This window comes from Beta vulgaris, chromosome 1, assembly GCF_026745355.1.
Source record: "Beta vulgaris subsp. vulgaris cultivar EL10 chromosome 1, EL10.2, whole genome shotgun sequence".
Classification (NCBI taxonomy): Eukaryota; Viridiplantae; Streptophyta; class Magnoliopsida; order Caryophyllales; family Amaranthaceae; genus Beta; species Beta vulgaris.
Window position 1 is genome coordinate 747,479 of NC_079202.1, and position 119,137 is coordinate 866,615.

Sequence of the window (119,137 nt, forward strand, 5' to 3'; positions counted from 1 at the left end):
ACAACTCAACCATCCTAACTAATTATGACAGCTCAGCACTGATGTCTAACTAACTATCCCTTCCTCTATTAGTTAGTTTCTTGTTAGTTAGCTTTCTAAGCAAGCTTAGTTTTCCATTGTATATATAGATCAATCATTGTATATTCTAGATATATTTTCAATTTCTAATTTTTACATACTTCTCTCTCTAAGAAGAGCATGAAGTTTTCTCTCTCAAATACAATAAAAAGTTCATCTATATATTTCAATGTTGAATGTTTCCTACTGGTTTTTTTACATTTTCAGTAGATTTAACTCTTCTTTTTGAGTTTTTCATCAGCCACGTTAGTGGAGATCGAGATCATGGGAAGCGGTTACTAGCCGTTAGTAAGCGTCTAGAAGTTACAAAATTTGTGGCTAATGGCTATTACAAGAGTATGGTTACTGCTGGCAGTTATCCCTTAACATAAGGGGCAATTATGGGAAGTTAACAAGAGTAATGGGTGGTTTTATTAACCACCCATGCTGCCCCATGTTCTCCTAAAAATAAGGAGCAGTTACTAGGAGTGTGAAAGAGGCACACTCTTACAAATAAGGAGCGGTTACAAAGATAGTGGGTGGTTACTAAGTAGTGGTAGTTATTCGCTTTTGTGGCTGGGTTGTAGCCATTATCTTGTAATATAAATAGAGCATTGCCTTAGTCATTTTGAACATTCGAATTTGGACACTTTAGCCTTGTGTGTACTTTATCCTCAAAGTAATAAAATATCCTTGTGTTTGTATCTGTGCGTTCTTAATCTTGCTTGCGTTATTCAAGATAAGTCGTATAAGTGTGTTTGTGGCCTGGCCTAGACTATGCCTAGGGGCATCACGGGAACCTCCTAAGTGTCATAAGGGGAATTGAAATTTTTTTCATGTGACATTGAGGATACCCCCGGGTGCCTCAGACCTTCTTTCCGTGCCTACTTATGCCTTCCCTTGGCACGCTTGACACAATCCTCGCTAGGTCTAAGAGGGTCTACGGATGGCACCGCATGTTCCTTCTAATGTATGAGTGTGCCTTAAAAGGGACTCCCACGACCTTGAAGTGCACCCCATGGCAGTGCTCGGCCCCCGCATGTGCCCGAATTCGTGGACTATAATGTTCATCAGTTGGGTCAACATAACCATATTGACCATTAGGTTGCACGTAAAACTTTAACAAAAACTGTATATAAATACTCAATTATCATTGTTACGTTCTTTGCAGTTATTCATTATTGCAATGCCACTAAACCAATGACACATTATAGAGTGAGTGCTATTATATTATTGTTTTTTCATTTAGTGAGGTTGTGGGACATAGTTATAGAATGAGAAATAAAAATAATAAATGGATTGATGTCTAAGATAAAAGTGTTTAACTTAATATGGAGCTCGTGTATATAAATAATATAGCAATTAATATAAGACTTTGTTTTAATATGCAACTATCTTCGTGTTTCAATAAATATAACATTTAAAATTTTGTACTATTCAAATTTTAAATACAAACTTTAATCGCATTTCAATGCTAATATGTACAAACAAATGCTATTATATGATATGCCATCTGATTAGTTTCAATATGTATTTTCAAAATATCAACTGTTTATAAGTTTACTAATAAAAATATTAACAATCAAAGTATTCAATTGGCATATGTGATAATCAACATATTGCATGTTTTAAGAAATTAAAATTAATATTGGATACAAAATAAGGTCAAAATAAAACATGCATGCAAACAACATAGATTATCAAACTAATGTTGGAAAGCTCTTGATAACTAATTGTCAAAGTCTTTTAAAAGATTCCAACAATACCATTTTCGTAATTTTACGATATCAAGGTACCAACTTATAGTCATATTAATATCAAATTTCTCGCTCACTTTGATATAAGTAAGAATTAATTTGACAATTGATACCAACTTGATTCTGATTTGACATTAGCTTAGCTTTAATTTGATAACATCTTATTCTTGGAGTTTTCAAAAGACCCCAAAAATTAGACCCCAATTAAAACTCACTATTATAATAGGATAAGGGAGTAAAGTTTTCTTCATAACATCAACATTGTATTATTATTTAAATAAAGATTAGCTATCCATTGAATTTCAACATGTTCAATCTATTGGATCCAAACACCTTAAGTTGAATCCAATTCAAAAATTCATGTTTCTTTACAAAAAAAAAAAAAAGATTGATTCCATTCTAATATGAGTTTATACGAATTACTTTTTTTTTTTTTGGATGTAAAGACAAATTACCTATTTAGTTTGGAAGGGATTACAATTTGATATAATCCAACTAACACTAACTTGATATCCCTCATTAGACCTGGCAAATCAGACCAATTGGATCAGATTCGGACCGGATCAATTCAGATCGGACCGTTTTCGAATCAAGTTATATTCTCACCGGATTCGGATCGAAGCGAAATTTGGATTGTGTTTCGGATCAACATCGAATTGGGATGGTTTTCGAATCGGGCGGTTGTAGATCGGATGGTTGATTGTCTCACCTTTATTATGTATGGAGTTGTTACTCCTTTCATCTCATGGTTTCTTTGACTATGAGCTTTTGTTATGGATATATGAAACTGTCACTCTTCGTGCTTTCTAAAGGTATACATAACTAATTTGCATAGTCAGAATTTGTGCCAAAGACTACTTGTGATAATCGTTTTTTTTTAACAGGTCAATTTCGGGTAATTCGAATCAAAGCTTAATGGAAGCCAATAATTTATTATTGCTTTAAGATCGGGTTACCTTTGGATCGAATTGATTTCGGATCGAGCAAGATCATATCGGATGATTCGGGTATCGAATGAGTTTCGAATCAAGATTATTTCGGACCGGGTCATTTCGAGTTCGAACCAAGGTTCGAACCGTCTAGTTCGAACCCATATTGGACCATGGATCGGATATTTCGAACCGAAATTTCGAATCAGGACCAACTTTGCTAGGTTTATCCCTCATCGACTAAAATCACAACAATTGCACAACTTTCCCTAGAAATTAACATCAATAGAAGTATATTATCTTTTTCCACAACTAAATAAATACATTAGCATTCCTTTCATTTCCACTTCAAGGGTAAAAAGGGAAAAAACGATAGGAGAAAAATCTCAAAATGAAAAAAATTAAAAGAATAAACAAAAACAAAAGAGGGTGGGCTTCCCAATTCTTTAAAAGAGTATTTGGTAAATTGGTAGGTGACATTACACCCACCAAAACCACCACCACCACTCCACTATTTAATTTTAATTTTCTTGAAGAAGCTGCCTTGGACTTTCTTTTTAGTTGACCAATTGACAAAATGTTAAGTAAAGTAAGTCCCTTCACTTGTGATGACATCTTCATCATAGAAGTAGTAATAGTATTTTTTTTTATCATCGTCTCCTCTTCTTTGAACGGTTGCGATCAATCCACGAAAGTGGGTCCCAACCCATATCAAACACAATATTCGTCGTGTGTGATTTAATAGGATCCATTCTTGTTTGACTAAGATGATTCTAGTACAAGCGCTGCAGCAACTGTAGCGTCGGTAACAGACTGCGGGTGGCTATGATCTCCTTCGTAGGTCACGATCAACATCGATGAATCATCTAACGCGCGCTCCACATGTTTACGCGCTGGACATCCCCGCACGCTACTACATTTGTAGTACCCTCTGTTCACACAAAACAAATAAATAATTAGACACATGTATGTGGGTTAATCATTTACTAAGTAAAAAGTCCTCGTCACTAAAAAAAAAAAAAGAAATTATTGATTTATTTTAGAGCTGATCATTCTGGTCCGACTCAACACATTTTTTGGAAGGATTTTGGTTAGAAATTTTTGGCCCATGGTCGGGCGCGGCCCCGTTCCAATTTTTTTTTGATTTGGGCGGGTTTTGGGTAAGTCAAAAATGACTTTTTAGACTATTTTCTTATCCGATCCGATTTTCGCCCCACTTATTTTACCCTGAAATAACGGGCTTTTGGCACAAAACTTTGGCCTAACCCGACTCGACCAATCCCGACTCGGCCAATGATCAACTCTCGTTTATTTTATTTTTTATAAATGTTGAATTGAAAAAAAGGTTGAGAATTCATCATTGACAATAAAAAATGACTAAAGTACCCTTAACAAATTAATTGACCAAAAAAAAAAATACCTTGGGTGGGGAGATCCTTTGATTGGCTTCTGACCGTATTTTCTCCATGAATAATCATCTGGTGGAATATCAGCCATCTTCAAACTTATTGCTGCTACTCTTACCACCCTCTTTACTTTTGACTTCCTGTAAAAAAGTCAACTCTATCATCTTCTTGTATTAAGCTTACTTAAATTTTACTTTTTTGTTGGGGTTTAATTATCTTTTAAGCTAAGATTTTGACCTTCTTTTTTAGAGTACATCTGAAGATAAATCATTAATGCTTTTTATAACTCAAACGAAAACGACTCCATAATAATTCAATTTTTGTTTTTATAAATTATTAAGCTGAGAAGTAATATTTTATAAGCAAGATCTAACCCAAAAAAGTCCAACTAAAACTATTCAAGTCTTTTATTTTCCAATAATTGCACAATCTATACAATATTTACTATTCACAGTTTGATTGTCTTTAGTAATTTATATTTTAAGAAAAATATTGTATAAATCTATATCAAATTGTTATAATTTTTATTTATTGATGATTAAATATATTAAGGAAGATGATATAAATAGCTCTAAGGTGCTTAAAATAGAAATAAAATATCGAATCAAGCATTTATTTGATGTGAAAATGTGTCTTAAATTTTTAAACGATTTCCATTTAAACATTACCCATATATTAATAGTTGAAATTATGTATCGACAAGCGTAAAAACAATACCTTCGTTTGGGGCAATGGCAACGGCCAGAAGATCCAGCACACTTAGAATCATCCATGGAATTACACTTCCTCTTTAAAGAAGAAGAAGAAAGTGGAGGTTTCCCATTTCCAACAGATGAAACCTGTGACAAATTAGTAATTTGAAACCCAGAAGACATTGAAGGTTGAACACTATCAGTATCACCAGTTAACGATGAGATATAAGAATTAGTTGCCGACATAGCAGGTGATGATGAGAAATTAATAGTTGTTGATGAATCTTTCCTCTCTATTTGCTTCGGTACCCCAACAGCTGAACTATGGAAGTTACTGTGCGGCAACGGTGGTAGTCGTTGGATCTGTGTTGTTGAACTGTATACCCTTGTGAAAGCTGAACCATGTGATGGCTTGCTTTCTAACATCAACTGCTGCGGTTGTTGCTGTTGTTGTTGTTGTTGTTGCGGTTGTTGTTGTTGTTGTTGTTGTTGTTGTTGTTGTTGTTGTTGTTGTTGTTGTTGTTGTTGTTGCGGGTGTTGTTGTTGTTGTTGTTGATTATTGAGTGGGCCACGGCGGAAGCGGGCGTGGCCGGTGCGATTGCGGTCGAGGAGAGAGATGACTTTTTTGAACTTATTAACTGCAAGGTCAGCAACAACCTTGTAATCAGAATCATTATTCTGTTGTTGTGTTTGTTGTTGATGGTGTTGTTGATGAAGATGTTCATTTTGTGAGAGTAATTTGATGAGTTTTTCGACACTTTGAAGACCAGCAGATGTAGCTTCACGGACAGCATTCTCTTCCATCCGTGCAGCAAAACTATCAGTACTACTCTTGTATGCCCCCATCATCAATTCAACCGCCATTGATTTGTTTTTGTTTCTAACAAAATCAAAACAAGTTTTAGAGAGAGAAAATGATGAACAGAGAGAGAAAAAACTCAAAGTTGAAAAACAATGAAAGAAATGAAACGATAATATAATACTCCTTCCGTCATATACTATAATATAATGGTCGTTACTTTTTTTACACGGTCTCCAAGACATATTTTTGATCTGTATTAATAAAAAATATAAAATATTTATATTATGAAACTATACATTGAGACGAACCTAATAAAATCCCATATAAATATAATTTTTTATATATACAAATGTCAATATTCAATCAAAGATTTTAAAGTTTAACCCACCAAAAATGAAATAGGCACTGTATTATGAGACTGAAAGAGTTGAACGAAATAAATAAAATAAAAATAGAGGAGAGAGAAAAGGTCAAACTAATGAAATGATGGAGGGTTTCGTATGGCATCGTGTCGTTTCAATCCATATAGAGTCAAACACTTTTACCAATAGATATGAAACACGTGTCAGGAGGGTTTGTTCAGATTCTTAAGAGTCTTACCTATAAAGAAATGTCATGTACATTTGACCACGCACTTCTTTTCTAACTTTATTTTTATTTTTCATTTTTTATCTTTTATGTTTGTTGGGAGCCACGCTAATGGGAATAGAGAAAGAAGAAAATCAGCTAAAACCGAGGGAAGACTACAGACCGTGTTGGGAGGAAAAAGGAAGGAAAATATAAAATAATGATTTGGGTAAGAGAGAGAAAAAGAGAGCCGTTGGATTAAAGTGATGGGTGAAATCGTAGGGTTAGTTGATAGTTGGAGACAGAGAGGTAAGGGTTGACCTTTTTTACATGTTTTAATGTGAGAAAAGTCCAAAGTATGATGACGATTTGTGGGGACCTTCTTTTATCTCTCTTTACTGGAAACCGGAACCTCCCGTTATACTACCTCCGTTTCAAAATAAGTGCAACATTTCCCTAAAATGGAAATGTCATAATAAGTGCTACCAAGCTTGTTTTGGAAATTTTTTTTCATTTTAATTACGAAAGTGCCATTACTTAATATCTTTAACAACTCAATTAACTCCCCATCTACCAACCTAAACCACATTAATTACCCAAATCCTTCCCTCCTTTTTTTTTCTAATCTCCTCACCTCATCTGATCATATCCTCTCTCCATCTCATCTCATCTGAAACTTTCCCCAAACCACAAGAACCCTAATTCATCAACACATAGCATCTCAAACCCTAAACCACGAAGAACCCTAATTTCTAGAAAAATTTACATTCGATTCTTGAGATCTTTTTTTTTTACCTCGCGAATCTACACTTCTTCTTCTTCTCTCTTCTCTAAACCACGAAGAACAGTAGTTTCTTGCAAAAACAGTGTTCGAAATTTTTAGATCTGACTTCGCGAATCTAGTTTTCTCCTTCTTCTTTCTTCTCTCTTCTTTTTCTCATCTTGTTATGGAGTATTCGAATTTTGCAGATGCGATTTTCGCATCCGATGGTGGTGGTGGTGGTTGCTGAAGTTGAAATGGCGATTTTGGGGTGGTTTCGAAGGGGATGTTGGTGGTTTGGGGGTGGTTTCGAAGGGGATGGTGGTGATTTCGGGGGGGTTTCGAAGGGGAGGTGCTGGTTTCGGGAGTGGGAGGGAAAATGCGGTTTTTCCGGTGGGCAGAGGCGGCAGAGAGGGAAAGAAATTATCTGCTGGTGGCGGCGGTGGTGGCGGTCGCGATGGTCGGTGGTGGCGTTGTTGTGGTATATGGCAAGTGAAAGGGTTGGGCTTTAAAATTATTGGTAATTAGGGTAGATATTTTATTTAATTAAATTGCCTAAACTTCTTTTTAAGTGTGGTCCCCAACTTTCTCTCTCTAGGAGCATTGGTCTGTGTGCCACTTCTCTATGTTGCACTTATTTAGAAACGGAGGAAGTATATTATTTCTTCGGTTTTACTATGGATCTGTTCTTTTCGGCATAAAATAGCTGAATTGAAATGAATTGAAATTATTAGAGCTGAACTGAACTGAACTAAACTGAACTGAACTGAATTGAATTGAATTGAATTGAATTAAATTAAATTGAAATAAATTAAATGTAATAAATATATAAATAATATTTTAAACAAGAATAATATGAATATTAGATAATAATTATAATGATAAGTAATAATAATGAATAATAATAATAATAGTATTTTGGATATTTTAAAATGATAGTTATAAATAAATAATATTAATAATCATAAATTAATAATAATAATAATAATTAATTATCATAATGATAATTAATAATAATTATTTTATATTATTTGTATTAATATATTAATACTTGATGATGATATATAATAACAATAATATCTAAGAAGTAAATTAATATTACTATTTTTATAATTTGATTTAATAATATAAAAATATTTAGTAATAAAAATAATGATTGGGTTGGTCCGCAAAAATTACATCATAAACCGTCTTGACGCGATTTGATTGGTTTATGGGCTAAAAAAAGTGGGTTTATTTGTGCTTTGACCTAAATCATGTTCCTCCTAATAATAATAGTAATAATAATGAGTAAAGCTATAATAAAAAATATATATATAGAAACAACAACAATAATAATACTTAATAGTAATGATATATATTTGAATAATAATAATAATAATAATAATAATAATAATAAGAGTAATTAGTAAAATAAATTATACCAACATAATAATAATATTTAACAAAATGTTTATAAAAGAATGGAGCTGAACTGAACTGAACTGAAATTATTGGAGCTGAACTGAACTGAACTTAACTGAACTGATTGGAGCTGAACTGAACTAAAAATAAGCTGGGGAGAACAGGCCCTACCTCCGTTTCAATTTAATCTACACACTTACACTTTTTACGCATGCCAATGCAAAACTTTGAGGACATATATCTTTAGTTTTGTATTTATAAAAAGTACATATTAATAAAATACATACTAATACGAATCTAACAGGATCCCACATGACTATGTTTTTATTCACGTATAAATCACAAACGAGGGTCAGAGTGCAATTTGTGAATAGTGTAAAATGTCAAAGTGTGTATATTAATATGAAACGAATGGAGTATAATATAGTTTTAACATTTAATATTTTCAATTTCGTTTTAGTAAAAAATATAAAAAAAAGGATATTATAAAACTTCACATTGAGATGAATCTAACAAGATCCCACATAAATATGTTTTTTTATATACAAATGAAAATATTCAATCAAAGATTTTAAAGTTTGACCCATCAGGAATGAAGTAGGCATTATATTACGGGACGGAGGGAATATTCCTCTGTCACATTTTTTATTTCCTGTATTTCATTTTGAGGATCCTAAAATATTGTTCCCATTTTTTTGATTCTATTTTTGAATATCACTTTTATCCTCTCTCTCTTAACTTTTCACATGAGTTTTTGACACATTCATTTGATGTTCCTTAACTATCACTCATTCGATATAACAAAAATCATTTTTTACTCTATTTTTCTCTTTTTGCATGTCCATCCATTTAATATTCTCATCTTTTTCATTGTTTCATGATAATAATTCCAAAAAGAACAACAACTCCACATGCGAGTACATAATAATCATTGTTTTCATAATTTTCGTGCCCAAAATGAAAGGGGAACTATAAGATGGAGTGAATGGAGTATATATCAATACCAATATTATAATGCACTTTCACCGTCAAGTGTTATTATAAGAAAAAAATGTACGTAGTCATGCATGATCTTCATTGATTCGTCATGATATACACTTTGTAAATATATATATTTTATATTTTTTAAGTTTATACGACTAAATATATTATAAATCAAGTTGTGCCTAGAGATGGAAGTGGGTAATGGACCCTACCCGGATCTGTGGATCCAGATCCATTTTTGACGGATCTGGATCCTCAAATTTTGGACCCTATGGATCCGGGTAGGATCTGAATCCTCCTTGAAAAAACGGATCTGGACCGGGTCCTAAATAATTACCCAGATCTAGATCCGTTTACCCGTTTTTATAATATTATTATAATTTAATATTATATTTTGATAATATTAGTTATTACATGTAAAACGGATTTTTCCTTGAATTTCGGATATGTTCTAATTAATGTGTGATTTTTGTGCGAATTCACTAGATAGTTAAGTTCGAAAATTAGGTTGATAACTAATCTACAGTTTGATAATTGAATAGTTCTAAGTAGTTGCAATGGTTATTTCAAAAATTAAAGGTATTTTTTGGTTGATATTAGATGACTTTATTGTCTAAAATCTTTGATTATTGTGAAAATTAAGGTAGTTTGAAGACAATAAGCAAGGATATGTTTTGGATCCGTTTAGGACCCGGATCCGTGGATCCCTACGGATCTGGATCCTCATTTTTATTACCCAGTAGATCCGGGTAGGATATGGATCCTTATCTAAAAAAATGGATCTGGATCCTAGAGGACCCTGTCTAGATCCTACCCATTGCCATCTCTAATTGTGCCTCGATAAATGTGAAAAGACTAATGTTACAATTTTTTAAAAAGGGGCAAGTTATATAATAGGTGTTATTTTCTTTTTCCTCTATTTTTGAATTTTTTTTTTTTTTTTTTTTTTGGTTTACGAGGGAAGCTAATTTTAATTTTAACTCCACCTCAACTCAACCCCGGATTCCTTGCTTTGGTTGAAATGCAACGACTTTCTATACTTTCGTCAACTTCAAGGAGTAGTTTGTAATTTCGTTCCAGACAAATTGAAAAATGAGACAGTGGATTCCACGTTAAGACTTTTGGTGTATATTATTTGCATAAGTTTCTTTTATCATGTTTTTTGACAATAAAATAAGAAATATTTGTTAATTAAAGTCATAAAAGATCTATATCAATCCTTCTGTTTTTCTTTTAAAAAAATTGATGACCATTGCTATTTGTACTCAAAAGTGTTGAATGAGATAAAGTAAAAAAAAAAAAAAAAAGAAGTGGAGGAGAGACATTGGATTTTATGGATAAAGTAAAGAAAAGTAAATAGTACCATCTTTTTTATTGGAATGAGAAGGGTGGGAAAATGAGATATATTAAAGTAGATTTGAATAAAATAATGGTAAAAGTTAGGCAAATCGCGGAGAATTCATTCTAACAACGGTTACTAAAACAGAAAAATGAAAAAAAGACTGGGTTGATTATTTAACAGCAGAAAGGCTTGTTTCATGTCAGGGTTATCCCCGTATTGTATTAGCGAGAGGCGGAACCCTTCTAATTCACTTTTTACTTGGAATTTGGTATTCTCACTCGAGCAAAAAGAATGGAATTAGCCGAAGATCACTTCACTACCTTTTGAGGTAAGAAGAGTTCCTATTTTAATTGACCTTTTTTCTTGCGAGATCAACACTCTTTTCAGGTCCTTCTGCACTCACTTGGTGCTTATTCTTCTTTTGCAAGTGCTGGATTGCGAGATATTGTGCTAGAGGTAGATAGTGTCAAGTACCCGGGTTGATAGACGAAGGTTCGAAGTAATAGTATAGTAGACTAAGGAGCGAAGCTTCAAGTTGATAGACGCGGGTCTTTCGAACCAAGTTGTAAGACGCCGGGGGCGAAGAGCGACGTTGAAAGACGATTTTTCGAAGAGAGCCTTTCCCTTTCCTACAACGGTTGTTCTTCTTAGCACCAGGTCTCCCTCTGTCAAAGGTCTGTGCCTAACACTCCTGTTGTAAATCCTTAACCAATTGACAGAATCAGTGGAAGTATGCTTACAATCAGTCATGAAGAACTATAGAATCCAAATTGACAATCGAAAGGGTGGTTAATTATTGTGTTATAGCAGCTTCACAATTGGTCTTGGAGCCACGTCAAGTATAGGAGCATGTGAAGAGGTCTCAAGCTTATAGGAGGTCATCACTCCTCCGTCTTGAGTCCTTTCTGCCCCATGCATCTAACCAGCTCGCATGGTTCACCAGTTCCACCGACTAGACCATTAAAGTGATTCATTGATACATAGGTGCGCTTGAAGGGGGGGGGGGGGTGTGCTGCCCCTAAAAACATAAGTGTGTTTTGGAATGAAAGGGGTGGGAAAATGAGATATATTAAGGTAGATTTGAGTAAAATAATGGTAAAACATGAGTGTGTTTTGGGTTTAACATAAAACTGGTTACATGATAAGTCATATTTATATATAGTTTTTAGGTGCATTTAGGTTGCATTTTAGAGCATTTAGTTTCATATTTAGGTTCATTGTTGCATTATATTCTTAAGTTATGCTTTTATACTCCTATTCGATATGTTTTCTTGATTTTAATGAACTTCAGGCATTAGGGACGTATTTGGAGTATGATTAGATAAACTTGAGGATTAGGAGCACTTGGAAAGAAGCTACAATGCATAAGGATTGTATGAATATGTCATAGTACGAGTTTGAGCGAAAACAAAACGGAAAATCACTAGAAGAAATGTGAAAAAAGAGTCACGTCTACTATCCTGATTATAACTTTTGATGTGCTTATTAGTATCAAACAATTCATAATGAAAATGTGAAACTCTCTCTAGCGTGCTTCTCTCTCTAGATTTTCCTCTGCCATGGCGAGGAACTCTAAAGCTCAGAAGGCTGCAACTACTAGTAATCCAAAGCCAAAAGGTCCAGTTTCGGATTCAAATGCTAAAAAGACTCGTTCGATGGATGAAATTCTTGGCATTACTGCAATGGATTTTCAGTTGGAGGAAAAAACAGAGGAGGATGAAATTAGTGAGATGAAATTAAACAATCTATGCAATCGCATCGAATGTTTTCGGAATGGTTATCAGCAATAAACACATCAGTTGATAAAGTGAAGAGGAAAAAGAATGATGACAGGAGACGATGTATTGAACCGATTCTGATTCTACAAATGACTGATCATGAGGTAGAATCTAGTCCTTCTGTTAATGGTGACAATGCTGATATTGATAACTCTGTGAAAAACCTAGCTAAAATTGAATTAGAAGATGTTCAATCTGAGGTTGATTTTTAGATGTCATCCGTTATCTGCTTTATTGTTGGTGCTAGTCCACCTCCATATGTCATGGAAGGTTTTATTAGAAGAATTTGGAGGAATTATGGTGTGGATAAGGTTGCGATGTTAAAGAAGGGGGTGTTTATAGTGCAATTTATGACTATGGAGAAAAGGACTATGTTCTGAATGGAGTCGTTCATTTTTTCGACAATAAACCGATGATTGTGAAAGCTTGGGAGCAAGACATGGATGTGATAAAAGATCAATTTGAGGTCATACCAACGTGGATTCAGATGAGACTAGACTTCAAATATTGGAGTGAGAGATGCCTTGCAAAGCTAGTGAGTCCAATAGGAAAATTTGTGAAAGTTGATGCTGCAACTGCAAAAAGGGAGAAACTCCAGTATGCGAGGGTAATGATTGAGGTGAAGATTGATCAGGAGTTTCCAGATCAATTGAGTTTTGTGAATGAGAAAGGGATTGAGGTTGTGATTGAGGTGAATTATGAATGGAAGCCAGAGAAATGCTTGAAGTGTAAACAGTTAGGTCATAAGACTGAGTTATGTAATATAGGTGCCCAGAAACAAGTCTGGAAGGAAAAGGAGATTCAAGTGAAGGTGTCTAATCAAAATCTTATTAAGAATGGAGATGCAGGACCTTTCCAAAAGGTTATTCAGGCTACCAGGAGAGAAAGACAAATTGCTAAACCTGTTAAGGTCAACAATTCATTCACTATATTGACTAAGGTAGGGGAAGACCAGGTGATGATTGGAACTGTATCATGTGATGCAGAGAATGTAGAGAGTGCTAGGAGGGGGGACCCTCCTGCTGTGAATGGATAACATTATGATCTGGAATGTCCGGGGGATCAACAGTTTACTGAAGCAGAAAGAAGTAAAGAACATGTTGAATAAGAGATCCCTTGGAATGGTTAGTCTCATTGAGACTAAAGTGAAGGCTAAGAATATGGGAAGGATATATCAAAACTTGTTCGCTGGTTGGTGTTTTTGTTCAAACTCATCATATCATAATGGTGGTAGAGTCATATTGGCTTGGAATTTCCAGGTAGATATCAGATGGATAAGTGCTCAGGCAATTCACTATTTCATCAAACCTACTGGAACAAGAGAAGGTTTCTCTAGCACTTTTGTTTATGCATTCAATAATGCAGGTGATAGAGAGCTATTGTGGAAGGAATTGATGATGTTAGCTAATTCCATGGATGCTCCATGGATAGTTGGTGGAGATTTCAATTGTGTGCTGAACAAGGATGAAAGGTTGGGTTCTCTTATTAGGGACAGTGAAATGGAGGCATTTAGAAGGTGTGCGAATCACTGTGGGCTAGTAGATTTAAAATCAACTGGAAGCTTTTACACATGGAATAACAAGCAAATATGGTAGTGACAGAGTCTTTCCAAAGCTGGATAAAGTTATGGGGAATGAGAAATGGAGGGATAGTTTCAAACTGCAGAGGCCATGTTCATAAATGAAGGATTGTTTGATCACACTCCTGTAATGATTAGAGATCATGAGGGAGTTAATGATATAAAAACTCCTTTCAAATACTTTCACATGTGGAGTATGGGAGAAGATTTCTTGAGTAAGGTCCAGAATAGTTGGAGTGGTCCTATTAGAGGGTGTACAATGTTTAAATTTATTCAGAAGCTGAAGCAGGTGAAAAGAATGCTTAAGGAGATGAATAAGAATGGATTCTCTCAGATTCATATTGAAGACACAAAAGCTAGTCTTGCCGCAAGAAGCTCAGAAGAATTTGCACTTGAATCCTGCTAGCATTCAAGCTAAAGATAAAGAACAACAAGTTGTAAAAGAGTACCAAGTGGTGCATGCTAAGTATGTCTTTTTCCTTCAGCAAAAGAGCAAATTAGCATGCGTTAAATCAGGTGATGAGAACTCTAAGTTGTTTCACACTGCCATAAAAGCTAGAAGGCTTCAAAACACTGTCTATGGAGTAGCTGATATGGAGGGTAGATGGGTTGAAGGAAATGAGGAGGTGAATAAAGCTTTTCTACACTATTATATTCATCTGCTAGGCACACCTAGAAGTAACAGGAGTAAAGTGCAACAAGAGGTGGTATTAACTGGTCCACTACTGAACGAGGAGCAGAGACAAGCTTTATTGGTTCCTTTTACAGCTGCTGAAGTGAAGAATGCAATGTTTTCCATTCCTGGTGATTTTCACCAGGCCCTGATGGATTTGGTTCTGCCTTCTACAAAGATACATGGAGTGTTGTGGGGGAGGAATGCACTGCAGCAGTCCTTGACCTCTTTCAATCAAGGAAGCTGCTGAAAGAAATAAACCACACTATACTTGCCCTGATTCCAAAGGTAAAGTGCCGAGGTAGTGTTACTGAATTCAGGCCAATAGCCTGTTGCAATGTTATACACAAGTGCATTACCAAGCTATTATGCTCTAGATTGAATCAGATTCTTCCTGAAGTTATTGCTGCAAACCAAGGGACATTCATAAAACGGAGATTTATTGCTCACAATATCTTAATTTGTCAAGATATTGTAAGGAACTATGGGAAGAAAGAGGCGGCCCCAGGCTGCATCATCAAAATGGATCTGAAAAAAGCATATGATTCAATTGATTGGTGCTTTATTGAAGAGCTACTGTATGCTTTGAACTTTCCTTCAAGTTTTGTGGAGATGGTTATGGAATGTGTGAGAACACCAAGCTTCTCTTTGATGATTAATGGGTCTCTGGTGGGTTTCTTCAAAGGGAAGAGGGGTCTTAGGCAAGGAGACCCTCTTTCTCCCTTGCTATTTGTGATTTGTATGGAGGTACATATGTCAGGCTTTAGTCTGGGCAGGTTCCCATTCAGGTACTTAGGTGTACCAATTTGTCATAAAAGGATCAGTATTAAAGATTGTGAAGGCCTTATGGAAAAAAATGACAGCTAGAATAAGATGCTGGAGCAGTAGGCATCTTTCCTATCAGGGCAGATTATGTCTAGTGAATTCTGTTCTCATGAGCTTACATGTTTATTGGGCTCAGATTATGATCATTCCTAGGAAAATTTTACAAGACATCAACAGGATGTGCAGATCATTTCTGTGGACTGGTGCATACTACAGCCAAAAGCCTGGGAATGTGAAATGGGAATCAGTTTGTTGCACTAAAAGAGAGGGTGTTCTGGGTATAAAAAACACCATGGTGTGGAATCAAGCTGCCCTTGGTAGGTATGTATGGGCTATTGCCACTAAGAAGGACAACTTATGGATTAGATGGGTCCATGAAATTTATGTGAAAGAGGAGGATTGGTGGGATTATACCCCTCCACAACATAGTAGTTGGTGGAAAATGATTTGCCAGGCAAAAGAACAGTTGAAGATGAAATATTCACTACCACAGATTATGACTATGACAGTTTACTCCATCAAGGAAGTCTACAAGAAGCTGACTGGAGAGCATCAAGCAGTGCCTTGGCATGGTTTTGTTTGGGGTAGGCCGAACACTCAAAAGCACAGATTTCTATGCTGGTTGATAATGGTGGGTAGGCTACAAACTGCTGACATATTAACTACAGTGGGAGTGCTAGAAGATCCTACATGTCTGTTGTGTGGCTCTGAGAGTGAAACACATCAACATCTGTTTTTCAACTGTCACTTTAGTGAAGCTGTGATCAGGAGAGTTATGACTTGGATGCAGATGAGTTCACAGGATCTCTCAATTCAGGGCGTGATAGCAAGGGTGAATAATAGTGGTGAGTCCAGATTCAGGCACCAAGTGAAGCAAGCTGTCATATGTGCTGCTGCATATCATGTTTGGTGGGCAAGAAATGATGTGTTGTGGAACAACAATCTGGATATTGTGGAAAAACAAGTGTATAGGATAAAACACACATGTATAGATAGAATATATAGTGTTTTGCCAAAGAAAACTTCCATGAGAGATAGAATGTGGTTAAGAGAACTCTCAATTACAATATAATGTTCTCTTGGTGTATGGTGGTTTGATTGTTGAAATAATGTAATCTCTAATTACTTATCAAAAAAAAAAAGTATCAAACAATTCCATTGAATTTTAAAACTAGACTTGAAGATCTTTCTAACGATAGGTGGCACACCCCGAGGAGACTTCTAGCCAAGAAGTTATGCCTTTTTGAAGTTGGATTGTTTCTGCTGGAATCTGTTATCATACGCACGGATCACTAATTTCGCCCATTTAATGATATTTCGACTTTTCGTATATTTGTAACTTACTTTACTAGTCCTATGAGGTTACCTAGTATTAATTATATTAGATTTTAACTCTCTCTCTCTACTCCTTTTATACATTAGTTTTTATTTTCTAGGTTTAGGTTTAGTTTTCTCTTCTTTTTCTCTCGAGTTTTTTTAGTTGCAAATCCTAGTTTTTCATGTTCTTCATTAATTCATGATTTCTATTCATTTCTTTCATTGATTTCTTTAGTTATGTTTTCCTTGGTAGATGTAGTTTTTATTCTTTGTTTCATGATTGAGTAGTCTTATTTTCAAGGTTTTGGGAATCCATATTTATATGATATGATTTTTTATCGATATTTATTGATGGTTTAATTAGTTACTTATATTTCTAATTGATTAGTGTTTTTATTGTTAATCTTGCAATCTGATCAATTGTCTGATTAAATATTGCTAATATCAAGTCATAGATTGAGAGATAGTACTCTTTAGAAGCTTACCTACAATTAGCAAGTCTGATTATGTTGAGCGGATGTACTAGCATATGTTAATTTGAGAGCATTTGAACCCCGACCGTAGGATTAACATGTGCTCTAGATATCTGATTAATTGAACCATTGATGATATTTTGATAGATTATAGTTATAAATATGGTGAACCATTATCCTAGACCCTTTTTAGTTTGATTTTCGTAGTTTGATTAGTTTAGAACTTTAATTCAAATATTTGTGATCTTGTTTACTTTCTCTACACTAGGGGAAAAAAGGAATGGTTGCGCAGGAAGGACTGCGCTTTTTCCAAAAGCGCAGCCCTACTAAGTGAAGTGCTAGCGCAGCCCTACATAACAGAAGGGCTGCGCTTTTGAAGAAAAGCGCAGCCCTTCACTTAGTAGGGCTGCGTTTTTTAAACAAGCGCAACCCTTCTTAAAAAAATTTGAAATACTAAATTCGCGAGCTTCAAATATTAAGCGGGCTTCAAATATTATCTATAATAAATCCTCCTTCTCTCTCCTCTCTCACGTCCCTCCTCCCTTCCTTTTCCTTCTTCTCTCTCCTCTCTCACGTTCCTCCTCCCTTCCTTTTTCCTCCTTCTCTTCTCTCTCAAAAACTGCAAGAAACGCGACAAAAAGCCTGAAATGATTTGCACTAATCGTGCCAACGGAATCCGATTGCCTATTGTGATACCTTTTCGGAAGCGGAACGGGCCAACGAGTCAAACACACCACTATGCTGTGACGTATAGGCTTTTTAAGCCATCCGAGTTCGTTTAAGGCTCGAAATAGGTATTTTAAGTATTTTCGAATTTTATTATTTCCTTAATTACGTATTAGGGTTTTGTTTTACGTATTTAAACATTATTAGGTCAATGTTTGGAGGCTGTTTTTGACTTTTCAGATCTATAATTTAATTTCTTAATCTTTGTTTTGATTAATGTTCTTGTAGTTTCAGATCTATAATTTTTTCTCTTCTGTATTCTAGTTTTTGTTCCTTTTTTTTTCATTTTCATTCTTTTTTTTTCGTTCTTCTGTATTCTAGTTTTTGTTCCTGTTTGTGCAATTATGTGATAACATTTTTTGATTTCCTGTTTTAGTTTTGGATTTGGGTGGTTTACTTTAAAGTTTAATGCAAATGTTAAAATTCAGAAAATGTGAGATTAGTATATGAGTAAAAAAAATGTCAAAAAAATTTTTATTTTTATTTTTTTTTGATAGGAAGGGCTGCGTTTTTTACCTAAAAAGCGCAGCCCTTCAAGCTTAGAAGGGCTGCGCTTTTGCCTAAAAAGTAAGCGCAGCCCTACTTAAAAAGTGAAGGGCTGCTATTGGGCTGCTGTCAAAAAGTGCAGCCCTAAGGGCCTTTTTTAGCGCAGCCCTTCCTTATTTTTCCACTAGTGCTATACCTTAGACACTAGATTAAAACGACCATCTCTTTGTGGATTCGACTCTACTTACCCTACTACATTGTTAGAAGGTTTTGCAGGAATTATTTTTGACAGGTGTACGACAACTTATCATTACATCATAAGTTATTGTGTAACAACGTTTTACATGTGTGAACTGATTCATGTCATTATTAGTAATTACTCATTTTATGGTCATTCTTGACGTAATTCATATCATTTTGGAGTCATCTTATGTCATTTTCTATAAATTTGTTTCACATCATTTATTTTTTATTTTTTTTATTTACTGGCCCAAACAGGCTCAGCCCTCATGAGATAGGGGTAATAAAGGGATCCCAACCCATAAGAAAACTTCCAAAGACTGGAAACTGGAGATTTATACCCAGAAGCATATATTCACACAAACACCCCAAATATGGGGTTGATCAAAGTCGAACTCCTGACCATGAGATTGGGAGGTGGGAGCTCTAACCATTGGGCTCCCACATGATTCTCTATTTCACATCATTTATAATCATTTTAATTTAGACTCTAATTTCAAAGATGATGATGATGATTAAATAAGTAAAACTACAAGTTAATAATTTCAGGTTGAGTTTCCAATATCTTTGTTGGATGGTTTAACACGAAATGTTGGGCACCAATATGGTATTGTTGGTGGTATGTTTGGGAGCCATAATGTAGTGCTAGCGTCGTGTCTTTGTCGGTGATGTGTCTATTATATATAGATTAGTTTCTCTAATTCCCTTAGTTTTGATAGTCGATTTGAGCTCTTTTGAGCTCGTTTCTTGTGTGATTTGATACATCACTAGCGCTTTATAGCCATGCACATTCCTTGGGTCTAATAAGTGCTCTAGAAAGACATCCAGTCTTTCATATAAGGCGGCTTAACCTCCACACTTACGTAGGTAGTCCATCAAGTGTTTCTCAATAACACCACCCCGGAGGGATATGGAATTATTAAGAGCAAAAGCTCAACCTCTCAATGTATATCCATCAAGTGCTTCTCAGCAGCACCACCAATAGGCTATGGATAAAAAGCACTACCATGCGTCATAGGAATGAGAGATGTAGTGCAAGTTAAGATTTTATGGCTTCGTTTGACCTCAAACGGGTATCCACCTTAAAATCTCAACTAATGGGATTTAGCCGCCCCACCCCCCTCGACGACTCTAGGACAACTCTCCTAGATAACCCCTTAGTAAAGGGGTCTGCAAGATTTCTTTCGGACCTCACATAGTCCACATAAATTACCCCATTTTTAGGAGTTGTTTGACGACTCCATGTCTGATCCGTATGTGTCTCTTCTTACCATTGTAGACACTGTTCTTAGCAACACCAATGGCTGCTTGAGAATCACAATAAAGAGAGACAGGTGCACCCTGTCCTCCCCTAAGGGAACATCAGACAACAGATTTCTCAACCATTCAGCTTCTTGCCCTACCAACTCGAGGGCAATGAACTCAGACTCCATGATGGAACGTGCTATACAAGTCTGCTTCGAAGACTTCCATGATATAACACCACCACCAAGGGTAAACACATAGCCACTAGTTGAACTGATCTCATCATTACCAGATACCCAATTTGCATCACAAAATCCTGCAAGAACAGCAGGAAATTTAGAGTAATGCAGACAAAAATCAACAGTTCCTTTTAGGTATCTGAGAAAACGATGAAGAGCACTCCAGTATTCATTACTAGGGTTATGGGTATATCTACTAAGTTTACTCACTGCATAAGCTATGTCAGGTCAATACAGTTCATGAGGTACATCAAACTGCCTATGATTTTCGCATATTCACTTTGAGAGACACTTTCACCTAAGGTCTTGGTCAAATGAATACTAGAATCCTAGCGAGAACTCACTGGAACAACATTAAAGGAATTAAACTTTTTAAGCACCTTTTCCACATAATGAGAATGACTAAGGGAAATGCGATCGGAGACTCTCTTAAGTCTTACTCCTAGAATCACATCAGCTTCTCCCAAATCTTTCATCTCAAACTTTAAGACAAAAAGTTTAGAATCATTAACCACCTTTAAGTTGTTACCAAAATCAGCATGTCATTCACATAAAGACATATAATAAGACAATATGATCCTATCAATTTTGAATACACACAGGAATCAGAGTTGTTTACAATGAAACCATTTGAAAGCAATTACTTTATTCGCAATGGTTGAAAGTTCAACCAAATCCTTGGCTCATCTGTCCAAACTTGAGTCCCTTGACGGAAATAATTATAAACGCTAGGCTCAGAAACTGCTCATATTTTTGGAACAGTTGGACATTGACTATGTTCTCTTCAAAAATTGTCCTGCTGATATTACTGCTACAGGTGACTCATCATCTTCTCCTTCTACTACTGTTATTAAGCGGAATGAGGATGCAATTTTAAAATATGAAAAAGATAATAAAATTGTTCGTTTTCATCTCCTCAATCTGATGACAAATAATCTGTTTGATTTATTCATGGTGCATAAGTCATCGAAACTGATTTTGGAGGCCCTTCAGAAAAAATATGGGGCTGATAATGTTGGGAAACAGAAATATGTTGTTGGAAAGTGGCTGGCTTTCCATATGGTTGATGACAAACCTGTCATGGACGAAGTTCATGTTTACGAAAATCTGTGTGCTGATGTTATAAATGAAGACATGAAAATTTGTGAAGTTTTCCAGGCTAATGTATTGCTGGAAAAATTTCCTCCTTCCAGGAGGGAGTTCCGTAACAATCTTAAGCATAGGAAAGAGTTCTTGTTTCTTCAGGAACTAATCAGTCATATGAGGATTGAAGAGGCAAACCGGATCAAGGATAATCAAGACTCGGTTCTTGTCAATGTTACCAAAGCTAATCTGGTGGAATCTGCTGCTGCTACAGGTTCTGATAAGTTCAAAGGTAAGGGTAAGAAGGTCATCAATAAAGGTAAGAAGCAAGGGAAATTCAACAAATCGAATGGTAAGATTCAGAAAAAGGACTTTCCTTTGCTATGTATGCGGCAAGCCTGATCATAAGGCTTATCAATGTCCTCAACGCCAAGGATCTGTCCAAAAGGAAACAACTCAGGCTAACCTTGTTGTATCTGGTGATGTTATTGCTGCTGTGGTTTTTGAAGCAAACATGATAAAAAAACAGTTCTGACTGGATTCTGGATACTAGGGCTTCAAGGCATTTTTGTTCGAACAAGGAGCTGCTCCATGATTTCCAGGATGCAATAGAAGGTGAGTGCGTCTACATGGGCAATGCAGCAACTGCTGGAGTGCTTGGACAAGGAAAAGTCACTCTAAAACTTACCTCTGGAAAAACCCTCTCCCTTTCAAATGTCTTGTATGTTCCTACTATGCGTCGTAACCTAGTGTCTGGTGCCTTGTTAAACAAAGCTGGTTTGAAAATTGTTTTTGAGGCTAACAAGGTTGTATGACTCGTGGTGGGGAATTTGTGGGGAAAGGGTATTTGAGTGGGGGTTTGTTTATTTTGAATGTTGCTTCTTCTGTTATTCCTGCTATTAATAAAACTGTTTGTGGTTTTGCTTATATTGTCGAGTCTTTAAGTTGATGGCATGGTAGATTAGGACATGTGAATGTTGCTTATATTAAGAGACTAAGGACCTTAGATTTAATTCCAAATCTATCCTCAACAGAGTTTTCTAAGTGTCCAGTTTGTGTTGGAGCAAAATTTACTAAGAAACCCTGCAAAACCGTGACTCAAAGGACCATCCAACTTGTAGAATTGGTTCATACGGACTTAGCTGTTTTTCAGAACACTAGAAGTAGAGGAGGAAAATTTTGGTACATTTCCTTTGTTGATGATTACTCGAGGTTCACTAAGTTATAACTTCTTAAGGTCAAAAGTGAGGCAGAAGAAGCTTTTATAAAGTATAAGGCCGAGGTAGAAAACCAACTTGATAGGAAAATCAAGAGGGTTAGGCCTGATAGGGGTAGAGAGTATGAGAACTTCTCTTTGAATGACCATTGTGAGAAATTGGATATCATTCATGAACTTAGTGCTCCCTATGTACCTCAACAAAATGGTATAGCTGAACGGAAAAATAGGTCCTTGAAAAATATGATGAATGTTATGCTTGAAAGTTCTGGGTTACCTGATGAAATGTGGGGGGGGGGCAGTTCTTTCAGCTTGTCATGTTCTTAACCGAGTACCTCACAAAAAGTTAGACAAGACCCCTTATGAGTTATGGAAGGGTTACCCTCCGAACTTGAGTTTTCTGAGAGTGTAAGGGTGTCTAGCCAAAGTTGGGCTACCTGACTATAAGAAGTCAAACATTGGACCCAAGTCTTTTGATGTTGTGTTTATTGGCTGTGCTCATGCTGCTTATAGATTCATGTCTTTGAGTGATAGGTCTATTTGTGAATACAAAGATGCTGAGTTTTTTGAACATGTTTTTCCTTTGAAAAAGGGTGATATTGCATCTGTGCCTTCTTGTTCTTCTCCTGCTGTTGATTTATCTACTTGTTCTACGCATGATGTTGTTCTACCTACTAGTGATATTCCTGCTGATTTGACTTTGAGTAGTAGTTCAGTTGACATGCATGCTAGTAGTTCCTCTGTTGTAGATGAGCCTAGGAGAAGTAAAAGACCTAGAGTAGCAAAATACTTTGGCTCTGACTTTGTTACTGCTTTTCTGTCTGAAATTTCTTGTGTTGACTTGTTGAATGATGAACTAGTTTATGCTTTCATGATAGAAGAGGATCTAAAGACCTTTGAGGAGGTAATGAGATATGTGGATGGTAGTTTTTGGAAAGAGGCCATTAAGAGCGAGTTAGATTCCATAGTGTCTAACTCTACTTGGGAGTTAACTGACTTACCTAAAGGATCATAAACAATAGATAGTAAATGAATCTTTAAAAAGAATATGAGACCCTGCTAGCTCTTGCTACTATTCATGACTTAGTTATACATCAGATGGATGTTAAGACTGCTTTCCTGAATGGTGACTTAGAGGAGGAGATTTACATGTCTCAACCTGAGGGTTTCGTGGTGTTAGGTCAAGAAGATAAAGTGTGCAAGTTGAGGAAGTCCTTATATGGTCTCAAACAAGCACCAAAACGATGGTATGAAGGGGGGGGGGGGAATATATAAACAAGAAAGCATTCCTTCCCACAAGCAATGTGGGACAATAGAATAAAAGAAGCTAGGGCTTTTCAAGCCTTAACTCCAACAATATCCATTATCTAAACTTATATTATTCCCTACTATTCAATGTTTTCTTCTTTTGCATTTCTTCTGGTCCATACAGTATTTTCTAGCCTAAGATCTTTTAAAATAATACTCCACCCCTTCGTCTAGACCATTTGTATGTGCTCTTGATTGACAAGTTTTGTTAGCACTAAATGCAATTTCTAGGATCTAGGGTTTGTTAGTTAAGTTCAAGTTCAACAATAAATGCAAAGTTGTATACTATAAATGAGAAAAGTAAGCAATAAAAAGAGAGAAAGATTTAACGTGGTTCGGTCAATCTTGACCTACATCCACAAGCAATAACCTTGGAGTTTTCTTTAGCCTCTTTAATTGAGGAATTACAATGGAGAAGAAGAAGAAAGAGAGGAGAGAGAGAAAGAGTTATATTTTGTGGCTAATTTGAATATTAGGTTTCTAAATGAGGATACATTGTACATGACCTCCTAAAGTTTACAAAATCACCGAAAACCCAAAACAAAGAAATCCGGAAAAACCGGATTAAAATCGCAACATCCCGAAGAAGGGCAAGCTATCTGCCCGGCCCAGACAACCCGCCCGATGCAGATTTTGGCATGATGAATCTGCCTTCAAGGCAGAAAGTGTGGGAGTGGTCTGGCCCGCCCGGGCTCCTCCAATCCCGTGCGGGCTGCTCTTCTTGGACCAAGCTCATGGTCACTCGTCCGGGCTGCTGTGCGTACTACTTCAAAGCTCTTTCTCCTTTCTCCTTGGCCACGAAAAATGTTATGGTTGTGAGTGCGTAGCGGAAGCAGATTAAAGATGTAGAGATTGAGAAAAATAAATAGAGTTGCAAATATGTGGCAAGAAAAGTAGTAAAAGATGACCACACAATTTAACGTGGGAAAAATCCTCAAATAGAGGCAAAAAGCCCACGGACGACGAGTATCCAAAATCCACAATATGAAAATAGGAGAGTACAAGAACCTCAGTTAAGAGGGTGAGTATTACAATAAAACTCTCACTATAGTAGGAACTCACTAAAGAGTATTACAAAGAGGGATAATGAATTAATAAAATAGGTGGGGATAAATCGCATCTTACCACCTAGACTTTTCACGTTTTTAGAAACTCCCACCTTAATGAATTTTAAAAAAAAAATTTCCACCTACCATTTTCAATTTTATTAAAAACTCCCACCACTTAACGATTTTTGTTAAATTCCATTAATAAAACCGTTAAGTGGTCCCTCATATACATTTTTTAACAAAATCGAACTTGAAATAGTTGCAAGTCTCTACAAATAGTTATAATTCGTTCCAAACTTGCTCCAAAATTGTTGAGGTTTGCCCTTAAATTGATGAAATTGACTTCGATTTCAATGTAAATTAATAATAAAATGCATATGTGAGGTCTAATTAATGGTTTTGTTAACGAAATTTAACAAAAATCGTTAAGTGGTAGGAGTTTTTAATAAAATTGGAAATGGTAGGTGGAAATTTAAAAAAAAAATTCATTAAGGTGGGAGTTTCTAAAAACGTGAAAAGTTTAGGTGGTTTTGAGCAAAAAATCCAATAGGTGGATTTTTTAATATACAAGGAAGGAATTTAGGAAGGCTAATGTAGTATGTGGCTTATTGGTTTTTTTTTTTTTTTTGTGTCTCCAAAATTTGCCCAAACTCCTTTTATAGTATGGGAATGGCAGTAAACAATGTCGGCAACTAAGTCTTGAGTTCCGTAGAACTTTCCAACATTAGCTGCAACCATTTGGAGATTAGTCTAGAACTCATGATATTGGCCAATTGTAGGTGTTCTAGATAAATCATGAATAATCATGATTATTGCAATTATATGAGCTCAATTCTTGAGTTAGGCGGCAAACTATAATTTGTGACTTATTTGTCAATCTTCGGCCAATAATAGAATTTGAGCCATAAACCCAACAAAAAATCAAGGCACGCAGTACAAGTTTTTATAGTGGAAGCTCTAGTGGATATTTAAGTACATCTCACAATGAGCCTGGTCTCTTGTCGCAGACCTGATATTACCACATAACCAAGGCTGGAATATTAGAAAACTCTATACCCTCTTTATTCCTTCGGATGCTCATCTTATTCAAAGAATAGAATTGCCTGCTCGGTTCGATGTTCAAGATAGGGTCTACTGGCCTTTGGCTCGCTCGGGGGAATACACTACAAAATCTGGTTATGGCCTCCTTTTACAACAACAACAACAACAACAAACTCACAGCATGACACTCCCAGAAAACTCGAGTTTTTTTCGTCACCTCTGGGGGCTGAACATCATGCCAAAATGGAAGATCTTCATTTGGAAACTATGGCACAATTGTTTGGCCACTTCTTCCAATCTTCAGCGACGGGGTATCATCAATACCACACATTGCTCAATGTGTTTAGATGATAATGAAGATGACCAGCACATTTTCAGGTTCTGCCCAATGACTATGGAGGCCTGGGAGGGCTCCCCTCTTTCTATTTCTTCGTCGGGTAATCCTGCAATGTCGCTGGCTTCGTGGATAGTTTTCTGGCTTGAAAAATATCTCAAAGATGATGGCTACAGGGGGATTCGGGTTCCAATTTTCATTGGCACTCTATGGGCCATATGGAAGACTAGGAATGACCAAGTCTTTCGCCAAGGTAGAACTACGCTGGATGCTTATATTAGCAATATCACGGAGAGCAGGCAGATTCATGAGCGGTTCATAGCAGATGAGGTCCTAACGGGCGATCCCCCTCCAGCTCCGAACTTTATTCACCCCCCAGGTTTCATTTTCACAGATCTAGGGCAAGGTCAAATGGGGGTACCGGATCTTATAATCCGAATAGATGGGTCCTGGGACCACTCTAATGGTCATGGAGGCTTCTCTTGGGTTGCCAATCGCAATAGGCACCACATACGAAGCCACGGATCTTTTATGCAAGCTTCATCTGCCCTGCACACAGAAGGCGTGGCGTGTCTATCCTTACTAAGGTGGATCACAACAACAAGCTTCTCCCGTATATTGCTCCTCACAGATTCCGAACTGCTTGTCAGGAGCTTGGTACCCATCACACCAGCAGACATATCCATTAGCCACACCCTATCAGGCATTATCGAGGCCTCGACTGGGCTTCAGAGCTGCCGTATTATGAAAGTCAGTAGGGCCCAGGTGCAGCAAGCCCACGAGATAGCACACCACTGTCGTATACATAGGGTAAATGTAGGGTAGTCTTTTCTTCTCCGATTGTGTAAGTTTCATTAATGTCAAAAAAAAAAAAAAAAAAAAAGAACAATGAGCCTGGTCTGTTTTAATGTTAGAACATTTGATTCGACTTTTTAGTTCTCTGAATCGATTACAAGTCGAATTTTCGCATAAGGTATCCTTTGCATGGAGTTGTCTGCACATAACTTCATGCATCCTTTGATGTGAGTCACACCTTTACTTGTTGCTTTGTGAGAATTCCCCTATGCATAATGTATGGTATAATAATGCCATTGAAGTGATTTACTTGATCAGAGAAAGCGTATGCTTTCGACATCAATAAACATAATACAATTCAACGAGTTAAGTACATAGGAGGGTACTCAACTTTGATGAAAGTTCCAGTTAAGGTACTGAACTTTCAAAAGTTCCAGTTAAGGTACTGGAATTGGACGGCCATTAGTCTAAGGGACTAAACTTTGCTTGTTGCCGTTAACAGACCCTAAATTAAAAGTAAAATGTGACATGGCAATAAATACATGGTGACGTGGCACTAAAATACAAAATGGCAGTTAATTCAGTACCCTTTAATTCAAAAAAGCCAGCGAAATTCTTCAACGGTAACAAATGAACATATGTATTTAAAACTGAACCATATTAACAGATATATTAACATTCAAAAAATCATCTCTCTCAAGAAATCAGGAGCAGCAAAAAAAAGAACTTCCACAACACGAAAAATTTCTGATATTGGTGTTCATCCATCAGCAGCAAAAAAAAAATCAACTTCATCACCTTCCATTAATCAGGTACAAAGCAACTGCATTAATGAAAATTAAACCTAATGTTAATTTTTTGCCCTTTTTTACCAATATGAATTTTATTCATAGTATTTTGTTCACCTAGGCAGCATAATGTCAAGAAATAGCTATGGTGGTTCCATGCCCCAATTCCCAAAAGATGTCATTGTGGGTTTGTTGTAACCAAAATCAGAGCCTGGACAAGGGACAACCCTGGTAGAAGGTTTGTAGCATGCCCTGACTACGATGCTGAGACTGATACAAGGGGGTGCAAGTTATTCAAATGGTGTGATGTTGAAGAGCCTATAGAGTGGCAAAAAAATGTGATTTTGGGGTTAATGGAGGAGAAGCAGGAGCTTAGAAGGGAAGTGATTGCTGAGGCACAATTTGAAGACAGCAAATGAGAAGGCAAGGAAGAGTGAATCAAAATATATCATGCTGAAAATGAAGAAGGGTGGATTTATGTGTGTTAGGGCTTGGATTTGTGTACTCCTTGTTGTTCTTGTTTGTTTATGGTACAATATATAACTATGTAAGGGGTTTATTTAGGACTCTAATTACTATATCAAGCATGTAGTAGCATATTATTAATTAAATATAAGTTACCTTTCAACTATTTTCTCCTTTGCATCCTTCTAGCCATTGCTAGGTCCTGAATATATATAAACAAACTAATTCAGAATACATGTGCAGATTATAAGTTAAGAAAATGTTAGCTAATTCAATCAAATCACATACCTGTAAGGCTTGGCTAGTTATTGTTTGTGAAGCTTGTGAACCCCTGGTTGTGACTGGCTAAATGAGTATTCTTGGCTGAATGAATATATGGTCTGCTCACCCTCATAATCTGAATAACATGCTACTCTTCTTTGTGGATTGTGTGATTGAGGTTGATAGGTGGCTGTGTGTGGCTGCTGTGCTGTGGTGGCTGCTGTGATGTGTGTGCTGCTGTGGTGGCTGCTGGGTTGGAGAGTAGCAACTCTTTGGTAGCCACTTGGGTAGGTGTATACACCTACACCTCTATGGTGCATGGGTACAGTAGGTACATTCTGTGCACGGCTACTAGTTGACTCACTTGCACCCATGCGCACAGACTCTGTAGGTACATTCTTGCAACCTCTCTTGTTATGCCCTTGAACACCACATAGGCTGCATGTCATTACTGAGCCTGTTTTTTTCAATTTCCTGAACTTGTAACTTCTCCAGCTGCCTTCCTTCTCTTCACTTGGCGCCTATTGTGCACTTTCTTGAGTTTTGGTGCATTTACCAAAGTTTCTGAACTAGGCCACTCTTCTGCTCCATTTATAGGCTCCAACAAGTAGTCATATGCCTTCAAATACACTGATTTGGTGAAGAATGGGTTAACATAATGTTCTGGTTGATCAACTTTGTTCCAAATTGCAACCACTGCATGTTTGCATGGAATCCCACTTATTTGCCATGCATTACAGCTGCAGTTCTAGCTTCCAAATTCACAACATATTTTGTTTGTGTTGCCCCTTCCCTCACCCCATAAGAGAACCCCCCATCCCAGAATGCATTCCATCCCCTAGCACCAATCTTGTGCTTCTCAACTTGCTGTTGTATTCTTGGCACAACAGCATCTCTTTCTTCCCTATTTATCCCTCTTCTTGTGTAGCCTCTCCATTATCCCTCCCTGATGTCTTCCAACATAGTAATTATAGGTTTATGCCTTGAGTTCAATATGTAGGCATTGAAAACCTCACTCATGTTGTTATCCACACTATCACAACAAGATAGAGGAGTGTAGAAGGCTCTACACCATTTCTTGTAGTTCCTATTTAGAGATCATCAGCAGCTGCATTAGATATTATCCTCATCTCTCTAAGTTAAGGAAAAATTCATTTTCTGTGGTGCTCTTAGCCATGATCCAGAACTGCTTCCTATACTCTAAGCCACCACCAAACACCCCTCTGAAGTTACAATAAACATGCCTTGCACATACCCTACTCTCAGCTTGGGGAAACACATCTGACACAGCCTTCAATAAACCTTTCTGCTGATCAGACATGAAAGTGTAACCAGCACCTTCATTTGATAATAAATCCTCCCCTAAAAATGTCAAAAACCATGTCCAACTAGAAGTTGATTCAACCTCTACTACTCCCATGCAATTGGGAACATTTGGTTGTTCCCATCCCTCCCAACAGCAACTAAAAGTTGTCCACCATAGGGTCCTTTTAAGAAACATCCATCAAGAGATATAAAAGGCCTACATCCAGCTATGAACCCCTTTTTCAGTGCCTCAAAACAAATGTACATTCTTCAAAAATATTCCATCCATCTTAATTATCACTGTATTACCTGGGTTACTTTTTTTTATCTCTGCAGCATACCTTGGCAGCAAGGTATATTGCTCCATATACTCCCCTACAATCAAACTTTGCCCCCTCCTCCGAGCTCTGTAAGCTACACCTCTGCTGACCCTAATCCCCCACTCTAGCCACACTGTCTCTATTATATCTTGTAGCCTCAGATAAGGATTTATTTTGAACTTGCTCTTGTAATTTTGAGCAATCCAAGTAGCTGTCATGTTTCTGTTTTTAGGGGCTCTTCCACAAGTGTGCTTGGGCACCAATGTTTTCACCATAAAGTTTCTCTTATACTTCTCCATTGAAGCCCAAATTCTCCAAGGACATCCTTTTTCCTTGTTCATGCATCTAGCACCTACCCTGTTGGGGTCATTCCTAGTGAATGGTAGTTCTCTCCCAATCTCAATTGAGTAGTCAATTAATGCTTTTCTGAAAGTCTTTGCATTCTCAAACTGTTGTCCTACAAAAAACTTACACTCAACTCCAACATCCCCTCCATCTACCCTTTGCTGCAACTGGCTGTTATTTTTTTTGAAGGTGCAGCTTCTAAGTACCCATACTCCTCATCTTCATCTTCACTATGATGTCAAGATCAGTATCACCTTCAAAGTCACCATCAAACAGATTTTCTCCTAACCCTTAGTTGCAGATAGTCTTTTTAACATCTCTATTTCTTCATCATAAGACTGTTGTTTTTTCTTTTCATCACTGACTTTGGTCCTGGCACTAACTAATTCATCATCATCCTCATCTGTGCCTTATGTATCATAGTCTATATCTACATGGGGTTCGGGTCTAGTATGGTCAGTATTTTGAGGAGGGACCAATGTCTCATCTCCATCACACAACAATTGCACAAAGGACCCTTCACCACCTAAGGACCCTTCACCACAATGACTTGACCCAACTCCACTCCATCCATTACCCACCCCAAATGGCCTAACTATTGCATGTTCTGTGTACACATGTACAAGCTTGTATTGTAAAAGTAGTGCTAAAAATGGATCAAATAATTGCTTAGCATAGCCCAAGAATCTAATACCAGTACTAAAGTCTTTCCTAGGATCAACAAAATGCAGCTTAATGATGTTATTATAACCCAAGTTGTCTATGATTTGTTTTACATATGAAGCATCAACATTATCAGGTAAGTTTTCAAACACACTTACTTGACCACCTTCGTATCTAATGTCACCATGTACAAACCACTCTCCACCATGGTGCACACTTATGCAAGGTTTTATTTCCATAAAATCTGTCATACAAAAATTTATATACTAAAGTAAGTGCAAGGAATGGAAGAACACCAATGATATTGTAGGATGCATAAAAACCATTCATATATATATATATAGTAACAAGTACAAAAATTGGCAAGCTCCAACCAATTACAGAACATATTAAAGTTTTTTTGGAGCTTGCATTCATAAACAACAAAACAAATCTGTCATAGCAGTGACAACCACCCTAAATAAAGCCAGTGGCTGTCACATTCTACCCTCCTACTGCTATGACAGAGGCAAAACAAACCTAACCAACCCAAAAAAAAAAAAACACCAACATCCTTCATCTTCAATCCTCTTTGAACAACCATGGAAACCCATCAAAGTACTGAGTCATGTCCTTGTTGATCCAAGCATGGAGGTCCCTCCCATTGTTGTAGATAATATCATCTATTATCCACTTCTCAATGTGCCTACGATCATTAAGCCAGAAATAAGGACTACTCCCATAAGTTCTGAGTCTCCACCAAAGCCTCCATTTCTTACAAGTCAGCTCAAGCTTGTACTGATCCTCCCACCTTACCCTAGAGAAAATGTGGGTCACTAGGATATCTTGATGCGAACACAAAGGGTGTGCATGGGTAAAAGCTTCCATACCTAGTCATTAACAGAAACATAAAAAATTAATTAAATTTCACTTAACCCTAATCTGTAAAAATTATACTTTAAGTTTAACAACTAAACTTCATAAACAATTAACACTCACACAATCTGCAAAACCCAAATCCCAATTACAAAAAAAAATTATTTTACTAACCATCAAACCCTAAGCGTCATCAACATGCAACAAACAAATCCAACAAAAAACAACTTAAACTAGTTCCAAAAATCGCCTTTTTAAACAAGAAAACAACCAAAAATACCTTTTTGCTCCAGTTACACACAACAACCAAAAAGGTAACCAAAAAGTACTAAAAAGGAAAACAAAAGAAATAAATGAAGTTCTGTAAAAAAAAATAAGGAGTAAATGAAGTTCTGTACAAAAAAAAGGAGTAAATGAAGAAGAATATACCTTCTTCTGAAGTCTCTATAATTCTTGGGAATTTTGGAGGTTTTGGGGTTGGCCACATACTATGATTATAAATGGCGTAAATGAAGAGGACAAAGAGTTGCAGTGATTTAAATAAGGAGAGTGAAAGAAGGAAAGTAAATATGAACAGTGAGAGAAGGAAAGTAAATAAAGACAAAGAATACAGAGAGTTGAGATAAATACCCGCGAAATAAACCGCCTCTTTAAAAGTAATCATTAGGTGGCGTTTCGTGTTGCACACGCGCCTAGGAAAATGTACCAAACGGTGCATTTGACAGAAATTCACCCAAAAGTAACGGACATCCAGTTTCAGTACCTTAACTGGAACTTTTTCAAAGTTCAGTACCTTAACTGGAACTTTTAGCAAAGTTGAGTACCCTCCTATGTACAGATGTACTTAACTCACAATACAACCAACAAAGTAGTTACAGAAGTAATTAATATATTCTCTTTATGCAACTTCAAATTTTCAGGTGATTTACAGGAATGAAAAGCATTTAACCATCTATAGGACACTATAACAAGTAGTCTGATTTGATCTCTGCCCTTTGTGCTACAATACTATCCAATATATTTACATTACCAAGCTATTGACATCATTAATTTTTGACATAATACATATGATACCAATGTTACAGCAGTGGGATACTTGCAAGTTTTATGTTTTATAGGAACTTAGCAGCTGTTCATCAACAAAGCAGAGCATCGCGCCTTTAGCAAATTTCACATGATCAATCATATTTCATTGCCCAGTCATTAGAACATGAGCTTAAGAACTGCTCTTCCCAATGCCACTGAACGCCCAGTGAGGTTTTGCTGGTGTGCGCTTGAATGCCGGCACTGCTAGTGGGCTGTTCTTGCTCTGGAATATTACAACACAAAATATAAGCAACCTTGCACAAATTCAACCTTAGATATAATAAATTGAATATATGCATATTGAACCAAGCCTATTTGATCAAAATGTAGCGAAAAATCAAATTTGGCAATAACTATATGACTGCCCGAAATCTCTAGGACCTGAGGTAACCTGTTTCTATTATGTTTTCGTTAACACATCAGCAGTTTCCGTGCTATGTAAGTGATAGATGGATATATCTGAAGCTTCATAAACAATTCATAGCAATGAGTTCTTACCATCTGACAAGTACCCTCATAGACATTGCAAATTGGGTAATCATGGGGACAACAACTGTAATGGTCTTCACAGCAACTCGCGGCTTCAAGAGGACAGCAACCCCATGAGAAGCAGTAATTAGCATATTCATAGATGCAGCAGCAAGTGTCGCCTTCAGGACATGAGTAGTAGCTATCGCACACACTCGGAGGCTGGACTGGAGAAGGAGGGGAAGGACCCGGGTTTGGTGGGTTCATACCATCCTTGATTGGATAAGAGGCTTCCATTGCGATCCCACACAACCCTGTATACTTGGTGTTCCGCTCCATTCTAATGTATCCCTTCTCTCCCCAGCTTTCACCCCATGAATTCTTGACGATCCAATATTCCATCCCATCTTCCTCCCCATACCCTACAGCTGTAACACCATGGTCCAATGCTGTTCCACAACTTCCAGTGAATACACCCTATAGAAAGAAACACGAAATTTATAGTAAAATCTTATTCGTAGGACACATTTTGTTGAAGCTATGATGTATAGCACACAACACATGTGAGTGTCCCGCATTGATAAAAGAAGAAGATGAATTCACTCTATATTGCAATGGAGTTACTCCCCTTATCGCCATATGATTTTAAGGTGGAACCTCATTTATCTTATGAAGTGGATTCCCTCTCCTCATGATGGGGGCGGTCCAGTCCCATATTTAGCACATTTAATTTGGTTCATTTATTAAGAACATTTACCTTATCAATGTAATCTCTTAAGAAATTCTTCTAAAGTACTCCTATGTCCTATCTTTCAGGGTAATGCATGGAAATTCAGATATCAACTTAGTAAATTTACCAAGATAACAATCTTACCGAGTCGTACAATTGGAAGTCTCTACCACCGCCTTCAATGGCAACACTTACTGGTTGATTTGCCACAGCCTTTTGTAATGACTTTTCATCATTCAACGGGACATCCTCGTAGTCATCAATAGTGACCACCTTTGCATTTTTCTGCAAGAGATGCAAGTTACAACAATTGCATTAGTGGTTTATCCCTAAAGACTCCATAGTCCATGCATTTATATCGTTTTATTTTCCAAAGTCAGGGTTTATCAACTTTGATCATAAATTTTCACCAACACTTTATATAACAAAACACACAATTGTATGCGTCAGTGGCGTATCCAGGAATTACGGGATGGGGGTACGGATGAGAAAAAATCTAATAAAACAAAATACAATACTTGAGTTAAGTTACGAGTAAAAATTCAAATCAAAATACAATGCCAATATCAATTAATGATTCAAATTACAACTAATTTAAAACGACAACTATTCAAGTAATGAAGTAATCTCTAATTTCAATTCGAATAATTTCAATTCAACTATTCAAGTAATTAGTAATCTCTAATTTCAATTCAACATTATAATCTCTAAGTTCAATTCAAGTAATCAAAATACTATGCGTGGTATCAATTTTTTTAGAATTTTATCTGTTTTTAGGATTGGTTCAATTAGCCACGTTCCAGCTAAAAGCTATATAGTCGAAGTTTGCGTTGTTCGATAGAGTGGTAGTAAGGGTGACTCATCTGTTAGCTTTTCCACTATCACCCAAAAAACAAACTCTGCCTTACGTAAAGTTGTCAGACCGAAAAAAAAAAGGAACGAATTCTCAAAGACAATAGATAGTAAAGTTAGTCGTTCCGCTTAGATTGAGGGTCACAGAGGGGATTTGATCCCCAGTCTCATCTCTCTTCAAACCTAACGTGATAGTTTCCCCAGATTGGAGGATTGGGAACAGAAGGTGGTTATAAGAGTTCGTCGTGGACATCTAAAACATGTAATGGTGGCCTAAAATCATTAACATTATAAAACACCCGTCAATGTCACATTAGGAGATATCTTCTAGTAATTGAATAAAAAATGGAACGAGTATTTATTTTGAGACAGATAGAGTATATATCTTAAAAGTAAAGCAAATTTACCTTATATGTATCACATCTTCCATCTCTAGCCTTGTAGGGGTAATCTTCCTCAGTATCAATACCACCATTTTTTATGATGAATTCATAGGCATAGTCCATAAGACCGCCATTGCATCCTTCATTGTAGGAAGTATCACAATCTACAAGTTCCTGCTCGGATAATGAGATCAAATCTCCTGTCACTATCTGGTTTACCCCTTCAACAGCAGCTATGGTTGAAAATGCCCAACAGCTACCTGTTGTATTCATATATACTAGTAGTTAGCATCTACAATACGCAATTCATATCATGGCCACAAAAAGACAGCTGATCATGCACTTGCTTATTGGTTTTCCATGGCTTTTGAGCTTACTAAAGAACTACAGAATTAATGATAAATCAAATACCTTTAGACTCCAAAATTATCGCAACACTTGTCTAAATTGGAAGTGGGGGTACTACGTTAACGTTACTAGTGGATTTATGTGTATTATATTAGTGTGTGTCCCTATACGATTTATGTGCACACTAATTTTATTGTGAACTAGGTCCACACAAGTCGAATTGTTACATAAAATGATGGAATTTTTTCATTTATATATTGTAAATTTTTGAACACCCCACACTTCAATAAAGTGGCTTAGTAAAAATTCGGCAGAAAGTTAAATTGATAAGGATTTTTTTTTCCAAATTACTTTAACTTTTAAGTTTTTATGAGAAACTAACTTATAAAAAATTTGTTGTCCCAAATAAAGTACCTTACTTTTACCATTTTGTTATTGATAATTACCTAATAGCGGTGTTTGGTGTTAACTTTTTAATCTAGTTCAAAAATATGGGAGAAAACAAAATTACCCATGTGGAAATTGCTTGAGATTCGAGGAGAATGGGAGGGTGATTGTTTCAATTTTAGTTTAAGTAGTAGAAGTGGAATTTATTAGTGGATTGATATACAAAGTGTCGACATAGATATGAGAGAGAGAAAGCGCGCAGGAAAATGAGGAAATAAGGGTGGGGAAAATGAAAAATTGAAGAGGTCAAGTGATATTACTGACATTAAAAAAAAGTTGAAAAAAAAGTTAACATCGGAAACCGGCATAAAATAGTTGTCAACACCAAAATGATAAAAGTAACATAATTCGAAACAATAAATTTTTTTGGGATATTCCATTTGGTCATTAAGGCTTTTATTTGGTACCACTGTTATTTTAAAATTCCACATGATGCCACTCTAATTTAATATTAATCTTTATCATACCATTTTTTTAAGTAAAATGTTAGTTAATGGTTGAACAAGAATAAGATTTTGTTTGGGTTTGCATGTTTTTATTTGCAGTTGCAAAAATTTAATAAATTAAGATTTAGGGTGTCGTTTTAACCCATAAAGCTCTATTTTTCAGTCAAAATTTTCATAAAAATTATCATAATATTCTATGTCTTTTTATTGTCAAATATGACTTCAACTTTGATCTTAACGACTAAAACGATTACTAAAACCTTAACGCAAATTAAAACAGTAAATCGAAGTAAAACTCTAGCCTATTCTAACTTAAATTAACACTTTTCTTAATTGAATGCTACAATAGAGAATAAAATCAAATTATAGTGGTACCATGTAAAATATCTGAAAAATAGTAGTATCAAATGAAAAAGCCAAAAATATAATAGTACCAAATGGAATATCTCAATTTTTTATAGAGTAATTCCTCGAAAAAACTTGAAAATTAAATAGAGTTTGAAAAAAAAAATCCAATTGATAACGACGAGTGTTTGAGACAAAGTTGACAAATTTTCTCTTATGGAGAGCCGTCTTCCACTTCTTTTTAGTAGCCAACTGCCAAAGGCAACGGGATTTGTCTCCAACACATGTGGGTGCATATCTCTATCTTCTACAGTATGTCAGTATTGCATTATTAAGAACTAAGATGGCATTGTTTTTCCCCACCAAATATTTTACGAAAAAATTATTATTACTATCTATTTAATTATTAAAAGTTGGTATTATAGAAACATAAATTAAGACAAATCGTCCAAGCACAATTTATATGATAAGTTTTGTTTTTATATATTAGTAAAAAAAAAAAAAAACGGTATAATATATGAAACATGATGAAATAATGTAAAAGTGAAACAAAGTAAAAATAACTGAGAGAGTTGTGTTATTGTATATTTGGTTTAATTTATAAGCAATGTGTTTGAAAGCAAATAGAAATTGTCTTTTAATTTTGATGGAACTGTCTTGTAATTTAGTTATTTTTTTAAAGAATTAGTAAACATAAGTTTAATTTTTGTTAGGGTGTATTTGTAACATAGTATAGACATCAAATCCTCTCTTTTACATTATAATTCCTCTGTTTTTTTATAGATAATATGTCATATCGACTTTTTATATATATGGATATCACCTCTGACCATCTTTAATTATACAAATAAATGTCTATCATAATTTTTATTGTTTATGGGTTAATCTTAATGTACATTTTCAAAATATTATCCTTTTAATAATTTTTAATAATATATAATTTAAAATATTAATGATTAAAGATGTAGATTAGTAATTGTGTGTAATCAAAATAATGCATCTAGTTAAAAATAGAAAAAAAATATAATAAAGATCAAACACTTAAATCAATTACTTTGTTTGGGTCACCTTGACATGTCCATTTAATATTATGTCACTAATTGGATGCCATCAATTATTATCTATCCAAATATCCAATAAATAAGAGGACAACTGGTGGAGCCGAAACCACAAAAGTTGGACAATCCTGCCTAAAAGATGGGCCACACGAAAGTGAACTTCATAAGATTCCTACTGAACAAAGTAGCCTCTTGATTCCATCCACATTAGAAGAAGTTGTTTCATACACTCAAATTACTCTATTTTACAAATGCCTCCCTCCCCTATTAATTGGCACACTTTTTATATTTGTTAGTCCCATATTAATTGAAAATATTTCCTAAAATAATACCGATCTCCTTTTCAAAATACAAGACATATATGATATTTGAGGTCGAATTTTGACCATTAATTATCCTCAATTTATTTTGATATAAACAATAAGAAATTGTTATTATAGCAATTTTCAAGACAAATCCAATAGTATACTTTTCATAATTTTTATTTATCATAATGTACGAAATGTAGTAAAAGCAAATTTTCATAAAACATAAATACCTACTTTGAAATAGAGAAGTAGATCCCACCAATTTTATATTAATTTTCTCACTTCATGAAGGACCTAAACAATAATAAAGGAACACACTTCCTCATTTTAGAAAAGCTTAAGGCCTCATAGTCCATTAATTAGAATAAAGAGTATCCAACTACCAGTAGTAAAACAATTAGTCAAATAACACTTTTAAAACTATGTGTTGGTCAAAATATATCAGTTTTATGTTGGTTTTCAAAATAAACATAATGAATTGAAGCACGATTAATTTTGAGTTCTTTATACCCCTATTATCATCTGAATTTAAAATCTTAAATTCCTAAAATAAATCTCATTGATCTCCATATTGTCTTTGATTTAGTGTTTTTTATTTGATATAATATCCCTTAAAGTCTTTATAGGCTTTACTTTTTAAGTTCAACTACCTTATATAGTAGGTTATTCAAATAACGAGTCATAACTTTGTGTTTTGATTTTTAAGATAATATATATTAATATGTATTATCATCTCAAACGAAGAATACTTGTTTTTTTAAGGAAATGACGAAGAATACTTCAATAACATGATTTCCATATTATTTTACATTAATAAATTTCTTCTAAAACATTTAATAACAGAAAAAATAACCTAAAATGTATAATAGATTCAATATTTTGCATATAATTCATCTCCTATAGGTATAAAACTAATAAGAAAAGAAATTGACTCAAATAGTGAACTTTTCCATCTACATTGGTAAAATTTAAGTTCAATTCCTAGCACAAATATTTGCTTGGGATTTAAAAGGGAAAGAGGGTTGGGATGCATGTCTTGTAATGGGCTTCTAAATGGGGACTTTGTGCGAAAGCCACCCACATAATTTCTTCTTACCTAAAAAAAGTGTATAAACCTACTTTATATTATTAAACAAAATTAAAAATGATTGTTATGTCACTTAATTTAGTCCCACCCTTTTTTCTTTATCAACTTACTCAACTAATATTAATTCCAAAGCACAATAGGGGCAAACAAAAGAAAACAAATAGAACAAATAGTTGGTGGATGAGTTATAGTAGAAAAGATAAATAATTCTTCCATAACAAATTAGACTTTCATAAACTCACTTTTTAGGCAATTTTTTTTTTAAAGAAGAGAGATAAAAAGAAAATAAAAAAGAGGACCCATATGATAGAAGACTGTAACATCTATTTTATTACGTCCATATCTAGAAAACGTAACAGCTATTTTGTTACGGAGGAAGTAGTTGCTTACCACAGCTTCCTTGATCTTTAACAGGAACGACAGCCCCTTTCTCCCGCCAATCAATACTCGGCGGCAAGCTATCACCCTCCTTGAATCCATAACGATCGCTCTTCGACCGAGCTAACCGACGGTTGCGATCCCTCCTCCGAGTGCCCAAGTACTTAGACCGAAACTCCTCGTTGGTTAAATCAGCAAACTGGTTCAAACCCAGCTTAAACGTCTGATTTTGATCAGAGTTATGTTGGTCAATGAACCAAAGATTATCTTTAAATACTTCCAACCGTCGCTCCTTTTCACCAAGGGCGTTATAGTTCTTACCGTGTTTCATCAGCCATGACTCGTACAGAGCTATCACCTCTGCATCGGTTCGACTGTTTGGCTCATTAGAAGAAGATTTGTATGAAATTTTGGACATAGCTAAAGCTGATGAGATTACTAAAAGTATAGATAATAGGCAGAAGATTATTGTAGGAGAGGATGCCATTTTTGTTCTTTTAGAAGATTGTTGATATGAGAGTAGAGTAACTGTGCTAGAGATGTGGGCTGTGTTTTGAAAAATAGAAATGGACTTATATAAGCACCAAGTGAAGAAGACTAAAGAATACTATTGGTTGGAGACTTGGAGCTATGCGCCTATGCTATGGTTTTAGAAATATCTTTATGATTAGGCTTTGTTTGGTTGACAAACAAATTATGGGAAGTGCAAATTCCTAAGAAGTAGAATTATATAAAGTTGTTTGGTTGGCAAAATCATGAAAATTTGCATTTCCTAGGAAGTTCTACTTTCTCCAAAATGGAGGAAGTTACTTACCTAGGTCCCCCTAGGTAAGTAGAGCTTCGTATAGGAAACTTTACTTCCCATTATCAACCAAACACAATTTTACACTTCCTAGAAATTTCAAATACATGGAAAAAATAACTTCCTAGGAAATATGACTTCCTATATACAACCAAACAAAGCCTAACCTTCATCGGTAGTTTGGGAAAAAAAAACACATCAAATAGTTTCGCTATGACTAAACACTATTTTCTTACCTTTTTGTTTTAGGGAGTCTTTTACAAGGATGGGAGAAAATTGGGAGATTTTTCTTATCATGGATGAGATTCGATCTTACCACCTCTAGAGACTAGGATGAAAGGTGATGACAATATCACTAGGTTACTGCTCAACACTTTTTTCTTACTATCATCTCATATTCTATAGTACATTCTTTCCCCTTTTCATTCATCTTCATTTCACTACTTTCACCTTTCCCTCCTTTCTCTTACAGCCTCACTTTCTGTCTAATTACTTCTTCCCTGATTGAAACAACCACCATACACCAAGGTTGGCAACCATAATTTTGGCCACCTAACTACTTCCTAAAATTTTGGCCCTCTCTCATACGTTTTTTGGACTATTGTATTTTTTTTCTCTCACGTTTCACCCCTTGCCAAAAAGACCAATCCCTCGCTGGAACGACGTCATGATTTTTTTTACCTGATTAATGGCCAAGCGTTTAAAACAGACGCTTCCACCTATGGTACAACGCTTGTTTTAAACGCTTGGCCTTAAATGAAGGTGTCTAATACAGGCGCTTAACTGTATGTGGAGATGTGTGTTTCAAACGCTTGTTCAGAGATCGGGTTACAAAAACATTCCCACGTTCTTGCAAGGAGAGAGAAGAAGTAGGGGTTAGTGGTGGTCCATCGAGGAGATTGAATTGAAGTGGGAGAGTGCTGGTGGTTCCAGACGGGGTTGCCCATAGGTGGTGGTCAGGTAAGGATATCCACAGTCAGGTTAGGGAAGAAAAGGGAATGTGGAGGTAAGGATGAGAGATGGGAAGGAGGGTATCAAATGGGGTATAAAAGCACATTTAGGACGATAGTAAGTAATTATAGAGTGATGATCCTTAATAGTTTTGGTAGTAGGTTATCACGTGGATGATCTTCTAATGTCTTATTTCTTACCTTATTAACAAAAAAAAAAATTGGTAGTAAATAGGATCGTAGGACACTGAAGTGATCAACTGGATAAAATTTGATTGTTGCAAACCAAAATCAAAGTGTATCCTCAAACCCAAAATCTTGGAGAAATATGTAATAATTTTAGGGGGCGTTTGGTTCACCAAGGGGAAAGGGAAAGGGAAAGGGTTTGAGAAAGGAAAACAAGGAGAATGGAAAGCTACACCCTTAGATTTACTAAATTGTTTGGTATAAAATATCTAAGGAAAATCTAATATTCACCACCCTCTACAACTGCCACCACACTTTATCTTTCAACTAAAACCACCACGCCACCACCCCCATCTCCTCTTCTGCCGCCACCGCCCCCTTCCTCCGCCACCACCATATCCTTCCCCTCTTCCTTCTCCGCGGCTGCCCCTCTTGTCGTCAAGTGATCTTTCTTTTTCCCTCTCCTCTCTCTCTTGTGGTCTAGTGGTGTGGTGGTGTGGTGGTGTGGTGGTGTTTGTAGGGCTAGATTGACTATTCTGGTGGGAGATTAGGTGGATTTTTCTCTCTCTTCCTCGAATCTACTTGATGGGGTGGGATTTTTGGTGGTTTATGTGGGTTTCGTGGGGGTGGCCGAGGTGATTTTGGTGGGTCATGGTATATTTTCGGGGGGTGGTTGGGTAGTTTTCAGGGTCATTGGATGGTTTTCCTAGGTGGGGACGGATTTTCGGGGGTAGTGTAGGAATTCCGGCGAGTGGGTGACAGTATTTGCGATTAAATGGGCTTGTTGGCGGTTTAGGTGGTGAGGTGTTGGGTTGCCGACGGTTAGTTGTGGTTTCCTTGTGGATGGAGGTGGTGGTTGTGGGAGTGTGATGGGTGGTCGGGTTAGGGTTGTCGGTGGCCGGTGGGTGGTCAAGGAAGCGGTTCTGGTGGCGGTTGGGTGGTGGTTGGTTGAGCAAGTGGAGGAGTCTGGTGGTGGTAATGATTGGGTTAGGTTGTGATGGTTTGGTGGTGGTGGTTGGATGGTCAAGGAGGTAGTCAATGATGAGTCAAAGAAAAGGAATGTGAAACCTTGGGGGTGTGGGTAATCAAATTAGAGGGATTTGGGGGTATGAAGGGGAGGGGAGGGGGGGGGGGGGATAAACTCCCAAAACAAACAACATAAAAGGACTCAAGAGGTTTTATTCCCTTTCCAGTTTCCTCCAAAACCCAACGTCCCCTTACTTCATATGGAGTATTATTCTTCACCTTTGTAAATGAAGCATTAGAAATTTCTCTCAAGAGAAGGATTTCTTATCGTTTTCTTATTGCTACCTTGAAAATAGCATAAAAATACAATAGAGTATTATATAAATAGTACTTATTATGTTTCTAATTCATGGCTTAATTTCCTATATGAACAACTAAATTTCGTCATGTATTTTCCTACTCTCACCCTACTTGAACTAATCATTTTTATTATAAAAATTAGATGATAATACCTTTGTATATTTTTAGTTGCAACATTTGTTTTTTCATATTTGCAGGGATGCTTCTTTGAACATTAATATTTCTTATTAATTGTAAGTAAAAATTATAAAAATTTGATATTTGGAATCCTCACATTGAGACGAATCTAATAAGACCCCACTTGACTATGTTTTTTCTGACATCGAGACGTTGTTTTGTTCGATAATATCTCTCATATAATAGTGCGAGATAGTTTAACAAAGTTGGTCACAAAAACAAATGATGCAACTAAAAAAATACAGAGGTAGTATAAATTTATCTTCTTGATTTCCATATTGATTTTATATCTTTGAAAAACTGAAAAATAAAACAAAATAAAGACACCCTAATAAAAACAATGATATTGAATTACGATTGGATGACGAAAAAAAAAAGAACAATACTCCGTTGTGTTGTTAATTTGTTCTTAGAAATTCATCCACTTTCTTAATTGCCAACAACCTTTCATTATAGGTTATGAACTTATGATAATAAGGATGAGGAGCTAGCTCATGTGGTAGAGCACTCCCCTCTGATCTCTGAGGTCAGGGATTCGATTTTTATAGCATGTTCTGCATGCATTACCCGTCAATGTACTGGTAATTACTACAAAGCTAATAATTTTTGTAGGAGTTAACTCTTGGGTTGACTTAATTTCCCAATAATAATAAAAAAAATGAACTTATGATAATGAAACACCAGACACCACATATATACAGAAGTAGTTTAAATAAGTGGTCTTTATCACATTATTCGAGTGCCTTGCTTAAATTGCCTACTTAGTTCATTAGTTGCAACTTGATGACAGAACATATGAAGATTCAACAAGATTCTGTCCAATGTTACAATAGGCTATCACTCCAGTTGCGTACCTTATTGGAAAAAATGAATGTTGTTATGTTGACAAACGAAACGCAGATATTGACAGCCGCTTATTCAATTAGCCAATGTTAAAATTTTCCGACTTAGGCTATGTTTAGTTCACCTGAAATTTTCTGATCTGAACTGATCTGATCTGATCTGAACTTATTTTTTCTGATCTGATCTGATCTGATCTGAACTGATCTGATTACAAGATCTTATCTTTTAGATTTTTCTCAATATATAAGAAAAAATATAGTCATGTGGGTTCTTGTTTGATTCGTCTCAATGAGTACTTTATTAATATTCAATTATTAGAATTTTTACTATTATGTTATAAAAGATATAATGATTTTTAAATATAAGCAAAATCTGAACTGATCTGATCTGAACTTATTTTTTCTGATCTGATCTGATTTGATCTGATTAGATCTGAAATAAGCAAAAATAAGGTGAATTGAACATAGCCTTAGGCCTTGCTGTTTCCGTACTTATAAAATTTAACATCATATTTCAATGATTAATAAGAATTAATATTTAAGGGCCAGTTCGTTATCGTTTTTTGTTTTCAATTTTTTTGAAAACTACAAACTAAAAACAGAAAATCAGAAAAAAGTGGTTTTCACTTTTTAGTTATCAATTTTCAAAATCATCATATTCCCAATAAATTTGACTAATTTTTTATTCATTATAGAAAATATATCATATGACTTTGAAATTCAAAAAACAAAAAACCACATTAATACCAAACGGATCCTAAATTGTAATACCTATGGAATTTCAAGTAATTTGTACGATAAAGAATCCGAAAATATTTTAGTAAGGACCTCAACTGTAAAATTATAATGACACATATACTTACCTATATTGGGTTTTGGGTCAATTTTTCCATCCAACAAGGTGTTAGTTTATACTCCCTCCGTCCCATAATATAGTGCCTACTTCATTTTTGATGGGTCAAATTTTAGAATTTTTGACCGAATATTCTCATTTGTATGTATAAAAAAACATATTTATGTGGGATCTTGTTAGATTCGTCTTAATGTGTAGTTTTATAATATCAACTTTTTATAATTTTTTATTAATACGAAATTCAAGATATTAAAGGTCAAAGTTACGTCTTGAAGACCGTGTAATAAAGAAACAAACACTATATTATGGGATGGAGGGAGTAGAAATTAGGAAAGTGGTTAGTTAACCGTATAAGTTGGGGTCTGTTCTCTTCGGCATAAAACAGCTGAACTGAACTGAACTGAACCGAACTGAACCGAATTGAATTGAACTGAACTGAATTGAATTGAACTGAACTGAACTGAAATGAATAGTGATATGTGAGAGTAAAAGCATTGTCAAGAGCTGAACTGAACTGAACTGATCTGAACTGAACTGATCTGAACTGAACTGAACTGAAAATAAGTTGGGGAGAACAGGCCCTTAGTATCTTAGGATGTGATTATTGAAGATTTATTCAACAAATGACGTGATCGAATAATGACAGTTTCCGTAGTTAAGGATGCAAATTATAAAAAGGATTTGATTTTTAACTCAACTAAGACCCTTTGTCAACTATATACAACCCCTCGCTCCAACTTAAAATATGAACTCCTATTCAATTGAGATGTGCTATAAAGATCAAGGCCTGTTTTCTTCGGCATAAAACAGTTGAATTGAACTGAAGTGAAATGAATATTGATATGTGAGAGTAAAAGTATTGTCCAGAGCTGAGCTGAACAGAATTAAACTGAACTGAAAATAAGCTTAGGAGAACAAGTCCCAAGTAGGGATGGAAATGGATCGGATTCAGGGCGGGTTAAACATCACCCGCAGGCCCCATCCACCACCCGCAATTGTTTACTCTACCCGCATCCATCCATCCGTCATCCATCGGGTGAAACGGGTGGGTCGGGTGCTAAACGAGTGATGATATTTAGTATATTTTTAAAAGAAATTAGTGACATAATATAAAATAATTATATCAAACACATATAATATAAGTAATTTACACGTAAAATTTAATAATTGGCTAATGAGTTGGATGTTAAACGGGTGATGGATTGGATGACGGATGAAAAAATTCTCACCCACCACCCACTTTCCATCCATTTAAATTCGAGTTTTCATCCATTTAAAATACCGGGTTAAGCGGATGATAGATCATCCATCACCGATTTCCATCCTTAGTCCCAATATGATATATATATATATACTTCAACGCCACAGCTTAATATGGAGGAAAATGGGGAAGTTTAGGTTACAAATCATGAAAAAATGAAAACTAATCTAGCTATGACATAAAAGCATGAATAATTGATATCCCTTACTCCCAAATGCCAACCTCCATGAACCCATCTTCAGCAGCACAACCTCTAAACATACCGTTGGTATTAAACCCATACGCCACTTCCCCCTTGTTAGAGACAGCAATTAGCCCAGCTTTGCCACCATCGTCAAGCCTCTCCTTAATCACAAAATTCACTGCCTCCTGAAGTCCCAATCCTTTATACTCCATCACGGCCGCCACATCTCGTGCTAGCGTCCCGCGTAGGATTGCTTCTCCTTCTCCAGTACATGAAACTGCACATAGTTTACATGCATATGTCCCAGACCCAATGATGGGTGAGTCCCCTATCCTTCCACTCATTTTGTTCATAAGACCGCCTGTCGATGTCGCTGCTGCACACCGCCCCTCCTTGTCCACCACCACACATCCTACTGTCTCCGGTGCGTAGACGTTTATTGGTAGGCCGTTCATCATCAGTGGATTGTCTGCCTCTGCCGCGCAACATTCCAATCCCGTTGTTGGAATTCTATAGTCAAACTGTTCAATTTTAACATCACATAGTGTATTATTAGTACTCTTTATATAGGGCTCTGATTGGTGATACTTGTTGAGTTGATTTAAACTGAAACTGATAATATAAAGCTAAAACTAATAAGGTAGCTGATTAGTTTAACTGTTTGTCTTTTTGGGAAGCTTAATCAGCAACACTAAGACTCAATATAATAATATATCAAAAGATGACGAATTGAAAGCAAGTTTTGCAAAACATTACAATGATTAAGCTAACGCAGCCACACAGTGGAGTCTACAATCGCTTTTTTCAATGTATTATAATGGGCTGATTAGAGTTAAATGCATTGTAAGATGAGATCTAATCTTTCCACGTACATACCAAGATGGCATTAGCTTCCTTTGCTAGCTTAAGCATTCCCACGTTGTCTTGAGTGATAAAGTATTCATTCTCCATCAGCTCCACGCCCTAAATAAAAAGATTAACATCTTCAAATGAGTAGGAGACAAGTATGATTATGATTTCTTAAGCTTCAATAACCTCACTCGAATAAACGAAATAAGGAATTTTTTTTATGGAGAATTCCTTTGCAAAAAAGGAAAAATTGAGAATCACTCGAATAAACAAAATAAGGAATATGTTTTATATTTGTAAATATACAAATACCTTTAGGTATCCACTATTAATTTTAATAAAGAAATACGAGCGACTGTTATATAATTTGAACCTCAAAATATTAATGGTAGCTTAGTGGAGTACCATCCTGAATTTCAGGGCATTTTCCAGAGTCCAGGTCCTCATCCCAACAATATATTGCACATTTAATTTTGGGTTGTTAAGTTTTGTACCCAACCTCTAAGTTGGTGTGTCAGTAGCCTAATAGGGATCGATTTTCGGACTAATTATCTTTACAATAGATGAGGAGGAAAAAATACCTGTTGTCTGGCGAATTCTTCGGCTCCGGAGAAGGCGAGATAAGAATGAGGAGACTTCTCCATAACGAGTCGAGCCAGTGAAACTGGGTTTTTAACCGTAGTTAAACCTGAAACGGCACCGTATCTTCGTTTTGGTCCATCCATGATACTTGCCTCCATCTCCACTGTTCCTTTCTCTGAAAGAGCTGATCCACGACCAGAGTTAAACAGAGGATCCGTCTCCAGTTCCCTTACCTTTGAGATTAATAATACTAATTATTGTTTGCATAATATTGAGTTTAATTATTACCAACATTTATTATTCTAAAATTTATCAAAATCATGCCAATCTACACTTTATTATTGTAAAAATTATTAAAAGAGACGGTCTAATTTTAATATAAAAGTAGAACTAGTCATTAAATGGATTAAACTAGTCACTGAAATAAATTAACCTAGGTACTATTGGGCTAATTCTCTTTTTAATATTGTTAGCATCGTCTAATTATAATTTAAAAGTAAGCGGTCTCTTACAAGATAAACTCTTATTATTGACGAGAACAACACTCCAGTTTTCTTTATTCAGTCTAGACCTGGCTATTGGGCGGGGCGGGTCGGGGTCAGTGCGGGTCGGAAGCGGGTCGGGTCATAAGAGGGTTGCCTCATAAAGGGTCGGTAGCGGGTCGGGCCTAATGGGTAGAGGGCTTGTAGCGGGCCGATAACGGGCAAGTCGGTAAACGAGAAAGAAAAACAAGGAACAAAAAGAGCCAAAAGTAAGTATAAATGAATGCGAATTCGAATATGTAATTGTTTTTACAAAACTTATTTTATTTTTTAAAATTATTGGGTTTCTTTGTTGACCCTATAATAGCCCTATCCAATAATGACCCTGTCCAATAAAAGCCCTGTAAAATTGACCCTAATCCTTTAACAATTGGGCTACCCTGTCCAATAACCACCTCTAATTCAGTCTATCATTCTTCTACTTTCAATAGGTTTGAACTGCTAATCTTAAATGGTTAACCTACTCTAGACTTTGTTTGGTAGGAAGGATTTGGATGGAAAAGAAAGAAAAGGTAAAAATAAACTTTCTCCTGTTTGGTAAAAGAAAATAAGAGGGGTATGATTGGAAAGGAGAGGAAGTGGAAGGAAAACAATACTCTTAAATCCTTGTTTTCCTTTCCTCCCAAAACCGGAGGAATTTGACAGGAAAGAAAGCTAACAAGCTTTTTACCTATGTTTTCTTTATTTCCTTCCTTTTCTTTCATTTACTAATGACAACCAAACATGTGATTCCGCTTACATCCACCAATTATACCAAACATTGAAAACTACAACTAATTTCTTTTCTCTTCTTATCCTTTCTCTTCCTTTCTTTTCCCTTCCTTTACTAAAAAATACCAAACAAACTGCTAATGTATACATCCGGTAAGTTTTACTCCAAAACAAAAACAATACTTGTGTTAAGACTTTAAGGTAATTAAACATTTAGGAATGAAAATAATTCTAACTCTTCCGATACTTATCTTTAAGGCCATAAAACTTTCCTAATATAGTATTGGATCAGATTCGGGCTCATTAAGAATGGCCCAAACGGCTAACACCGATAAGTGCCCAATAAGGATCGGTATATTAGGGATATCGATATCACGTAGACTCTCACCCTGGTTATTCGGAGATACTTAGATGGCTTGACTATGACGGCCGTTGACGGTCTACCGGCATGAAACTTGGACAGCCCATAGAAAATGAAAATGGGATGAATTATGAATTATTCAATAAGCTAAGTTTAGAACCCAATACATAAAATGTAACTACTCACTCTCTTCTTCTCTTATTTTTCTCCTATTTATTTTAATAATAGCATGCAAGAAGAAACTTTGATCAAACTTTTGTTTTATTTTATATTAGCATAAATTATGCATATAAAAAGATATTATTATGGTTTATGAGACACATTGATATAGAAATCACTCAATAAAACTGCCGATTTGAAAAGAAAAGAAAGTAGAAGGAACGTTCTTACTTTTCGATGTTTGTTTTATTAAAAAAAATTTAAGTGAAATGAAATGGAAGAAATTAGAAGCAAAGACTCCTCAATATAAAATTTAAATTTTCTTTCTTTCCAAAAGTGGAGAAATTGAGAAAAAAAGAGAAAATTTATACCTAACATGAAAAGTTAAGATTTTTTTTTTCGTTCTCTTTTCTTTCTTTCCTTTACTAAAAATGAACCAAACATAGGATAAAAGATATTAAAGGTGAAAATAGTATAAAGTTGGACCATAAAAGTTGAAAGAAAGAACGAAAAAGAACCAGCATGGTGACAAGATCAATATAGAAAATAGATGATCTGAAAAAAAAAAGGAAGGTATGAAGGACATACAACAAGTTCAACGACATCAATGGCAGAATGATTAGATCGAAGAGCGGAAATGGCAAGGTTAAGACAGCGCGTAAGGAGTTGTTTAGCTTCCTCTTGCCTTTGCAATGGAAGATTGGGGTCCACACCAGCACCGCCGTGCAATGCTATAGCCCACCTTCCCATATGCTACGAAACAAGATATCAAATGTAGTAGTAAATTGTATTGATGAAGTTATGTTAAAATTTAAGCAAGAAATGAATGAGGGTTTGAGTGTCGTTTTTTCCTTCTATATAATAGGAGAAAGATACGGGAGGTTTTAACTTTTATGGCGTCCAACTAACTAATTCAATATGATTAAACCCAATACTTCCTCCTCTGTTGCATGATATAGTATTTGCGTTCCTTTCTGTGTACCCCAAAATATTGGGGTTTTTTTATTAATTTGATTGGACTAAATTGTCTTTAATTTCTACACAAACTTTTAAAAAACTAGTTATTAGGCTCGGGCTATGCCCCGAGTAAGAAAAAAATTCATTTATTAATATAATACTTTATAATAATAACACTAAATACAACTTAGTTTTTTTTTTTTTTTTGACGGTACAACTTAGTTTAGTGGTTAAGACTTTAGTATATGTACTTGAGGTCCTAAGGAGAGCGCCACGTGGCACATTTTCTCGTTTATGCACGTCTTTTAATATATTTGTATAGATATGTGCTCTTGTTTATTGTTTTACACGAAACATTCATTGTTTTTTTATTTTTGTAAAAGAAAAAGTAAATATAGAGCTAGTTTAAAAAAAAAAGTATCAAATAAACACTTTCTTGAATATTTTTTTGAGAAATTCTACTACTCCTATTTTCCTTAATTCGCGTGAAAAATGAAAAATAAACACTATATTATAAAACGGAGAGAGTACTAATTAGTAGCCGAATATGGAATTGTTTGGTAAGTACACGTTTAGGAGAAATTTGAAGGATTCCTTTATTGATTAGCTTGTGTGTCTATGATGTGTCAACTTATTGCTGTCTTATTTGACCATATGGAATCTGGGCTGTCTTTGCAACACAAGTTCCAAGTTCCAATCTTCTCGCGATTCAATTTTAATAGTGTTTGAGTATTACCAAAAAATAGCTTTTTTTATGTGAAAAAGATTGGAAACACGTATTTCCGAGGGTGATGGCAGCGAATTCAACGGGTAGTTTCTTTAAGATATTGAAACACACACACGAGGTGTTCATTTGTGTAAACAAGTGGGATTTAGGTTGATTCTCATCGGGTCGGATCTTGTTGGCTTATGACAGGAAGATATATCCTTTTGACCTGACTCAAGTTGAGTCAGGTCCACGTTAAAGTGTAGTCTTTTTTTTTTTTTGACATCGAAGAAATTGTGCATTAATGAAAAACGAAAGTACATCCTAACGTTAAAGTGTAGTCAAGTTCTGATCGTGTTTGGTTTTTCAGGTCGAATCTTGATAGTTTGAATTAGACTCAAATTGAGTTTTAAAAAGGTTTGTATTGCTCAAAATTGGGTTGTAGATTTTAAACTGAATATTTATATCAAATTGATTTCGATTTTGGTTAGATAATAGCTAGGTCGGATTAATTTGAAATCTTGTCAATTTAAGTTCATATCATTTCAATTTCGATTAACTTCTGAATCGAGGATTATCAAGTTTGATATCAAATAAGGACCATCTTGAAATTGAGCCATTATCGGGAATATTGAATCATTATAGAATCTATTTTAGACCATTCTTTATATTGAGTTATTATTTATTTTGTGTCATTACCGTCTTTATCAACTCCTTAGGTAATTCCTTAGATCAAATTTAATGTGTTACTAATACCAAATTTTAATACTAAACAAGATTTATGAAGACTTCAAAATCAAAAGTATTAAGCTGTAAATGTTTGCAAAGGATCATACTGGTGTAATGCATGTTTCACTTGAGAGAAATCAATGATGATAATACAATAATAACATTAAAAATAGATGTCGCAGAGCTTTTTAAACGTGTCTAAGCATCTTCTAGAACTGCTGGTGGCGGCTATGAATCTATGATGCGTGCCCGATTGTAGTGGTGACAGAAATAATTGGCGTTTGTGTTGAAGCCTGATTAAGGTATTGATTGTTAACTTAAAAGGGCCCATTTGCTGCATTTCCCTTTCCACTCATCTTTTTAATCATTTTCTTAATATAATGTTCTTAAATTTATGACGTCTTACTTTATACTTGTCATAATCTTACCACTAAACTATAAGTTATACTTGTGACAAAATGTTCCCAAAATTATTATCTCGAATAAAATAAACTTATAGTTAAATGATCTTATGTCGTAATTAATGTTATTGTGGAGAAGAGATTAGAAAAACATTTTAACTATTGTATCCAGGGTTTATTTTAATTAACATTTAGGTGTATTGTAATAGTATTGCTCTATATGTATCGATCAGACAGTCATATTAAAAGAGAGTAGCTAAAACTTTGTTCTCTTCACCAGAAATAATGATTTAGTCTTGCTGGGGTTTAAACATCGGCCCAAGCCCATCGCAGTTTGGTTAAATGACCACAATAAGGCAACTAGGGCCAAGGAAAGGAAAGGGGAAATATGGTATTTAAGGGACCAACCCAAGGCCTTTTATACCTATTCCAATTCATTTTCTTTATTGTATCTAACATATCTATTTTTAGGGTGCTAACTCAACAGTAGAGTATATTACTATTAGTACAATGAGTGATAGAAAGATCAAATGGTATAATTTGTTTGTTGGTAGCTTGAAAGATTATACATATGAAGTGGACCTAATCTATTAAATCGTGACTATACCCGTTATTCTTATATTCAATTTGAGCAAGAAGTTATTCTAATTGCATATTATAAGAAATTCGAACAACTGCCTCAAATAAGTATCTAGAAGCACTGTTTGTGGATCTCTCTACTCTCTTGCTTTCTGGTGCTCAGCCGACTAATTTAAGCATCGGTGAAGGTTCGCCAGGAGACCCGTGGACCTAATCTATTAAATCGTGACTATACCCGTTATTCTTATATTCAATTTGAGCAAGAAGTTATTCTAATTGCATATTATAAGAAATTCGAACAACTGCCTCAAATAAGTATCTAGAAGCACTGTTTGTGGATCTCTCTACTCTCTTGCTTTCTGGTGCTCAGCCGACTAATTTAAGCATCAGCGAAGGTTCGCCAGGAGAACCCCCCCCCCCCCCGATTAGTCTTCTTGCTTTGCAAGTGACGACCTATTTGGAGATACGATCCAATATTGAATTCACACCAATTAGCAAAGCCAACTCGCTAATCCCACTCAAATTACTATTTTTAGCAAATAAAAAGATTGTTTTATAAAAATTATTGCTCTTAATCTGAAACTTTGAATATTTTGATATTAAAAAAATGTGAATTCTAACACCATGAATAAAATAGTCCCTTTGCTGTTATTGGCTAAAGCCTATTCCATAGTAAAAAAAATTCCAAACCTTGATGGATGTGCAACATGGACAGTTATGTGAAAAAAGTAATTTACAACTTGCTCTGTTACTAGCAACTACAACTCTTTTATTTAAGACCACTGATTTGTAAAAAAATGGCACCTAACTAGAAGACAATAGGCGAGATTCAAAACTATTTAAAGGACATCGATCATACAACTTAGAGCCCATCCTACAATGTCAAACACCAATATTATGAGTCACAACTCACAATATCCAACTTAAACTTAGAAATTTCAAATATGGTCGACAACATGTATCTCCCTTCAATGGAGACAAGAATCCTTTCATTCTTTCCCAACATATCTCCCTAATTATCGAGTGTATGCAATAAGTATATGAAGCTCCTTCATGTGAAATAATAGTCACATTCAGTGACGGATCTAGGACTAAAAAACTAGGAGGCTAGGGACAAAATTGAACCCGTAAACCTCTAGCTAAAAAGTCAAATGGTTAACCATTAATCTACAACTTCTGATATCGATATTGTACATAGATAATGTAAAGGGGGGGGGGGGGATACCAGCCTGAACTCGGATTCACCCTTGTATCATTCTTAAAACTACTATTGCCGGATAAAAGGATCTAAGCTAATCTTTCATAAGAGCACCCGGGAGCTTAAATGGTCATATTGGCATGAAAATTTGATAAAAGGAAAAGAGGGAAGGCTCTTTGCAAAATGCAAGAAGGTAAGACATTATAGGAAAGCAAACGTTACACAGACTACCACTTTGTTTGGATAGGAGGAAACGAAGAGAAAGGGAAGGGAAAGCGAAGGGAATAAATTCTCTTATTTGGATAAGGGATTGGGGGAAGGAAGGGAGGAAGAGGGAATGATCTATTTTCTCTCCCTCTTTAATAAACATCATCCCTCCCAAATTGGAGAGATATGGAGGGAAATGGAGTTCCATCTTCTCCCTCCCTTTCTTTATCCTCGCCTTCCTCCTCTATCCCTCCCCTTCCTTTCCCTCCTATATTGCTATCCAAACAAACTGTAAGTTTCTGATGCAGAATTGGATTCGAAGAGATGTACGTTTTGCACAAATGCTATCACACTACAGCAGAGCAGCATCCTTAAAGGGGGGAATTTAGCTCATTCAACAAAGTCCAGAGGTCGAATTCTAACAAGACTTTTTAGGGGGGAACAACATTTTCCAACAACATTCCTCAACTTCAACAGTAGAGTGAAGAACCGTGACTTGAAGCTTAAAGCACCAAGAAATGAGATTGGATCCCTGAAAGACATAAGATTTATTCTTCCAATCCAATCTCCCTTGTCTTAACATGTTTCAGCTGAACTAAACTTATTAGAGCTCATCCAAACTTAGTATTAAATAGATCCTAACCCCCCCCCCCCTCCTTTCCTTTTTGGATGATTTTAGTGTTTGCGTCTAACTATTTGGTACATAATAAACCAAACTTTCCAGAGAATAGGTAAACAATTGAAGGATAATGTCTACCGGATCAGAAGGGAAATATCAGCCTCGAGCAATGATATAAAGCTAGTCACTTTACAGTTTACATAGTCAGATTTTGCAAAAGTTGAGATATGTAAAGTGCAAGAGAAATCTTATATGCAATCCAATCATTGGGGGTAATCAGGGTGAGATGATCATCTTTCCATTGTTTAGATTTCAATAGTACATGCAAGTATGCAACTACCTTTGAGCCATCACCAGAATTGGTTCATATACTGGTGCATTGATGCCTTTACCTGAATGATTAGATATCACTATCCAATCCTCGAGAAAAACCTATGAGCATTTAATGAAGAATATTACTATGAAATGTAATCTAGTGAAATCATCTGCATCTCGAGGGCATGGGAGACGGGACAAATTATATGTAAGAGTAAAGAAGTTTTGATGATCCTAATTCCTGACGAAGTTAAAGGTGAAATTGGAACATGAATGCAACAAGAAAATCATTGGGTTTGAGTATCTCCTTTTATCTACATGCTCATAATACCACTTGGATAAGAGCATGACTGGAAAGAACATCATATACTAAAATCACAAGCTGCATATTCATGATCCTAGATATGCAAAGCTTCGGACATATACATGACAATCAAACACAGACATAACTAATATATCTTGTGAGTTTACTTATATGAACTATATATTCTATGTCCACAATACATATAAGAAAATTGAGGAAGAATATATTGCTTAAACATTCTTCAAAGCTATGTTCAAAATCCCTCTACTTCCGGATAAAATGCCACCTATCTCTGCTTCCAATCGTCAAAACACATTGCCATAGAGGAATGATCATGATTGGAAAGAGAGGGAAATGCAGAGATGGGAGGCAATCTAACATTAGCCCATCAAAGAGCATATAGATTTATTGCAAATGCTAGACGAGCGTCAATAAGAAAGTAATAGAGAACTAGTGAGGAACGTTTAAAAAGTCGACAGATGGAAGATTGAACCTTTCTGGATGCTCACCACCAGCCATCCTCATCTTCTTAGACGAGGGGTCTGGTAAGCAAGGCTCAGAAGCAACTGCCCAGGAATCATTAGAGCTATCAGAGCCGAATGACACATCGATAACTCCATTCGGGCTACCAGGAACTGGAACCGATTTCCTTTTATTTGATAGCAATGCAATTTCCCCTGCTGTTGATTCAAGGATTAACTCACAACATTCATCAACCTTTTCCTGCCAAATTCAAAATCCGATGGCACACAATCAGGAACAAACTTTACACTCCTAGATAAAGATCAAGCGACGATTCGCATATGATCAGACTTTAGAATACAGCATACAGCCCACCTCAATTGAGAATAGTAATCGAAATCAAATACAGACTTCAATGTCAACTGTAAACCCAATTTTTAAAAACTATAGCCAATTCCATCTAATATAGCTTCCACTTTACTAAATATCAAGTATGGACAGTCTCAATTGCATCCCATAACAAACATTTAATCCAACAAATACAAAATTGCATAAAAATACTCACCTTATCAATTCCAAGAATATCCAATACTTGATTATGGTATTCATCCCCAATACAAGGCTCAAAACCATTAAAAACATGCAAAATTGTGGCAGTAGCCATTACAGAAGGAGGATAACGCAAAAACCTTGAATCTGGATAAGATAAAAACAAAAATCAGAAGATTTCACAAAACCCAAAATCAAAGCAGAAAAAACCCAACAAAGTTTACTAATTTCTTTCTTACCCCAAATAGTACATAAAAGGATCTTTTCACATCTCCGGAGAAATTCCCAACAAAGATAACCCTTTAAAGAAATCCTCCTTATAATATAATCCAGAAAAGAAAATGAAGTAACTGGATTCATCTTCCATTGAAGAGTAGAAAGCACCAAAATCTCCATTCTTTGAATCGTTTTAGCCTCAAAAACATACTTGCTATCTTCAACCTAAACATATAATCCAACCATTTATAACCCAAAAAAGGAAAGGATTAAAGCATAAAACAACCAAAAAAAGGAAAGAATTAAAACATAAAAAAGCAACATACTTGGAAATCTAGGAGAAGTGGAACATGGGTCTCTTCAAGTTTAGCAGCAATAGATAAACAAGCCACAGAAACAAGTTGGGTCATCCATTGTTTTTCTCTTTGTAATTGGAAGCTAAACATAAACCTATCAAAGTAATTAACAGCTAAAATTGCTGTATTTAAAGAGAAAGAGTAATGAGAATGAACTTTGAGCATCCAATCAATAGCTTCTGAACGAGATTTAGCTAAAGATGGGTTTGATTGGAGGGTTTTGAAGATGTGATTTTTATGAAAGTCTTCTTCTTTTGATAAAAGAGTTGGTAGTTCATCATTTTCCCAGTACAAATCTTGCTCAGAAAATAACAATTTGGGAACTTGGGTATGTTTATTAACAAAATTAATCATGTCATTTTTATAAGTAGTAATGTTATCATAATTACTTTCTTCAAAGGAAGAGTAATTATCATCATCATCATCATCAACATCATCATCATCTTCCAAGTGTTTTTCCTGGCAGTAAAGAACATCATCAATGGAGAATGACTGAGCACCCATCTTTTGTTCTTATTCTTGAAAAGAAGAAAGATGTTATTTTTTTTTTTTGGTTTTTATGTTATGTGTTTATGGTTCATAGTTGGTCAAGGAAAGATAATGGAGGAAAAGAAGAAAAGAGACACATTGGCCTATAGAGAAGATGAAAGGGTTAGTGTCATAGTGTGTGTGTATGTATGTGTTTAATTTGAGGTTTTAGTTTATGGGTGTGACAGTGTTCAGGCCATTGCATTGGCAAATTGCAAAAGTGAGAGTATGTTTTGGTGTAAAAATGACATTGGATTTGGAAGGAAGGCCTAGTAGTAGTGTTGATGTTGTGTTACTTGTGTAGTGTAGTAGTGTATCGTGTATCAGACCTGAAACGTGGGTCATCCACCACTAATGACTGACACGTGACATCTGTAGTTGCTTTGGAGTATTCAGTTTGGGTCCATTTGGTTGTGTATTTAGATAGATGTAATAGACACTGATTTTAACTTTCTACTAGTAATTTGGATCAGTTGAATTCTCCATCATGCAAAATACTTGCTTCAACCAAGTGATCTTGGCATAGTAGTTGCTTACTTTATCCCTTAACTAATTGGTCGAGAGTTCGATTCTCAACCTTTAAAAATGGAAAGAGATTATTGGCCAGCACTTTACCCTTAAGTGGAGCACCCGAAACGAAGGGATTAATCACTATTATCAGCAGTAGGTACCTTGGTTATTCACCAAAAAAAAAAAACTTTCTCCATCCTCGATAAATTGGAGTATCAAGTTAGGTTTGATCATGCATACAAATATTGGAGTTGTTAAGGTTCTTGGTAAATAATGATATCTTCGTTTTTTAAATATGTGCTATATATCTCTATGAAAAGTGTTTCTCAGAATTTGTAACATTTTTTATTTTCGTTAAGTTTCACTACAAGGAGATGTTACTTTATAATTAATAACGTGAGTCATGTTTCATTATATTTCTCCTCCTTGGTTCATGTGTTATTTTCATTTGTTGTAAGTAATAAGAAATAAAGAATTGAAAAATAAGAACTAGAAAAAGAATTGCTTTAGATATAAGACATTATTGTGATCATTTTCATATTGTCTTTTTTATGTCACACTTATTTGTTGATAGAATATAAGTATTTCAAATGTTTTTGTCCTTCCTTTCAAAAAAAAAAAAAATGTTTATATTCCTTATATTCCTTTTATTGTGATGATTGACTTTCATCTTTCTCAAAAAGATACACTTGTAGTGATAATGAAACTAAAATTAATTGCTTAAGTGATTCCAATGAGATGATAATTCAAAAGCAGTGTAGATATTCCTCAACGAAACGAGGTATGAATAGAAAACACCAACATATTATGCATGTTACCTACAATTCCAAGGTAACTTACCTCTTTATTTTTGGGGAGTGTTTGCTAGTTTGTTGTTCATGTAATTATTCGCATACCCTCTATCATATTGTGCACAAAAACTCTAAAAAAAATTTACATGTTTTTGACTCTCTACGTTGAAAAGGTCATTACCTAATACTTCCTCCATTTCTCAATAAGTACATTTTGATTCTATTTGAATTAATACAACAAAAACACATACATTTCTCATATTTCTCTATTAACACCCATTGATCATTAATTTCGTTTAAAATTTACAAGAGCCAAAAAAGATGGAAACAAATATTTAGAATTCAACATAAAACACAAAATTTAAATATGGAACCCCACCCGTGAACCCCCTGGCCCAGAAGGCTAGAACCAGTCTCACTCCGGATCAGTTCATGTCTGGTTCACCATTCCGAAGCCCACGCCTGACCCGCCTGGTGGCCCTTGTGTTCACGAAACTCATGGCCAGCTCTACTTACAAGGCACCACTTTTGCTGGAAGCTCGTTGGCAAAATCACATAAACACTTGACAAAATGGACAAAAACTTAAGAATACCTAAAACCATATTCCTCCTAATATGTACATTAATTGCATCAGAGAAAAATCATTGTGTTCGATACATTCACATATCCACATCCTTCCTAAAAGTGGGTCCAATAAACTTGAAATCTACAAGCAGTCTGACGACTTCCAGTGTCAACTTTGCAGAACCCATGACCCATCACAGGATTGATGGAAGTCAACAAAACGCTCTTTGGATGACTTTCTCACTCAACAATTACATAAACAGCTACTGACAGTCGAGAAATATTATCTACCATAACAGTGGCTACAAGCAGGCTGTATTACCAGCAATAAAAGGGAAACTTAACGACCGACCAAACGGAAAATTGGTTGAAACCTCCCTTGTTACAGCATTAGTCATCAGGTTCAGACAGCAAAAACTGTTTGTGCCAAGACGCCTTGAACCATTAACCACTGCTACGTTTAAAATGTTCCCGTATAAATCTTTCAGCATAAGAGGGGTATTTTTTCCGAATATACTCCCGTAGACATTTCTGGTAAGAGAAGTCAATCCATCCACCATCTGTTCTTACAACAAACAGACACCTTGATTGTCTAAATTGGGGATGTCGGTCAACCTTTCATCAACAAAAGTGTAAATCAGGTGAAAATAACAAGCATCTACTAAATCATTTGAGTACGAAAACTTATCAACAATATGCTGAGGTAATTGACTCTTACCATAATTGAATCCAGTCCACATCCAATTTTATCTTCACAATGAGGATGGTAAGCAAGCAGTCTCTGCATAACAGCTTTCTCATCATCAGGCATAAGGCGTTGCCCATCCATGTACCTGCCAAATCCAATACAAGATGTGAGCCAAGGTACAATACCCAGATCCATGAAGATCAAATGGCTTCATGCAAGTTCTCAGGACTCTATGCACTAATGTCATTTTCATGCTACACTGCAACATCCCCCTAGGCCAAGAAAAGCTTGTAGTAATAACCAAAGTCATTAGCCTGACAAGCTACACTACTTTAGAAGTGTTGAGCTCTTTGGAACTTCTTGATATGTTCATACTATCTTTCAAGGATACTAATTAGATATGCATATTTAAGGTATACTGCATGACAATTAGTATATTTTTGCATAGTTGTTGTCGAGCTATACAAGATTCCATGTCCAAATTATATAGTTGCTGTTCTTCATCAATTGTAGGAAGTGTCTGTACCCGTATGACTGTTGACTAGCAGTCTAGCACCGGTACCAGAATTATCTCAAAAGTAGCATCTATATACTTATTTGAAGCTAAAAACTGAAAGTCAAACAGGATAGAAGCTGAATCTTTGTTGTCCTTGTGTAAGAATGAAAGTACCTAGCCATTTGAGAGGTATCCAACTACTTTAATAAAGAGGTCATGCAGCACAGGTTTCAGCCTCAGGGAAACAGCATGGTGAGGACATCACAAAATATTAAAACCGGATGATGAAAAAGGAACACGTGAACTTAAAGGCAAACAGAACAGGTTCCTATCAGACCAGTAATACGGTGCCCTAACTAAGATGCCGGGACTAATGGTTCCATCAATCATGTTCCAGATGCAAACTAGAAAAATTCCAAGATAAAAGAGATTTATCAGGTGGGTGTATAAACATTGAAAGATAAGATATATGAGACAGGGCCGATACGATTACTAAAAAGCCCTAACAATCCAAGAATGATGTGAGAGAATCATAATCTATGTTTCAAACAACGATAAGGAAGCTGCAAGAAAAGCAGGTGGTAGATAAGCAAGATATGATAATATTAAAATCAATGCTGCTCAAGGATTTAAGTGATCCACTTTAGTTAGGAAGTCTCTTTTACTTCGAGAATATGACTTCCAGTAGGAGATAAGCCAGGAATCATTCGACATGGAAAAGGACTTTGAGCTTGAAACCTCTTCTCTTTAACAATGTGGCCTTATGTAGGACTTTGTATCACTATAGGATTCTTGCATCTCACTTAGTTAAAAAAAAGCCTGTTATTCTAGTTTCACCTTGATGATGTAGTAATGTTTCTCCCTATTTTCTATACTAATTATTTTTTGTAGTTCTATTTGAACTCTTACATCTAAATTTGATCAACTTGATTAAGCAGAACTTCAATTAACCCATGGATTTTCTCTAAAGCCATTTGGGTCAATTTTGCTACATGATTCAGATCAAATCAAACAGACTAAATCAATATTTGCTCGAAATGAGCGAATTCCGGCACCTTAGCGGGAATTTCACCCACATGGCCACATCCGATCCCCAATCCCCAATTCCGGCACCTTAGCGGGAATTTTGTAGTAAAGATCTATCACAAGACATTCTCCAATATATTGAATTTCAGTACTAAAATGGGATCCCATACTACCATACGAGTGTAAACACTAACATCCTATTTCTAAGATATGATCCGTAACTAATATACAAGAGATTAGAGAATCAATAGGTAAGCTATATTGTGCATACATGCATGCGCGCAAGCACCTGCACAAAGATCGACATTCCATAAATTTCAATTCTTGCTTCTTCTAGTATCTCTTATGATTTTGACTTCAATATCTACTAGCTGGAGCCAAAAATTGGAGAGACTATTGGTCAAGACTTGATAGTTCAAACTTCAAGTGATGCAAAGTTGCATCACCACCATTAAGGTATGTCGAAGCTATTGCATGTTGCATCTCATGATCTCATTCAGCTACAATTTTTTGTTTCTCAAACTCCAGCATCTCATGAACATACAGATAGACTCTAGTCAGAAGAAACAACTTCATTAAGAAGCATTGTCATAAACTCAAGTAAAATTTATCAAACACAATAAAGCTCAACTACTATAATTTAATGGTTCCTCCAACAACAGAATGCCCAGCATTCAAGTCGTCTTCGATAGAAGCTCAATTGTTATACTGGGAATAATCAATTGCCTTCTTTCATCAACCTATCCTCCTGTCCACTTATTCCTCTTAAATATCCTCAGATAAACAGCTATATCAAGCTAATGAGCAAGCTCTAAGTAATATGACAGAGGAAAATTTCTTTGCAAAGACCTTGAGTTCTCCTTTCCAGGGTCCTTCTAATCATATCTATTTTCTCCAAACTTTTCACATAAGCTCATAAATTGATATTCTATTCAATAGATGTAGAGGCTCTCCATTACATCTAGAATCTGCAAGTTCTTTCCATGAATGACAGGTAGCAACTGAGGTTTCATAATGAGACGTGAGAGTTCTAGCATACTCAAGTCACAATTCATATCTAGCTACCTTTCAAAGACAAGGCAGTAGTATCCTAATCTAATGCCCAAAGTAATCTAATGATACCTATTGTTACTAAGGTATAGTATAAGCCATAACCAAATATACTGATCATTAAAGAGCCAACTCAGAGGTGGAGAGGGGGGGGGGGTTCCTTCAGTAAATAAATGAAACTAGTCCCTCCAATCTATTAACTTTCACTAAAACATCCTCAAATGGCCACTAACATGAGGGTACTTAGCAAGATCTAGATAACTGACAGTCACAGGAAAATCATCAACTTCCTGTCTGAAAAGCCAACCATTACCCATTAATGATCAATCAACGACATATTCAATTTCATTTCCATGACTTATTTGGTTGTGATCCACATAAACGAAGGCTTTTAATCGTAATTTCAAAGGCGAGTTTAGGATCTACAAGGTCTAAACCAAAATCCACTTTGGAGCTTAAGAACTTAGAACATCAAGAGAGCAAAACCCTCCACTCATGACATACACACAGACCCTATGTTCTGTTATACATGTAACTCATCAAATTACATTTACTATTCACTATTTGTACAAGATAGCAACAACAACCACGTACACAAAAAAACCATTGTAGCACTTATTACGAGATTAATCCAGTACCATAGTAGCAACAGATCATATATTTCTGCTATACATGTAATATAACTAACCCATCTATCAGAAGATAATTAGTCCATATTACATTTGCTATTCAGTATTCGTACAAGATAGCAACAGCAATTACAAATACCGAAAAACCACATTAATACTTGTTAGGAGACTACGCCAGTAGCATAATATGATTAGTGGCAAATAACAGACTGAGAAGGTGTTTGGTATAGAAAAAATTGATGTAGGAAACGGATTCAAATAAGTGTTTCCATTTCTAATTGTTTGGTATGAGTGTCAAGTCACAAATACCATTTCCAGAGGGATTCATAATCCCTCATTTGTTACCCTTATCAAACTAGTCGAAACAAATCACGTTTTCTTCCTCAATCATAAACCTTTCAATTGTTTCCATTCCACTAGGATACCAAACAACTATTAAGGGTAACAATTATTATTTCCATTTCCCCTCCTTATCCAAATCCTTTCCATTTCGTTTCCATTCCTCATACCAAACGCCCCCTGCAAACTTATTTGTTAACTACTTAGGCTCCGTTCTTTTGGACTGAAGAAATTCAGCTTAGCTGAGTTCACTTCAAACAATTTCAGTTCACTTCACACAAATTCAGTTCAGTTCAGACAAATTCAGTTCAGTTCAGTTAATTTCCTCTGGCAGTTCAGTATAATTCATTTAGACAAGTTAAGTTAAGTTCAGTTCCGACAAATTAAGTTGAGTCCAAAAGAACATAGTCTTACTATACAATAAATCAAAAACAGAAAAATATAGCATAAAACAAAAAACGAAGGGTAATTAATAGGTGGAGAGAAGAAAGACCTATCAGAGTGGATAATATCTTTGGCAAGAAGAGTAATAGGCTCAATATCCCTTAAAATTTGATCTTCTTTATCTTTCCATTTACGATAATTAGCATCATCAATCCTATCAAACAACTTAGGAGGTTGTTTAACCCTCAACAATTGAGTTGCCGATGACAATACATCTTCCTCGGACGTTGTCAGTCCAGAAGAGGCTGATGAGCAGAGAGGATGCGGTCGAGGCGCAAACAAATTGAGTGTGAGTCGATGGTGGTTGTGAAGGCGGAGACGGAGGCGAAGAAGAGGCATGCCTCGCACAAGTGGAGGCGCAGCCATGCAGTTTAGACTTTTAGTTTCTGATAAGAGAGAGAGAGTGAGATATAGAGGAGTTTTGGTTTGTCGTTTTGGACGCAAGGAGATTTTATGAGTTGTGAGTAAATCAATGTTTGGGTCGAGGATGGAGTGGAGCTCGTCGGATTTTTGGTCCTACTACTTATCCTGTGAGTGAGAGAGATAGAGAGAGAGACCGTCTCTTCTAAAGATGGCACTAGGTTGGGTCGGTATGGTGCCCAGCTTGTTTTGGTTCGGGATGGTCTGACCTAGCATAAGCTCACTCGAAACAATTTTCGGCTCTTATGGTCGTATAGAGGTGATCATGGGTTGCGTCAGGCCAGGCCACGTCTAAAAAAATTTGCCCGTTGGTCCGGTCGAGTCAGGCCAAAATTTTGTGCCCAAAGCAAAAAAAAAAAAAAAAAAAGGGTCGGGTCAAAAAATTCTGCCCAAAATCGGGCCGGGCCAAAATGACCAGCTCTAAGTTCGTAGTGATGTTATATTTGTACTTTTATGCACTTGCAAGAGTGACTCTGGCTATATATTAATATTAGAAAAGTGAATTTTAGAAAAATAGGGAGAATCTAGAAAAGTACATGTTACCTTTAGAGGATTAAGGTAGAATTTATGTTGAATTTGATGGATTAGAAATTTAATCCTTTTGGAGAATTGATGATTTTAGAAACAAAAAATTCAAGGAAGAACTGAAGGAGTTAAAGAGTCGTGAACAGTGAATTCGTGAAAGTTTATACTGCAAAAGATGAAAATTTAAAAAGATATCTAATTTAGGGAGGGAAGGAGGTAGTAATTAAGGGAAATTAAAAGAAGAAAAGGAGGAAGTTTAAGAGGTGTAGAAAGTGAAGTAAAAATGAGATTTTGGGAGATCAGGTTGGTTACAACAGTAGATCTGGATAAAATTTAATGATTAGTTGATTACCGTAATTTGATCCTCCGACCTCATAAAAATTATATCTATATATCCTACTTTACCACTAGAGCAAGAGCATTCATATGATATAAAACCTAATTTAATAAGATATAGGTTAAAACTCTACACGTGCCACTTTAAAATATACAAGGTTGCAAAGTAAGGTTGCAGGGGACGAGCCCCTACCAGCCCCTTTGTAGGTTCACCCCTGGTTCTCAACTAGTTCACGGTCAACCCAACCCTTTGTCAGTCGTATATACACCTTCATTTTCTCTTTCTCAATCTCAATTCTCATCAGTTTCCCACTTCTTCTAAGCAGAACCAAATGGGTAGTTCCATTTGCTCTCTCTAAATTTTAGTTAGTTTAAGGTATATTTTATTAAGTTATCGATGATATTCATAGGTTCGTATAAATTATTAGTCGATGATATTAAGTTATCGATGATATTCATAGGTTTGTATAAATTATTAGTCGTCAATACTAAATTTTATGGGATTTTATTGATTACTTCTGTTATCAAGTCGATTTATTTTGATGCTTGCCTAATTTACTTCAGGTATAAAATAGAATTTTAAAAATTGAAAATCTCGAATTGGATCCAATCTAGTATTTGAAAATATCGGATTGGTTTGGACTCAAACTCTGATTGGTTTAAATATGGACTCAAAAATTTGAAATCCAATTTTTGTTCGGATTAGTTTGGACCAAGCCTAAGTCCAATACACCAAACTTTCATCCCCAAATCTGGCAATGGGTGAGTCTTGGCACAGGTAATAATGCCATTGGAAGAAGGATTGAAGAGAGAATTGAAGGAATCAAATCTAGAAGGAGGAGTTGGAGAATTGAGGTCGTCTCAATTATTCTTATGACTGAGAGAATCCCGAACAAGAGCTTTCATTTTAAATATGTTCATGGTCTTACTTGCTGCAAGATTGACCTTTGTAGACTAACATGAAAATTCATTCTATCACGACTATTTGTAATCAACCTGAAGCTGACTCATTTGTACCCTGTTATCCTTTATTACTCCTAAAGCCCCAACTGCAAGGAGATTATAGTAAATGGCAAAGAATGTGCCACAAATATTGAAGACTCAAACGCTGATTCAGCAAACATGGCCTCAATCACCACATAACCTCCCACGTTGCTGGAGATGAAGTCGCTTATGGATATGATCGACTCGAAATCCTAACTTCTCCCGCGTAAAACTTTCAGCACGTGCAGGGTATTTCTTTCGAACATACTCACGTAGGCATTTCTGGTAGGAGAAATCAACCAATCCACCATCCGTTCTTACAACAAATAGACACCTCGTATCATTGAAGTCGGGATGTCGATCAACCTATCATCAAGAGAAGCGAACATTAGCAGAAGAAAACATACTAAGCATCATCAACAAGATATTACATTTGAATTCAATGTCTCTTTCTGAATAGGAAAGTTTGTCAACTATCTACTGCAATACTGCATTCTACATAGCAGTTTTAAGGAATAGGCACCTCTCATCAAAAGGAAATTCACACTAACTTACAAAAAAGTTTTTCAGCGTAATTTGATTCTCAAATTTCCTGATACAACTCTAATATGACCAATTGGGGCAGTAGCCAATAGCCATCATCATCGTTTCTCCCTTAACGGAGATGATCAATTGAAGGTCAACTTTAGGTCTTTTTCTTTGACTTTCAAGTAGCGATTTTAAGGAAAAAATCAACAAGGTAGTAGTAGTACTCCCTCATGTTTTTATTAGTTTACTCATTTTCCTTTTTGGGTTGTCCCTTATATTTTACCCACTTCTTTTTTCTGTTTTTGGTGTGGTGCCGCCAATTGTTTATTGTTATTATTATCTTTACCTTCTCACTCTACTTTTCTTGGCCCACAACATTAACTTCAATATAATAAGCCAATAAATTAATACTTTCTCTTTCCTTTATTTCTCGTAAAACTTTGTGCCAAAAGAAGTAGTAAACTAATGAAAACTGAATCAGAGTATTTCAATAAAATCCATTTCCCAGTTTATGCTCAGCTTCAAAGGTGTTATATATAAGGTATTATATATAAAAAAAGTGACAGCCAAAGAGAAAGGGAGGGGAGGGGGAAACCTAATGTCATAGTGTATTTATTAGGATACATGTGGAGGAATTGACCAAAATTTTCAAACAAACACTACAGTCAAGAGCTTTCAACAATGTTAGTCACGGATATGAGGAACACCAGTCGCCCTGAACTTCAAAGTCGGAATGTGGATATGGGTGGTAGGCAATGTGCTATGAATCCATAATAGGGGGAGGGGCGTATTATGTAGTGCAATATAATTCAGTTAGAAGTGTATAGAGGAGGAAAATAAGGGAGATAGCTAGTAGCCTAGTACCACTACTATAAATAAGAGTAGATTAGGAAGGGGATTGGCATGTTGAGAATTGATGAAAATATTGGTGAGCTAATAAGAGTTCATTTGGGAGAGAATCAAGCCTCTCGAAAACTTAAATATCATTTACATTTGCTGTATTTTCAGTTTATCGATCAAATACTCATCTTCTCCCTTAATTTCTACCATTAACGGTGTCCAAGCTATGTCAATTTATAGCAAATGGTATGGGAGAGAATCAAGCCTCTCAAAAGGTTGAATTCCATTTACATTTGCTGTATTTTCAGTTCATCAATCAAATACTCATCTTCTTCCTTAATTTCTGTCATTAATGGTGTCCAAGCTATATTAATTCATAGCACATGTGAACAGGGATGGTAGCAACTTAAAATGTACAAAAAAATGGTGAGAGATTGAGTCTCACCATAATTGATTGCAGTCCACATCCAATTTTATCTTCAGAACAAGGATGATAAGCAAGCAGTCTCTCTACAACAGCTTTCTCATCACCAGGAGTAAGGCACTCCCCATCCATGTACCTGACAATACAAAATGTCAACCAGGGTATAATAATCTCAAATTGTTTTTGAGGATCAAATAAAGAATGCAAGTTCTACGCATTCAAGCATTAATGTCATTCTCATGAGACACCGCAAATTTTATAAATCAAGATAGTCGTAGCAATAACCAAAATCAAAAGCCTGCCGTGCTACAGTACAAGTCTCCAATTTTCTTTTTAGTGACATACACATATAAGATTTCTCCAAAGAAGCAGTAGAAAATAACCCACGTTTATGTCATTAAGACTCTTTAGTAGTGTCAAACGCCTATGAACTCTATTACTGATTTACATGTTCTTACTGTAATCAAGTATGCAGATCATTAAATGTATTGCACGGAAATTAGCATGTTGTGCCTAGTTAGAATGTCAACTTAAACAAAAATCTGACATCCACACTACATAGTTGCTTTTATTCTACTTCAAGAGCCGGAAGTGTCTGCCAAAGTGTGCGGTATGTAACATGGGGTAAATCATGGTTTGATAAGTAACATATGTTTGCCTATTCGAGTGCTGAAATACTGGATGTAAACTAAACTGGGTCGGCACCAAATCTTTGTTGTTCTCAATTTAAAGTCAAGTACCTACCCATTTATCAAGTATTCAACATGAGTACTTTAACAAAGAGGAAATGTAATAAATGTTTGAAATACCTTTGCTCAATCACTCAGCCTCAAGGTGACAGTATTATAGAATATAGATCACAATGTATTAAAACTGGAAGGGTTTTGTATGTGGCACTCCTATATTTTTGCATTTTCTAATGGAGGGGTACAACAGAGAACAAATACAAAGTTCAAGGTGCAACTTGCAAGAAAAAAAAAAACATTGCAGGTACAACATGAAAACCACTAAAACAAAGAGAAACCTTATACAAAAACCCAAACTGGAAAATCAAGAAAGACCAATTAGCATCTAAGGCAAACAGAATAGGATCCTTTTAGCCACGGTCGACAGTTCCTTCAAGAATGTCTATGATGAGGTATTGGATTAGGTGGGAATGTAGACGTTATTAGATAATATAAGGTACTTGAGAATTGAAATGAAGCTGATACAATAACTTTAAGAAGCCACCCTGACAATCTACGAATCATGTGAGAGTAAGGAAACCTACGATTCTAGAAACAATAAGGAAGCCTCAAAAAAGTGGCGCAAATGTTTACAATAATTATTAAATTATTTCCCTAACTTTAAAGAAATGTGGCTTCAATGCAAACTGAAACAACCAACAAAACATGGATTTTTTTCTGATGTCAGGGATGTCCCACGTTCTAAACCATTATAGGCGCTCACAATTGCAGCTGGGCATAAATCCAGAGGTTGTTAGTTGTCTGGTTGAACTCAGCAATGCTTCAGCAGGTGGGCTGTCAGTGCTTGGCTGCATAGAAACAAAGAGAATGAGAGGGAGCCAAGGCAATAAGGGTCACTACAGCATGGTGTACGAGAGATAGGCTGGCACTTGCCACTGTCCACTTATGACTGTGATTGTGATGGCAGCGTGGCTCCCTCATTGCTCATATACATGGATTCCAAGCTAGTAGCCATGGTCGAAGAAGGTATTCTCGAAATGAAGGTTGTTGTTCCATGCATGCCATTAATGGAGTCTTCTATTAACTCAGTCCATGGTTAAAAGTCTTGCTCGTGTTTAGAAGTCCTTTGTTTGTTAGGAGTCTAATAAGTTAGTTATTGTTGTTTTCATTCAATTTAATTCGAGTCTCCGGTATGCAATTTCCTTACTATGTATTCTTTGTTTAAGACTCATGTTATGTGATTGTTTCGGATCATATTAACTAGCTTAGGATGTAATAAGCTTAGTACAGCAGCGAGCAAGGGGAAAACGTGAGAAAAGAAGTGGTTACAAGAGCGTGGGAAGTTGCCGTTTAAAATAGGAGCATTTCAAGGAGTAATGCACAGCTCTCTCAAAGCAGTTAACTCCCATTAGCAGCTTCATGATTCGTGAGATTTCAAAGGTGTAACAAACTTCAGAAAACAAGTTGGAGATCGCACGCCTTAATTCTCGGATTCAGACAGCTTACTAGCCGTTCTGTTTCCTAGTTGTTTTCTTATTTCGGTTGTAAGTTACGAGACACGTTCCATTTACTTAGCTAGTTAATTAGTTAATCTTTAGTCATTGTCAATAAAAACCAGAAATCAGTTGTAATTGTCTACAAATACCGGAAAGTAATGAATGAGAAAGACATGACTTTTACAACTAAAAGCCGAGTGTTCTTCCTATCTTGTTTTTAGTTTTCTTTATTGGATTGGAAAGCTAAGTGAATTTTGGCCTTTGCTTAACTTTGGCTAATTGAAGTGGTGATCTAAGGTTATTTAACTAAGTAGAGTGGCGTGTCTTTATCTCTATTCAGAGTTGTCCCAAAAACCATAAGTTTTCTCTTGGAATTTGGCTCGAGTTTTTGAATCTTTTCATTCTTAAACCTTGTATGTTTCGATTGTATCCAAGCATACAACAGACCGGTCCCGAGGGCAGTGGATATGAATTCGTAAAAGAAAAGAAGTTGGGGGACTGAGAAAGAGATAGAGAGACAAGCTTGGCTTTCAACATAGCCACTGGAAAGAAAATCTAATAGAAAAAGACATCAAGATGTGTGTCATAGTCGTGTCCGCAATGTATCTGCCACGTTTTTGGTCCTTGATCATGAGTCCATCATTTTTGGAGAATATTGGCCACTTCATTTCAAAAGTCTGAGACAGTTAATACTTGTATCCTGGTGTGTCCATGCTTCCTAGATCCTAAGCCCTTTGCATTTATGACCATGACCACATATAGTAGCAAATAAGTCCATTTATACCTTCCAAGACAGCCATGCCAAGTTCTATTTGGAATGACGGTAGTCGCGAAGGGGGAAGTTAGGACAACCTTATTAGATAAAGATAGATGTGGCATACATAGCCTTATGCTAGCACAATTTCTTATTTACATTTTATTTTATGGCCAGTACCATCACTCCATCAGGCTATTTAGCAACCCCTTATACTTGAACCCAACTTAACTTTAAAACATCTAATCATGTCTTTCTACTTTTTTGAGCATTTATCATTTATTCATGCATTGCTATTTTAGTCAATGGCGTAAAAGGCCTTCCTTGACATACACACTTAACCACCAACAAGGCTTCCTAATAAGATGTGCAAAATGTACACACTTAAACCAGAGGTTATCTTTTCTAGAGAATGGTATCCTCCAATGAAGAAGGTTGTAGAATACACCATACTTCTAATTAAAGAAACTTGATACGAGTGAACATTGCCTGTCCATTTCGCGGTATACCTAGTTGACTATTTGAGCAACTAAGAAACAATCATCAAAAGTGACATGCCTTTTATCTTTTTCTTTTCTAGTAATTTCTAATGCAATGACTTATTTGGTTGTGATCCATTCTACGAACAAGTTGAGTTTTTAGATGGTTCTAACCACTAACCACAGTCAACATTGGAGCTCAAAGATCTTAGAAGAAATAGAGAGGAATATACATCCTCTCACAATCAATATTGTCAAAGAACCAACTCAACCAAAAGTTTAAGTGGTTGAGACAATAGGAATAGATCTATACTCTATCACGCCCTCACGCAAGAGCCCTTTGGGCTTGAAGAGTGGATGCATCACAAACCTTAAGCTGATTGTTGAGACCTCAGGAATATATCAATATTCTACCAAATATAAGCTACATATATTCTGTTTATATACCTATGTATATGTCTATCAATTATCAGGGAATAATTTGATCACATCTGATTTGTTATTCACTATTAGTACAAGAGATAATTGTCATCACAGCAATAGAACATATTAATATTCCTAATTCATATTCTGACATATGCAAATTGACATTATTGATCAATTTTGTGAATATATAACTTCCCAAAACAGCTCTTATTTCTTTTTCCGACGATACGCACTATTTATTCATCTGATAATTGAAAGTCGGAATTGAATTGTCACACTAATAAATCAAGTAAAATTTATGGAGATGAGTATAAATTGAAAAAATGTGGATAGAAAAACGAACCTAGCAGAGTGGAGAACTTTTTTGAGGAGAAGATGGATAGGCTGAAGATCTCGGAGAATGTCATCATTTGTTGGCCGAGCATCCTGAGTGGACCCGGATGAGCAGAGCAGACGCGTAAGAGGAAGACGAAGAGGAGTCAAGACACGTCCATGGCGGAGCCCAAGACGGCAGAGCACAGCCATTGGAATTATGCAAAATGAGAAATGCACTCTAGTTCAAAAGAGAGGAATAAAGTTGTATCGTTTTGGATTCGACGATGCTAGGGGTGATAATGAGCCCGGTAAGCTCGCGAACAGTTTGTGCTCGGCTCAATCAAAGTTCGGTTTGAGATTTAAACGAGCCGAGCTAAGCTAAGCTCGGTTTAAAAAACTCGGGAAAAGCTCGACTATTATTTTATACTAAACAGATATTTTATATTAAAAAAAATTATATTGGAATCATTGAACTCACTTTATACAGATTTTTCGCAAAATAAATTTCTCAAACGAGCTCGAGCCCATAATCGAACCTGAGTTCGAACCGAGCCTGAAAACGAGCTTGAGCCTAGTCGAGCTCATGAGCCAAGCTCGAGCAGCAAAAACTAATCACGAGCTCGAGTCGAGCTCGGCTCCCCCAAGCTCGTCGAGCTCACGAGCCGAGCCGAGCCCATGAAAAGTTAAACGAGCTCGAGCAGAACCTAATGCTATTTGAGCTCGGCTCGTTCGATAAACACCCCTAGACGAGGCCACGAGGGGAATGGATAAGGCTATGTTATTTTCGACTTAAATGAAATAAACGGAATTTGTCTGAACTAAATGGAAATGAATGAAAACTTTGAGAGGAAACTAACTGAACTTAGCTGAAGTGAGTTTGTATGTTTATACTTCCTCCGTTTCATGTTACTTGCTACACTTTTTAATTCACGGATTTCTAGGCAATTTTCGGAGAATAGAAAGGTATGTAAAAAGATAAGGCACCCATGTGAGAGGAGAGACATAGAGAGAGTGTTTATTGCCCAAAAAGGAAGTGTAGCAAGTAATGTGAAACTTCCCACAATAAAAAGTGTAGCGAGTATTATGAAATGGGGGAAGTAATTATACTCCCTCCGTTTTTTTTTAGATGTAACATTGGACTTTTCACATTTGCCGAGGCACAACTTTGACCGATAATATCTCCAATTGTATAAAAGTAAAAATTATAAAAAATATATATTTGGAAAGTGTATACCGTGACGAATCAAACAAGATCCCACATGACTATATTTTTTCTTATGTATAAATAACAATTAATGGTCAAAGTGTATTGGATGAATAGTGCCCAAAGTTAATTACATCTAAAAAAAAAACGGAGGGAGTATATGTTAAGGGTTTGTGTGATATGATTCTTTATATGGATTGTGGGATACTTAGATTGTTTACAAGAATGAGTTATATATATATATATGTTCACGACTTATGAGTTATTGATGCTCAAGTATGATTCATGAAAGTTCTAAGGCTTTTGCCGATGAAATGCTAAATAAATGTAACATGATAAATGAAAGTGAGATAGGTTCCGTCAGTATATTGTTACGTTATGCTTATTAATTATCTACTTTATGACTCGTACATTGACATCCGTCAAACACCCAACAATGGAGCCTGGCTCCTTGAAGATCATTGCAAAGTGGGAGACGTCCCGCAAGTCTATAGTAGCCAAGCTACCAAGTTAAAACATAGAAAGATAAAGGAAAACTAATGAAGTTTCAATAAGCCACTTATAATTGTTCATTTTGATATTATTTGATTACGAATTTGTAATATGTTTTACTATATTTTCTTCTCCTTGTTAGAGTAGTATGTTACTGAGTCTCAACTCACGATGATGCTTTTGGTTTTAGGTACCGTGGAAGGTGACAATATGGTGTAGAAGTGAAGATGGTCAACTACATTACATTTATGAAAACTATGTTGTTGTGGGGGGAGATGGACGAAGGGAGAGGAGTGGGGGGAGATGGATGAAGGGAGAGGAGAGGGGGGAGGGAGAGGAGAGAGGGTTAGGGCGAAGGGGGGGTGGGAAGGATGCTGCCTGAGGGGGTGGAGGGAGGGGTTGGGGGCTGCTGGTGGGGCTGGGTGGGCTGGGCTAAGGGTGAAGTGGGGGCTGTAAGGGTGGGTGGGGGGCTGGGCGCTAGGGATGGCAATGGATCCTGGACCCGACCCAGACCCGCTAAGACACGACCCATTTATAAGGGTCTGGGTCCATAAATTTTAGACCCAATTGTAACACCCCCGCCGACCCGAACCCTTTTTCCATTCGAATAAACTCGGGTTTTCGGGGGAAAATGGATCCACGAGGGTTCGATCCGACGGGGAGGTGTTACCGCCGCAATTATCTCCTTGGAAACAATTGCAAGGCTAAGTTACAACACACCAACTCAAATTCATTAATCAAAACAACTAAGTAAATTGTTTATTAGACATCACTAATTAATTAAAAGTTTCAGAGTTCCAGCGAAAGCTAATCATAGGCTAAGTGGATGACAACTCTAAGTGATCTCCCTTTTGTTCCCCCGTTCGATCACCCACCTGCACAAATATATTGAAAAGAGACAAGAGAGACAAGCTCCCAAAATCAGATAAACTGAGTAATTCCAACTCCATCCCGTAAAATACTTAAGTTGAAAATACTTTGTAAAATAGTATACTAATAGTTTTGGAAGTCATAACACATGTACACATATATATACACTGAATAATCATTTCATTAATTCAATTATCGCAATTATTCATGGAGAGGAAAGAGAACGCCAGTAAGCCGGGGAAACCCCCTGTAACCACTTACTTCAACATAGTAGGCCGGGGAAACCCCCTGTAACCACCTACTTGTAGGCCGGGGAAACCCCCTGTAACCACCTACGAAAAATCATATTGGCCATAACAGAGTCCCTAGTGTGCACACCCCTTCTACTTGGATCACAACAAGATAGAAGGAAGACAGTAACAGAATAATCAGCATAGTAACCAGAGAACCTGTAGGGGCCGCTGAACCACTCATACAGGGCAACCTGTTCATCATTTCCCTCCGATATTTCACTTTACGTGATTAACATCTTTTAATTCACGTCATCACATAATTCACATATACATTTACGTCATCTTATTCAATTACGTCATCTTATTTAATTACGTCATCTTGTTCAAACCAGTGTGAACATATTCAATCCATCATAATCTCAATTCATTCATAGAGATTTCAATAACTTATTTCATATTAACAATCACTTGAGTTCATTTATCGTCTCAGATTCATAATCATTTTGTTATCACAATTTCTTATCAATTCCAACTTCCATAAAGTACAAAGTTAATAACGATAATGATATTCATGAATAAAGTGATAATAATAACAATAATAATAATCATAATAATAATAATAATAATAATAATAACAATAATAATATAATAATAATAATAATAACAATAATAATATAATATTAATCATATCATTATAATATTAACCGATTTTTAATAACGTTATAGTAACCTCATTGTCATATCGTACATCGTCCATCGTCGTTATTCATAAATCATAATCAGAATCCAGAGTCTTTGTCCACTTGTTATTCGAATCCATAATTATAGTCCATAATTATAAATTTTATAAGCACATAATAATCACGTAACCAATTCATTTTACACTAGCGGGATCTATGTTTAGATGGACATCGGAGATTACCTCGTGACGCGTGCCCAAAGCTAAGTTCACGAACGTGTTAGCGCTCTTGATAGTCCTTGTCTACGAAATCGGAGTCTACAATATTAACGAGATTTAAGTTAGTTCCTAAATAACCCCTTTTTTTTTAAAGTAAACAATTTAAATGATTCAAATAACTTTAAAGAAATTCTTAATGAACTTAAGAGAGTTTATAAAGTTATATAGTTTTCACACTATATATGGAACCATTTTAAGTATTCATAAAACTACTTCAATCTTAATTTTATTAACTTAAACAACTATTTTATACATAGAAAAATAACTTTATGTTACTCCTTGTTTTAATTTAGAAAATCAGAAAACATTATCAAGTTTGTAAAAGATGAATAAAATACACTAATTCATTAATGTAGCTAGTTTAGGAAGTTTATGAGTTTTTAGCTTTTTTTTAAAAAATAAAGGTAAAATAACAAAACTCATTAAAAAGGGAAGGGGGTCCTCTTTTACTGATTCTTTGAATCAGTTTTATAAACAGAAAAAGAAAGAAAAAGAAACGAAGGAGGGAGAAAGACAGAGGAGCACGAAGAGGAGGAAGGGAAGGAGGTTTGGGCTGGCGGTGGTTTTGGCCGGCGACAGACGAGGGAGGGCGTTGGGTCACGGCGCAGCAGAGGCTGCGAAGGAAGGAAGGAAGGACGAGGGTCGCGAAGAGGGCTGGCTGGGCGACAGAGGGTCGAGGCTGCGAATGGGCTTGGCTGGGCGCGGAAGTGGGGCGGTTTTTGTCGCGGTGGTTCTGGGTTGGTCGGATTTTCTGGGTTGGTGGTTCGAAGTTTTTCCGGCGGTTCTGGGTTGGTGGTAATGGTGGTTTTGAGATTTTATTTTTATTTTACCTCTAAAAATCAGAATTTCAGAAATTAAAGAGGGAGAGAGAGAATGAAGCAAACCTTTGAAGTGGTTTTGCTTGAGGAATCTGATGAGGATGGAGTCAGTATTTATAGAGGGATTTGGTCAGAAATTTTCAAGCTTGGTTAAGTCTCCATTAATGGAGGCTATGGTGTAGGGAGGTGAAGCTATCCCCTAGAATCTGATATTAGTTGGGGAGATTAAATTTTTACTGACAAGTATTGCAAGTTGCTGAACTAATTAATTGTTTTACTGCTGATTTTTTTTTGAAGAAGAAGAAGAGGAAGGAGGGAGGGAGACGTGAAAGAAGCTGATTTTCACTCTCTCTTTTTTTTTTTTTTTTGTTTTAACTTTTCTTTTTGGTAAAAGACACATGGACTTGAACTATGGACTAATGTTTGGGCTTGGATTACCAATGTGGATGGACAATGAACCAAGGTATCCATAAATCAATTTAAAGAGTTTGATAATGAAATGGATAATAAGTAAGTGATTTGGTTGAAACTTGTTAAAAATAAATCGAAACTAAATGAAATTATTATTTTAATAAACGTAGTTAACAATGAAATCTCATCACCACAAAATAATTTTTAAGCGAAAATAATATTAAATCTTAATAAATAATAATAAAATAATCTTTGAAAATTTGGGGTATTACACCAATGGGTCCGGGTCGGGTCTGGGTCCCAAAGAGCATGGGTCGGGTCTGGGTCCAGGTCCACATATGCTAGAAACCAGACCCGCCCCACGGACCCATTTACATATTAGAAATTTTTTTTTTACCAAAACTTTATAATTTTATGAGTTTTGATTTTGTGAACTCGTTAGTGTTGTAACTCCACTAAGACATGTAACTTTATAAGTTGTAACATTTTAATATTTTATGAGTTAATTCTTAAAATTTTATTTAGAGAATGCTTTAACCATGGATACAAAAACATATATATATATATATATTAGGCGAAAATTTTTAATTACATATATTCAAAAATGTGATGAAAACTTAAAACTAAGAAGACCCATTTAGGACCCAGTAAGGACCCACGGACGCGCTAGACCCAACGGATATGGGTTTGGGTCTGAAAAATCTAGACCCAACGGATCTGGGGCGGGTCTGAGTCTGTGAAAAATAAACGGGTCTGGGTCTGGGTCCAGCTGGACCCGACCCAGACCCGCCCCATTGCCATCCCTACTGGGCGCAGGTGTTGGTAGTGTTGGCTAGAGGTGGTCAACACCAGAAAATCTATGGTCAACACCAGAAAACGATACCAGGTTTGTTTTCGCAAATTTTTTTTGTTTGTTTTCGCAAAAAATGCTTTATAATGTTTTTTTTTCGCAAAAATAACTCGTAAAAGTTTTTTTTTGGCAAATTTTCCTAATTTATACAAGTTTAGGTTCACAATAACTTTGGCCAAATTTCAAGTCCTTATAGTAACCTTAACTGCACTAGGGATTGCAATACTAAAGATAAACTTATACCCTTAGAGTCAGAGATGCATCTAATCCGAATATCTAAACTTCATATATTCTACAATTCTTAAAGGTATTCTTTTCCTTTTTATCTCATCCACTCCCATGCCTTTAATTATAGTATTGCTCCTAAATTTCCAATTTCGCAAATCAAGGTGATTAAGAGTATGTTCTCGTCACTTTTTTTTTTTAACTATTTGGAGTTTCTAAATATTTTTCTTCTAAAAATAAGCAAAAATAAGATGAGAAGAGCAGACCGTAACTTGGAGTTTATGACTTAATACTCCATCCGCTTCATAATGCTCTTTACACTTTTCTTTTTCATTTGTTCCAATTATCTTTACACTTTTCTTTTTGGATATGACCCACTTTTATTTTAATCTTTTTATCTTTTAACCATTGACCCACATTCTATCTCCTCCAAATATAATAATACTACCCCTATTACCTACCAACTATAACTATTGGCCTACGCTTTCTCTCCACAAAATAAAATAATACTTCCTCCGTTCTGTTTCAAATGCAACGTTTGATTTTTCACACAACCCAACACGCTTCTTTAGTCGTTAATAGCTTTAGTTATGCACACGTAATTTTTTTTAATAATTTGATAGTATGCATCGAGACGAATCTAAAAAGATCCCACTTGACTATACTTTTTTTTTATATAATGGCGATAAATTGGAGTCAAAATTAATCAATGAATAGTGTTATTTCACCCAATGTTTCATTTAAAACAAAACGGAGGAAGTACTATCTTTAATATCTACTAAGGCCTTGTTTGGCAATATTGTTTTAGGTAGTGGGTAGCGGTTGGACAATGTCAAAACGCTATTTAAGAAAATTATGAGTGTTTGGTGAGGTAGTGGTTGTATTAACGGGTAGCGGTTGGAGTAGATTATGGGTAGCAGTTGTAGAGCGTTAATACAAGTAACATTTGAGATTTATAGGTAGCGGTCGACAAATAAACACTATATAATGAATGTCATTGCTTGTATTTTACAATCACAACATCTACTTTTGCCAAACACTCCTAATTAAACAATTACTTTAACTGCTAATCTCTAACAGCTACTAGTAGACAGCTAGCAGCTACCCCAACATCTACAACTACTATAACAACTAACAACTACTAGAACCGCTAGTTTTGCCAAACATACCCTAACTCCAATCAGATCTACTTTTTCAATTAAAAAAACAACTGATAATCAAACAACAATTTATCATTTAAAACTACCTACCTTAATACTCCCTCCGTCTTTTTTTATTTGCTACATTTTGCCATTTAGGGGTGTTTCAATTTATTTGCTACATTTGCAAATATTTCCATATATAGTACATAGGTCCCACACTTTATTTACAAATTTGCCATCACTCCCTTCTTGATTTTGTAAATGTTTCCATATATAATACATAGGTCCCACAATTTACCTATTTGCTTTTTTGTTAATTCCATTTATGTCAATGGTCCCCACTCCCTCCTTGGTCTTTGTGAAAAAGTGCTTGTAGCAAATAAAAAAAGACGGAAGGAGTAAGTATCAAGACTAGTCCTAAAACAGAAGACATATTATTAAATATGACGGTGACTCGAGTGGGACCTTCACACTTCACAAGTCCCGCAAAACTAGGACACACACATATAAGTGACAAAAGCAAAAAGAAACAAGTGCACGAGACATGAAATGGTGGCAAATAGGCATTAACCAACATCCCATCCCCTCTCCTCCGACCTTTGTAGAATTATAGTAGCCTCTTCTCCTTGTCAAATGACAACCCCAAGAGTCGATCATATTTTATGCTTAACATAATAACAACACATGAACACAACAACATCTCATTTCCTACCTTTAAGTATGAAAACAACCCACCTCCCCAAACCAAAAACCCCTCAAAACACACAAAAATAAAGAACTGTGCGTCTCATGGGCCAGTCACCGTCGACGCACACCCACACACACACTCATTGGCCTGAACCCAAGTCACCTATCCCTTCAATGAACACGCACATCTTCCATGACTTCACCTACGATTTACCCGACGAATGTTTATCCATCATTTTCCAATCTCTCCAACCATCTGACCGTAACTCATGTTCTCTCGTCTGTCGTCGATGGCTTACCGTCGAAGGACAATCTCGTCACCGTCTTACACTCAACGCTCAATCCCATCTCTTTTTTTCCATTTCTTCTCTCTTTAATCGCTTTGATTCTGTCACAAAACTATCCCTTAAATGCGACCGTCGATCTCCAAGCATAGGGGATGATTCCCTCTTCTTGATTTCACAACGATGTGTTAATCTTACGCGTCTAAAGTTGCGTTCTTGCAAGGAAATTACAGACGATGGTATAGAAGCTTTCTCTAGAAGTTGTTCTTCAAGTTTCAAGAAACTTTCTGTTGGGTCTTGTAGTTTTGGGCCTAAAGGGTTGAATTCTGTTCTTGAGAATTGTTGGGCTTTGGAGGAGTTGTCTGTAAAGAGGCTTAGAGGGATTACTACTGATGGGCTTCTTAACCCTATTGGGCCTGGTAGGGCTAATGGGTTGAAGGTGGTTTGTCTGAAGGAGCTTTATAATGGGCAGTGTTTTGGGCCTTTGATTGTTGGGTCAAGAAGTTTGCGGGCCTTGAAGCTTTTCAGGTGTTCAGGTGACTGGGATAGGATTTTGCGGCAGGTATGTAGCTCTTCTGAGTTGGTGGAGATTCATCTTGAAAGAGTTCAGGTAAGTGATGTTGGGTTATCTGCAATTTCCAAGTGTTGTTTGAAACTTGAGGTTTTGCATTTGGTTAAAACTCCTGAATGTTCGAATTTCGGGCTTGTGGGTGTTGCTGAGAATTGTAAGTTGCTTAGGAAGCTTCATATTGATGGGTGGAAGGCTAATAAGATTGGGGATGATGGATTGATTGCGGTTGCTAAGAATTGTCCAAATTTGCTTGAGTTGGTTTTGATTGGGATTAATCCCACGAATTCGAGTTTGGAAATGCTGGCTAATAATTGTAAGAATTTGGAGAGGTTAGCTTTGTGTGGGAGTGAAACTGTTGGAGATGCTGAGCTTTCTTGCATTGCATCCAAGTGCATTGCTTTGAAGAAGCTTTGTATCAAGAATTGCCCTGTGTCTGATCATGGAATGGAGGCGCTTGCATGTGGGTGTCCTAGTTTGGTTAAAGTTAAGGTTAAGAAATGCAGGGCAGTGACTTGTGAAGGTGCAGATTGGTTGAGAGCTAGTAGGGTTGCCTTGGCTGTCAACTTGGATTGTGGCAAAGAACCTCAAGATCCTAGTGTTGATGATGGTGTTGCGGATACTGGTGAGACGCATACTGATGGTCATGTTGGTGGCCAAACTTGGCGATCAGTGTCTTCCAGAGCAAGGTTTAGTTTATTTACTGGCAGGAATTTTGTGTCTTCCTCCTTAAGGAGGTGGTCAAGCAGTAATTCCCGTAATTACCAGACATGAACTGTCCAAAAAACAGGCAAAAGAAAAGCGGGTTGTTCTTTTTTGTCCTTTGTTTTTTAGTCGTAATTTAATCGTGTGCTTCTAGCTCTTAGCTAATATTATGATGTTCATTGTTTCACTTATTGGATTTTGGCTTTTGGAAGTGTTGGTTGCCAGCTTATGTTCTTTTTCCTTTTTTTGTGTGTGTGTGTTTGTGTGATTTTATTGCCCCTCCTACGGCAAGAAGAATATGGCTCTTGCTTGAGTATTGCAGTCTGTCAAATGGAAGATATGCCTGGATGTAGAGGGACCTATACCTAGGGCACATATAAGAGAATTGTTGTTTCTTTATGTCTTCTCCCTTCATTCATACATTTTATTTGTTTTTCCTAGTTATTTTTTCGCATATCCGGAAAGACTCTAAATCAGGAAGACAACTTGGGGGTTTTTTCCCCTCCTTTTTCAGGGAAGGGTGGGGTGGGGAGGTGCTTGTTGAGTTCCATTCTCTTGCTCTCATATTCTTACTGATGCTGATATGAGATATGACACCTCAAGTTGCACTTAAAGTGATAGTGGGAACCGGGGGGGCGGGGAGGATCAGACTAACAGTTGAGTTCCATTCTCTTCTTTTGTGGATGCTTCGGACCTTTTTCAAATGTGTTGGAGAAGGATGTTAAACTGTCATACAAGTGTTAGACATTACTGTAATGTTTGCTGCTTTGGAGCAACTTGGATAAAATTCAGCTACTCTGGCTTTTATTTGGCAGCTACCTGTGGTGTGTGTACTTGTGTATGCCCTAAAATCCATGTGTTTGGTCAGGGAGTGTTGATTGTAGATGAAATCTAGATGAGCACAACTGTAAAAGCACTTTTTGTTTATTATTACTTATTTTTTTGAGTACAACTACTCAACTAGTATCCATGTGTTTCAGGGATGAATTTAGTAACGGGGAAGGGTTTTCAGCTACTTGTCTTATCTTGTGATGCATACTTGAGCTCTAACCATTAGCGAAGGATAAAGTACAGAGGCATGCTGTTTGAATCATCTGAAAAATGATGTTACGGCTGTTCTGTTTAGTATCATGCAATGTCCACTAACGAATAACTGTAGCATGAAAATTGCTGAACTTTGGAAACAGAAACGTTTTTGAACTGGTAAACTTCATGTTCCGCCAATTTTGGGGATTCATTTGCATGTAAACAGTTGGGATTCCGCGCTAGCATGCATTTCAGAATCAGAGAAACCTTATGTCCCAGAGCTTTCTGTGCTACGTAGCCACCGAAGATAATTCCTCTAAGGCCACAACCTACCTGCATACTGTTATAACCAGCAAGCTTGATAACTGGTAAGCTTCTGAGCTCCTCTTTCACCGAATGTTGGTCACTGCACATTTTAAGACACCTGGGATTCCCACCATACACCAACTTCTCTTTTTTCTAAATATATCTGAAGCTTGCTGTTTTTCTGCGTGGTTGTGTGCTTGTATGATTTATTCTTTGTGTTCATACTATGATTTGTCATAGCATAACGTGAAACTACTCCTCGTGAGTCGTGCCTCATAAATGTTCCCTCTCTATGTGAGATCTCGCTACTGATGCTCTTAAACATAACTAATGTATTGTTTATCTACAATTTTTGTATTTTACTTGCAATGCCCTTCATTTAATTCCATCATTGTGTTAAATACCCATATATCTTAATGAAGTACAGAATTCTATTTGGCATATCAAAATTTCCAATGCATCATGTATTGTCTTTCTAAATGCGTGTTTAGTTAATGAAGAATGTTTATATGGGTTTCTGGGATCATTTATTTTGTTTTAGACTAATATCTTACCTGCTCTATATGTCCCATATTAATTATCCATTAGCTTTTGGCACAGACATTAAGAAATTTGTTAAATCTTGAATGGAAAAAAAAATTGAGAGTGAATATAGGGATAGACAAAAGGACTCCTTGCTGAAATTGAGAGAGAAAATGGGTTTGATTTGTTGGAGAGAAAAAATGACTTTAGTTCTTAATGGGACTAGAAATATTGTTTTGGAACATCCTAAAATGGAAAGTTAAATATGGGACAGATGGCGCAGAAATATGCTTGGAAGCTACATAATCTAATTACTCAAAGTATGTAGGCTTTCTTGATATTCTTCTGTCATGAATTAGCCAAATATGAATGAATAGTTTAGTTATTGCATAATTAGTTGGTGACTTGAAGAGGAAGATGGTTGGTTGGAGGGAAGACACATTCTGCTATCTTTAAGGGAGTGTAGGCAAAGAGAAAGCATCTAGAGTATTGAGGTTTCGTTTCAGCTTTGCTTAACTCTTCGGAGTTGGGAGTGAAGGAGGCCACTCGAAAGCTTGATAATTCATAATCTGTTTCTTCTTCCTTTAATTTCTGCTGTATTTTTCTTGAATCCATATCAGATTGAAGGTACTGTATCTATAAGGTAGTTGTAAGTAGCGTATTAGGGAGAGAGTAGTTTATGTTGAATATTGATTGAGGTTTATCTTATGTATTTGGGGAAGAGCAAACCTCTTGGAAGCTTGTGTCTATAATCTATCCTATGCAATTCCCCAAATCATGTTTATGAATACTGTTGTCATCACATAATCTTATGTTGATGTATGGACATATGGTGCCTTTCCGTTTCTTGTTTGTACTCTAGTTATCTTCGTTCATGTTTATTTACTGTTTGTGGCTTTGTGATGCATGTGTATTAGTTTACCCTATTTTAGTGATTTGTTGTATTCTTCTCCATATCTAGAAAAGTGTGTTTCGTGGTTTTATGGTCGACTAGTGAATATAGAGGAGGAGAATGAGGGGTAGCTTAGTGGTTAGAGCATCTCTCCCCGGTTCCAAACGGTTTTTGATCGATTCTCACCCTTGGCAATTTGGGATCCCCTTTGTTCTCCTTAATCTTGTCAAGGTTTCTCCTTATAGAAAAGAAAAACAACAAAAAAGAACTAGTGAATACTAAGGCGCAAGATCATGATGGCTTGCATTGAAGGTTAATGACATGATCATGGAGAGAGATGGTGGTGCCAAAATGACAGTCAATGTCGATAGCAATTGCTAGTGAAGGGCATATGTTGGTATGGGTCCATGTTAATAAACTTTCTTTGAAGTAAAACATCGTCCATCCCAACGCATCTAGAGCCCCTCATGATGGTCACAAATGAAATGCATTGACATGCCCAAACGAAAGGGATCCACAACAACGAAACGTGGAGGCTATATACCACGCTTCTGGACAATCCTTGGGACTAGATGATGTAGGCTATGGGGTGTATCTCGGGCCATGGGAGGACATTTGAAGGCACTGTCGAGCCTTGTAACGAGTACACAATGGCTTCATAAGCCATTTTAGGATGGAGTAATGGTTATGCAAAGCAAGCTAGTGGAAGGCATATGGAGGCAACGAAGTGAGTGCCGAACACCCGGGGGCCATGCAAAGGCATATCGTTACCCTTAAAAGAACCTTGGATGGAAAATTTTACGAATAAGTTCGAAAATGGGGCCATAACGAGTATTTTGAAGGTTATAATCCATGCTTTCAGACTGAAAGGCGTGTCGCGTACCTAACAAAAATAACCTAACTATTCCTCCTAACTAATGTAGTCGGGCAAGTAAGGATCGAATCCTAAGAGACTAACTGATTCAAAGTAGCTAAATTGACTCTAATTAATACTAAGCAAGTGATCAATATAAGTAATGATGAACTAATCTAAATAACTAAAGCAAATGAATTTATCAAGAGTGAATCAAGAACTAAAGACATCTAGGTTTAAGTATCCCCACTAACACGAATTAATGCCACAAATAATCCCCTTTCCCTTAATTAGCTAATAAATAACTCATAGGATAGACGCGCCCTAATAATACTAAGGATTTCTTTCGATCAATCAATAGCTTCCCTAACAATGCAATCATGCCTATTTTCATGGAGTCATGCAAATTAAGGACTTTAGACATAGCATTCTAACATCCTAATAAATTCCATCAACTACTTTCGTGATGATTTTCTTTATTATAAATTAGGGTTCTAGATTCGATTAAGACTCAACTTTCGTTGCAAAAATAATCACATTCAATATATACTATTTCTAGTCATAAATTGATAATTAAAACCAATCCTAAAATAAATGAATCATAAATTAATCAAAATTTGGGAATTGGGAATTAAACAAGCATCAATTCATGTTAGGGTTCAACCTAACCCTAGAATAGAAAACTACTCACACATGATGATTGAACAAACAAAATAAAGATTAACAGAAAGCATGATTAACAATAATAATAATAGAATAGAGAAGAGAAAATAATACTTGAATTAATTGATGAAATTGCAAACTTGAATGTCGAAAACAAAGACTCGAGGAAAATAATGGAGAATGGCGTGATGAAAACGTGAAGAAGCGTCCCAAGAGGAAAACAAAACTCACGTTCTTTTCTCTCCAAAAAAATCTCCTTTTCAAATTCTATCCAAAACCTATTTATATCTATCCAAATACAAGGAGTTTGACTAGGATTTGGATTCCTAAAACACTCTAAAACTAAGATTACGTAATATTGAAATTGGAGACCACCATGGCCTTGCGGTAAGCTTGAAAGGACCGCCAAAGGGTGGCGGTTTATGCTGTTTTTTTGTTCTCTTGCTATCAAAAGTCCATTTTGTAGCTCTTAGGCATGGTAATTAATGGTTACCAACACCATATCGCAATATATCTTCAAAATCATTGCAGGATAAAGCTATCAATCCATCTGAATGCTCCGCAATCATCCAAGCTTTCGTGCAAATCCCAATCAACTCCAATAAACGCCATAATCCTACAAAAACAAAACAAATACACCCGAGAAGAGCAATAGCGAAGAGTAAAGAATAATAGCTCTAAGAGATTAAATATATGGGAAAAATATGGTGAAAAGAGACAAATATATCACATAAAAATGAGTATATAAACGTGTTATCACAGACATTCAAGGGGCCTGAGAATCGTATCCCATATGATGCATCTCAGGGCCATGGGAGAATAATGCATTTCTGATGACTTCGATCGGACCTATGATAGCCATTGGAGTTTAAGAGTCGTGTAGTGGTGGTGTAATGCAAGCTAACGGAAGACATATGGAGGAAACCAAGGCGTCTACAAAGCATTCGGGAGCCACCCTAAACCATCGAGGGTCCTATACAAGAGTCCCAAAGAAAAACATCGTCGAGCTCGAAAGACTTTGAAAGTCGCCCCAAAACAGGTAAAATTGAAGAATATAATTTATACTTTCGAGTATTTCATATACTTTCGAGTAAAATTGTAGGATATAAAATTATAGAAAGCGGAACAGGATGGGTGGACATTTAAAGGCACTCTTATGCCTTGGAATGGACCTACAATTGCATAATTTTACCTTAGGAGCCATTTCAGACTGTGGGGGGGGGGGGTGCAATTCAAGCCAACACAAAACAATGAGTTCAAAGCATTAAGACGACCATCCCGACGCATCCAAAGCCTCTTATGATGGTCATAGATGAAATACGTTGAGGGATCCTAAGAAGTCATAAAAGGGATCCCCAACAACTACTAGTTTATGAAAAGATTCTCTCTTTTAGAAGAACATGGATAACCAAGAGATGCAACACAAAAAGAATACCATTTCATAAAATTCAGTTTCGGTCAAAGTAAATAGCAAAATCGGACATAGGGAACTATATTAACAACCTATCTAATTTATTGGGCATCGTGCCTCTCAGTTCACCACCTGCATCCCTTAACCAAGAATAAAAAAAACAGTATGGAGCAGAAATTTCGACTAATTACACCGAAGGCAAATCGCACATAAGGCAGGACGAAGCACCTAGCACTTTATTTTCTTTATTAATTGCTTCCGCCTAAAATTCCTTTAGCCGGAGTTGCTACCGCTTTCCAAGCAAGTGAGGGAGCCCTAGAAAGGCTCTCGAATGTTTACAAATAAGCTAGTTAACAAAAAAAAACTTCTTTAAAGAGCGCTCACACTAAATCATTAGAAACACTATTATAAACTAAAACAAATAGAGAAGTTAATCCTTTTCCTAAGATCTAGGAGCACTTCTTTTCAAATGAAAGGTTTCAGCAATATCAAGGTTTGTTTATGAGGATTAGGAAGCTGATCCCATATAAATGCATCACTGCTTCGGTGTTTTACGTGCTCAATGGGTTATGTGCCACATAACTGCATATCGCGCGGTATGGCCAGGATATCGGACAAGTTATCTTAGAAATTTTGCAATCACTGAAAGTAACTGTATACCAGTGTAATACTGACAATTATAGCAGTCCTTTCATTTCAAATGTCTACAAATTCTCAGGTTCATTTTGCCTTGCTTGCATGTACGCTTGAAACAGTAATGACTAAGCTTGCACAGAAGGAAAATAAAAAAGCTAGAATACAAAAATATTTCAATCCGCTTTCCGCTTTCTGAATCAACACCAAATTTTCTTGTCAAAAGTAACCATTTTCCCTCATCCTGTATTGTATACATATGGCAAAACCTACAGCAAGTAGGAAATGCAAAAGTTGCTTGCAAAACATATTGTAATTTGACATTTTACAGCCACAGCATGCTTGCGCATGACCTATTTGTCATAGCTGAAAGGATAAAATGTTGTGTTACGCGAAGCACTCTTGAAAACTGAAGATTTCTTTACTCGACCTTCTTCTCTTTCTTCGTTTCTGGCTTCTTGTATATGATTATCTGGCTCAATAAGGTACCGTTTGTTATGGCACCGAGGACAGAGCCCATCACAACTTAGAAGGGTCAAAGAAATTGCAATTCGTGAATAGAGAGAAAACAGAATAGCTTTTTAGAAAAGAAGAAACTAGGAAATCAGATCTTAAAATACGATGAATGCAGCAAAGGGCGTGAAAAGAAATCAAAACAAGTATTCAGTAAAAAAATGGCACTGCAGTGACCCTCAAAGAGAAAAAAACTAAAGTTCTTATACATTGCAAGTCCTCCACAGATGCCATGGGATAAATTAACCCAACAAGCATGACAACACTTATCCTAAATACTTCATTGATCATGTTCTAATATTGTACAGGTGAGATCTCAAATCTGTTCATCAGTTCATGCAATCAAAGGTTTTACTCCATTTCTAGACCCCCAAAAAAACTCATAGAAGAGTTCAATTAATATATTTTGTCAGCGCCTAGTTAATTTGGAGAGCTTTAAGAAAAGTTAAAGTTTCTCAACTGCTCAGGGAATTCCCCTCATTTATGATTAAAGAAAACAGTTCCCCAATTGCTGCCAAAGCATTTGTTGTGCCTATTTTTACCCAACAAATTCATTTAAGGACGACTCTATATTTGTCCTACCATTTTGCTCTTGTTTGTTTTCAAATTGTGTTCCAGTGATGGAAAGAACACAATGCCTGAAATTAGAAGTGTCTCTTACAGAGGTAGAGCACAGTCCTCCAATTTCAAGATTGACTTAAATATACGTCTTACCTTAACGGCCCGTTTGGTAGTTGATCATAAATGGTGGTAATGGGAATGAATTTATGTGTAAATTTATGATAAATATCATTGTCCATTCCCATGGTAATGCTAATTTATCCTAAAGTGTCCACTTTCCTTCTTGAATTTTCATTCCCATCCAATACCACCTTGTAGGTGGTAATGAGTGGTAATGAAAATTGCTTCCCCTTGAAGACAAAAACACAAGTTTATGGGTGAAATTGCTTGTCCATGGAGAAAAAATACCTCCCCATAGAGATTTTAGGGGTGATTCTCTAATAAAATTACACTTAAAATTCATTCTCATTACCGCAATTTATTAACGACTACCAAACGGGCCGTAAAGGAAGATTAAGCTTATTGAAGCTACATATAGAATCTTCCTAGGACAAAGGGATACAAAGTAATGAGGACGCTCCGATGCCTGTCAAAAGCAGGACACCTCAATTTATTGATTTACTAGATGTGAAGAAGTGTTAAGACGTATAGGCTTGGGTCTTGGAATTAGGTGGATCATATTTTTGTATAAGAAAAGGAGATATCCGGCATTTTGGAGATACCGAAGCAAACTACTTCCAGAACCTATGTGGATAATAGCAAGATCTTAACCAATCAAGCAAGAAGGATGTGGGGTGTAATTTTACGAGACCAGTCTATCAATCACTAATGTAAATGGACATTACCTACACTAAAGAGCCATGGGAGCCTTATCTACTCATCTTCTGTGTTAATCCCAAGGGATAAATTTGACTAGTGAAGGCAACAAACATAGCAACAACATCAGTAGTATCCCAACGCCTATAGAGCGGTTCCTGTCCTAATCGAGGAAAAGAAAGGTCATAAGTATGCTACGACACCAAACGAGAACAGAAACTAATCTCGACCCCTGATTAGACATTGAAACAAGAATCACTTGATCCACAATAAATAACAAGCAAAAGCAATTTGAAATTAATGGTCAAACTTTAAGATGTAATGAATGGTATGAAATTTCTCTATAGGTGCATTCGGCTCGCAGCAACCTGAAGAGCACAGATGATGGAGGAAGGTTTTAATTTGTATGGCTAGAGTGTAAATAAGTTTTATAAAAAAGAAAGGAAAAAGAACCATCAAGGACACTAGTTCTAGAAATGATGATATCTTAGATGAGTTGCAGGAATCAACACTGTACTAGTAATTGAACTAAGAAGGTGAGAAATGGACGAGGCTAATGGATGGAGAGCTCAAGTCCTTCATTGTGCATTATCTTGACGTGTACTTTGGTTACACTTCTATCTATAACAAGAATGACGATACAGGTGAACCGATAAAGTTGCTCTACACCCTCGAAGAGCATACTGGTGCCAAGTTGAAGAACGTGAATTTACCTCATCCAGTGTGCTGTTTTCTTGGGTATGAAGAATTCTCAATAGAATTTTTGAGGTGACAAACTATGGCTTAGCTTCAATCTACAATTTATAAAACAATTGAGTTTGCTCATTTCCTCTTAAAAAAATGCATGACGAAAGAAGCTTTCTCATGGATAGACACTAAAGGAAAAGGCCTTTCAGGAGATCAAGACAAGTTTGTAAGGCTTTCATCTTAGCATTACCCAACTTTGAAGTGTTTGAATTTGTAATTGCTACCAATATTAGCAAATTTCCAAATTATCAGTGAATACAATACTTGACACACGATAAATGTCAGACTCCATTTTAGGAAAAGTTCACATGTATGAGGTCTATAACTCCTCCAAAGATTATACTTATCATGGTAAGGCCTAAAAATGTTTCACATTGGATAAAGGGAAATTCAATTTCCACCAATGACCTAAGTTTCATGAGTTTAGGTCGATCCTGTCCTCCTTCGAACTTTTCAACATAACATCCCAAAGTAAGTTCATCAAGCATGTTTGCATATTACACCTCTTGTTAGAGAAAAGCATTGACTTGTAATAATATTCCAACAATTAGTAGCTAATCTATGATTTGTGCAACTAAGATATTCCCACATAACAGATTACCACAAGAACCCCTACATCGGAAGTACAACCATCCAAAACTTCCTCCATCTTTTTTATGCTTGCATCATTTCCCTAAAATGGAAGTTGCATATTACTTGCATCATTCCCTAAATTGGCAACGAGCTCACTCTATCTCTCTTTTATCACATTGGTTCCCCTTTTTATCTCTCTCTATTTCCATTCCTATGACATGGGCTCTTAGAATACCCTGCCCGAGCTGATGGAAGTATAAAAAACAAAGGAAGTATATGTTTTACTTTGCAGGTTTTGGTGAGGTCTAAACATATACTACCTCCGTTCTTTTTCTATTGCAACAATGGGTTTGGGCATGATTTTTAAGGAGGTAGAAAAAGTGGATAGTTTAGCATAAAGGTACCCCTTTAATTAACTAGAGTAGGAGAGAAATCAATTCTTAATAAAGTAAAAACAACTTTATGAGGCAAAGTGAGTAATTAATGATGTTTAAGTAAGATAAAGTAAGGCCAATCTTGTCAACTAAAGTTGCTTTTCTTAACCAAAAATGGAATTGTTACAATGATATGGAACTACCCAAAGTGAAAATTGTCGCAATAGAAAAAAACAGAGGTAGTATAACATTGTCCCTAATCACTTATCAAAGTCTATAGATAACAAGTCCCACATAAAGATATTGATATATACTTTCTACGTTCTTTATTAATCACTAGATAATAGAAATGGCTTGTGCATACAAATTAAGACAATGGACGAAGTAAACACATGTTAAGACAAGTGGTCCTGCTATAAACTTAAACAAAATAACACTAAATCAGCTCAAAGGGGATAATTTTGTATTTCACAATCCAAAGGTCACTCGATGCATGCTCAATTCATTCGAGAGAATTGAGGACTCTCCTAAGTATTCTCATGCTTGTCTGTTTTCTGGATACCTTCCTCAATTACACTCCACCCTACTTATTAAAACAGCACTCACTCCTACAAAGCAATAAAGACCAGATTGCCCCTACTAGAAGGTGCCTCAGATATTTTTCCAGTACTATCTGGCACATTCCCCAGCTAGCACTCCCTGGTATGGTTCCCAGCTCAGCAACATTCTCACCACCAGTATTTTCAGCTTTGTCATCATTCTCTTCAAGTCCCTTTTTACCCTTTTTCCTTCTCTTATAAGTCACGTGTATAGGAGGACTAGGGTGAGTCATAGCAGGTCCCAATACCATGTGAGAAGTAGATGTGCGACTTGTGTGAGAGGAAATTTTTTTTTTTTTTTTTTGACCGGTTGTGTGAGAGAAAATTACTGACACTTGATACGTAGTTATTGATAGTAAACTTCCAGAAAAGGGAAGTGTAGTGAATGATAAAGAATGGAGGAAGTACAAAGGAACTTCTTTTACTTCGAGAGAGCGAAAAAAAATAATTCAGATATCTAGATAGAGTTTGGGTAAGCATAGCCATACGAGGAAAATGATTGAATAATTAGATACCAAATGGACACAAAAGTAAACGAGAATAAAAAGGTGTAGCGAAGTCCTAAAATACTATCTTTACTAAACAGTTAATAAATGGAAAATCGAAAATAAAAACCAATAAAGAATACAAAAAAGAAAGTAAGAAAACAAAAAAAGGTAAAAAAGAAATGCAGGTATAGCAAAATCTAGTGGAAGTATCTATTCTTAGGAGGTGAAAATAATTCCCTAGTAAGGGGCAGCTACCTAAATCTCCACATGCTAATACTTACTATTAAACGGCCACGTCCTTTATAGAGCATGAGATCTATAAAGGCCAGGTGCAGTCTTAACACTTCACCACAATGGAGTACACAAAAGTCGAAAGGCGGAAAAAGGAAAGCCGTAGCATAAAAAAGAAAAAGAAAAAATAGATAGAATAAAACAATTTTAGATGAGACACATGGCTATGGAAATCAATTGAAGTCGTTATCACATATCTAGAACCACCCAACTCAAACGACCTTTACCCCTGATACTTGTAAATTCCACTTGTGTGTCAGTGTGTCTATATACATTCAAAATGTATTACATGAAAAATAAAATCTAGGTCCTAAGAATATCACCAAATAAAAAAGCCTCATTCATCAAGCACAAATTAACAACCACAATAACATATTAAACATCCTCTAACCCAAATAGTTCTTCCTTTCAACCACATTGAAATATTCCAAAAGGTCTTTCCATTACTTGTAATGGAAAAAAAACCCTTTCCATGTATACTTTACGCCTCACTTTTTCATACTGCTTTTTCTCTCTCCCCCACATTAAACCATTTACCTTACAATTGCAACACTTTCTTCTGCTATTTCAATTTTTATCATTCATAATAAACAACTTGCCAAAAGCTATCTGGAAGATTATTTTGCAAAAAGTAGAGATAATAATAATAATAATAATAATAATAATAATAATAATAATAATAACAATAAGAAGCTTCAGCTCTACACCAATAAAATAAAGAGTAAGGATACCGCTTGTAGGTGCTTTCTCCTGGTTGCTGGTAAAGACCCTCACTACAAGAAGCATACGTAATCATAATTTGCCATACTACATCTGTAAAACTGTATATTACTACAAGAGATGTATCTACGGAAGTATGTACTCACCCATGGAGCCTCCGAAGTTCATAAAACATGTCAGAAAGCTGAGTTCTCCAGTAGATTTATTCTGCAAGTTTAGACAATCATCAAAAGCTTCGAAACCCATAAATTGGCATAAAGACAAATCAATGGGACTCTTTTTAGCTCAAAAAACACAAGCAGAAAAGGTTACTTTGTAATGTAAGATTATCAGTTGAAGTGACACATTGAGACCAAGTTCTCGCTTTAGTATTCCCAATAACAATGATTACCTGGACTTCCATACAAGAATCAACATCCAAAAGCCTCGCCAGTTGCCATCAAATAGGTGGGGAAATGTTATTCCAAAAACAATAAAATTTTAAGCACACGGTATACTCAAGAGTCAAGACCGGGTAACTTGTTTGGGTATATACACTCCTCCAAGTTCCAACTGTGATATCAGTATGCAGTGCTGATGAGGAAGACACTTGGCTTTAGGAAGATAACTCTGGATGAGTTCATTTTGTATTATAGTTGACCATTTCCACATTGGTCATTCAATTAGATGCCTATCTAGAGCAATAGCAGGATTGTAACAGATTAGTTTTTAAATTGGGCCTCAGCTGATACACCAGGTTATTATACACACATTTGACATTAGAACTGATAGAAACTCTTCTAATCCAATAATATTAAAATATTGAGCGTTTCAGAAGTTATCCCAAGAATAGAACCAGTAAATCTATCTGGCCTACAGATAGAAGCATCAGGCTTCTCTAATTCCTGGAGTCCAGATACAGAAAAGGGCTGAAAATGAAAAGAAATAATATTTACGAGGCCCCAAGGGTAAGCAGAAACTTATTGGGCAACAATGTTGAAAATAAAAGATAACATAATATAAGACAGCAGAAAATTCATGATAGCGTGCTCAACTTAAAGAGGGCTCTAATTCAAGCTTCTTTCACCACCTTTATTAAAATTTCTCTTTGGAGTGTTCCAGCTCAACAGTTGATTCAGCAAGTTTGTTGAGATTTTGACCAGGCTTTGCCAGTTCCTGAGTCTAGTAGTCTACTTACCAACTCTCGTCTAATTAATAACCAGATATGTGGCAGCTCGTGGTTCAATAAACTGTACACTACAGCCCTAGCAATGTGCTCTGGTAGCCAACTGTAACATTATTAAACATCTTAAAGGAATGGAGACAGAAGAGGTACATCCATCAAAGGAAGAACGTATAAGCAAATCCCAATCAAAAATATTTGTACCATAGGAATCTGTGCAATCCGTGGCTGGTCCAAGGCACCCTAAGATGCTAGAAGCATTTCTCGCACCTACTATATTATTGCACCAGACAAGAATCATATTATCTGCCTGAAATTTCGATGATTAGTGCACCTACTAAATTTAAAAGTCCTATTATTTTATTGTTGTCTTGATATGGTAATAAGATACCTTGTCCTGGAATTTCGATGATTAGTGCAGTTTATTTTGACAACATGTGATTTCAAGTAAAAAAATCTACGTGAATACTTATAATTCTTAAATTCCGTTATCTGCCCCTTGCTTTGTTGAAACATGCACTGTTGCCTCTTAACTTGTGCCGTGGCTTGAAGACCATGATTGCCCCGATCCACCTTATGATGTTAGTTAAATGTAAGTAGCTACAAAATTAAGAAACTATTTTACTATACAGCAAAGTGATGAAAGGTAAGCGATGTTTCAACTATACTCTGGTTGGTAACAACAAAAAAAATAAAAGGCAGATACATAAAATCTAGCAAGATAATATCCTCATTAACTTAGAGCAGTCTCCTCCAGCATATAACTTACACTGAAATTTTTCCATATTTGAGGAATCCTTGCACAGAGGAATATTGCATGTTGTGATGCCTGTGGTAAATAATATAGCATAAGAATGCTTTTAGTAAACAAAAAGACATCAATCCAAAAGGAAGCTGACATAATATCCAGACAAAAACATACAGTTAACAATATCCAACTCCTAAGAGATGAAGGCAATTAGCATAACTTAAACAAATGTACGATCATACAAGAAAAGCTTACTCACATATAAAGCTTCAAAAAGCATCGGATCAATTTTACCAGCCAGAATTGTCGGTGCCAAGCCACAATATCTAAGTTACTATTGTTAAGAAAGAGAAGCTTTCCAAAAGGAGGATGTTTTACAGATCAAAACAGTTAAGGATACAGCAGGGCCCTCATCCATCTTGAGGTTCCCACAGGTTGTGAAAAGTAGTAGATTACACCGACTAGAATTATAGCTGCAAGAAGAAATTAACTAAATAAGAGGGCAATTGATATTAAGCTTTTGAGACCAATAATATATAAAAAGAAAATAAAAACTTAAAAGTTGTGTGAAGTAAATTTTGAAAAGATAAACACCGCAAAAATCTTTAGAGACTTAGCAAAACCCATGTTTTAAGAGGTGGATACAAATTTAACTTTGATAATGATAGTGAGCTTCATATAAAGAGCGAGTAACTTTTTTCAGGCCTAGTTACTTTCTTTCCGAATTTGCATAAACACTAGTAATCAGATTTAGGATGCCTATTTGTGTCAACTTTTACTCTTAGATTTAACACAATCCACAAGTGATTGAGAAACTGAACTCGTCGTAGCCATAAAAGTGGATATTTGTGATTGATGCCAGCTATGGCAAGACAGCAAACAAACTGCTATTTTTCACTCACTAAGGTTATCTAAAGTGAAGCCCTTATGTTAGTCCTTTGGATACAGGATATGCTTCATCTGAAAGCACAAACATTTTCTCATATATGAACCTTCTTTTAGATGTACCACAGGTAGGGTGGGCAAATGCACTCTAATCTCTAAAGTCTAAAATCATTGCTTCAAGTCGAAATGTCGAATCCTTTTTCTTAAATTTTCCTACTGTAAATTCAAGGAAAAACAAGTTGACAGATATAAAACATGTACATAGAGCAACAACAAGCCCCAAAGCAAGGTAAGAACAGGGAATCAAATCTCAGCAGCACCACCGCATTGCAAAGGTTTTGAGCGTACCCCAACCGTTGTATTAGGCCGCAAGGCCTACAACAGTCGTAAACAATCTGCATTGCCTGCAAGAGCCCCAATCATGACTGTAGCCAAGGTTTACAACTCCAGGTATGAGACAGGGGAATCACAGACACAGCTTATGTTCCATTGTATTACTTGCCTTCATGTGAAGCTCAGTAGCATGACTAATTTAGGACTACTACATCTTTCTGGGTCGAAATAAACCACAGAATAAACATCTAGGTGTGGATTAACTACTTACACTACGATACAAGAATCATCAGGGTAAAAAGGTGGTCACACATATACCTTGCACCAACAGAAAAGCATATTCCCCAAAGGCTGAAAAAGGGAGGCCTTTATGAAGGCAATATGCAAGAGAAATTGTGTAGCCAATCACTTCAAGCTCAAAAGCAACTGCACTGAGTCCTCTAACACTTTTGTGTTCCAATATCTTCAATATCTGCCATATAAATCCAGAATCATACTGACAGCAATCAAAAGGCTTGGGGGAAACATTAGTGTGAAGGAATTGTTAGTCCTCACATATAAATCCTCCTAAGATAGGCCAGAGAATTTGGGAAAGATAACAAGCAGGAAACTTCCATTAGAAACATTGGAAGACAGAATTCTAAATTTGCAAGGAGAGGAATACATTCTTTTTCTTTTTGATTGGAAGATTGGGAGGGGGGGCTTTTAAATTAAGATACTCTGGGAAAAGAGTTCAAGTTAAGTGCTCCTCTCCACTAGCATTTCCATCCTGCTTAACAGAAAATTTTCTAAAACTAGAACCAGAATGATTAATATCTTCAACCATGAGGTCCATCAGGATTGCACCAGACTTACCGCCTTCACTACGTTAATGGCATCACACTATAACAAGAACTTCTAGCAACCAAGGCTTTGGGTTACAGAAATTGCAAAACATGGAGCCATCAGCCATAATCTCTACCACACTAGAATAGCCTTACTCATTGCAACAGCCATCACCTTGCCCCACTTGTCCCTCACCACCACACCCAACCCCCTTCCACACCATCCATAACCGCTGCATCTGTACTTAAACAACCAGATGCACGAGGTCTCCAGTCAACACGGGACAGAACCAAAGAAAAGCTTGTGCGTGTCTGCGGTACACAATGGCAGCATAAGGGTGAGGGTCATTTACTAGGCTTAATAATCCAGCCACCCCAAATTCTAAGCCACCCCACGATGCATCGCAGACCACAGAATTTCTTATCAACCAAGTAGCGACAAAACAATTGCAGAGGACAGTAGAGCTTCGACATCATTCAGAAAAAATGGGTTTATGGAAAAGAATCAAAATGTGCTTCCCCCAAGCAAGCTGCAAAAGGGGAAGCAGCCCACAAAAATACTTGAAATTTGTAATGTAATCACTAATCACCATCAGTTGATCAACACCTCATATCAACATTACTTCTCATAAGTCATAATAGCCTCCTTTCTAATATACTTCCTCTATTTCTTTTCAAGTGCAATACTTTGACTTTTATTCACATACCTCACTTTGATCAATTCAAAATTCAATTCAATGAATATTTTCATAATATCAACTTTTTATAACTTCTACAAATACATAGTTAGAAATATTAATAATCAAAATTGTGCGTCAGGCAAGTGTGAAAGTCAAACTGTTGCACTTATTTAGAAACGAAGGTTAGTATATAGAAAGATTCTAGTGAATTGCATCGGAAGTTATCTTTACAACAAAGTAAGCATTTTTCTTCATCAATTTTTCATACCCTTCATATCCACACCTCTAGGTGGTAATAACTAACAAGTGGTAAACTGGTAATTGAAGTCTAGAAATGTATGCATTAAGATGGACTATCCCTTTACAGTATGATTCTCAAACCTTAACATTCCCATAATTTACGACGTTGTACCAAATTAGCCATCAATTCACCAATCCCAAAATTCATATTTCAATTAAATGGCAATGAAAAAGCACTCTAATTCAAATCCGCCAGAATCAACAAAACCGCAACAACTATAAAGACCAAAGATTGACTCTTGCCGCGAATAATTGCATTTATAGAAAAAAATAAATAAATTCAGTAGAACAGGTAGCAAATAAATTGAATGAATTATGCAAACTATCCCAATTCGAAGAATTAGAATGACATTGAAAATTGCAAAATTAGGGTTTTTCACAGAAAATTTAGGAGAGAGAAAGAAAGAAACCTGAGGGATCTTGACTGTGGTGGAAGCAGCAACGATAGAATAGCCAAGAAGCTTGGAAATTAGGGGAAGCAAACAAATTTTCTCCGGAATATGGCCATGTTTAAGCGATTCAAAGACACAGCCGAAGTCCATACCGAATATCTCCATTTGCGCAGATTTTGGAGATCAAAGCATACGACTTTCGCTGATTTGCGCACCAAATTCGAGTTCAACCTGGTTAATGCGTCAAAGAGTTTTGTTTAAATTTTAACCGTCTGGTCAGCTTTCCCAAACTAAAGCCAACTTTGAGCATATATAAGATATTTTTAACTACTACTTTCATAGCTTTTTTAACCAAACGTCAATATTCTACATTTGGACAGCTAACCGCTACACACCAATCAATAACAGCTACCAGCACAGTTAACAATTACTCTCACAGCTAAAAGTTACCATCACAGCTATTGTTGCCGAACATGCCTTAATAATACTTAAAACCCACTCTTATTAAAACTAAGTTTTGTACGAACTACTCAAATCACACGTTACATTTTTGTATACTCCCTTCGTCTTTTGAGGGTTTACTAGTATTTTGACTCGGGCGATATCCGGATTAATTACAGTTATCATATATATAAATATTTATAAGTTTAATGATAAATTTTATTGGTTATTCGAAATTTTCTAGCTAGTGCAAATTTGGATAATGGACGTTATGACATGATAAAAAAAATTATATAAAAAAAAGTACAAAGGAAGTGGGAGTTAAAAATAACAATTTGAATGGAATTATAATGTTTTATTGGCTTTTTGGTTGACTGAAAAAGCTGGCTTTTGAACCAAAATGAAAAAATTGTTCAGATTGTTGTTGAGGTCGGGGTTGTATTGGTGACGTAGGGTAGGGGGCTGCCGTTGGGGTCGTGGGTTCCAAGGGTGGGTGGGGTAGGGAGGTGTTGCTAGTGGGGAACTGGGGATGAGGGGCATGGGTGGGGTAGGGTGGGGGTGCTAGTGAGACTGCATGGTTGGGGGAGTGATGGTGGCTACAGTGGCTGAGGGGTGGTGGTGATGGAGGAAGAAAAAGTAGGGGAAGGAGAAAAAAAGAAGAAAAAAACACCATATAAATATGGATGATGTATAGTAAATACAGACGATAAATGGCATGTAGGTTCTTTAATTGCTACATTGTTTGGACACGATTTTCAAGACGTATTTTTAACCCTTAATATTTCTTATTCCCTTTAAACAAAAAATTATAAACTTCTGATATTATTAAACTATATATCGAGACGTATCTAACAAGACCACGTACAATTGTATTTTTACTTATAAAAAATCAAATTAATCGGTCAAGAGTTATTAGTTTGATTTCACAAAATAGAAATGAAGCAATTAAAAAGACGGAGGAAGTAATGGGTAAGCATTAGGTGTGACGTATATTACTAACATAGTATCGTATAGTTAAACATCTCATTTTGTGAACATTATGTGTTCGTGTGAAACTTACAAGTAGGGACGGGAAATTCGTAGAGGTGAGGCTCATCACATGTTAAGTATTCGAGTAGAGTAGGAATCCTGCAAAAACATATGTTAGACTACGTCGGGGATGGATTGGGGATCACCCCTCCGATGCTTAAGTGAGTATATGGTCAAATGATAGATTGTAGTAAGAAAAAGGAGGGAGAGAGAGTCTAAACTTTTCATTACCTTCATAATTGGGAATCTGGTCTCTATTTATAAGGATTAGATGGCCATGCTGACGCCACAAACGGTGCACATAATTCCAAATGGATGGGGTGTCATTTTCAGATGCTTGGGTCTCGTCTTATGCAAAAGACAAAACTATAATTTTACCCTGATTTGAGGGTCTATTTACTATTGGGCCCAATATATATTTGGTTTTTGGACAAACTATCATGATTTATGGACATTTAATCCCAACTTAATAATGAGGTTAAGATGGTGGAGTTTAGTGCCATCACTTCCCATCTCCTATCCCTGAAGTTTAGGAATCAAACCTCATGAGACTCATTTGAGAGCCCTTTCATCTTACCTTTAAAAAAGCTTATAATATGAATACAAACCATTATACAATTTCTAGTTGAAATTGCTTATCAATGCTAAGAACTTAATTCTTATGTTAATTTTTATATCTACACCCTTTAATGACATTTCTTTTCCCGTGTGTCATGATGTATTCTGTCAAGTGATGCTCCAAATTGTTAATTTACGCTCAGCCTTTGTTAAATCATGCTTGGTTAACGACTTATGAATCAGGCGTACGTTATTGTCTTTTGTGGATGAAGTTATCTCCATTTTGGTTGTCCATTCTGTTGTTGAAATAATGAAAACTATTTCTTTTCCATGAAAATAATTGTCTAATTTTTCAATTAGTCAGATTTGTTTTAAGTTATATCTAACTCGTGGTTCTTTGTTATGTCAAAAACTATTAAGTGAATATCGATCACAGTTAATCAAAAGTGTATAGGTTTGCCGTTTGTGTTAATTTTGTAAACTTGGCGTGTTATTTTTCCTTACAAGAAAAAAGAGGTACTTAATATATCTAGTTAAAATTAAACAACTCTAGATCAAAAATGAAATTTGCGGCAGCCCTCCTAAATAATTCGTAAAAATAAAACTAGAACATGTTCTAACATCAATCTATGAACTTCAAGTATACTTTGCTTCTGCCAAAAAAAAGTATACTCTGCTAACAGGATTATTATGCAACTATACCAACGAACTATTTGTCCCTCCTATTGAATATATCAAAAAAGGAACGAGCCAACATCATGCCAAGATGGGCCTCTGCCATAGTTGTAAGGTGTAAGTGATCGATATTTGTTCGTAGCCCCTTCGCATCCACAGTTCTAACATTTGGCAAATTGATTCCAAGTTGAGCTTCTCTTACTATATCCACATATTTACCCTCTCCAGATGCCAATGCTACCTGCCACCACCAAAACATCACATTTTCATAATTGTTAAAGCCTAAAGGTTGGATGGGATGAGGAGGGAGGGGGAGTTCAAAAACTTTCATATCTATTTACAACTTTTATCATACATTCGAAATCTCACACATAATAATGTCTAATATTATATATTAATTTGATAAAATATAGTCAAAATTAATGGACTTTGACCTTAAAAGATGGGGTTAGGGAAAGTAATAGCTAAACCTAATATGAAGTATAATAAAATATATATGATATTGATGGATCGGAGTCGAAAATAGTGTAAATAACTAATTATTTAATATCATGTTAGTTGTGACAAATATAACGAGTGTATATTGGTTTTAGAGGTCTCGTTCAACCACTGTTTTAGGGAAGCGAATCAAGCAGCGGATTGCATGGCTCATAGGGGTCATCATGAATCACGATGCTTCGTTTTTATTATATTGGTTTTCTTCTTCTAATTTGATTTTTTCTTCCATCATTCGAAAGGATGTTGTACACTGGTCCTATATTACGAACCAGGCCTAGTTTTTCTTTCTTGTACCCAAAAAAAAAAATTAACGAGTGTATACATACCTGTATGATTAACAGAGAAGGGTCATCAAGATCAGAACGCAAGTCAGCAATCAACTTCTCCATCCTTCCTTTATAAGCACGAGCATCCTCAACATTTACAGTATCACTCTCTCCTTGATACCACAACACTGCACGAATTATTCCACCTTCTCGCAATCCCACTTTAGCTCGTGTTACCATCTGATTGTACAAGACACTTCCTCTAGCCCACTCACTAATCTTTGTCCCGCCCACTGCACACGGTACTAAACCCACGACTCCAATTTTTGACCCACCAAGTGATCGCACAGAGTTGGCAAAGGCCATGCCAGGGCCTACACCACAAGTCTTTTTAAAATCGATATCGGAATGAAGTGGTTCATGTGCAGGCACCCAATACTCCTGTGCACTGAGGCTGAGGATATTTGGGCTAGGTTGGCACATATGTGGTACAAACCCGTCCCAACTCCGTCCTACGACACCGCCGCGGCCTGCCATGTTGCTCTGCCCTGCTAGGATGAATAAGTCCTGTGGTACTTCTGCTTTGGTTGGTGAATTAATGAATAAAGATATCATCAACATCATTGGTACTATAGACATCATTGGTACTATAGACATACTCATGTTTTTATTCATCTCTTGTATCAATATTACATATAATATAGTTATCATATACTAAAAGGAAGAGAACTAGCTAATTGGATTTGCTTAATGTGTTAGATGGCAATAATGAATGAATAATTACTACCCACAATGAGTTGTTAGAAGGTAGATTTCTCTCGCTGCAATGTGCAAAGGTAACGTCAATGTATGTGTAGCTTAGGTTTTTGCTTTTTATAGGGTTTATATAATTGAGACTTTCTATTCTCCGAAACATTGTAGAATTTGTACTTCAGACAAATTCTACCGGGTTTTTGGCATCCGTATATTATTAGATTTTATTTTTATTTTAACTAGGAAGGTATTTACAAGCTGATATTGTTTCCAAATAAAAAGGAAATTATTTTGTCCAAGATTTGTAAGAAATAAGTAATTATTCTTGTTAGGTAAGTATTGTATTTGATGTTAATTAGGAAATTTTTTATTTAAGGAAAATATGGTTGGAAAGTACTATGTCGTTTACTAGGTAGGAACTAGGAATTAGGATCAATTCTACTAATAATTTTTTTTAAGGAGAGGTAAGTAGTTTATTTAATATCGATTCAAGGTTTAATTCATACTATTTTGAATAAAACTGGAGGAAATTTGTTGAAACTCTAGCCATATTTGTTCAAATTCGAGCTTGAATTGAGAAAATTATAAAACATATTTGCGAAATTTTGATTGAAAAAGAACGAGTCAAGATTCGTGTTGGTTTTAATTATGTTTTACTCGTACCCCTCTAGCTTTTTTCTCATTGTTGCCTATCATATATATAGTAGTAACTCAAAAAGCTAGAATCTTTGCTTTTAATGTATTTTATTTTATTTAAAATAGTGAAATTTTGCTCATTGTATAAGTTGCATTGAGTTCTTCCCTGATTTCAAATAGGAACAACAATAGAAAAAGAAGGGAGCATTATTTTGTTTGTATTGGATTTAAATAAATCTCATGTATAGTATCATAGTCAATGCATATATAATTGTCATGTCACCTTAAATGACAATTTTACCCTATCTAATTGGCTCAACCATGTAATTTTGGTCCTATACTAATTATATCTCTTAGAGCTTATCTAGCCGTTGTCCATAAGTGGTTTTTTTAGGAGAGAGGCATTAAAAGTAATAATATAATAATAGGAGAAAAAAAATTATGGGCTGAAATTCTTATGCCTAACTCTTTACCATGAGCCAAAGGAAAAAAAGGAGCAAAGAGCATTAGACGTACACGTGGAAAGTGATTTAGAAATCTGCCAAGCATCAAAGGGTCCTCATTTTCTCAATCTAACGGTTGAGAGTTGTTTTTCTTTGCCGTTACATACCTTTTAGCATTGTGACGTTAATACTGCTGCTTTATAATTTCTTTTTTTTAAAAAAAAAAAGTTTCTACAACAATTGTTTTTTCCGTTTTTCTTCTATAAATGAAGACCAATATTGATACTTTCATACACTCCTTTTATCCTAATAATCTACTTGTTATTTGTTTCAAAAACAGTTATTTGCTATATAAAAATCTATCCACCCTCCAAAGATAATATTATCTCATAAAAATGGAGAGAAAAAAGAGGAGAGAGAAATGTGATGACCACAAATTAGAGAGCAACCACAAATTAGGACTAAGATATATATAGAATTGAAATGGGTAGGGTATGAATGAAGTGGAAGAGTAGAAATTAGTAAAATAATTTGATGACAACAAACCAGCGCAATCATTGAGTATGCTCTCACATTCTCTCTTTATATTTGTGAGTTTTGAGGTCTTTCGCTATCTTTTTCTAACTCAATTAATTTTTCACTTTTACTTTTCTATATCAATACAAAAATCTATACTCTTCAATTATTTACTCTTAAAAATTATGTTCAAACCTAATAAGACAATTAATTGAGGACGAAGTATGAAGATTTTGTTTAAAAATCACATTGATAGGAATATCCCTGAAAAGAAAAGGGAAAAAAATGATATGTTGGCACAGGTTTATGATCAATGAAGTATGTTTTTTGATATTTCACTTGCTGTAGAATGTGTTGATAATACAGCAATATTTTGGCTAAAAAATAATATTCAATATCATTTCTTGTATAACAAATAGAAGATTTTAAAGCTGGCATATTTGAGGACTCATAGATGCACAAACTATAGCTTATGTACTGCTATTGCAATCTTAAAAAAATCAAAAGCAAAGCAGTAAGGGAAGTATAAAAGCGATTGTTTTGTAAGAGACTGCCTGCATCATTGCTTACTAAGAAACTACCAGCATTGCTTTGTACTTGCCCAGGGAGAAACTGTAAAAATGTATGAGCCAATTTCTCTCCTAGTTGGACTTGTGCTGGTGTAGTGAGATGCAAATTATCTGGCTCCAATGGCAGTCCTTTGGCGTCGACTGTCTCGAAATTCAGAAGATCAACTTCCATTTGAGCCTGCCTCACTTCTTCTATAAATCGCCCTTCTCCTGATGTTATAGCCACCTGCAAGCAATAATATCAGCGACTGTAAGCAATAACCACATTCCTGTCAATTGTCATACAAGTAACACAACACAAGTGATTCTCGGTATCGTGGTTGTTATAGAAAAGTCATGAAAATCATCACCATATATGACTACACTCGTTACTGAATAGGGTAGCCCAATGGCTAAAGAGTTAGAGTCAAATTTAAAGGACCTTTATCAGACAGGACTTTATTGGATAGGGTCATTAACTCATTATTGGACAGAACCATTATAGGGCTAATAAAGAAACCCAATAATTTTGAAAAATAAAATAGGTTTCGTAAAAACAATTCTATATTCGGATTCACATTCATTTAAACTCACTTTTGGCTCTCTTTATTCTTTGTTTTTCTTGCTCGTTTGCCGGCCCGCCCGTTATTGACCCACTATTGGTCCACTACCATTTGGCTCGACTCGCTAATGGCCCTTTATGAGGTGACCCTCTTATGATCCGACCCACTTCCGACCCGCACTGACCTTGATTCGACCCGTCCAATAACCTGGTCTAGTCATGACTCATGAGTATTGTTCTATATTTTGCATAAGCTTATCTCTCAGATAGCATGTATGTCCTTGAACATTAATTCATATATGGGCAGTGTGCATTCTGTGCAAGAATGAGGGAACTTATCGATGTTACTATTTCAATGTTAATTAGCTGCTTCACTAATAGAGTAACAGGTATTCAGATTTCAAAGCAGCAATATAATGGTACATCATGTATTTAAGCATAGATCATTATTATTTTGAACATATGGCTACTTTTTTTATATTCTTTTATTGATAGACAGAAGTAGTAGTTAATAGCCAAAGGCCCGCAAAGAACTTTGACCAAATCTTTCACAAGATAGCATCATTAACATCTAAATTACTTTCTTTCCCCCGCGAAAAGATGTCCTCTTTATCTTTTTACTGTCTCCTAAGTCCTAAGTGCGATTTCGGCCAATTATCTTTTGAATAAAGTTACTAGCAATTTAGTTTCATCAAAGTATTTTCCAAGATAAAATTCACAATGTTATTGTCAAAGTTAGCATGATACATGATAGACAAAATTGAACAACCTATAATGGGCATAGGGACCATAATTTATACACCCTTCGTTTCAAATTAATCGCTACACTTTGTAATTCCACTATTTATTCATGAGGTTTGACCATGCAATATTTACTAGATAAAACCAAGTTTTATAATGTAATATGTTGTTGGATTTGTCTCAATGTATATTTTCATAAAATCAAATTTTTATACTTTTCTCTATAGCAATTAAAGATCTTGATAGTCAAATCAAAGTAGTAAATCGGCAAACGTAAAAGTCAAAGTGTAGCGAGTAAAAGAAACGGGGGGGAGTATAAGGTTTGAACATCCAACAACTAGATGTGACAAGTCAATCGCTTATATACGGTTTAATTCAGGTCGTATTAGATGGTGAGTCATTTGGCACAATTTCGACTTGTATTGAGTTAAATTTAGATTTATTGTCTTTACGTCTATCATATAATATCAATTGAATTTAATCATTATCATTGTCCGTTTGGATGGACTTTAAGTAAGATATATTAATTTTAGTCTAAATTTTGTCCCGTCCCAAAAACTCACTATTTTTTTTTATTCAAAATAGCGAGTTTGGTCACAAAATTTTGACCGAACCTAACCCATTATCACCTCTAGTAATTTGGTATAAGCTTGCCTTTACTTTAAGTACCTCCAACTTATTAAATTAGTTTGACACCTTTGTTGAAGTCTATTTGAACTAAAAGACTCCAACAATGAGATGCCAAACTTAGCTCTACCTTAAAGGCCCAAATAGTAGTATATACCGTAAGGTACACAAGATATCAACTTTCAAGTTGGAACTATTCATAATAGACCTCACAATGACAGATAATGCTCAAACATTCAACTACCATTGCAGGAGATACACAACGGGCCCAATTATGACATGAGCAACGTGCTTATCAATTTGTCAGTAGCTTTAAATTTCATAGATAGACTGGCAGTAGAACATAACTTGTGGGTGCACACCCGATTTGGTAAACCCCATACATGATACAGTCATCATCATAAACTGGCATTCCTTAAATTAACAATTTTAACCAAATCAGATACTCTACATTACAATTTTTAAAAATTAAGTTCCAACGGTAACGAAATGAAATCTAAAATGCAAGTGACAATACAAAATTTCCCTCGAAATATATAACTTTATAGACATTTTGGAATTTCCTTAAATAAACACCTTTATACATTCAACCAAACAACCACTATAAAACTCTTTTTTAAGTTTGTCCCTATACTAGACTACTAGTTATTACTCCTTAAAATCTCAAAACACCTAGCACATTCTTTTGAAATCATCTAGTTGCGTAAACTTGTAACAATAAAAATGTTGATCAATAGAGTGGACAACTTTGTTAGTGAGTAACATCAAGTCTCAAGTTCGAGTCTCCAAAAAAAGCATTTTAAAAAACAAATACTTTCTCTATTTCGTTTTAAATGTAACAAAGAAATAATACCCCTTTGTTGCATTTAAAACGAAAAAGAAGTACATACCTGGATAATGGGAAGCATGGGAGACTGAAGATCAGTCCGAAAATCCAAAAAAAACTGCAACAATCTCCGTTTATACGCTTCAGCAGTTTGCTTAAAAAGTGTATCACTTTCTCCTTGATACCAAACCAATGCCTGAATTGTCCCACCATCACGCAACGAAGCCCACGCCCTTTTCAACAACTGATTATACAAATGACTACCACGGGACCACTGACTAATATTCGTCCCACCCACCGCACACGGTACAAGCCCAACTGTGCCAATACTCAATGCTCTCCGCACAACAGTGTGCGCCAATGACATCCCTGGCCCAACCCCGCATGTATGGTACGTATCAATGTCACGGTGCAGTGGCTCAGTGGCCACAACCCATTGATGCTTCGCATTGAGGCGAAGGATCGAAGGGGTTGCGCCGTATTGATCGGGGACTAGACCGTCCCATCTTTCATTGATGACACCGCCTCTGCCTGCCATGTTGCTTTGGCCAGCAAGTAGGATGATGGTTTTGTCACTAGATCTAGTCGCATGAGTTGGGTGGCTTAGATAAGATAATAGGAAGATGCAACATAGGTAAGATGGGATGTTGCCCATGTTGGTATGATGATGGTGAGGAGAATTGTTTATTAGGTGGGTGGGATTAGTCCATTTTTTTTAGAATTTGAAGCAAATGTGTGTGGATTGGAAAATAAGCGAAGGTGGTCTTTCACTCTAGTCTTCAAGGAGTACTGTTGACGGATGTTTTTTGAGATGTTTCTTTATTGTGTGAAATCGTGTGTAGATCTAGTGAGAAATCAAAAGAGGAAAGGCGTTGATGTGAAATAAATATTAAGTACAAGTACAGTGAACTATGAAGAGTGAAGACAAAAGGTTGAGTTTAGACCTTAGGTCCACGAGCAATGATATTTCCATATTGGGTATATGTCAATATCATGGTATTTATATAATTTTTATGACAAAAGTAGTATTAAAAAATTATAAATTTTTTTTTTTTTGGGAGCTTGTTAGTTGAAATCTTAAATCATATATAGGCTACATCAAATCATATCAGTTCGTTATTAAATCATATCTGAGCTACATCTAATCATATCAAGTAACTGATATGGGAAAAGTTATCCCATACCGGGTATGGGACTATACTTTCTCTTAGGTCGACTGCTTTGGAATTTGGATGTCACAAACTCACACTCGTTTTTAATAGCTTAAGATTTAGAGTTTTTTTTTTTTTTTTTTTTGTCAAAAACAACCTTTTAAAAGTGTCATTTTGTGAGAAACAACCTTATAATTTTTTTTTGTGATAAACAACCTATAAATGCGAATTTTTTGTCAGATCAGACCCTTCGACCATTTTTCGGCATTGACTTGATTTTTCTGACGAAGACTTAATTTTTTTGCGAAAACTGTTTTTTTTACCCCCTTCCCTCTCTTTCCCCCTCCAATTTCTTATTTCAAACCATTCTCTCTCCTCTCTTTCACTTCCTTCTCTGACCCCTCATTCTCTCACACAGCATTTCTCTCTCGCCTTCTCCTTCTCTCTCTCCTCCACCCTCGCTGAACGCTACCATTGAACACAGCCACTGAATGCGGCCATTGCTGCTCATCCTCTTTATTTCTCTCCCAAATTTATCGCCTCTGTTTTCTGTCTCCATTCTTACTGCTAATGGCAACAAGCTTGTGTGTGGGGGGTTTCTTAGGTTAACAACATTGGAGGGCCATGGTTTCTTACTGGTTAATGGCAACAAGCTGAATTTTTTGTGCAACCATGGTGAGATGAGAGAAAAGAGATGAGATAGCAAGTTCAAAGGAGATTCAAATGGGGACTGACATTTGAAAGAGAAGAGAGAGAGAATGGTTTCTTTAGGTGTGAAATAGGGTGCTCTGCCCTAGGCTTCCGGCCAGTGCCGATGTGGTGGCTTCTTGTGCGAAGGAGAAGACGAGAGGGTGAGGATAGAGGATGGAGAATAGGGGTGAGGCTGGAGGTTGGAGTGGGGTTGGGAGGAAGAAATTAGAGGAAAAAAGAGACTGAAGAGGGTAAAAAAAAGTCTTCGCCGGAAAAGTTAAGTCGATGTCGGAAGATGGTCGAAGGGTCTGATTTGACAACAAAATCGTATTTAAAGGTTGTTTCTCACAAAAAAAAAATATATAAGGTTGTTTATCACAAAATGACACTTTTAAAAGGCTGTTTCTGATAAAAAAACTCTAAGATTTAACGAGCTTTTTGCGGGGATATATCAGGGTATTAGAGCATTTTGTTGCGATATACTTCACTAAATTTTTTTTGTGGGGATATATCAACCTAAATTTAAATTTTGTTAAAAGGTACCAAAACCACTATTGTGGTGAGAAAGTCAAATTTTCGACCTTTGACTTGCTTAATTACTCTTTGTATAGTGCGTGATATTCAATTGCTTCTATTACATTCATTTTTCTCCAACTTTCTTACTGTCAATTTGTGGCTCATTCGCGAGTTGCTACCAAGTCAAAGGCTGGAAATTTGACTTTCTCGCCGGAAATAGTGTTTTCGGCACCTTTTAACAAAACATAAATTTAGGTTGGTATATCCCCACAAAAAAGATTTAGTGAGGTATATCCCCACAAAATGCCCTAAATGATATGTTTTACTTATTTTCAATAGTTATAAGAAAAACAAGTTCAGATAAGTTTAAACAAGGACTAATAAGTTTAGATTAGTTTAAATAACGACTAATAAGTTTAGATAAGTTCAATTTAGTAAAAGATAAGGTTTGACACACTAACAAAATAAGTTTCATATGGTCTAATAGGATTAATAAGTTCACATAAGTATTCCCTGTGTAGTGAATTGTTCTTCCTATTTATAATTTTGACAGTATTCACAATTGCGGAAAATCTTTTAAATTATTCTCAATACGTAAGCAAAATATAGTCATGTGGGGTCTTGTGTGATTCGTTTTAATGAATATTTTATTAACATTCAATCATTATGCTTCTTACTAATATATAATTATTGTAACCTCGTCTCATGTACGAATCTATAATATGTAAACTTTTTTGTGTTATAGGAGCTTTAGTGCTTTACCATTTAATACTACCATACATTATCTATTCTAAAATAACTAAGATGTTGATGGAGACTGTGGAATTAAAGAAAACAAAGAGATAGAAACAAAAAAATTGTGATATGTGCAGAAAGAGTCGGTCTTATAAGAGACCATCTAATTTTAATTTAAAATTAGACATTTTTTTTTAAGATGAAGGGGACTCACTTGGGGGGGGGGTATGGAAAATTATTCAAATGAGTCTTATGAGGTTTGATCCCTATACCACAGGGATAACAGATGGAAAGTGATATCGCTACTCCACCACCTCAACCTCAATTAGGCAACTATTCAAGTTCAACAAGTATTTGGACCCAGGGGCGTGCCCCCCGGGTTAGTATTATATTTTCGAACGTCATGTATAATAGCAAGAGGTCACGGGTTCAAATCTTGTTGCAAGCTAATTTTACTTTTGTTAATTAACATGACTTATGTACACATTGTATAATTCTAGTGGAGTAATAGAGGTGCTAAAGTGAATAGTTTAGCTATGTCGATTAACAAAAGTAAAATTAGCTCACAACAAAATTTGAACCTGTGACCTATTGCCATTATAACATGACACAATTACCATCTCAACCAACTTTTAATCATGCTTTAAGTGTCCACATTATTATATTTGTATCTTTTAAATGTTGAGTTTTCCTTCGGTTTTTTCACCATATACCCCTGACAAATTTTTTTTTGCACCGTATACCCTTTCAACTTTCCAAATTCACCATATACCCTTCACTTTTCAAAAAATACATCAACTTACCCTTTTGACTAACGGTGCTAGACTTCCGTTAGTCATTAACCCCTAATCTTCCCTTAAATCCTAATTAACTAAACTAAATTAAATCCTAATCCTAACCCCCACTGCCACATTACCCCACCCCTTACCCCAGTGCCACATCACCCCCTCACCTTACCCCCACTGCCACATCACCCCCTCACCACCACCCCCTCTCACTCCCCGGCAACCCCCTCCCCACTCCCTGCAACCCCGCCCCCCCTCCACCCTCCCCGCATCCCCCTTCCTTCTCCCGTCGTCGCGCATCCCCCCTCCCCTTCCCCGTCGTCGCACAGCCCCTCCCCTTTCCCCGTCGTCGCACAACCCCCCTCCCCTTTCCCCTGACTCCCCTGTAGACCCGCATCCCCCTCCCTCTCTCCCGCACAACAGTCGCGACTGAGGAGGCGCCACACGAGATTCACCGCAGCGGTGCGCGACTGAGTGAGGATGCGCGACTGAGGAGGTACGACTGAGTGACGAGACGCGATTGAGAAAGGAGGCGCCACAGGTTTTCGCCGGTGATGCGCTGAGGGGGTTCGAAGGGGATGGGGTCTACGGGATTCGAAGGGGAGGGGGAGGCTGGTAGGCTGGGGGTTTGGTGGGAGGCGCAACAGGTTGGGGTGGTGGGGAGGGGGGCTGCTGGGGCTGGAGTTGTGGGGGTGGGGGTGGTGGGTTGTGGGTGGGTTGGGTTGGTGGGCTTTTAGGGTTAGGTTTTTTGATTAGTTTGGTTTAGGGTTAGGGTTAGTGTTATGGTTAGGGTTAGGTTAGTTAATTAGGATTTAAGGGGAGATTAGGGGTTAATGACTAACGGAAGTCTAACACCGTTAGTCAAAAGGGTAAGTTGATGTATTTTTCGAAATGTGAGGGTTATATGATGAATTTGGAAAGTTGAAAGGGTATACGGTGCAAAAAAATAATTTGTCAGGGGTATATGGTGAAAAAACCGAGTTTTCCTTAATATATTTTAGTGGAAATAGATGAGTACATATCAAGTTTGGAAACACAATACCAACTTGGAGCAACGTACAGACCCAAATACTAGTTTATGAGGAATAGAAGGAGTAATGCTATGAGAGATTTTAATTTTCTTCTACCACTTGGTATTGTGAGTGCACGTACAACATATAATTAATTTAGCACGATGTTATGGATTATGGTTGAGGATGATTTGGTAAGTGTCAATAAATACAAGTAATGATACAATCATACAATTTTAGTGGATAGTTAGTTTTATTGGAGTCTTAGGGGGTAGAAAGATGTGCTTTTATGTAAGAAATAGATTTCTACTAAATTTGGTTGCTACTAGAATCAACGCTTTATTTATTGGACTAACTTTTGTTGGTGCAACATCCATTCGGTCAAATAATGTCATACATGTCATAAAAAGTTAAATGTCTTGGATTTGAGCATTTGTAACAACTCTTTCTCCTCTATTTTTCGATGATATCTAATTATTAGAGTTAAGGATAATGACAAATTATATATCTACAACTATAGTATGGCACCATAATTGGAAGGAGTCTAATTAAGTACATGAAATATTATACTTTTTAATTTAAGGGTAATGCTAAATGCAGCCCTTAGGGCTGCATATAAGCATTAAATACCTTTCCTAAACTAGTATAAAGTTGGTTATTTATGACAAAAAGCATGCATTTATCAAGGTCATTAATGCTTGTTTTACAAAATAATTTCCATTTATAGGTTCTTATATGCAGCCCTAAGGGCTGCATTTAGCTTTTCCCTTAATTTAATTATAAAAACTCCATAATATTAATGGAATACTTCAGTAATTATCTACACGTCATTTTCTAGAGTCTTTTTCATTTTATCAGTTTTGTTTGTATCAATTACATTGTTCTTTTCTTTTTTTGGCAAGTTCGCCGACTAAAATTTGCGATATACTTCTAAACCCTAATATCATGGGTGTTTTATAAGAAAAAGATCTAAATAGAAAAAAATACATGTCTAAAAGCTAATAAGTATACTTTGTTATTACTTAATAGTTAAAACTAATTACCAAATTACAGTGAAAAAGTCAACTTGTTGACATTGATAATTCATTTTCCTCCGATTTTCGACCTCAATATTAACCTTTTCTTGTCATTTTTCTTCTGTTAACATAAACCCCGTCCCCATAAAAACACTTTTCCCTCCAATAATTGCTCATTTACTCAACTCAACAATTAGAGAAGTTTGATAAATTGAGAATCTCTAATGCTCTCAATTTAGAGGCAACAGAGCTATACATGTAAGATTTGCTAAGGGCACATTCGTCATTACTGTCGGTTTCTAATTTTTGATTTCATGAATGTAAAATTCATATGCTATGAGGAGTATGATAAACTTAAATTTAATCATACTTATATTAATCATGTCAATTTGAAAACTAACAATAGAAATTTAGATTTTTTTTTATTTATTTTCATATTTTTACTCTTTGATCTTCAAAAAATTAAAATTTAAAAACAAAAAACGATAACGAACAAACTCTAAGTAAATGAAAATAAAATGGAGATTGAAGGAAAAAAATAGTTTCCCAACTCTAAAAATTTGACCTTTTTTTTCTCTCTCTAAAATTCTATATATCATAAATAAGCATTGCTCTTAACTACTAAGAATTGATAATCCATCATAAACATGTTCAGGTTTTACTAGGCCCATTTATACAAGGGGCCATAAATTAACATAAACAATAAAGAACAATGCAGTAAAAAGGCCTAACGGCTAGTAAATAGAAAAACACAAAACCTGAAATTTGAATTTTCAAAATACCATTTAAAAATGAAAAAGGCACAGCGCCCAACGCTCCTGTCCAAAAATAAAGCACACAACACAACACAACGGCATTACTTTTACTCTTTCTTTGCCGCACTTATTAGTGTTTCACTAACCAAAGACACATTTCTTCACTTCTCTTTTTTCTTTCATTTCTCTGCTGAATTTGAGAAAAAGAATGGCAAGCAACATTGGTATGATGGATTCTGCATATTTCGTAGGAAGATCTGAAATTCTTTCATGGATTAATTCTACTCTCCATCTCAATCTCTCCAAAGTTGAAGAGGTTCCTCCTTTTCTCTCTCTTCGTTTTTTTCGCTTTCTTGATCAAATTTCTGTTTTAGTGAAGTAGTTAAAACGGAAAAAATATGCTTGAATGCATGCCGAGACATTATTTTGACCACAAATATCTATAATTACGTATAAATAAAAATTATAAAAATTACATATTATATTATGAAAGTATGTCACGAGACAAATTTAACAAGATTCCACTTGACTATGTTTTCAGTATGTATAAATCACAAATCTTAGTTAAAGTGAAAAATATGAATAGTGAAAAAGTGGATTTGTTGCATTTAATTCGGAATGGAGGAAATGTTTTTATTCCCACAAATTCACACCTTATTGGATTATTTCCATATAATGTATAGTGTAGCTTTAAGGGCTGCATATAGCATAACCCGTAAAACTAATTTGAGTAATCGCAGGCAGCGTCAGGGGCAGTGCATTGCCAGTTGATGGATGCGGCACATCCAGGGATGGTGCCGATCCATAAGGTTAATTTCGACGCTAAGACGGAGTACGACATGATACAGAATTACAAGGTTCTTCAAGATGTCTTCAATAAGCTCAAAATTACTAAGGTTTTCTTTCACATACTCTTTTTTTTTTTTTTTTTTTTCTATCCAAGTTTATGATTCTCCTGTTTACTGAATTTTTTGTGTCTTACAATGTGAATGAAATTCAGCATATTGAAGTTAACAAACTCATTAAAGGAAGGCCTTTGGATAATCTGGAGTTCATGCAGTGGATGAAGAAATATTTTGATTCTGTTAATGGTGGCCTCTTCCACAGGTACTTATTATATCAATTTTGCTTTTCCATGAATTTTTCGGTACTCGATTTGGCAATTATGTCCTTGAAGTTCTAAAGATTCAGCCCACTAATTAATAATTATACAGATATAATGCTTAGGGAAATGATAAATTAATTTCATTACATGTTTGGCACATAAAAAACTTTGTCTACCCATCTGGTAAACATTAATAATAATTAGTGAAGTCTAACTCAGCAGCATTAATTACTTTTGAATTGTCTATTTTTATTAGGCAGTCTACCAAGTAGGTAGATTTATCAATCTTCAACTGGCACTAGGGGTTGAGTAATAGTTTTCGTTTCTAAAGGGTAACTCATTGATTCTACCCAATAATTAATCTTGTCATCTTGTGATAACACTTTTAGTGTTTTCCTACCCACAATAGAAGTGTAGAACTAAACAGTCGAATCTCGATAAAGATAACGATTATTGTTATCATTTGTCATCTACGATTTCATAAATTGAACCAAACATAAACATGCATTATTTGACTGGATTGGAGGTAATAGTTTTCATTTCTCAAGGGTAAATTATTGATTCTACCCAATTATTATTCTTGTGATAACACTTTTAGTGTTTCCTATCCACGGTAGAACTAAACAGTCGAATCTTGAAAAAGATAACGATTATTGTTATCATTGCTCGTCTATTCGATTTCATAAATTGAACCAAACATAAACATGCATTATATTTATTTGACTGGATTGGAGGTAACATTTTGCCAGTAACAATCAAACAAACCCTTGAGTTCCAAGTTAAGGTTGTGATACTAATGCTAAATTTTTTGTTATCCTTTCAAATGATAGTTACAATCCCGTAGAAAGGCGCGAGGGGAGGAAAGGTGGGAGAGAAATGGTGGGCAGAAAATCAGCAAACGTCCAAGTTTGCTCCAAACCAAACACTTCTACCAACAGCAGACCTCATTCATCTCACAGCAACAGGAGATCTGATGGGTGTTCTGCAAACTCTATTAATCAGTCTTTAAAAGCTGCTAAACCCACTACTAATGTATCTGTATATGAAGAGCAGGTAAGTGTCAGACTATAATTCACAAGATTATAATCCATCTGTTTTTTTTTTTGTATCGTACACAAATCTAATACAAACTATTCTGAAGCAGATTACAGAGTTGAAGTTATCTGTCGATAGCCTTGAGAAAGAGCGCGATTTTTATTTCTCAAAGTTGAGGGACATTGAAATCTTATGTCAGACTCCTGGGATTGAAAACTCACCTGTATGCCTCAATTCTTTTCACTTGAAATATAAACAATTATTTTCTGTTTTGAATCAGTCAAGTTCTGATTCCTGGAACTGAATCTGAGGTCTTCTAATACGTCTTTTGTTTCTTTGTTATTAGATTGTTGAGGCAATGCAGAAGATACTATATGCAACAGATGATGAATCATCTGTGGTAGCTGAAGCACAAGCTATAGTGTCACAGCACATGAAGCATTTGAGTCCTATCGCCGAGCTTACAGAAGAAAACATAATGATCGAAAATCAGAAGCGGAAAAGCACTGAAATCAACACTCCTGTTAATGGCAAACAACCTCAGAGGCAAAGGCTTTCTGATGTTTCTAACATTCAATGCAGTGGATCTCCTCTTATTAGCTTCTAGAGGAGCCTCATATTGCATAGTGTTTAGGGTATTTCTTTTGATCTTTTGTGTTGGAATCTCAAGCATTCCATACCTTGTGGTTTGCTTGCTCTGAGTTACTAAAAGCTGCTATATTTAGGTAATATCTATCCCCCTTGTATTGATCATATGTACCTTGGTGAGACTTATTTGGCTTTTCAACTGATTCAACCTAATGAATACTCGTCCTTTTTGCACTTCCTCTCTTCTTATGATGTTACATGGATTTCAGATCATTGATAATTCAAACGCAAACTCGAATGGTCAATAATATTGAGGATATAGGATCACCCTCTTAAGCTTACACCTAAAACAATGATATGATATGATATTTAATGAACAATAATTTCTCATAATTAATAAATAGGACCCATTACTTCTCTCAGGTGTGAAAATGCTGAATTAGGAGTTGAAAGTTTAATTGAAGTCATAAGAAAAACAAATTGAGTGCAAATTTTATGTATGAGGAAAAAAAAAAACAAGAAAGGTTGGGTGTAAGGTACTTGTCAGGGTGTCCTTTTAGGTTAGATGCAAGTTGGGACAACAAACAAGCATCTCTCATTATCAAGTCAGTGAATAAACATCATGCAATGAGATGCAATAGACATGTAAAAGTAAACCGTCGAAGTTTACTTGGTTAGTTGTACAATGTTTCAAGCTTTTTAAGGCCAAACCACATTGGCTTGCCTCTGAAACCATTAGAAAAGAGTCTATAGTCACTTCAAGCTCGAAATAGACAATAGGTAAAATCCACAACTTAGAGGTGTCAGTTGGGACAAACAATTTGCTTTTGAAAGAACTGGGTTAAAACTGGTCGAAATGCCATGTTGAGCCGATTCGGGTCGGATTACTATTGGTAGGGTTAAAACGGATCAATTTGACATTAGGTCGAGTCTTGATTGGGTTCGATTTTGATCATGCAGTGAGATGCTTTTAATTTGTTGTTGGTAGAGAGGCAAATTAATCACCAGAATGATTTATCTGTAAATTAGAAGGTGTTTAGAAGAATACAATTATATCACATTAGCAAAATGATGGTTTATCTTTGAGCTCTGCTTCAATTGTATCAGGAAGTTATCTTTTCGTATATCATACTTGCAATTCGGTGTAGGTACATTAGATGTTGTTG

General features: G+C 36.0%; 14 protein-coding genes across 15 annotated transcripts; 3 read left to right on the plus strand and 11 right to left on the minus strand.

The window, feature by feature from the left end:
- Positions 1 to 3,013: 3,013 nt before the first annotated feature.
- Positions 3,014 to 5,817, minus strand: LOC104902503 (probable WRKY transcription factor 7). The gene is made up of 3 exons (XM_010690290.4): positions 4,867 to 5,817; positions 4,164 to 4,289; positions 3,014 to 3,674 (listed from the first exon to the last, which is right to left on the minus strand). The coding sequence occupies exons 1-3, from the start codon at positions 5,703 to 5,705 to the stop codon at positions 3,506 to 3,508; spliced, it is 1,134 nt and encodes a 377-aa protein (XP_010688592.3). The 5' UTR covers positions 5,706 to 5,817; the 3' UTR covers positions 3,014 to 3,505.
- Positions 5,818 to 12,890: 7,073 nt separating this feature from the next.
- LOC104902967 (uncharacterized) lies at positions 12,891 to 13,514 on the plus strand. Its single transcript, XM_010690927.1, has one exon. It carries the CDS (start codon positions 12,891 to 12,893, stop codon positions 13,512 to 13,514), a length of 624 nt encoding a protein of 207 aa, XP_010689229.1.
- A 15,573-nt stretch (positions 13,515 to 29,087) lies between these two features.
- Positions 29,088 to 31,462, minus strand: LOC125494166 (uncharacterized). The gene is made up of 5 exons (XM_057396107.1): positions 31,413 to 31,462; positions 31,108 to 31,302; positions 30,268 to 30,762; positions 29,866 to 30,108; positions 29,088 to 29,361 (listed from the first exon to the last, which is right to left on the minus strand). The coding sequence occupies exons 1-5, from the start codon at positions 31,460 to 31,462 to the stop codon at positions 29,088 to 29,090; spliced, it is 1,257 nt and encodes a 418-aa protein (XP_057252090.1).
- A 104-nt stretch (positions 31,463 to 31,566) lies between these two features.
- On the minus strand, positions 31,567 to 32,832 carry LOC125494146 (uncharacterized). The gene is made up of 2 exons (XM_048637736.2): positions 32,539 to 32,832; positions 31,567 to 32,123 (listed from the first exon to the last, which is right to left on the minus strand). Exons 1-2 carry the CDS (start codon positions 32,825 to 32,827, stop codon positions 31,816 to 31,818), a joined length of 597 nt encoding a protein of 198 aa, XP_048493693.1. The 5' UTR covers positions 32,828 to 32,832; the 3' UTR covers positions 31,567 to 31,815.
- A 149-nt stretch (positions 32,833 to 32,981) lies between these two features.
- On the minus strand, positions 32,982 to 40,608 carry LOC104902501 (cysteine proteinase mucunain). The gene is made up of 5 exons (XM_010690288.4): positions 40,058 to 40,608; positions 35,653 to 35,888; positions 34,538 to 34,678; positions 33,694 to 34,140; positions 32,982 to 33,418 (listed from the first exon to the last, which is right to left on the minus strand). Exons 1-5 carry the CDS (start codon positions 40,530 to 40,532, stop codon positions 33,326 to 33,328), a joined length of 1,392 nt encoding a protein of 463 aa, XP_010688590.2. The 5' UTR covers positions 40,533 to 40,608; the 3' UTR covers positions 32,982 to 33,325.
- Positions 40,609 to 46,506: 5,898 nt separating this feature from the next.
- On the minus strand, positions 46,507 to 50,853 carry LOC104902500 (probable isoaspartyl peptidase/L-asparaginase 2). Of its 2 annotated transcripts, none has more exons than XM_010690287.3 (4): positions 50,419 to 50,853; positions 48,057 to 48,290; positions 47,503 to 47,589; positions 46,507 to 47,147 (listed from the first exon to the last, which is right to left on the minus strand). In XM_010690287.3, the coding sequence occupies exons 1-4, from the start codon at positions 50,578 to 50,580 to the stop codon at positions 46,647 to 46,649; spliced, it is 984 nt and encodes a 327-aa protein (XP_010688589.2). In that variant the 5' UTR covers positions 50,581 to 50,853; the 3' UTR covers positions 46,507 to 46,646. The 2 variants fall into 2 exon arrangements, with proteins under 2 accessions (XP_010688589.2, XP_048493702.1); XM_048637745.2 differs by having other exon boundaries at positions 48,057 to 48,241; positions 50,419 to 50,560.
- Positions 50,854 to 55,892: 5,039 nt separating this feature from the next.
- Positions 55,893 to 58,245, minus strand: LOC104902497 (cyclin-D3-3). The gene is made up of 4 exons (XM_010690286.4): positions 57,399 to 58,245; positions 57,096 to 57,297; positions 56,873 to 57,003; positions 55,893 to 56,568 (listed from the first exon to the last, which is right to left on the minus strand). The coding sequence occupies exons 1-4, from the start codon at positions 57,930 to 57,932 to the stop codon at positions 56,296 to 56,298; spliced, it is 1,140 nt and encodes a 379-aa protein (XP_010688588.2). The 5' UTR covers positions 57,933 to 58,245; the 3' UTR covers positions 55,893 to 56,295.
- A 1,602-nt stretch (positions 58,246 to 59,847) lies between these two features.
- LOC104902489 (protein DCL, chloroplastic) lies at positions 59,848 to 65,006 on the minus strand. Its single transcript, XM_010690278.4, has 3 exons — positions 64,544 to 65,006; positions 60,541 to 60,655; positions 59,848 to 60,437 (listed from the first exon to the last, which is right to left on the minus strand). Exons 1-3 carry the CDS (start codon positions 64,858 to 64,860, stop codon positions 60,267 to 60,269), a joined length of 603 nt encoding a protein of 200 aa, XP_010688580.1. The 5' UTR covers positions 64,861 to 65,006; the 3' UTR covers positions 59,848 to 60,266.
- Positions 65,007 to 66,617: 1,611 nt separating this feature from the next.
- Positions 66,618 to 72,958, minus strand: LOC104902483 (protein DCL homolog, chloroplastic). The gene is made up of 3 exons (XM_010690270.4): positions 72,736 to 72,958; positions 68,573 to 68,687; positions 66,618 to 67,125 (listed from the first exon to the last, which is right to left on the minus strand). The coding sequence occupies exons 1-3, from the start codon at positions 72,915 to 72,917 to the stop codon at positions 66,904 to 66,906; spliced, it is 519 nt and encodes a 172-aa protein (XP_010688572.1). The 5' UTR covers positions 72,918 to 72,958; the 3' UTR covers positions 66,618 to 66,903.
- A 7,492-nt stretch (positions 72,959 to 80,450) lies between these two features.
- On the plus strand, positions 80,451 to 82,365 carry LOC104902477 (putative F-box/LRR-repeat protein 8). The gene has a single exon (XM_010690265.4). It carries the CDS (start codon positions 80,700 to 80,702, stop codon positions 82,221 to 82,223), a length of 1,524 nt encoding a protein of 507 aa, XP_010688567.1. The 5' UTR covers positions 80,451 to 80,699; the 3' UTR covers positions 82,224 to 82,365.
- A 6,236-nt stretch (positions 82,366 to 88,601) lies between these two features.
- On the minus strand, positions 88,602 to 99,754 carry LOC104902472 (mannose-P-dolichol utilization defect 1 protein homolog 2). Its single transcript, XM_010690261.3, has 8 exons — positions 99,485 to 99,754; positions 97,589 to 97,742; positions 96,453 to 96,525; positions 96,312 to 96,378; positions 96,074 to 96,133; positions 94,289 to 94,349; positions 94,154 to 94,195; positions 88,602 to 88,985 (listed from the first exon to the last, which is right to left on the minus strand). The coding sequence occupies exons 1-8, from the start codon at positions 99,629 to 99,631 to the stop codon at positions 88,882 to 88,884; spliced, it is 708 nt and encodes a 235-aa protein (XP_010688563.1). The 5' UTR covers positions 99,632 to 99,754; the 3' UTR covers positions 88,602 to 88,881.
- Positions 99,755 to 102,123: 2,369 nt separating this feature from the next.
- LOC104902465 (probable carbohydrate esterase At4g34215) lies at positions 102,124 to 103,932 on the minus strand. Its single transcript, XM_010690255.4, has 2 exons — positions 102,994 to 103,932; positions 102,124 to 102,410 (listed from the first exon to the last, which is right to left on the minus strand). Exons 1-2 carry the CDS (start codon positions 103,642 to 103,644, stop codon positions 102,204 to 102,206), a joined length of 858 nt encoding a protein of 285 aa, XP_010688557.3. The 5' UTR covers positions 103,645 to 103,932; the 3' UTR covers positions 102,124 to 102,203.
- Positions 103,933 to 105,652: 1,720 nt separating this feature from the next.
- LOC104902461 (probable carbohydrate esterase At4g34215) lies at positions 105,653 to 109,487 on the minus strand. The gene is made up of 2 exons (XM_010690251.4): positions 108,650 to 109,487; positions 105,653 to 106,076 (listed from the first exon to the last, which is right to left on the minus strand). Exons 1-2 carry the CDS (start codon positions 109,238 to 109,240, stop codon positions 105,762 to 105,764), a joined length of 906 nt encoding a protein of 301 aa, XP_010688553.2. The 5' UTR covers positions 109,241 to 109,487; the 3' UTR covers positions 105,653 to 105,761.
- A 5,834-nt stretch (positions 109,488 to 115,321) lies between these two features.
- On the plus strand, positions 115,322 to 118,205 carry LOC104902455 (microtubule-associated protein RP/EB family member 1C). The gene is made up of 6 exons (XM_010690245.4): positions 115,322 to 115,559; positions 115,984 to 116,139; positions 116,244 to 116,350; positions 117,179 to 117,401; positions 117,493 to 117,606; positions 117,730 to 118,205. Exons 1-6 carry the CDS (start codon positions 115,452 to 115,454, stop codon positions 117,988 to 117,990), a joined length of 969 nt encoding a protein of 322 aa, XP_010688547.1. The 5' UTR covers positions 115,322 to 115,451; the 3' UTR covers positions 117,991 to 118,205.
- The last annotated feature ends 932 nt before the right edge of the window (positions 118,206 to 119,137 follow it).

Excerpts from the sequence above, each read along its gene's own strand:
- LOC125494166 (XM_057396107.1), bottom strand. The coding sequence starts at position 31,462 with ATGGTGGAGAGTGGTTTGTACATGGTGACATTAGATACGAAGGTGGTC. Across the intron at positions 30,109-30,267 it reads CAATATACCTTGCTGCCAAG|GACCCTATGGTGGACAACTT; the intron begins GTATGCTGCAGA and ends GTTTCTTAAAAG. Across the intron at positions 29,362-29,865 it reads GAGAGTAGGGTATGTGCAAG|CTGTAATGCATGGCAAATAA; the intron begins GCATGTTTATTG and ends CTAGAACTGCAG.
- LOC104902967 (XM_010690927.1), top strand. The coding sequence starts at position 12,891 with ATGATTGTGAAAGCTTGGGAGCAAGACATGGATGTGATAAAAGATCAA.
- LOC104902489 (XM_010690278.4), bottom strand. The coding sequence starts at position 64,860 with ATGGCTGCGCCTCCACTTGTGCGAGGCATGCCTCTTCTTCGCCTCCGT. Across the intron at positions 60,656-64,543 it reads GATATTATCCACTCTGATAG|GTACATGGATGGGCAACGCC; the intron begins GTCTTTCTTCTC and ends TGGATTTGGCAG. Across the intron at positions 60,438-60,540 it reads GTGGACTGGATTCAATTATG|GTTGACCGACATCCCCAATT; the intron begins GTAAGAGTCAAT and ends TGTTGATGAAAG.
- LOC104902483 (XM_010690270.4), bottom strand. The coding sequence starts at position 72,917 with ATGGCTGTGCTCTGCCGTCTTGGGCTCCGCCATGGACGTGTCTTGACT. Across the intron at positions 68,688-72,735 it reads AAAGTTCTCCACTCTGCTAG|GTACATGGATGGGGAGTGCC; the intron begins GTTCGTTTTTCT and ends TTGTATTGTCAG. Across the intron at positions 67,126-68,572 it reads GTGGACTGCAATCAATTATG|GTTGATCGACATCCCGACTT; the intron begins GTGAGACTCAAT and ends TCTTGATGATAG.
- LOC104902455 (XM_010690245.4), top strand. The coding sequence starts at position 115,452 with ATGGCAAGCAACATTGGTATGATGGATTCTGCATATTTCGTAGGAAGA. Across the intron at positions 115,560-115,983 it reads ATCTCTCCAAAGTTGAAGAG|GCAGCGTCAGGGGCAGTGCA; the intron begins GTTCCTCCTTTT and ends GAGTAATCGCAG. Across the intron at positions 116,140-116,243 it reads ATAAGCTCAAAATTACTAAG|CATATTGAAGTTAACAAACT; the intron begins GTTTTCTTTCAC and ends AATGAAATTCAG.
- LOC104902500 (XM_010690287.3), bottom strand. The coding sequence starts at position 50,580 with ATGGGAAGGTGGGCTATAGCATTGCACGGCGGTGCTGGTGTGGACCCC. Across the intron at positions 48,291-50,418 it reads TTGATGTCGTTGAACTTGTT|GTAAGGGAACTGGAGACGGA; the intron begins GTATGTCCTTCA and ends TTAATCTCAAAG. Across the intron at positions 47,590-48,056 it reads AAGAATTCGCCAGACAACAG|GGCGTGGAGCTGATGGAGAA; the intron begins GTATTTTTTCCT and ends CTTTTTATTTAG.
- LOC104902461 (XM_010690251.4), bottom strand. The coding sequence starts at position 109,240 with ATGGGCAACATCCCATCTTACCTATGTTGCATCTTCCTATTATCTTAT. Across the intron at positions 106,077-108,649 it reads CCATGCTTCCCATTATCCAG|GTGGCTATAACATCAGGAGA; the intron begins GTATGTACTTCT and ends TATTGCTTGCAG.
- LOC104902472 (XM_010690261.3), bottom strand. The coding sequence starts at position 99,631 with ATGGAGATATTCGGTATGGACTTCGGCTGTGTCTTTGAATCGCTTAAA. Across the intron at positions 94,196-94,288 it reads GAACTTCGGAGGCTCCATGG|TGAGGGTCTTTACCAGCAAC; the intron begins GTGAGTACATAC and ends TGCTTCTTGTAG. Across the intron at positions 88,986-94,153 it reads GGAGAAAGCACCTACAAGCG|TTGTGATGGGCTCTGTCCTC; the intron begins GTATCCTTACTC and ends GACCCTTCTAAG.
- LOC104902503 (XM_010690290.4), bottom strand. The coding sequence starts at position 5,705 with ATGGCGGTTGAATTGATGATGGGGGCATACAAGAGTAGTACTGATAGT. Across the intron at positions 4,290-4,866 it reads TGCCATTGCCCCAAACGAAG|GAAGTCAAAAGTAAAGAGGG; the intron begins GTATTGTTTTTA and ends ACTTTTTTACAG. Across the intron at positions 3,675-4,163 it reads AAAGGATCTCCCCACCCAAG|AGGGTACTACAAATGTAGTA; the intron begins GTATTTTTTTTT and ends TTGTGTGAACAG.
- LOC125494146 (XM_048637736.2), bottom strand. The coding sequence starts at position 32,827 with ATGCACCGTTTGGTACATTTTCCTAGGCGCGTGTGCAACACGAAACGC. Across the intron at positions 32,124-32,538 it reads TATAGAGACTTCAGAAGAAG|GTATGGAAGCTTTTACCCAT; the intron begins GTATATTCTTCT and ends GTTAATGACTAG.
- LOC104902465 (XM_010690255.4), bottom strand. The coding sequence starts at position 103,644 with ATGATAACTATATTATATGTAATATTGATACAAGAGATGAATAAAAAC. Across the intron at positions 102,411-102,993 it reads CTTCTCTGTTAATCATACAG|GTAGCATTGGCATCTGGAGA; the intron begins GTATGTATACAC and ends TGGTGGTGGCAG.
- LOC104902497 (XM_010690286.4), bottom strand. The coding sequence starts at position 57,932 with ATGGGTGCTCAGTCATTCTCCATTGATGATGTTCTTTACTGCCAGGAA. Across the intron at positions 57,004-57,095 it reads CCTTTTATGTACTATTTGGG|ATTCAAGGTTTTTGCGTTAT; the intron begins GTAAGAAAGAAA and ends TATCTTATCCAG. Across the intron at positions 56,569-56,872 it reads ATATTCTTGGAATTGATAAG|GAAAAGGTTGATGAATGTTG; the intron begins GTGAGTATTTTT and ends TGAATTTGGCAG.
- LOC104902501 (XM_010690288.4), bottom strand. The coding sequence starts at position 40,532 with ATGGCATCCTCTCCTACAATAATCTTCTGCCTATTATCTATACTTTTA. Across the intron at positions 35,889-40,057 it reads TAAAGATCAAGGAAGCTGTG|GTAGCTGTTGGGCATTTTCA; the intron begins GTAAGCAACTAC and ends TGAATACAACAG. Across the intron at positions 34,679-35,652 it reads GAAGATGTGATACATATAAG|AAAAATGCAAAGGTGGTCAC; the intron begins GTAAATTTGCTT and ends CATCTCTTGCAG.
- LOC104902477 (XM_010690265.4), top strand. The coding sequence starts at position 80,700 with ATGGGCCAGTCACCGTCGACGCACACCCACACACACACTCATTGGCCT.